At 40.6% G+C, this 144,179-nt stretch overlaps 4 protein-coding genes across 7 annotated transcripts in view; 1 reads left to right on the plus strand and 3 right to left on the minus strand.

Moving 5' to 3' along the window:
- Positions 1-330: 330 nt before the first annotated feature.
- cacna2d3a (calcium channel, voltage-dependent, alpha 2/delta subunit 3a) lies at positions 331-107,104 on the plus strand. Of its 2 annotated transcripts, XM_086141220.1 has the most exons (37): positions 331-741; positions 997-1,078; positions 20,896-21,012; positions 35,153-35,212; positions 49,822-49,984; positions 53,110-53,241; positions 54,435-54,646; positions 56,022-56,096; positions 58,557-58,646; positions 59,088-59,201; positions 65,701-65,779; positions 68,707-68,840; positions 70,302-70,319; positions 73,828-73,899; positions 74,268-74,348; positions 74,659-74,733; positions 76,759-76,842; positions 76,936-77,007; positions 77,821-77,882; positions 78,007-78,074; positions 79,056-79,101; positions 79,471-79,568; positions 79,707-79,800; positions 80,079-80,174; positions 80,327-80,448; positions 81,401-81,478; positions 94,842-94,903; positions 95,226-95,270; positions 95,365-95,427; positions 96,563-96,633; positions 98,989-99,064; positions 99,219-99,271; positions 100,065-100,120; positions 101,845-101,959; positions 105,679-105,791; positions 106,320-106,402; positions 106,534-107,104. In XM_086141220.1, the coding sequence occupies exons 1-37, from the start codon at positions 617-619 to the stop codon at positions 106,624-106,626; spliced, it is 3,279 nt and encodes a 1,092-aa protein (XP_085997346.1). In that variant the 5' UTR covers positions 331-616; the 3' UTR covers positions 106,627-107,104. The 2 variants fall into 2 exon arrangements, with proteins under 2 accessions (XP_085997346.1, XP_085997347.1); XM_086141221.1 differs by lacking the exon at positions 70,302-70,319.
- Positions 84,048-89,714, minus strand: lrtm1 (leucine rich repeat transmembrane protein 1). Its single transcript, XM_086141223.1, has 4 exons — positions 89,465-89,714; positions 87,792-88,176; positions 87,473-87,678; positions 84,048-85,290 (listed from the first exon to the last, which is right to left on the minus strand). Exons 1-4 carry the CDS (start codon positions 89,499-89,501, stop codon positions 84,770-84,772), a joined length of 1,149 nt encoding a protein of 382 aa, XP_085997349.1. The 5' UTR covers positions 89,502-89,714; the 3' UTR covers positions 84,048-84,769.
- Positions 107,105-128,527: 21,423 nt separating the features above from the next.
- Positions 128,528-138,736, minus strand: wnt5a (wingless-type MMTV integration site family, member 5a). Its single transcript, XM_086141721.1, has 5 exons — positions 138,333-138,736; positions 135,725-135,873; positions 133,877-134,121; positions 130,977-131,269; positions 128,528-130,393 (listed from the first exon to the last, which is right to left on the minus strand). Exons 2-5 carry the CDS (start codon positions 135,859-135,861, stop codon positions 129,935-129,937), a joined length of 1,134 nt encoding a protein of 377 aa, XP_085997847.1. The 5' UTR covers positions 135,862-135,873; positions 138,333-138,736; the 3' UTR covers positions 128,528-129,934.
- Positions 138,737-141,036: 2,300 nt separating this feature from the next.
- Positions 141,037-144,179, minus strand: part of LOC147214425 (ERC protein 2-like) — a 141,963-nt gene continuing 138,820 nt past the window's right edge. For 2 of the 3 annotated variants that reach the window (XM_086141664.1, XM_086141662.1), the window contains one exon: positions 141,037-142,286. The gene's annotated coding sequence lies outside the window, so the exon portion shown is untranslated. The remainder of the gene's footprint in view (positions 142,287-144,179) is intronic. The other variant, XM_086141665.1, reaches the window with a different exon arrangement.

A 144,179-nucleotide genomic window follows, 5' to 3' on the forward strand; every position in this document is an offset into this window, starting at 1 on the left:
TAGTATATGGTGTAATTTGACAACATAACAGCATCCTCAGCAGCGGGTCTCAAATGCTGGGAGGAGAGAAATGGGGGGAGAGGGAGAAGGACAGAGAGAGAGAGAGTGATGGAGAGAGAGAGAGAGAGAGAGAGAGAGAGAGAGAGAGAGAGAGAGAGAGAGAGAGAGAGAGAGAGAGAGAGAGGCTGGTCGCGTCACAAGAGGTGTGGGCGTGCTTTCGTACGGTGCATCGTTTGATGATCTCTCCGGTGCCCCCCCTCTCCCCCCCCGGTTCCCCCCCACCTCTTCTCTCTGCGCACAGTTGTGGTCAAACAGAGCCGGACTGGTCCTGTGAGAGGAGTCGGGCTCGGCTCGGGCAGCAGCGCTCCGCCGCTCCTCCGCGCATCACCGCCGCACTTTGGATAACTCTACCCGCCGGGGGGATCCTGCCCGCCCGCCCGCCTACCGGTCGCTCCTCCGAGTCCCGCACTGAGTATTGCCATGCTTTTTCCAGTCGGTCAGCTCAGGTGACTTTTCCATTCCCACCTCTTAGTTCTTCCTGGAAGGAGGGGGATACCTTAACCGTTCAGCCTTTCCAACTCTCTTTGTGAGTCGGAGGGGTATTTCTGCCGTAACCATGCGGGTGGATCGCTGCTGTGCGGGTCTCACTGCGTGGTGTGCGTGTCTCCTCTTACTTTTCTCACCTCTGAACACCCGGGTCACGCAGGCGGGGGGCGCCCACCAAAGCATCCCGCCATCCGTGTGAGTAGATGCACTTTTACGCACCACTTAACTCTCCCCAAGTTTTCCATCATGAACTTTGTTGAAAGTAATCACGAGAAAAGAGAAATGTGTCTGTGCATCGTGAACTCTCCTGGACCTGAACTCACCCGCTATTCATCGTTTAGTCTCTATTTTTGTGTAGTTCTTCGACATCAAGAGATCAAGATCGAGATTTGCAGCGCAAATAATTGTTGCAATTTTCCACTCATGTGAACATATGATGATTGTTTTCAGGGTGAAACTCTGGGCCTCGGCGTTCGGTGGAGAGATGAAGTCAATTTCTGCAAAGTACTCCGGCTCCCAGCTGCTGCAGAAGGTTGGTATGATCCTAATATTTGCGGATGCCAAATAAATTTTACTCTCGAGAGACACGAAATATGATCAAATTAGAGTGAATCATCAAGAGGAAGTGTTTCTTTCAAAATTGAAAGACTTCACCTTGTGACGTGCAGAAGTGAATCCGTGGATGTGCCGGCACAGCTTGCAGAGAATAACTTATGTTGAGTAATTTTTTTTTTTTTAAGACCATGCATTACCTATTCTCAAGTGGCTAAAAAGCACAGGTCCTGCTGCAGTTTAAGAGACGAGGAGTGCCGGCATAGATTTAAGCGCTTATTTTGAGGATGCGCCTTTTAAATAAGTGTCCAATTTTCCAGCACTCCAACAGATACGTTCACATTCAGGCTCATACGTTCGCACACCGAAGCCGGTCGCTATCTCAATGAGGACATTCATTGACGAAATCCATTTTCAGGTGCCTTCTTCTCCCCGTGACATTTAAAAAGAATAACTGAACACGGGTCCAAGTCTACGAGACGTCCTCGGATTGGCCTTTGAACGTTTCCAAGACTGATTCAAATGTTCGTCTCTGCAGTATCCCTTTACTTCTCTCCTGGGTGGCGTTGACAGCAGATGTGAGTCTTCTCAAATGCAAATTTCTCCAAAGGGGAAGGTCAGCTGATGAACCGGGAGCTGAAGCCAGCTAATGGAAAGCCAGCGGACGAAGGGTCAGAGCTGAAGATAACCTCTAACTGTAAACACAAACACAATCTTGTGCTTCAGGCTCGTATTGCGGGGTCCCGGCGTAAGCCCGGCGTCGCACGCTGCTGTTGGGATGTGTCACACGTTTACAAACCTGAGATCTGATGTGATGCACGTGCAAGTCCTGTATGCATATGACCACGCGTTACATATTCACATGCACAGTCGCAGAGACGCAGATAAGCCTATTGCGTGGATTTCATCAGCCATTGATAAGTTAGGGTAGTGGAATTATCAGTTGGACTGGATAAAAACTGTTCCCCGTTCTCATCTTTTGCAGCTCGGGAAGAAAAGATAACCCTTGCCACAGTGTGACGACCTTTTTATAAAATGCAAATGAAAGCTGCAGGGTTAACTGAGGGAAGAAAAGACTGGAGACCTCTTTGCTAAAAAAAAATATATATCCTATCATTTCGCACTAATCTGTTGTGTTGCTCCTTACCGGCCAGTTAAGTGTTATCCACTGTGCCAACATGCTGAATCGCTGAAAATCATCAAATGTGCAGGATGTTGAAAGACACATTCATGCTCACACAGGCCGTGGCACTATGTCGCTGCTGCAACTCATTGTGTGTCTGCTGTGGTCTAGCAATTCTTGTCCCGGCATGATGAAGAGGGACCACAGTTTCCCCGGGGGAACATATGCTTTTAAATAGGTGGAGAGATTGTGGGATATACATTGTTGTTCATAGAGGATGGTTCTGGAGAGAAAAGACTACGGCTTATATGAGCGCGTCTCCTCGGGGCATGGGACACATGGACTCAGTCTCCCTTCAGTTTCTCTCTGACCCCGGTGTAACAGAATTCCCTCGGATATAACCACACCTTGGCACGAATTGCTGCCTCTGCTGCTGATCTGTATCACAGCCAGATATTGTGTTTATATGCATCCCTTATCTCACCACATCTTTATACACAATCTAATGCAAAATATCATGTAAGACATGGTTGTGAAAATACCACACAAGGACCTAAATACGAACGTAATAATAATTAGATTTACGTGCATACCGTTGTCCTTACAGTTTGTTTATAGTTTTACAAACAGAATAAATTCATTTAGAAACTACTATCTGCACCTTGAGCTAAAAGCTCAAACGCTGCAATATAAATTTTACCTCTGTTTATGTAAATTGAATGAATGTGAGGTCCGATGCAACTTAAATTTTAATTGTATCCACGAGATATGTTTTCAATTAATTAAGATAATTAAATAAAACCCGCATAAAAAGGCATTCTCAGTCAATCGGTCATAGTCCATATTAGACGTCTCGGTAATTTTTTGTCACATTAAAAAACACATTTATTCTTGAATCATATTTTTTAAAATGTAGTTATCGAAATTCATGCCTGCTAAACTAGCAAACAAGATGAGCTGATAGTATTTAATATTTCAATTTGGGGGGTTGTGATTATTATTTAGGGTGGCAAAAGTCAAAATCTTTTATAACTGAATGTAACTGTGTGGAGATATTGCCTTCCTTCCCCTCCCCGATACGAGCTCTCCCTTTCCTTCTCTGTCCTGATTTGTCCTCCCTGCCCGCGCAACAGCATCCTGTATTCATCGGAAACTGCTCCTGTTTCAAGGTTATATCAGTCAGGTTAGAGAGAGTATCTGTCGCTGCAGAAGCCAAAATAAAGGATCAATAATCCCTTCAAAAATCAGATGTTAGGGAGTGTATGTTCAAGAGGAATGCTTATCACAGCCTTGCTAAGCATGCAGAGCTGTGTTTGAGACACATAAAACACCTCCCGCTGATTGTTAGAATTAGCGCTGTGTGTTTTCCCCTCTTCACTGCTAGTCGGTTGAAATCTTTAATTTCATGTATCATTGAGCAACCTGTCTATATGAGCCAGCCTGACGGTGGCGACTGAGTCTGTGTGCACGATGCTGGCTGGACTGGTTTTCACCTCACTGACGTAATGGCTTCCCTGAATCAAAATTGTGCAGCGTAATTCCACGCTGAAATAACTCCAGGCCTTCTGGTAATAGAAGATACATGAAAAATGATTGTGCACGCCTGCTTTTCTCCTTTTTTTTTTCAGAAAATAATATATGAAAAATGAGGATAGCCAGCGTGCACTAAGTTTGCATACCTACTTAAAGCCACCTTAAATCACATACTCCCACCACCTCTCTCACATTCAGTGGCGCTTCTACGGAGCGAAAGAGAAGAAGACGATGGAAGGGTGTAATGACGTGTGACGAGTATGCAAGAATCGATTTGCCTGGATGTGGAAGCAGTGTGTGTGTGTGTATGTGTGTGTGTGTGTGTGTGTGCGCGCGTGCGCAGGGGGATGTTTTCTGTGATGCAATTTGGTGCCATTCTCTTCTTTACTAACACGAAGCTTAGTGGCGAATCATTGGTGTCTGCTGACAATATTCATAACGAATGAGAAAAAAATGGAGTACTTCCTCCAGGAACAGGGGATAAAAAGAAACAAGTACCTACATTGAAGTCTGGCAGTGATGTGAAGCAGTGAGAGACTTAAAGGCAGACACGCAACATGCTCACGCTGGGCTTTTGGATTTCTGTGGGAAAAAAAAAGCACTACTCCTCTCACAGCAGCAGGAGAACAAAAAGCTTTCCAAATTTGTGGCCACTGATGTTGTCCATTACTCTTTTTTTTTTCTCTCTACTACAACATTTCCATTTGCTGTTACAGGTTTTAATGTTTGACACTTACAGTTATGAAATACTAGTTATATATCAATGTCACTTGAAATATAGTAGCACTTGAAATATACAGTTAAAGTAACTCTGTAATATAGGAGCTTTAAAATGATCTTTGACAGTGGCAGATTCTATGAGATTATGAAAATGCATCAAGAGTCTCCCAATATATCACATTTGTTTTTCACTCAGTGTATATAAAGATACATATACCTAGAGTTCGAAATACGCATTTATTTGAATGTGCGAGGGATTTTCTAATTAGAAAAGGAATGATTACGTTCCCCCCGGTATTATTTTAAATCTAATCACATATTTGGGAGAGGAAAACGGTCAAATGACTTGTTTTCATTGTGCAGGGACTTGTGTTATAACTTGATTAAATGTTTTATATTCTCTACTCAGTAACCATTGTAATGAGCACTGAAAGTTTTAATTTGATTTTAGCTCGGCTTTGTTTATAAGAGAAATGGTGCATCATCATGCCTGTAAAAATAAATTGATTGTAAAATCATTTTTATGCAAATGTATATCTGTATCTTGTTGTTTTACAATGATGCAGCAAATGCATGAATGACTGCTGTGGTTTATACGAAATGGACTGAGGAACATATCTGGACACACTGAGGTCATGTCCTGTAAACATAGGAGTCTAACACAAAACACAAACCGTTTTTTAGATTTACAAATAGTATTTTTAAATGTGAATGTTTCATCAGGAAACATGGAGTAGAGCTTCTCCCACTGTGTTTTTTGGCATACAGTTATAAACGGCTGTCAAACTTTTGGGATAATCTTTAGTAGTGTGTGTTAAGAAGTCTGCATTTTATTTTTTAGGTTGTCTTGTTATTTAAGTGAAAATTCAGTTCAAATTATGGGTTTCACTTGATTTTTGGTGGCATTTAATTAGGTGTGCATGTGTTAAAAAAACATATGCAAGCCTGCAGGTAGCCGATGTTAGAGGCCGATCTGTTCAAACTGTTAATGGGCCGCAGCAAACAGCTCTGTGCCTTCACGTCTAACCTCTTTTTCCCCCCATAAATTAATGCTATTGATTACTCTTGATGTCTCACTGTGGGTTATAACAAAGGGATCAAAAGGAGCTTAATTGTCACTAAATTTCAATCCACACATTGTTGATACCAGCAATCCTAAGCATCTTTAACCTGTTCATGGCACTCTCATGCATCCCGTAGGCTTTTTAACAAGGAGCAGAACTGACTGCTCAATAAACTTTGTGACCTGCACATGAATGAGCACAATTTTCCAGCCAGTGTGAAATGCAGAATAGAAAAGGCATCATCATTTCTGCCTACCACCGAGCTAGGAAAATCACCTGCGCTTCTCTGAGTCTCTGTGTCTCTGTGTTAAAAGGTGTGGTTATGCAGATTCCTGGCATAAATCTGTTTGGTGCAATGGTCACGGTCCCCCATTTGCACATCTGACCAAGATTCTTAGAATTTTGGTTGACGCACATGTGCAAATCTTTGTTCAGAGGGCACAGCATACATAGCAGGACTAATCGCACTTTGATATTTTGTTAATGCAAATCTGTGTTCCATGTATGCGACTATGGCACAGTAATGGCATATGATGCAATGGTTATGCAATATAATGCAGAGTTTTAGGCAGGGGAGTAGATTATTAACACGCAAAGTTAGATTCGGCTCTTGGAATTGATCGTCGTTGCTGCTTCTGTCATTCCCTTTCAGAGCTAGACGTGTCTGGCTGAATATAATGGACGATAAGCTAAATGGACAAGATTAAATTGATACTTAACTTCTGTATCATACACCTAATGTGATCCATGACCCATTGTCACTGAATCAGTTACCCGTTCATTTATCATGTAAGACCATTTGATATTCATTAGATATTAGATACTTGATTATATTTTTAAAACGTAAACAATTATGTGCCATTTCATTAATAGTTTGGTTTTAAATAAAGTTTTCAAACTGAAATCCAGAGAAATGACAAAAAGATTGTGTTATGAATTAGAGCCCAATAAAGAGAAATGAAGTAAAGTTACTGCTGTGATTCCCCACCAGATTCCTTACATAACAAGTCAGCTGAATCTTATTGTCTTTTTGTTCCAGCTTAATGTCCAACGGATCGGTGATGGCAGCCAAGTAACTTCATGCAGGAATAAATTGACACGTGTACCAATTACATTACAGTGATAGTTAGCTGTAAAGGATCCACACGGTTGCACTCATTCACCATGCTAATTATAACTAGGATGAAACCACTGATACAGGACATCCTCCAGACACTAATCCATCATCTAGGAAGATATCATGGCTCCTCCATCTAAATAGCAGAGCATCAAGGAAAAACTGATCAAAAAATAAAAAATTCATGACTCATATGAATATGATTTTAGTGGCTGGTAATATACATTTAACACACACACATACACATACACGCCCTTAGCTTTGGAATACGGTTTTACCCGGTCAATTATTTAAAGGGGTAATCAATAATAACATTATACTTGCTTGACAGCAAGTATAATCAACGGCATTGAAGGGATTATAGGACGTGCAGAAAATAAAATGATAGTAATGAAATAAATAAAAGAAAATGCAAGCAGGGATGTGGACATTAGTTCAAGTGCTCTGGATGTTCCAAGGTAACCAGCACTTCTGTCATCTGTCTGCACGCATGTATAGTTTTCTTTCCACCTGGAAGATGCAACATTCATCGGGTATTTGAAACAGCTCGGCCAAAGTACGTCTATACGGGTACTTGATGAAGATAGTATGCTGAGGGAGCTGTCAATGCTTTTATCCCCAATATTTGTGCACGCAGATACAGCGTGCATGTGTGTTTTGGAGTGGGGGGGGGACCTTTATATTTGCGATGGTGCCAGTCTGCTGCCACGAAGAGGTGATGGCGGAGGTGTTCCAGTCTAACAGTGTGTCAGTGAGGGGGAGACGGCTACAGATTAGATTTAGCTTCAGGAAAATTGAATAGCTGTCAGGTTTGGTTCAGCATGGCTTGTGATGAGGTGAGGAAAGGGGGTGTGTACCGATAACTGTCACTCCTTCCCTACCCTCCCCGAACCCTCCCATCTTTTCACTTGTACTTCCCTCTTCCTCTCCTACTCTTATTGAGCGTTGAATAACGTTGCTAAATTTGCTCCCTCTGTTTCTAGTGGATTGAGATGAATGAGAAGGCAGCGTGTGCATTTTTTTGTGAGTGTAAATGATACAAAAATGGTGAAAGAGGCTGAAAAAGGAGAATGGTGTATCATGGAGTTAATTACAGTGTTCGCAGTCGGGAGAGCAGCCAGTGCTGTTATCCTTTCATGTTTTCGCAGGCCAGCTTTAGCCAACACAGGCATTCACTCATACTGTAATTAGTGCTTTGTTGGTGAAATGCATGCAAAAGCCAATGTGAATCAAATACCCTGAGTAAACGGCAGAGCGCTCAAGAGCAGGGAGCAAGAACCTTTGCTACGGATTAAAGAACTTAGAGCACATCTGCTGACGCCGTGCTTGTGGGCCTAGGAAACTCGAGTGTCTTTTGATGACTTCTTCTGCAGAATGCCTATTTGATTTATTCCCAACCTTTCTGATTAAGCTTATGTGCCAGAGCGGAAAGTGTTTGATTTAGTAGTTAATTTGTGTTGGTAAGTAGGTAGATTTTTCTCCCGAGTTTCCCAAGTTTTTTTGCAGAAGCTGCACACATTGTGTTTGCATACAGTGCAACGCCTCGTGGCCCGTGCTGTTTGTAAGATGAATGTGAACGCGGAAGATGAATATCCTCAGTCATCTGTCAGCGGATGCTCAGGTGCGTCTCTGCCTCTGTGCCTGCCTCGCGGATGAAGAACATTTCCTTGGCCGCGCCGGACATCGATGAGCAAAACACACAAATACGCATGCAAGCGTACACCCTATCTCTCCTTCAGATTTCTGTAATTATGACAGATCGTTCACCTGGTATGCTCCAAAAGAGACTGCACGCTGAGCGTAAACAGCAGCCATTTTGGGAAAGAGGCGGGACCGGTACTATTAAGCATATTAATGTGCGCGGCCTTGTGTGAAGGACTGTCTGTGACTTTCTGTCGTCCATATCAGTCACAGTTTCTCAGGTTTGCATCCTACCCGTGTGTTAAAGACGGCCATTATAACATAAAAGATGACTCGAAACATCAAAACCACTCAAAACTGAGCGGTTAATTTAACGTTCAGCTGACGAATACGCCAACAAATTTTGAGTTTGTAATTCTATTTTGGTGCTGAAAAATAAAACTTTCCCTCTCTTTTCCCACTAATTATTTTTGCTATTACTGCTGCTCACCTTCCTTCTACATCTCTCCTCGTCTTCCTTCATCTTGTCTTTAATAATAGATACGATGCAGCTAGGCCACTAAAGAATACATGGGAGGGGATCCAGGGAGTGCCAGTGTTTGGAGCAAGTGCTGGTGCCCACACCCTCAAGAAATAGTTCCGCTGGCCTTGCACAATGTCTTGCACTTGCTGCACTCTCATAGGGGCCACAGTATGTGTCCCAAGTTACCATCTCTGCCCTACTCAAACACACACACACACACACACAATCTCACACACACTACTCCGTTTAACTGTACTTTATGGTGCGCTGCACGATGCCCCAGTTGCACAACACATCTCAACTGTGAGAGTGTTGCCAAATCCAGCTCAGTGGGACGATTGCCCCTCCTTCCAATGACCTTCACCTGCACTTGCTCTCAACTCACATAAACACAAACCCGCCGACACGGTGGCTGTTGTATATCGCCGCGTACATCAGCAGTTTGAGGGCGTGTATCAGCACTCGCATAGATTTTGATTTGCCTTTTCATGTTTCTCTTAAAAAAAAACGTATTATTCTATCAGTGTTGATTTATTTCATTTATGCTGCTCCATGTACAGATGACAAAAAGGTAATACTGAGCACAGAGTTAGTGCCAAAACGGCACAGAGAGGCGCGGACAGATCAATGCTGACAGAGATTGATTTTGTTATTTTGTTGGTATGTACATTAAACAGACATGTTTGGATAGTAAAAACATTCACATTATGTTCAGAGGGAGAAATGGTTGTACAAAGTGAATACCAATGTTTGAATCCTGGTGCTTTCTGACATCATTTTTTGATGTATCTTTACCTTATCAAATATGTGGTAGGGCACACTTTGATTTGGGCCTCGCTGGACCACATCTATCGTAGCTTATATTTAAAGTATGTCAAAAAATACTCCAAAGTCCATTGAGGTTTTTGCAATTTTTAGAATCAATCCTTTTAGAGTATGTTCTTTTACTTAAGCTGGTACATAAAGATGTGGTTGCCATATTTGTGAAGTCTAAGTTTGTAAATATGTTATCATTGTTATTTCTTTTTTCTTACATTAAGGTGTTAAAACTGATGACAAAATATATATACTTTCTATTATCATTTCACCCGAAATGATAATAGTTGCACCAACTCTTAATTATAAATGCAAACTTTTTCCCCAGGCCATTTAAAAATGAATACATACATAAATAAAAAGTTCTGGAATAATATTGTGAGTTTTAGTTGTACACCTGAAGTCAGAAGAGGTTTGAGAACTAAATTGACTCCACGTAATAACACGTAGAGGACTTAAACTGATGACCTATGATAATATTGAACTTTTCAAGGCTCCTTTGCTTCTGAATGGCTACCAACACATTTTTTGAGGAAATACACATTTTGGAAAATGCCGTCTTTGTGAAGCTTTAAAAGCAAACTCAAAATTCTCAGCAGTCAAAGAAGTGCAACACTCTGTGACAAATCTTCACTTTTAGGACTGTGTCTTTTCTTTCTCCGCCTCGACGTTTTGCTTTTCCCCGTCTACTTCTATGCTTGCTGCTAAAATCAATTCGGGACTCTGTGAATGTATGGTGTCGAATAGGGAAACAGCGGGCCACATTGTACGTGCTGCTAAGCATGAACAATGTTCTCCGGGACTCTGGTTAAACCAAGTGAATGCGGGCGACTCCACATAGACTGTGGACTATTAATCAGATCCATGTGAATAGATTAGACCCGCTGTAGGGCCATTATGCTTTTTGGTGAAGTGAATTATCGGTATATGAAAGAAAAAGTGCGCGTGCTCTGGTGGCAGAGAAACCACTTACTGTGCCTCTGAAGTTGAGAAAAGGACTGAATGCCTACCCCAGTTTTCTTGGAGTATTTTGTGTGCGCACTTGTGTGTAGGTGGGGGGTACATTATGATAGCACTGAATGTGAAGACATTGAAAGATGGTAGCCATTAGAGAGAGCAGGGATTTGGCTGGCACTCTTAGGGGCAATTGTGCATACCCGACAGACGCCAGGCACCCTCTGACAAACTTCTGAGTGTTACTACCAGCTACGCCGTAAGGTCTTGTGTGAGTTTGTGTGTAGCGCTCTTATTGTACCCTTGCTCTCAGTAGCCCTCGGGCAGCCTTTAAATACTCAATGACTGCAGAAATGCACACGCGCTCGCGCTCTCGGTAGGTGCCAGTAGATGAATTGTGTCGAGGAGCTAAATGGCCGAGGTACGTAAGTGGTTTCAATTATGTTGAAATTAAAAAAAAAAGCAACATGGCCTTTGCTCAGTGGGAGGAAAACTACATAGAGGGTTTTCAGCCTTTTTCTTTGATTCTATTCACCTTATATATGTTCACCTTATATTGTATGGTTTCATTTGGCACCAAAGTTGACTTCCTCTCATGGCCTGCGGATTCTCTCACCTGGACTCATTACTTTGCTGCTGCTCTGTTTCCCTCCTTTTCTCGCTCCACACATCTGCATTCACTCACCCTAAGCACACTCACCTGAGGCAGATTACCAGCCATCAGGGCCAGCATACAGATACCAGCCTGAGACGACCTGAGCCAGCTTGTTACCTGTCATCCGTTTTCCAGGATTTGCCTCTGGTATTTTTGGAATTCTCGACTAAGCCTTTTGTTTACTGATTCTTCTGCCTTTGTTTTTGCCTTTTGTTTGCTGGCCTCTGAAAAAAAAAAAAAAAAAAAAAAAAAAGATTTGGAACAAGAACCTTATGTGGCGTCTTTGTGCATGTCATTGTGACGGTGCTGTGGAAAGACTACAAGTATCTGAACACCTCATTTAGGAAACTAATGAAACCCAGTGTTATAGAGTATCTTTTTATGGGTGAAGGTTTTGGATAGATTACCCAAAAAATGTAACTCTAGATTATAAGTCGTCTTTACTTTTAATGAGGCTGACGTGTCCTTGGGCAAGGCGGTGACTTCCCTCCCGATAGTCTGGTTATTGCCTTGCGTGGCAGCTCTGCCCCTCTTGGTTTGTGTATGTGGGTGTATGTTACGTAGTGTAAAGCTGTGTGTGACAGCACTGGAAGTGGAGACCCTTTACATTTGTTTTAAATTTAGAAAATATAAATGATCCCTCAAAAAGCCTTTTTTTTTTCCTCTCAACCCTCTTTGTATCGCTTTTAATGTCTGTACATCAAGGTTTTTTTTTTTTCCTTCCCAATTGAACTTTAATATTACATCAGTCTTTTTTACCAATTTTACATTGGTTGTGTTTCTGACATACAGTTAAGGATGGTGTGTGTGTGTAGGTGGTTGGGAGAGTTAAACCTTCAAATTAGTGTTTTTTTTTTTTTTTTTTGTCTCTATGAGCAAGTGGTATTCAAGGCAAGCTTTGCTGTTTTTATATTTCAGCTTGTGCATGGAATTTTTTATTTTATTTCTTTGGTAAGGATACCAACATATAAAAAAGGCAGATTCTAGCAGACGGAATAATGAGAATATTAAATGTGTCAAGATTCTCCTGTGGATGATTTTTTTTTTGATACTCAATTGTTGTGGTATTTAATTACACTACTTACTCCTTTTCAAAGGTGAATTTCAACTTGTTTTCTAATTGCAAGCTGACGTCTCTGCTGCGAAAGGAGCAGATAATAGGAAATCAGTCATGACAAAGGGTGTCATTTAGGCTCGTTACATATATTTGTTGATCCATATAGACCTAAATGAGCATTAATCAATCAAAATTGTGAAGCCAAACATTAGATCCATAGTCATTGAGGCTGACACAAAGCAGAATCTTTGTGTCAAGTGTGATATGATCTTTCTTTTCCCCTGCGGTACACATAATGGCCGGGTGCTTATTTTAGTTTTTCATCCGAGGAAGTTGAAGCCGAAACATACGTTCCAGGATTATGTTCGATCAAAGGTCTATCCTTTGATAAATTGTCATGACGGGCTAGCAACTGTTTCACAGATTTCTGTCCAGCTGTCTAGTTAGACTTTATTAAACAGTTAATGGGGCACAATAGTAAGCTCATGGCAAGAAGGTCCCTGGTTTGATTCTGATAGGGGGCCTTTAAGTCTGGAGTCTCCATATTCTCCTTGTGTGTGCGTGGGTTTCCTACTGCAGTCCAAAAACACGCAGGAGGTTGATTGGAGACCTTCAATTGCCTGGAAGTGTGAATGGTTGTATGCTTCAAGATGCGGCCCTGTGCTCGATTAGCGACCTGTTCAGGGTGAACCCCGCCTCTCGGCCAATGGCAGCTGGGCTCCGGCCGAGTGCAGGATAAAGTGAATGAATAAACATTTAATTGCCTTCAGAAGGGACTCTGCTTTGCAGAAATGAATACCAGAACTGTTTGTTAAAAAAAATAAATAAAAAGTGTGGATGCCAACAGTCTGTAGAATTCCCTTCTGGTTTGATGCTCACACACTGTCTAACCATGTGGAACATGTCAACGGTTCAGCAACTGACCACCATGAAACTGTTCTGACTTCTTGTGGCACAGTCTGGTTTCTGTCAGGATTTGCCTTGTTCTCACTAGATGATTCAGTGGTCTGTCATAACAATGTGTGTGTGTGTGTGTGTGTGTGTGTGTGTGTGTGTGTGTGTGTGTGTGTGTGTGTGTGTGTGTGTGTGAGCTCTTCAGTCGTTTATTTATAGTGCTCTAAGCTGACTTTGAGACATTACTGCACTATGATCAATACTATTTACTGATAGATCACTTCCTGGGTAATGGAACAATGACAAAGGTGTGATTGCAGAGGTAGGAGTTGTTTTATTTCTTTGCCTGATTTGTCAAAGATGTATTGGTCTTATGTATCTGAAATTAGCCTTTGTAGTAAATGTCTTATTTTTACGTGTGTGTGTTCCTGTATGAATTTTAAGATCCATTGGGAGTGCCTTTGTGCCAACAGTTACCGGACTCAGACCAACATGCTTTAGAGGCAGGGAGGACAAGCGTGAAATTAATTGTTCCACTTCATCTCCGGCCAATGCTTCTTTTGAGGGAACAATTTGTCGGCTGGCATACAAGGGAGGCCATGAAAGGAGGAGGGCATTGAGATTATTTTGTGTTCCTGGGAGATCCTGTGATCCAGCAGTGACTTCCTGCTGTTGATTTGGGTGGACGCTGTTGTTTCCACACCATCTAGAATGCAGCATCAGTCAGAGTGCAGTCTTTCTTCTTCCTACCTGCACATACAATGTCCCAGTAAAGCAATGGTTAAAAAAGAATTCAACATTGTAATTATATCTTACCTTCTTTTTTTGTTCTCCTTGTCTTACACTTTTATTTACATGAGCCATTTTGGATTTAATTATGTTGGGAGTCTGTAACATGAAATGAGACACCATGGCATTTGATCTTGTGCATATAATTATATATATATATATATATATATATATATATATATATATTTTTTTTTTTTTTTTTTTTCTGCAATTCTACCCACTTAGGCTGATATATTAGTCTTTTCATATTTGTTGAATATGAATTCAATTACATGGCCGTGACAAACAAAATAAATCTATGATGTCAAAACATGCGATCATTTTGACTTCTCCCTAGTTGTAAGTACGTAAATATTTTTCCCATGGACGGTGTCCTGTTTGTTGTGTTCATGTCAGAGGGTAAGCAAATCCGAGAGTCTGTTAAATCTGCTTGTTGATCTCTGTTTTATCTCTTTGCTCTCATAATAAACTAAAACAGTCAAACACAAACATACACACAGACCCTTTGTATATGCATGCATGCACAAGCCTCTCTGAGCCTTGTAGCTTTGATTAATCAAACCAGGCTCATCCACTTGTAGCCAGACAAGCAAGCAAAAGAAAACCAAACAAACAAAGCTGCTCTTTCTGAATGAAAACCAAATAACACAGCTTGAATGAAACAGGATATTATAACATTCAAGCTTGTCATTCAGAACCATAGTGTGTGTGTGTGTGTGTGTGTGTGTGTGTGGCTTCCTGGCGCATGCTTCCATATTTTGCTTTGAATGTGCAGTTTAATTTAGTAAATCAGAGAGGTTGGAAACCTTGTTTGCAATTCAAACAAAAGCAATGCTAGTTTAAATATTTTGGCATTCATTTTTTTTTTTTCAGTTTGGAAATGAATTATGATTAACCATGTTAGATATTCCAACAATATGAGATGGATAAACTGTGATAACTTAACAGTATTTATTGGTATGCACCTATTCCCTGTCCAGATATATGTGAATGGTCTGAGGTAAGGCAGGCTCTGGCAATGCGTTAAATGTGCTGGGATTTGGGGGACTCGGGCTAAGTCTTTGCGTGAGATTTTTATTTTTTTTCCCTCCATTGTCAGTATTATTAAAAGATCCAAACATGTTGTGTAGATACAGTATGTCTATACTCTAAAACTCTAAGGGCTAACCAAGTGCCCACATCATTGCTGTATCTGTAAAACGCACTGGATTCTGTGCACGCGTACATAGGCCCTGAATCTTTGAGTATGCAGTGTTTCTAGTCTGCAATTACTGTAACAGAGTTCACAATGTTGGGGAGATAACATCGGCTCATTCGTGTGATGCAGCACAGATGAAGGGTGGTGATAAATGAGAATCACTGGGCTGCAAACTGTATAATGTGCCACTGCTGTTTTTTTTTAGGGCACATATATAGCAAATGCCCTAAAATTCAACTAGTTCCAAACTGTACCGGAATTTGGCTGAGATATTTTCAACACAGTAAGGTCTACCCTACTAAAAGTCACTTAGTAGGGCTCATGGACTGAAACAAAAGTTTCAGTTTCACATAAAAAGCTGCATACACGGTTATGATGAAGAATACCCCGTTGGAATCTGTCAGATCAATACAATAAATCCTTGCAAGATGGAATGATTAGTGATCAGAAATCCATTTCAGCTGAAGACCTATACTGTCACTCCCAAAAAATATAAAAATGACCAATTTACATTCAATTTGAACAGTAAGCATTTACGGTAAAATGGAGCTGCTCATAGAAAAAGAGCTTTGAACGAATTTGACTTGCATACAGCATTGAGCCAAACAAAATTAAAAGAGGGTAATTGCTATCCGTGTCTTAGGCATTGTTCAGTTAATTAAAAAAATGTACACAGAAAATCTTAAAATGTGGATTGAGCGAAGGGTGCTTTTGATATTAGCATGTTATTCAAAACTACACCAAAACTAGGAGTTAATGGATTTCAGAGTAGCGCTAGAATGTTGTCACATCTCTGTCTGAAAGAATAATAACCAGCTTTAGGTAAATGTCCATTTATTTCATCTTTATTTTCAGGAGAGGCTTTTTTTTGTCTGTACATACACATTTTTTTAAACAGATCTGAATACATTGAGAACTTTTATGACTCCATTTCCTGATTTTAAATTGGGCGGTCCCTTAGGGCACATCATTCAGTAGTGACAAACATTGAACGCTTTTTTCGGAATGTCCTCGTAAAGCCCACCAGATGCACATTTCGTATTTTTCTCTTAATCTTTATTCAAATTTTAAGGTTTATCGTCACACCCATAAATTACACACATAGATGTAATTAAAAGTCCAGGTTCATTACATACACCCTATCTATTCACCCTGGCCATTGTGAGAGGAACTTGGGGGAAACCCACACAGGTAAACTACATAGATTATTAAAAAACAAAGCACTTAGAATTTACTTTACACTTAAATTGGATGTAAATGGCTTAGCCAGGATAATGATCACATACCTTTGCAGAGAGACACAGTATTATAACCACACTTCGCCATAAGATAACTGTTAACATGAGTATTATTATTATTTTTGTTTCATCCTCCTATTTCATCCTATGCATTGGAAAGGTTCACTGTTGCCCACTGAAGGATAAATGAAACATATTAAATAAAGACGTCTGTAGGTTATTTTCAACCCATGTCCCTCTAATGCGTTAACTCTTGAGACAGAAGGGGCTGTTCTCTATTTAATTGTATTGAATTATTCTTTCTTATATGAGCCAACAGCATCCCAGGATCAAACTCATCAGCAGGGCAGACGCACAGCAACAAAAGAGCCTGAATTCGACACGTATTTATATTCTTCATCTGCAAAATAAGTCAGTTGTAGAAGCGTTCCTCACCTTTCTCATAGGAAATGATGGTTGAGGAGGATATTTGTGAGTTTGCTGTCCCGTGATGATGATGTGATGTGAAGAGGATCGCTCCAGGCTAGTTGGTCTCGGTCTGTTTCCGTGAGCCTGTGTGAGCGTGGAGCTGTAGACAGCCTGCAGTGGAGCCGGACCCTCTCGGCCGCTCGGCGACCATGTCGACACAGACTCTATGGTTGATATGCCTGCTTTGGTGAGCTCTGTATCTCAGGGGTCCCCCGAGATACTCCCGCGCCCCAGACCTGTACTGGTCCCCAACGAAAATATCTCTTGGTACAGATGATAGTTTTTTTCTTTCAACCCTAGAGCCCAGGGCTCCCACTGCCAAATATAAAGTATAATCATTGTACTGAGCTGACAAAAGTTATTTGAACCTCTGCACCCCTAACAGGTCTGTAGAAACATTTTCATGCATAAAACTAGTCCCCGGTCCAAAAAAAATGTCGGGGACCGTTGCTGTATCTGACAGCGTCGCCTTTAGTAGAGGTGGAGAAAAAACAAATTTCAATAAAAATGTCAAGAAATGTAAAAGGTATTGTTGGAAGTCTGTTAATCGGATACATATACCTTGCTAGTTTCCTGTCTTTGTATTGTGGGGATTTTATTGGCGGGGGCTCAGGAGACGTGACACACTATTTCATTTGGTTGGTATATGTTCCCAAGAAACCATGCAAAGAGATGTTATTCATTCATTTTTACTCATTGTATAGAGAGATGAGCAAGTAAAGCAGGAGGTTTCTTAACCGGAGATAAGAGGAGCATAAAGAGAGTCAAATCATTGGAGGCTGGTCAGGTTTGAGCTGCTGCTTACCTGTCAGCTTTAACAGCTCACCACATCCAGCCAGGAACCAGGATTGTCTTAAAACCATTTTCTGCCCCCCCCCGACATATTGCAGTTGTCAGTTTGCCAGTGGGATTATCTCTCTGATTTCCATACTGCTATGGTTGCTGTGATTTGGCCCCTGAGTCATTAACTGTGATTCCCTGTGTGGCTGAAGTCAATACGTACTGCGGTTTGACGAGAGATCGGACATTTTTTTGAAAAAAATTTGTATTTGCTTGATTTTGAAAAGGGACAATTTTTGTCTAAAACACACCAACCTTGCGGTGAAAAGCATTGAGCTTCAAGGATTCACTGTGCACGTTACCTTCTGTTAAAGCAGCAGCAGCAGCCAGAATTCTCACATTTAACATAACTTGTCGGTCCCTTGTCCCATTTTCAGGTTTTAGTTAACAATTATGAAATATTATTTATTATCAGGAAAATTAGGTCATGCCAAAATTGAACAAAGTGTACTTTATTAAACCCAAGACTGGGGAATTTGAATGTTAGGGGAACACGCCATGCATATCAAAATAGAATTATTTATTTTTCAAGGAAAAATCGTGCATATTAAAAAAGAAATGAAATTATAGATGAGCTTTATTTACAATAATAATGATTAAAAAAATAATGACAGTCCCACTTTTTTCTTTCTACCAAACACAATTCAAAAAGGATTACAGGGCGATGCAGGTTAATATTAAACTGGTAGTTTTATCCCCACTGCAAGTTTACATACATGAAGGTTTCTAAAATGTTGAACCTTCATTACATTACATTGCATTTGGCAGATGCTTTTATCCAAAGCGACTTACAATAGAGGACATAGGGACTGCAAATACACTTGCAAATACACAATGCACAGGAGTTAGTGAGTTTTTTTTTTTTTTGACAAAGACATACACAAACGTACACACACACACACTGCATAGCCTAACTTGCTGCCTAACCTGATCTGGGCCATCAGCGCAGTAAAAAGTCCTGAAAGAGAACAGTTTCTACCTGTTTCTTGAGGGTTGAGATAGATGATGCTCGTCTTGTTGCTTCTGGAAGTTTGTTCCACCACTGAGGTAGTAGAACTGAGAACAGTTTTGCCTGAGATCGCTTAGAGCGAGCAAAAGGTACTGCTAGTACTGCTATTCACAAGTAAAGACTGTAATTCTTTCTTGATTATACTTTTGAATGTTATGTGTTGTGAGTGAATTAATTTGTCGGCAAAGGTGCTACTTTTAGCCGCCTTTCAAACACTTTATTGCCATTAACTGACTCTCAACACTATGATATGGAGAGCCAGGGGAAAATCACCAGTGGAAGAACTTCAAATCTCACACAGAAGAGGAGGTTCTTACCCCAGCTTAATTCATGCTGTTCATTAGACACTTATCTCCTCCAAAAGTACCTTGATGAATCAGACCCACTTCCTCTAATCTTTGTAATTGCGATGACTTAAAAATCCCATCTTATTTAGCTCCTTAAAACGCTTTCGGGCGCCACTCGTGTGCATTTCGACATAAAATCAAAATTGTAGGCACGTGGAGACTCAGATTTCTAAACCGGTTTGAACATAATCTACAGTCCTGCGTGGCGTTAACTTGAACTGATCAAAATTCTGGATAGTTGTGCGCAACTTTTCCCCTCTTTGACCTTTCCCTTCCTGTTTATTGTGTTCTTGTTATGAAATGGTTTGAAAACGCGTTAAGACGTCTTTCACACCGAAAGCGTAGAAAGAATTGCCTATCAATCAACTTCAGCATCATCCCTCGCTGTCCCTTGTCTGCATTTAATTGTTTTCTGTGTGGGCTTTTTAATCAATCACTGACCTGCGGGCGCCGCTCACTCATGTAGAGCATCTGCTTTCATGCTTTTTACACGTCACCTTCAGCTACGACTAAGAATTCACAATGCGGCGCAAAGTTTCGCGGGAAGACGTATTCCCCGGCCGGCGTCGTTCTCGATTCTCCGGGACAACATCTTAATCTGGAAGAAACTTCCAAAGTGTGTGACGCTGTCCCCGTTTCCATCCTCGAATGATGATCTCTTTCTCTCCCTCCCCTCCTTGCTGTGGCTGTTGCTGTGCAGGAGCAGCTAAGAGCATGCGTCTAAGCAGGTTGGCATAACATTAGAGGGCACACTATATGATATGACAGTAATCTTCTGTTAAATCCCCCAAGACTGAAACATAGCTGCCTGCAGCTTTGCACATGCTTCAAAAATACTTCTTTCCATTTTTTTTTTTTTTTTTTTGGACGTTTAGACTCCTTCATTTTATAGGTCATCTTTGCATGCATACATGCATGTGTGTGTGTCGAAGTACCAGGTATAGGACTATGTCATGTTGAGCGGGTGTGTCATTCCGCTAGATTTTTTTTGAGTTGTAACTCCTTTTGGGGACAAATTAAATCTTATGTCAGTTATATTTTATCCACCGAGTGATATGATGAAAGCGGCGAGTCTGCATGTGTACACGCAGCGTGTGTGGTTGAGAAATTACAGAGACTTAATGTCACTGTCACTGGTTAAAACCCTGATCAGCAGGCTCAGATTGCTGGTTTGGGCCTGGTGAGGAACCATGTGATTTATTTCTTTATTTGTCTTTATTATGCAGATCATAAGGGCTGCACTGAGTCTTCAGCACTGCCTCATGTGGGGTCAAACTTAGATGTTTTTTTTTTTATTCTTCTGACTGCTTTTAAAAATAAACAGAAAGGCAAAGATACACTTCTATACCAGGGGAATATATTCTTGATACTCAGCAAAAAAAAAGACTACTTTTCTTTAAATAATGTATAAAAGTGTCACTTATTGAGTGTTTAATGTTCTGCACTTTCCTCATCATGGGCAGATTCTGCCTCACACAGCACAGAATTCCTTTCACCCAATTTGCAAATTATGTATTTAGAAATTAATGTTATTAATGGTGCAGAATATTCCTCTTCATAGCTTTTTCAGTTCTAAAAATGTCCCAAATAATAGAATAGCTTTCACAATATATTGCAAAGACATGTATTCAAAATTGTATGTAATATAACATAATAAGTTTCATAATATTTCTTGCTTGGGATTGTTTTTCTTACATTTGCAAAATTATAATTTTGCGAAAAAAAGATATCACAGAACATGCTGTGCTCAATCAACATTTGTTCCAATGATATCACAAATCTAATGCTGTAATTGTCTGCTTTTCTTTCAGAAATACAAGGAGTTTGAGCGGGCGGTGAGGGTGGATGAGATCGATGGGCTGCAGCTGGTAAAGAGGCTGGCGGAGGACATGGAGGAGATGTTTCACAAGAAGGCCCAGGCAATGAAGGTACGCCGTTCTAAAAAGAAAGAATATATATTTGGTTCTGTATGCTGGACCGCAGCTTTTAACCCTCTCAGGCTCAAATTAAGTTGTAGTTGCAGGAAAAATCTGATATTTGGCTGTCGCAAATCTGCAACATCTGCCTGGAGAGGGTTAAAAGATGGCGGTAGCAGATTGTGGTCTGATTTGTCTTGCCAAGTCAAAAACTTAAACCCTGTATGTTGGAATATGTTCTGTTTTAATTAATAGTACCAAAAGAGATGACTCTCATTAACCACTGGTAAATCTCTGCATGAGAAGTTCAAGCCGGAGCTTCTCGCAAACTCTCCGCGATAAGTCCGAAGACAAACCCAGTAGATAATTTCTTTAATGCAGGATATCTTCAAAAAATGCTTCTCACACAAAGTCAAAACTCTAACCTCCAATACTCTTTTTTTAGATGTATCAAATTATTTTAATGAAATACATGCTTACAATTATCTTTTTATTATTAATACGTTGTAAGAAATTCAATTATTCATACGTTGGTCATTAAATACATGTACTTTACTGTAATGTGCTGTTCAGTTGTGCATGAGAGTCTTTTTTAAAAAAAAAAAAAACAGAATAAGTGAGAATGTTGACTAGAGTTAGTCAGCATGGTTTTCAGTGAGTGTATGATCACACTCTTGTGTTGAGTGTTACTGCTGCTTTCCACTGTTAGTCAAGATACCCCTGCTATCAAAAGCAGTTTTTGTTTAACCTGACAAAATACTAGCCAATAGTTAATTTGATAATTCAAATATGAGAATTCACCTGATTTAGTTCAGAGGGCAAACTCAACAATGATTTAAATCTGAAATATTTACATTTAAAAAATGTTTTTCTGTTGTAATGAGACTGGAATTGGAAAAAAAAACAAGAGCTGGCTCAGTGAGGTCCTCAGCCTGTGTACCCTGCTGACCTTATTAGATGTCTCAAGAAGTGTGTGGAGTCATGTTGCCACAGTGAAACTAGACACATTATAGGTCTGGAGTGCGAACGAGATATGTGTTGGGAGTTGAACGAGAAGTTGTTGGGAGTAAGGTGACAGGCCGAGAAGGGCTGGGATCCAAGCACCCGTGTCTGTGTCGGTTTATTGATCTATTCTGAACAAATGTCCATTTCCAGGAGGTCACTTTGAAGAAGTAATTTTATCGCTGCAAATCTTGACTTTCTATAAAGTTATAAGCTCCGCAGAGGGATGCATTCATTTTTTAACTTGACGGGAGAAAACGCAATATTCACTTGTGTGGAATTGTTAATCTATATAAAATCCATCATGGATGAACAGTGAGCAGCCGGCAGCCAATGAGCAGAGGGGATTAGCATCGTGCTCAACAGCACTTCCTTGCAGGAACTCTGGAATTCAAACCGGGAACTTGCGGTTCAAAGATGTGCACTCCCTCTTTGCCAAACAAACACTTGCGACAACAGGGCCGTTTTAATTTTGTCATTTTTTAATTACTTTGTGACGAGATTGAATAATAAAAAACTGTCTTTTGTCAGAGGCTCAGTCGGAGAGAGACATTCTCCTTTTGCATATGTTACCCGTATTGTAATGGTTACATTTGAATAAAGCTTCTCCCGGAGACGTACTGTTAATCCATATTAAACAAAATCCATTGTTGCAGTGAGTTTTGTTTGTCTTCTGACATGTTTTGTCATGTCGTGACGCCCGTATGGCCTGGTGGGCTTTAAGGAAGCGCTATTAAAAGCTGAAGTTGCTGCGCTTTATTTAATGGCTATATTCATCCCGGAGACACTGTGAGCTATTAACAGAATATATTAATCAATTCGACATGACGGCCTCTACTTTGATTATATAAAGTGCAGTTATCAAAATGTTTGGCATCGTGCATTTTAATTAATTTGTGGCCTTATTATGGCCCGGTTCACAGGGGTTGACCAATATAATACTAATATATGTGTTTTTCTTTTTGTGGAAAGCTATTCTCTTGTAGCTTTTGAAGAGCGAACAAAAAAAGTGGTTAAAAAATGATACAGGTATGAATGTAATGTGACATCTTACTGACAGGAATCGCTCTTGCTTTAATGAAGATGGTTAATCAGATTTTTATGAAAAATTCGCTGCTAAAAAGATATAACAGATACGTCACAATGACAGACTTGGTGTCCGACAAATACAGGCTCAATGAACCTTTTTCAACCGGTTACCAAATTCTTCTACATTTTCCAGGTGCCGTTAATGTGGATGAGTCAGATGTTGGCGATTGTTGATCAGCTTTGATTTCAACTTTTTTTTTTTATTCTCCGATTATTTGAGAACTTCATTGATTAGTGAATCGATGCTGTCTGGTATCTTAGAGCTTGAGGGCCAAAAGCACTGTGTAAGTGACGCAATTAGGGAGGCACATGAGTGGGAAACTCAGTGCTATTGCAGAAAAGGAGAACAGATATAGCAAAATGGCGAGATAAATATTAAAGAAAAAAAAAATCAATTAATCGAGGTAATGTACAACTCCTCGTGAGTCGAAGATACATGGTCGTGAATATTCTTCTCAGCCATGCATGTCATGTTATTCGCTGATGAAATTTGCTCAGGACACAAGAGTTCATAGAAGATATTTCACCTCCCATCCAAAGTGCTCCTGTGGCACAGGGGAAAATAGAAATTCTCTCCACAATAAAAGCCCCAATCACCTTGATTACTGGGAGGCTCGGTTAATCTCACCACGCATGCGAAATTAGCCTTTGCACATTCGCTTCCATGTATCTTCGCACGGGAGGTTAGAAATGCCCCGTATTTGCATATTCGTTCGGGGAAATTGACAAAATGGACAAGGTGTGTTGTTTTCCCTCATTTTTAAGACACAAGCCTCGGCGCGCATTGTCGGTCGCTCCGCTTTTACATTTGCTTGATTTAAAAGCAATCAAAGAAAATAAATGCATTTACACATGGCATTTTCCTGTCAAAGGAGACCCGGAAAGAAATTACCTCTTGCTATTTTTACTGTGCGAGGACAACTCTGGATATGAATGTGTGTGTGTGTGTGTGTGTGTGTGTGTTTGCCTGTGTTGTGACAGGCGCAGTTCAGGATGAGTCCAATGTGCACTGCCTCTTTGGCTGTCGCTGTAGCCTCAGGTGATAGATCCTATCAGGGCAACTTGGTGCTGTTAACAGAAATTGGATTTCTCTCCGAGAGTCTGGTCTAAGGATACAGGCTGACAAGAGAGTGAGAGAGCGAAGCACAGATGGTGACAAACCATTTCCATGCTTTAGCTTTACTCGTGCCCCTGTTATTAATCTTAAGTCTGATACCTTTCGCCCGCTTGGATTGCATGACCACGGCTGTTCCAGAGCGTTATGTTCACTTTGAAAGCGCTCATATTTCCATTCATTCACAGGCATAACAATCTCCGCTCGACACATGGAGAGGAGGAAAAAGATTTCATGCTAAGATGAGTCATTTGACATTTTCAGAAAACGCTATTCGCGATGACTGCTGGCACAGAGGCTAGGTTCTAATTGAATATTAGCAGTGGTTACATTGTTAGCTCCGTCAATAGAAAATTGAAAAATGGATCACTTTTCTATTAATATGTGAAATTGTTTTGGAATTAAACCACCGATGTGTTTATTCGACTTGATTTTAAATTGAAAATTCATCACATCTTCTGCTCGAGCCCTATATACTTTAATATGTTCAGCCTAGTAACACTTCTCTTCTTGAACTTGTTGGCAGAGAATTTTTAATCTCTGAATTTGTGTGTTTGCGGGCTCGTGTGAAGTACAAGGTGTGATGTTTGATAAGGAGATGAGTGGAAATACTTGTCAATGGAATTATGGGATTATACTTTGATGAACGTTAACAGTGATTTTACACCTCTGAGTCACAATGACACCACAGGTGATTCAAACTGACTCCATGCCATGGATTGATTTTCACCTCCCCATCATTGCAACTAAGCAAAACAACCACCCAGAACTCGAAAGTGTCCGTTTCGTCATTATTTTTTATTGCGGTTTTTCCATTTATCCTCCTAGTTCCTGTTCTAATTAAGCTCCGTGTCTCTCAACTTTTAATTGTTGCTTCGTCACTGGTGCAAGGCGGTCCATTTGATCAAGGTTGTCCTCTGGGGAAGCGTTAAGGTTGCTGTGCAATCAGTTTTTAGTGTTTTTTTTTTAAAGAGCTACTTTTAAAGTTTGAAGCTCCTTTTTCATCCCATGATATGGGTTATATCTGACAGTTGCAGGGGGGACTGGGGAAAGGTTTGCTGCCGTGCTGGAGTCACTGTTGATCAGGCAGTTCTTAATATTTCCAGAAAAAAACAACCTGTATCAGATCTAGGGGGTGAATGAGTTTTGCTTATTTGACTACACATTTGACTATTTTGTACTTATTGTTCACCGTCTGTGTCATTTTGTCATTTCTTCAGTTACCATTGGATGTGTCTTCACAGTTGTTTCACGTCTCCAAAAACTTTCAGCTCTTTCTCTCGCACACCGGGCGACCTAAAGGCTGAATTGGAAAATGCGGAGGCTTGCCGACACAATACTTGGGCAAGAGACCTGGGACCTGCTCATGCAGTCCAATTGCTTCCGCTTAATTAACATGCAAATTGTCACAAATGTGGAGAGACGTGGTGGATTCACTAAGAAACCGCGTCCCCTCTCTGTGATTTGTCTGATCTCGTGTATCTATCCATATTGATTGTTCCAAATGCGAGCCCGTACCTCGACGCCCCTAGAAATCTGTTCCTTTTCAGCTGCCATTGTTAGACATTAATCATCAAGTTTCTCATCACAATGTGGAAAATATCCATTCACAACTAGCAGTTTGGCTCGTTCAAACAACGTGTGAACCAAACACATCTGTGTAATAAGTATAGCCGTGGCGCGCGTCTCATTTTGCACCGCCTCTGATGAATTAAGAGGAAAATTTGATACAAAGAAAGGAAATCTGTAAACAGTTTGTTACTGAAAATGAGACAGCATACTGCACGGCTCCACGGGAAATTTTACCCTCACTAACTTGATTCTCCCTCACCTTCCCTTTCCTCTTTTTCTCAAAGTTCTTGAGATTTAATGGTTCACAGTGAAAATTCATTCCTCTCCATCTTCATTTGCTCTCTGCTTTTATTACCGAAAACTCGACTCTCGGGCCTTATGCGCTCTCTCCGCTTTACCCAAACATCCCCGCTCTCTTTTGTCTGGATCTCTACTCTCTACACCACCTCTCCCCGTCTCCCTGTATTTTGCCGACGTATACGTGGCGCTTCAGTGATTCAATTTCCTTGCAGGCGCTCTGTCCTGTCTGTCAATGCCGTTTTATCTCCCTGTCGCCACACGGTTCCCCCTCTTTATCGCTGCATGCCACCTGCTGAGAGACAGCGGCGCCCGTTACCGTGCACCTGTAAAAGTGTGTGTCATTCAGTTTAAGGTTTCCAGGTTATAGGTTTTTTTTTTCTTTTTTTTGTAATTAAACAGATTCACAATAATTGTAGTCATTTTAAAGAGGGGCCTCGATCTGTTAGTGAAACATAATCACAATCAAGTTAACAGCATGCATGCCATTACATCTTGTGCAAAAGATACATTCAAGGGTTTAATTCAACGCAGATCACAGGATGATATTTTTTGTTATCGCCACTTTTTTTTTTTTTTCTGAATAAGCATAAATACATAAACAAAAACCAAGAGAAGAAAGTGCTATATTTTGGAGACGTCTCTGCAACTTTGATCACCGGTTGAGCTGCAAAGGATACACAGAAAATACCAATCAGGCAGTGCTCCGGCGTAAGTATAGGCATACAAGTGCGCTCTAAACAAACGTTGTTGCCGAAAATGCCGGCAAAAGCAGACACTTAAGGAAGCACGTTCTTATCAAAGATGAAAGGTGTGGAGGGTATTGTAATGCCCTTCTTTGAAGTCAAGCATGGATGTGTTTCATGTGACAAATGCACTTCAAAGAAGAGTGGATGCCTCGCCGCTCGGGCTATTTCTCTTGTAATGGCATTCTGTACCCACTGATATCATTTACCTGTGGCAGCTGAGCTTCTGTAGCCTTCCACATGATTACTAGAGTCGACCCAAAAAAAAAAAAAAGGGAAAAAAAGAGTTCGCATGGTGATACGTGAGGAATAAACGGCACGCGCCGGAATTAAAATTAACTGTCGGCAAAACATCGCTTGAACTTTCATTTGCTGAAATGCACAATGAATTTAAAGTCCAAATCAGCATTTAAATGGAATGCCCTCCCCTCCAGTATCAACGTGGGTCTCATTTTCAGTCTCAGCGTTTGCCAATTCAATCAAAGTTGGACCAATATTGTTCCTAACGTACTGTAGGAACTGCTGAGAATGTTAGGCCATTACTGAAATCGAGGCAAACAAGTGGTCAAACAGCACCATGTCTGTTTTGGTTTAGTCCAGTGATGTGCGGTGAATTTCATGGCTGGTGATGCACTAATGTCATCACAGTAAGATTTACAAACATATAACCCTACAGAGTAGCTTATTCACCATTTTATTGTTAGCAGTTAACCTGTTTAAAATATCATATCAGCATTCTTTACATATACAAACTGTAGCATAGAAAAAAACGTTATTATCTCTTACCTTTACTTATAAATGAAGTCCATGCACCGCTCCTTCTGAAACATCGATAACTTGCTTGTAGAAGTCCTCCATTTCTTTCTTCAGTCTTAAAAGTCTCTCTGTCTCAGTGGAAATCACTGCCGGTGAAGACAGTCGTCCTTGATAAGTCCTGTTCCGACTGTGTGTTTTGAGTTTTTTCGGTGCCGAGAATGAGCGCTCCGCCGATGCTGGAACGATGACCATCGGCCGGAGCAACTTTGTCGCCGCAGGAACAGTTTGAATGAGATCCTTCTGGGCCAAAAAGTTGAGAAGCTGCCCAGGAGATTTACATTCATCCCTTAAGATCGGCAAAAAAATAGCTGGATGGCTGTACTTGACTTGCTGTTTACTGTAGCTTGCTATTACTAATTCTATTATTCTGTAGCCGAGTAGTAAGAAGGATCCCTGGGCTCAGCGGTGCCCCCTACCATGAGGCACTGTCACTGCGTGCCTCACTTAATGTCTCTTCGCAGTTGTTTTATGATTACGAGAAACATGAGAAACATGTTACAGTTGTTGACCAAAACATTAGACACATCAGCTAAACTATGGAAATTTAGTTCATATAACAAAAGTGTTATTTTAATGGTGACATCCACAGAGACAGCCCTGTGGTCTCAGTGCATAGCATGCCAGCACCGTTAGCATAATCATTGCGCAATCCATAGTGGGCTCAGCTGGTTGCTGCGTCACTGCACATCTCCTCTTCATATTTGAAAGCTAAATGTGAATTCTTTTTTAGCGATTTTGAAAAAAAAAAGGACTAAAAATGGTGAAGCTACATGGAAAATAACTTTAAAGTACAAATCACTGAATAGATATAACCATTTAATTTATTTTTTCATTTTGCATTTTTTTCTTTCTGTGATGACAGGTGAGGCCCAACCTCCCCTGCCTCTACTGATTGCACGTCACTGGTTTAGTCACGCCTCACACTCTGACAAACTCCTTTTGCAGGGAAAAAATATAGTCTCGGTTTTCCGAGATATTTGAAAAATTATCAAATCTAGTCTTAAGCCTATAGCAGAGGCACAGGCGCGCGCACACACACACACACACACACACACATACACACACACACACACACACACACACACACACACACACACTCAGCTAAAAGTATTGCGTTAACATTGTAATAAAAGAACTATGTAATCAGAAAATCTTTGTGATTCCAAAATTAACTAAATGCCCTCTCTTAATTACTTTTGCCCCAAGTCTAGTTCAGTCATTTAGAATGATCCTATTACATGGCGCTCACGTCTAGACTCCCTGAAAATCCCCTTGCTATTGTCCAAAAAAATATAAAAAAAAAAACAAAAACTAACCCCTCCCTCCCTAAAATGCACTTGGTAACCAATGGTTTACCTGAACAGAAATGGCCAGATTGAGAAAACGATGTTGTCAACAAAGCTGGATTTGTATATTTTTGCCCTTGCTGCGGTTTGACTATAAGCACAGAACAAAGCTACTGTTGTCGGCTGCATCGCGTTCGCTTTGCAACATCCAGAAACCAAAGACAGATTTCTTTTTCATTCATCCTGCAGTCAGGGTTTTGGGGGGGTTAGAGCCCATCCCAGCTGTCATTGGACGAGAGGTGGGGTTCACCCTTGACCAGTCCATCCCGAAGTCACACATAAGGAAAGACAGTCATTCGTTCTTGGCAATTCAGTATCTCCAATGAACTGACTGCATGTTTTTGAACCGTGGGTGGAAACGGAAGAACCTTGAGGAAACCCAGACAGACACAGGGAGCGCAAACAAACCCCACACTAAAAAGATGCTGAAGTCCATCCAGGGACCGTCTTGCTTAGAGGCAGCGCAAAAATTCGTCTTTACTAGAAGTCTTCAGCTTTGCCACATGTTCATCATCTGTGCTAGTGCCCACCGATCCTTATTTATCATCATACCCCTCCTTTGGCAACCCCTGGCATGAGATTGGACTCCAGATATTACATTGTATCTACGGCAGGCTCCTATAAGCCGGTTTGTCATAAACGAAAATGTTGATACTACAAATTAAAGTAGCCCTGTCGTGCATATATTTTCTCATGACTTTCATCATGTAGAGCTGAGCTGCATCTCTAGTCTTACTGTCTAGAAACTGTTCAAACGTTGGTTTTTTTTTTAACAAAAATGAAACAACAAATATATTTATCTCTTTTGCAGTACTATAAGACTGCACTACACTTTAACCCACTTTTGCCTCCTTGAATATTCTGACAGGGATTACCCACAGGGTTGCTGGGTTGTTCCGCCCCTTTTCACCTGTCATCCCGCCGCCTTGACACCTCAAACCGGGTACTTCGCTCCGCTCTCCTCATTTCTTCCTTTCTCAGTCCCAGATCATTGCCATGTGTGTCCACACATGCATGCATGTGTGTGTGTGTGTGTATCCTTGCTTGGTAATCTGAATGCTGATGACAGCTTTTAAATGTCAGAAAATTGGCAGTTGCATCTTTTTTTTTTTCCCTGCAATCCTTTTCCCTGTTACCAAGAACTTCTAATATAATGGGTAAAATTGTTTTCCTTATTAAAAGGAACACACATGTAGGAGTGATGTGAATATCAAATGGCAAGAAAAGTTACTGCACGTCTGAAAATAATTTTCCAAGTATGAAAGGAAGGTCAAGAACTGAATGATTGAAATGAAAATTTCAGAATATAGCATAAAGGAGAGATTGGTACCGTGTGTTTCCTTTCAGGCTGTGCCACAAGTTTCAGTGGCCTCTCTCCTTCCTCGGTTTCATTGCTTATCCGTCTCTTCCGCATCCTCTCTGCCGTCTTGGCCGTAGTTTGAATGCACAGAAAACAGAATGCAAAGTGTCACAAAGCACTTTCCTGTTTTGTTGACACAGCAACACTTCCTTGTCCGGTTTGACAACATTAATTGCTGTTCCTGGATGTATTGATGGGCTGATCTGAACCAGTCCAGCTCAGCCCGTCACTGGCCTTGAGGGATCCGGGGTCCGGCCAAACCAAAGCCCGGTGGGCCTGCCCGAGTCCGGTAGGTCAAGGCTTAGTTTGCATTTCTTTACAGTTGAGGAATATCTATACAACTTGCAACAGCAGAAGCTATTACATTTATTCATATGGGTTGCAGGTGAATATTTCTATGGTGTAGGTATAATAAAAAAATCTTAGTTGGAAAAAATGCACTTGGTAAATACATCATAAGCACTTATTAGAACTAAAAAAAAAACGAGATTTAGGTTTTTATTTTTCCTTATTCTTCCTGTATAAACATCTTTGAATCAGTTTGGATTCTCATTGTAAAGAATTCCTAATTTAAGAAAATAGCGGAACAAGACCAGCGTCAGACCCTGACACCTTTGAAATATGTTTTTTTTTTTTGTGAGGCCAACTCCAATTTTTCTCATCACTTGTTTCAAATCACATCTTTATTTAATCGTTTTACTTCATTACAAGCCATAAATTGCTTCTGATTGTGATGCAGGTAGAAATGGATGTACGGATACTGTAATCAAGTTGATTGGGGGAAAAAAGTGTGAAATATCTAGTGTGCTCAGTAAATGCAAGCCAAAGTACAATTAGAAATCACAGATTTAAGTAACTTTAAGGAGTCATGAGACGTGGTTGATGAGCAGGTCTGTTACTGCCAGCGCAAAATGTCTGCGCGTCTTAAAATCAGACCTGGGCCACAACTTGTTGTCATGTTATTTTGTTTGTTTCGTTTTTCCTCTCTGTAATCTAGGGTCCTGTCCTTTTTTTTTGTTTTAGCTGGCTCTTCAGTTTGTTGTCTTTAATTCGTTATTATCTTCAGTATTTTAGAATCTTCCATCGTCTTCCCGAGTCCCTCCTAATTCCGTCACAACACAAAACATGGTGAAAAGCATCCATAGACAATGAGCCAATCAAGTTGTCAGCTGAAAGAGAGGGATCATTTAGATGTTTAAAAGAGCAAATCATAATCTTAAGAAGTGAGATAATGGAAGGGGTAGATGAGTGCAAATATCAGAGAAATAGATTTTGTTGGCTGAAGGCGGCAGGATGTGAAATGATGAAATGTGAAAAGAAATTGTGTTTGATTGGAAGGGAGGGCGCAGCCTCGACTGAAATTAGTAAAGCAAAGCAGGATTATGGTTGAATAGTCATCATATTTGACGGTAAGGTTGAACTCTACTTAATGTCATGATTAAATCCTACGTTTTACCACAAAGTAAGTCATGAGCTCTTGTACTTGATTTTTAAAATTGTTTTTCATATTGCTAACAGATATATTATCATGGTCAAACTATTCTGATCAATGCCACTTCTTCCCTTGGGCTTTTCCAGGGATCCAGAAGGAATAAATTCTCTTTATTCTAATGTATTCTGATTTTTGTTCTTCAATATTCTTTGCAAATCCCTTTAAGGCTGGGAGGGTAAAATGTGACTCTGTTACCTCATTGTTTTCTACGGTCTGAATTCGAGTTAAATATAAGTGAATTGCAAGAAAATTGTGACTGACCTGACCCAAAAAAACAAAAATTAGCACCAAAGCCCCGTACTGATGACAGAGACCGGCGGAGCATATGCCAGACTTTCCCACAGCTTTACGGAATTTAATCCAGTTACCACAGCAAGTCTTGTTGGCTCTGTGCTCAGCCTTTACCCTGTCAGCCTCAGTATAGGCTCAGGCCTATGAGTGTGTATGTTTGCACTACTGTGTGTGTGTGTGTGTGTGTGTGTGTGTTTGTGTGTGCAAGGAGACAACAGGGCCTGCCTCTTACTGTGTCAGTTTAATTACTGCTGTCATCTCATACCAAGCCAGAGCCTCAAAAGAAAGACTTAAGAAGAAAAGTCATTTTCTATTTTACTTTTTAAACTGCATCATGCACTTTGGCAGGACCACATACTGACACAAACATTGCAGGCAACGTAGAATACATGCAACACACATACAAACATGTCGATGGACGGCGGGCAGAGTTCCGGAAGCCGAATACAACCGAAGTGTGTTGGAAATCAGTTCTGTTATCCAGTTTAACGACAAAAACAAAAAACAAACCCCACTTAGTCTACAAGATATTTGTTCTCCAGCCTCTTGCGCTGTATGTTGAATCCAGAACAGCGTATATGCAGAGGTATGGGAATTAATTGAATTTCTGCGCCAAATAGTCTATAAGTTATTTAAAAAAAATGAATGTGTTCCACGAGGCATAAAATGTCATGCAAGACCAACCCTTCATATCACGAATGAACAACCAGAAATCTTTCGTATAAAGAAATAAAAAAAAAATCATACAAATGGGTCCTTAGTTTTAGTCTCTGGGCTGGATAATATACTGACTTTGATAGGGGTAGAAAAAAAAAATAGCAGCTGAGACAATATGGATTATTTTGCACTTACATTGTCAATGATGTTCATTTTCTTTGCTCGCAAGATCAAATAATCATGTAATAATCCAATAATTTAATCCAATATTGGCCAAATCATTTCTGGCAGTAAAGAGTGGCTAGGATTTTAAGATTTGACTTGTTCTCTCACGCCTTTCTCTGGACACTTCACCGGCAGACATAACTCTGATTCGATCAGAATTCACCACACAGTCTGTGATTGACATTTGCCAAAGTAGCTCCAAGAGACACGAGGTTAAAAGGGCTGATATCTTAACACGTGTCAACTCGGAAAACCATTAACACTCAGGAACACACACTCACACACACACACAGCATTACCCACTCGCAAATGCTTAAAAGTGTGTTTGTATTGACATCGACTTCACAGGCAGCACCTGACATTTTGCTGGATGTGTGAGGCTAAGCGTTCAGACCTTTAGAGAATGTTACTCTCGCACTCCTTTCTAATACTCCCCTCATTTCAACATCCTTATCTGCGTTTGTTCTGAGAGCGTCTTTTTGACGAGGATCACATGATACATCTAGTCGTGGTAGATGAAGCAAAATCCAGATTAAGAGATTTGAGTCAGGCAAGAACCGATAATATAAGAACAACAGAACAAACCAAGAAACTGAAATAGAATTGGAAAAGAGGTGGTTAAACATGAGGGATGATAAGTACACAAAGGGTTAATGGGGTAAAAGACCATATGGGGTGAAAACTGATTGCGGTGATAGGCGAGGACCATCAAGATGTAAAAGAAATTTAAAAAAACACTGTACTCAAATGTTCAGAGCTGAAAGACCAGAGCTAAAAACTGATTCCTCTTCACTTGCAGCGCATAAGGAGCACAGTAAACGCATGCATTAATCAGAAGCACAAACTCAGATGCAACAGTATGGCCAGGTGTGTTGCCATGGTGAAGAAATATGTCTGGCCAGATTCTAGATTATAGTGATCGACTACCAAAACTGTTTGCCTGCACACAGCAGCACACACCCACACACCCACACACACACACCCACACACACACACTAAAATTGGGCAGGCAATTGAAGTAGTTTTAGGGGTAAAGCCATTTGAATGGAAATTGGGAACGGAAGTACACTGCCAAATCTCAGACGGCAGAGCCAGCTGAGAAACATATCTAGCGATGACAAAATACCCCACCAAACACAGGTTAGGCCGGCAAAGAGTAGTTTGTGCGTGGATGTTTGCATTTTTAACCCTCGAGTCCAGCTGTCACTCAAAGAACAGACAGCGCAGCGACTGCTTTCAAGCTGCCCGATATCACCTCGGTGTTTTTCTTTAGTTTTTATATTGTTAGTGAAATCAAATAGTAAGTGACAGAAGATTCTTCAACAATAATTGGGTTTTTGCTTTTGATGAAACATTTCCATCAAGCAAAATTACCGAACATTTGATCAACATTTTCTCCGTGGTTGTTTTGCGAGTTGAATAAATTGAATCGAAAGCATTCTTTTTAAAATCATTATCTAGAATGTCACTTTGGCAAACAAGTTAACGTTTGATATCTACAGAAATGTAAAGAGAAGCGATCTTAATCAGAAGCCAATCCCGGCTGACATTCTGCGGGAGGTGGATTACGTCCCGGAGTCTTGTTGATCACGAGGCCTTGAAGACGTAGAAGTGCATGCACTCGCTCTGTCTTTCATGCCCATGAGCAATTTTGAATCAGCATTTAACCTACTGCATGTTAATTTCGAGAAATGTCAGACACTTATGAAGTGTCAAAAGTGTCTAAATAACCAAACTGAAAATGGTATTCAAGTTGTGAAAAGGGTAAAATGCTGCCTTTGTTTAATATTTTGATCAATGTAAAGCGTACATAATTCATTTAAATTAAACTGCAATATAATATAGATTTGTTATCGCTTGCGGCCAACAGACTCTGGGCAGTTATTTCCTTTATTGCTGAACCACTGATGGGATAGAGGCCTCTTTCCATGAGATGGTAACATGTCTCTCTGCCACCTTTGTTTATATGTGTCCGTCCTAAAGGCTTTTATTGTTGTTGTGATGCTCTGAGGTACTTATTTTAGTCACTTGTAAAGGGAACCTCTGTATTGATTTTTCTTTACTTAATGTGGATCTATTCATCAGTTTACTTGTACAAAATGAATTATAACTGTTCCTGTGCTCTCCTCTATTGTGCTTCTGCAGAGACTGGTAGAAGCAGCAGAGGAAGCCCATCTAAAGCACGAGGAAGATCCAAACCTTCAGGTTTGTATAACTATTTCCCCTGTATGAGAATTATTGCAATCACAATGTCCACTCTTTGGTCTTTTAAGCTCATCAAATATCCTATGAAGGCTCCTTCTGCAACCATTGACAAGTGGTTGCGATGAAAAGGACTAATAATTGACCTCCATAATGAAAATAAATAAAATAAGAATAAAATAAAAACAAGAATTACAGAAACAGAACAGGGGCATACCAAGTGATGACATACCTCTGTAGGAGTTCTGTGTGGAAAGGCACGATACGAGCTTAACTTGGCACAACGAACATGAACGCAAGTCTCGCATTCGTGAATTTGGGCTCGAGCGATCTTATTCTAAAAGGAAAGCAGTTCGCACCTTAATCCACCATCTCATTTGATCAAAATCTTCACCCGTCATTTGTACAACTGTTCCTGTCATGGCCATCACCAAAACTCAGAAAGTTCAATTCTGTGTGGGAAGCACCTTATCTATTTTGTCAGAAGTAAAGGAATTATTTTTTGTTTTTCACGCCAGAATTTTGAATTCATGAATTATTAATAGTATATCGCATCATATGCCGAGTCAAAGACTCAGAAATACACCCCCAAACCCAGCCTCTGCTCTCATGGTTCTGCCTTAAATCCATTTGAGCAGCTTTAATTTTTAGAGTGCAACTTCTTCTGTGTTTGTGTGTATTTGAGCCAGAGGGAAGGGGATGGAATAGCAGCATTGGCGTGCGGTATGGCGCCCATGTAGTGTTTCTGCCTGGGTTTTGCACATCGTGCAAATCTCCGAACATAGTTTTGTGAAGTAGGAGGAGCAGCAGCAGCAGGAACTTGAGTTTTAAATGGAAGTGTGATGCTAAAGCTGACTTGGGCGGATTTTCTGCGCAACTACTTAAAGAGTCTGTGGTGTGTATACCAAATGTGTGACAGTTTGTGTTTATTCTGTCAGCTCTTTAAGGCTCTGCAGTGAGCTCCCTGTGGTTTTCTGTTATTATGGACCATCAAGTGGGACCAATTACTGTATTAAACCACTGACAGGTGTCCTGCTCAAAATCCTCACTCACTTAATGTTGCTTCCCTTTCTTCTCTCTTTCACCTGCCTGATTCTTTCCTCACTCTTCAATGTCCCCAAGTGTGCTTAAAGGCTTATTCTGCCCTTTAGCACCTTAAAGAGATTGAGGACTTGTCTCTTCTGACAGATTCAATCCTCCCCTTTACCAGGTTCCCCTGGCTCTCCCACATGAGCTTTGACTCTGCAGAATTGCTGCAGAATGTTGGATTTTCTCATGTATATTTTCAAACTGAAATGATTTATTTTAAGAAGACTTTGATATTTTGTTAATTACATCACTGTTTTTACTGTAAGGATCCATATTTCAGATATTTGTCCGAACAAATTCAATATATTTTTTTGGACTTCTGGCCCAAGTCAATTTGGCTATTGGAATTTTGAAATGTAAGAGTGTCTACCCAATATATTCTCAATATTGTTCAGACATAATGAAAATAATTGGTGTTTACATAATACAGATATGCATGTAATGGAAATATAGAGACAATTGGGACTGTTGTAAGCAAATGCCAAGCTTGTTAACCAACAAGTACACAAGGATAAAACATGGAGTATCTTTTTGTGTCCTTTTCGAAGATTCATGACATAAAATTAGGGTCCGATTTTCAAGCAGCAATTCGTGTGGGGTGTATATCACTGTTTTGATTGACTTTCTGTGCACAAATTACTGTCTGATTTTAATTGAGGTAAATTTCAATATCTGTTTAGTAAAAATAGGGGAAAAAATAAAATTGCTGCATTTATCGAAAAGGGAAGTTTAATAAAAGGCTCATTTCACATGATACAGCAGATTGGACAAGCCCAGTAGCTCAAGGCTTAGTGCTAACATAGAGGTAAGTGGAAGTCTTGGTGCAACAGTGTGATTTGGAAAGGAGTACATAACACCCCACTGTGGAAAAAAGATTCTTTAATCCCAACAACGTGGCCTGAAGTTTATGAAGTGCTAAACACCATATGCAGCAATGTAGCTGCACTTCCTTTGTTGAGAGACTGCAATATCAGAGTATAAGTAGGACTTTGGCAAGCAGAATCCTATATCCTATGTAATCCTAGACTGCATCTTGAGAGAATATGCACTATCTGGCTTTGTGGCCGCAGCATTCCCATGATCCTTGGTGTAACCCATTGCATTTCACCAGTCCACCATTAACTTTACTTAACGGAGCCCAATTCCTGGAGATCTGCAAGCAGAGGCCTTATCACAGCACAAGGTAGACAATGACGTCAACATCCGATATCAACACTATCCTGTTCATCTGTGAAACGGTGATAGTCCATCAGTGACCCACACATTTGAAGCTGGTGTTTCGGAGCAGGGAGACACCTGATATTCAGTATACAGCATAAATGTCACCAACATAAACACTGTACTGATGTCTCTTAAATGTTGGAACTTGCTTGATACGCATTTTTGATCTCACTGTCTGAATTATTGTCATGATTTAACATGATTTTCCATCGTGCAGCGACATTGAAAAAATTAGCATGTTTTTCTTCACGTTCACTTTTAAATTAAGCTTGGATATTAATAATGTTGTCATAGCATTTCATTTGTATGGCTAGATTTGTGTATGACGGTGTGACATTGAATGGGGAAGCATTCCTTAGTTGTTCATTCACTACTGCTATTTTATGCTTTTCAGTGGGGCCTATGGTACATGGATGTGGAATTGCATGTTTAATATTTCCTCTATGTCACTTCTGCATGCCTGCTTTATTTATTTATATATTTATATATTTAATTGAATTAGGCTCCACATTTCTGATGGTGGCATTTCTAATATTGCTTTAACCCGCAGAACACAGTGAATAGATGGTGATTATCACTAGCTTTGCTAAAAATACACGTCCATGCTGTAGGGTGAAACCTCCTCCATCACTATTCAGGGTTTATTATAAAATGTTTGTGTGTTTTTGGCTATTGGATACATATTTGGCTGGCAGCAGTTTGATAGGAATTTCCTTATCTATCCTTTCCAGAGCTCTTCAGCTTCCAAGTGAAATTGGCACGGTAATCTGCTGTGATTTTCCTCCCTCGCTCTTTTACCCACATTGCTCATGTACTGTAAATAGGAAAGCATGGAGCAATCCCATATGCCCTCTTCAGCCAATGAAATCCTTCCATTGAGGGTGGAGACAAACAGCCAATTGCAAAGCCTGATGCTTACTGAAAATGTAGCCCCGGTCTGGAGGGAGCAGAGGGAGAGAAATGCTTAATCCTTTCCCCTCTCTTTTGTTCTCCCTTCCCTGTCTAGAGAATTACGGTAGAGTGCAGAGAGGTGGCCAAAGTCCTGTTACCTTGCCAGTTTGCTGCGTTTAATAAACACTGTTTGACCTGCATTCATCTCCATTGTATTCTCAGCTGCCCTGTCAGAGGTGCGGTCTTTAAACCTTTTATAAGAGGACGTTTCCGTGTTAGCAGTTATAATCCACAATACAGTCATCAGAGGTGAGAATTCACCTGGTATGACTTGACTTGAGTCAGATTAGGGGGGATTTTGACAGAGCACTCAACTGTTACCTTTAAAACCCATAATGAAAGACAGATTCGTGTGTTTTATTGGCTGTATAACCACATACAAAAGCTCATGCCAGGCTTAAGCTATTTTAAAGTGTGCATAGATGCAGGCAGCACCCTTTAAAATAGATGACCAGTGCAAGTAACCAAATAATCATGCTGATAGGCCATATTCATTTTAAATGATCAATCATATTTTATAGACAACTTCATTTTTATTTTTTCATTTTGCATGTTGTTTTCCCAAAATAGTAACTTTTTTCCCATCTCGAAATTCTTATTTTCCTGTCACATTCGACGCGCTGCTTGTGTGACATGTTTAAAAATTGATAGATGGATCTCGTCAAAACTTGTTTTGCCTTTAAAAAGATATATGGCCTGTCAACATTTACTGCTCCCAGGCCACAAATGGGCTTAAAGCTGGCCACTTGCTGTTTTTGACAGAAAAAAATCCATCTCAATTATATCCTTAAAACGTGAAATTTCAGGATTTTTTTTTTTTTTTTGAGGTAAAAAGGGCAGTGTAATTGCAGTGTGATATCGCAACAATAATGGACAAGAATAAATGATTCAATGCGTCATTTGTTAAATGTGCAGCATTGGGCCCACACGCACTCGATAAAGAATATTATGGGCCCGGTGAGCATCCCAGTTTCTCACAGTTGCAAGAGACTTATCTTGGAGCGGTTAAGCAGAAGGTATAAGATGCATGAAGAAGGATTTGAAGCACAGCACATGAACCTCTGCATGGCCTTTCCCCGGAGGTTATTTACTCAATCTGCTGCCTTGTTTACTCACTGATTACCTGTATCCATGCCCCCTGGATGTTTTCTAGTCACATTTTCACACTCCGAAAGTGGTGTCTTCCATGAAGCACAAAACTCGGGCTGTGGGTGAGGGAGAGCTGATGTGGAGATGAGAGTTAAAAGCGAACACCAGAGGGTGGAGCATCACATGCCGACCCCTGCTTAACAAGTGATGTCTCTTCTGTTGCTCTGCCCTTCTCCTTCCCTGCGGCTATTGACACTGAGTTGTGTATTTTTCAGAGGCCCCGTTTATCAAGCGTGATATACTATACTGTATATTCATGACTGTGATATTAATTAAATACACAAACACACACACACACACACACACACACACACACATACATATGTATGTATGTATGTATATGTATATATGTATGTATTATGTTTGTATGTATGTATGTATGTATGTATGTGTATGTATATATATGTATATATGAATATATATGTATGAATGTATATGTATATATACTTATGTATGTATATGTATACATATATGAATACATTCATGTATATATATCTCTATTTTTTAATGTATGTATATGTATATATTTGCATATATGAATATACATGTATATATGTATGTGTATGTATATGTATATATGTATGTGTATGTATGTATATATATGTATTATGTATATGTTTGTATATATATAATACATACATATATTACTTATATACATATAATATATAACACTTATATGATATAATACTTATATACATATACTTACATACTTATATATGTATGTGCATGTATACATATATATATATAGGTATATGTATATGTAATATATATAATTATGAAAGATACGTTTATGTGTGTGTGTGTGTGTATATATGTACATATATATATGTATATATATGTATATATATATATATATATATATATATATATATATGTATGTATATATATATAATCTTTACATAGTGGTGGAGGACCTTGATAGCTAGTCAGCGTAAAGCAAAGTGCTTCATTTTAATAAATCTTGGTTTAAACATCACTCACAACAGGTCTGTAGAACTAAGTGAAACAACTGTCTGAAAGCATCGAGTTCGGAATAATTTATGAAGAATGATTCACACAACCCTAATGCAAACAATGAATAACTATTCATTTATTCAAGGAGGGGAAACCCAAAATTTACAGCACTTACTGTTCAAACTGTAAAAAAAACGATAGAAATGAGTCATTTTATACATACAGTGTGGGTATGTATAAAAATATGTTACCATTTGAAATAAAAAAATAAATAAATAATTGAAGTGCTTTAATCAGTTTTGTTTCTAATTATAGGGGTATCAAGACACATCATAGAAAGCCAGTTCAGTGGTTAGGAAACACTTCAATTTGGAAACACTTCAATTTTAAGGCGCTCAATAAATCACAAAATGAAGTAATAAACTCTCTTGATCTAACTACTTGTGATTGTTGCGGCAATTAAGAATTACCATATACAGTTTAAGCTCTCAGTATGAACAACAGAAATATTTCCCAGAAATAATTCTGTCATTTTTATTGTGCCATTTTATTTCCGTAAGGCGTGAACAAACATTGTCCGTGTGTGAGAATTGGATGTAAATTATATTCTTGCAGACAATAAAAATAGCAAGTAGAAATTGTATTCTTTGATGTTTTCATGGAAAGATATGAGTTTCAATAAAACAATGAGGATTTAAATGCCGCATATAAATGTAAGTGTATTCATCTTTCAGCTCATGTTTTAAAACAGAGGCCTGATGCAAGCGCCACTGTTTACTTCCACGACAACCATTCCTCACTCTTGTCTGTTTCAGACTGAGTGGGTGATGAGGGCACATGTCTTTCAGCATAATGCAGTGCAGCTTTAAAGATCGGTTGTTAACATCATGATCGAGGACTACATTAGTGGCACCGGGCACTCCTTCATTGCAGTGCTGGAAAGGCATAATTGACGTACCCAACACATACACCCACACCTGTATGGAGATACACACACACACACCAGGGAAAGAGAGGATTCTCGGGCGCCTTCACAGATGCACAAATACACTCTGATGTACCCTTGTCTCTATTCACACACCCACTCTCACTCCCACACATTGGAAACCTAGAAGTTGATAGGTGCAATTTTAATCCAAATTAAATCCCACATGCTGTGAATTTAAATAGGCCTATTAAGCAGACTAATTAACTGATGTTTGTTCTAGGTTTTTTTTCAATTCTTTGTTTTTACTTTACATTCTCTATACTTTTAACGGCTATTTTTTTTTGTAAAGTTTATCAACAATTGTTTTATCTGAAGCTCTGCAAAACTTTGTTCACTACTTTGGATGTATAGTATATGTTGTTGTTGTGTGTGTGTTTGTGTGTGTGTGTTTGTGTGTGTGTGTGCGTAAATGGAAACAATGTGGGGAAGAATGAAAGTAAAGTAATGGCAATTTTCAGTGGACTGCTCCTCCTGCAGTTTGCAAAACCCCATCAATATATATATATCACAACTTGCATCTCAGGTGGAAAAATGTTTGGAAAAGCTAGAAAGGTTTTCCAGTATAATAATGACAATTTTAAAAACAACCCCTCATAATGACCTGGGAGATGGACTTTCCACAACCGTATCACTTTCAATGAAAAACACAGTTAAATGGTTTAACTTAACACTGGATATCCTGTTTTGTTTTTTTTTTTGTAGAAATTGCCATTTGAGAAAATGTGCTTTTTGTTTTCATGATGGATGTGTTCTGAATGCAAATCAGGGGACTTAGAAAATGTCCATCACTCAGCTCAAACCATGTATTTGGAAAAAACAAAATGCTTTCCAGCTTTCTTGGAAAAGTAAACTTATTGTGTTTTGTCCTTGACCATAAATTACTTTCATTTTGACTGGTCTTATATTTTATAATAAATCATCTTTAATGATGATAAAGGCCCAATGATTGGCCTTGTAGACATCTAACTGTTTGTAAACTATAAGCCTTAATTATTCTTGAAGTATACTAATCTCTTTATAAAAGCTTTGTAGCTTCTATGGTGAAGAGATTTTGTGTTTATGGCACGCACACACACACACACACAAACACACACACACTAACACAGACAGTGTAACAACTAATGTTTTTTTTATTCAAGGTCCCTGACATCATGCAGCAAATAACTGAAATGTGATATGTCATATTGTGACATACTGTATCTATTTTGCCATCTCCATGGCAACCACTGATCCAGCTGCTTTAGATCACGGTCAATTGGACTTCATCACCGACATGAGATGTCTGGAAGAAATGGCCGTCTGACATTGTTTCTCTGAAGTCTTTTCATGTGGCTTTTCACATCAGCAAACTTACACCACCGTTACCGTTCCAACATGGCCACTCCAACATGATGCAGGTAAAAAGTGACTGAGTTTGCAACAAAAGCAATCAGCACACAACAACTGGTTCAATTTAAGTGGATGTGGAGATAGACATCTGGCTAAAAAGGCCAAGATGAGTTTTTCAAGGGAGAAAAACCCAAGATCTGGCTTAACAACTGTTGAGTGCTTAAAGACTTTGGAGTTCTCGCAATAGAGTTTGGAATAACAGTGAAACCCTGTTAGACGATAGTAGACCCTTTTGTGACTGGAAATCCTGTTGGTATTGACGTTCTGCCCAGGTGGGTTGGTTTTTTGCAAGAATATGTCAATGTATTTCAGGTGCGACATTAAGCAATCTTTAACAAGCCGCTTGTTACAGATGCATTGCACATATGATTGCAGGCAGAGACACGGCCGTGCTTTATCCATTTACAGTGAGCTTGTCATCTGAGAGGTTTGAAATGAGACATTGGTAGCTGAATAAATTAAAGTTATAGATTAGCCACAAGTGCAACAAAATACGCCAAGACATGGGGGAACCTAGGGTTTGGAAGCCGTAAAACAAAACAGTGCATTGTAATGTGTAGGACGTCTGGCCACTGTTGGTGCCGTGCTGCCTGTAAGATAGAAAGTCTGGTGGTAGATGGCACATCCCTGGCTGGGCCAGAGTTTCCACGAATTGACACAAGGTTATGTATGAACGTGTCCCTGGGGTGAGTCATTAATAAGCATCATAATGGGTTTGCATCTCTAAACAGGGCATTTTTCATCATTTATCAAAGTAACAATTTAGAGGACACAGATTTTTTTTTTCTCTTAGAAGTCAAATACTCCATCTGATCTGCTGTCATCCCTGGTTGTCAGCTGGCTCTGGCAAATGCACATCTGATTTTTAAGTGCATCCAGTTTAGTGAATTACTATGTCGAGTGTCTTAAAATACAAAGAAGGCCAAGCATCTGGTCTTCAGTGATTCTGGGTCAACAGTTACAGGCATTAGATGATACTTCGAGTTGATATTAGTCTCCGAGGTATTTTACAGTAGTTTATCGAGGAAAAAAGGTCACTTGCAAACTGGTCAAGCACATTGTTACATCATCTAAAAAGAAAGAGCTCACTGGTTGCCAAACCATTAATACAGAGAGGAAAGCTTAAATGGGGTGTGAGGCAGACCGTACATTTTAGCAGCAATGTTATGATCTAGTCATATTAGGGTATTTGCATTTAGTTGGATTTATTCTGACATTTTTGTCATTCACTGATAATTATGGTAAATTAGCCAAAATATATTTCAATTAATTGTGCTAATACTCTGAATATTCTGATAAACTACAGATAATATCTATGTGACTGATAGACCATGATAATATGATGAAACTTTTTTGCCAAACAGAATAAGCACTTTTAAGACAAAGCATGGGGGTAGTGCTCAGTGCATTTCTGTGTGTGTTTTTAATATTTTAAGGACAACTGAAAACACACACACACACACACACACACACTCATACACACACACACACACACACACACATATATATACATATATATGATTATTATGTAGGTAGCTGTTATAGTTGTGGTAGCAGCTTTACTCGTAAAACCAGTAAAAGTAGTACTTGTAGTACTTGTAGCTTTTAAAATATAGCAAAGTAATAATAAACACAAGAACAAGAGTGGTAAATAAATAGTTCATAGACAACAGTAAGTTTTGAGTTTATCGACTGAGTATCACATGGCGAATTTACTGCAACAGAAGCAAACTGATGTTTAAAGATGACACCTCCCAATACAAGTAATGGTATTTGCTGGTGCAAACGACCACATCTCCACTCAGCCTTCTTATGGTGCTTCTTTCATAGTGAATAAAAACATATTTGCCAGAAGATGGTCAGGTACAGCAGAAGCGAGTGATTTATGTCACATAGGCAGCTCTCCTTTTTACAAATACACATTCTGGCACACCTGACCAAGCGGTCAAAACGCATTAGGCTTCATGTCATGGGACACGTTGTGAGTAACAATATTTCAACCACATTCAACCTATGGAAAAGAAATTTAGTTATTTAAGCAAGATAATAAGTTGATTCCATTTCTAGAGAGTCTAGTTGAGCTTTAGATTCATCAATCACTTGCTTATATTAGTATGCATTAATATAATTCATGTATTTGACAAGTGCTACTTTGATAGGAAGTGCTGAAATGTGAGTATATGTGACATGCTTTACAATACAGACACAAGACACAACACAAGACAGCACAGAGCCATTTACTGATTTTTATTGGTTCAATGCAGATATGCACCATAACTTTTTGTTAAATAAATATAAGTAACAAAGTAATTGAAGGTTATAGATAACATTATAAGACGGAATGTTTTCTCCTGCAAAATCCAAATGGCCCACTGTCATTCCCAAACATCAGCAAAGGGGTAAAACACACAATTAAATCAGTTTTGCAACATCGGCAAACTTTCCCTTTGTGTTTCCACTTCACATTCACATGCATCAGGGAATTGTTAAAGGTGAAACAAATTTGCCCCCTACTCTAAGTAATTAATGGCAGAAAAGTCAAATTTTCTTGTATACATTTTCATCTGCTGAAAGAATATTGTCATCATCTTGCCGGCCCCTCTGTCAGTTGATGACAATGTGGTTAGCATGTGTCCAATAGGCTATCAAATATATTGTGTTACCTTCAACTTATCTTTCTTCCGAAAGTTTCTCTAGAGTTGGTGCTTTGTCACTGATTATAACAATTTGTCCGATTCGCCATATTTATTCAACAGACAAAATGATTCTTGCTTGAGGAGCGAGAGAGGAAGAATTTAAAAGAAACTGACTGCAACGAAAAATGGTCTGAATTTTTGTTTATTTTTCAGTCCTTTCTTTTTTACTGATTCAATCATTTTCCAGCTCATTATTTCCTACACATACTTGTTTTCCACCGACAGTTTTATCCGGTTTTTACTCCTTATATTCTGTGTTTGATCCCATGTACAGTGTGTTAGTGTCCAGGTATAGATCTATTGGTTGGCCACAGAAATTTTCAGGGGAGGTATGGAGAACAGAAGTGGATGTTTTTTTTTAAAACATCATCTTCACTTTCCCATTGCTTATCCATGGCCAAGTTGCAGTGGCAGTAGCCTGAGTAGGTTCTTTGGCTGTACAACAGCAGTCTGGGCGGCAAACAACTCCAACATCTGACTGCGTCTGTGCTGCTTCCACAATCCCACTACATCAGCCATTCACATGCCGTGCCCAAACTCTGCTGTCTTGCTTATCCGTGTTGGTCCTAGCCTGCACACATCCTGCCTACGGTATTTTTGTTGATTTATTTTATTCTCGTCATTTCTATTGCCACTCTTTTTATATTGTCCTTCAGTTCTGATTGTGTATTTTTCACCCTTACTTTTCCTTTATGTTGTCCATTATTATCCTAGATGTTGCTGTTGTTATTGTTGTTTTTACTGTTGCTGTTTGTTGTTTTGTTTGTTGTCTATTTATTCATGGATATCTTGCTATCTTCTGTCTTCTGCCTTTATTTATATTCATATTCATATTTATTTTACTTTATTTTCTGACATTATAACAGTTACGTTGCTGGGATAAAGGAATTTCCCCCATGGGTATCAATAAAGTTTCTTATCTTATCTTATCTTATCTTATCTTATCTTATCTTATCTTATCTTATCTTATCATATCTTATCTTATCTTATAAGATAACAACTTTATTTATCCCGAAGGAAATTGTTGTGCCAGAGTTTCAAGTAAAACATAACAATAATAGATAATAGTAGGAAGGAGGGAGAATAAGAAATACAATAAAATATAAAGTGTCAAAGTTAAGGCTATCAAGTGTTTTAAGGTCTTAAAAAGTACAAAGATTTGATTTATCTTATCTTATCTTATCTTATCTTATCTTATCTTATCTTATCTTATCTTATCTTATCTTATCTTATCTTATCTTATCTTATCTTATCTTATCTGAAGTTCTTCCTAGGGAACCCCGATGCTTTCCCAGACAAGATGGAATTCATAAACCTCCCCACATGTTCTGGGTTGACGACGGGGCCGTCTACAGTGGACACGCACACATCCTGACCCTGTCTCCAGGGCCAAGACCAGCCACCATGCGAAGGCCAGCTAATTCCAGCTAGCTGTGTCCGAGACCTTTGTTTTCAGTCATGACCCATCGTTTTTTTTACCATAGGTAGGAGTTGACAGTGATATTTAGAGCTACACTTTCTCCCTCGGCTCCTTCTTACCCACATCATACCAATGCAGGGCCTAAATCACTGCGGACACCACGCCGTCCCATCCAATTTAGCTCCATTCTACCCTCGCTCGTGATACTTGAACAAAATAGTTGTGAAGAGTGAAGTGCCGGGATTCAGTTCAACAGCTTGGATGAAATCTGCACTGTTCCATCTGAAACAAAGATGATTTGCTTTTTGACTCTATCAGTAACTTTCACCACAGATATGTGCGAAGACCAGTTGGAGACATCAGCTCTGCCCTATACGTGGAGGCCGTGTCAGTTCTCAATATTGTCATCATATTTTGGACCATTTTGGGCCCCCTACCTCGTGCTTCCGACACTATTGATTCTGATACCATTGGGACACAACAGTACAATCTCTGCAATTAAATGACATTATTAATCCAGGAGGAAGGATGAAAAATATTAGTCTTAGTAAGGACTTGATCCTGGACATACATTATTTGACAAAATTTGTCAGAGCCTATAGAATTTACATTTATGGTGTAGATTTTCGTAAACAAAGACCAAGTTCTTTCAAAATTGACAAACTAAAAACTTGATTTAAACCATGTTTTAGTACTTGATAAAACTACAAGTGGTCTTTTATTTAGATTGTATGTTGAAATCCAAAGGAGAGTGAGAAGAAAATGTCTATTCAATATAGTTTAATAAATGCAATTGCTCAAAAAATACTTGAACAAGTTCAGAGGTCGTCTGTTTAGTTTAGTCAGACAGAACAGCCTTGGGTTCTATATTTCTACTGTCTATGGGCATTGAAAAGATTTTACCCACAGAACATTTGATGCAACCTGGTAAGAAAGAAGAGACAGTACGCACAACATCGCAATCCCTCACCTTGAAACGTTAGAAATTCCCTTGATAAAAGGCTAATAAGCCTAATCAGGTCTGATTAATTACACAGATAGTGGTTTTGTTTGCCAGCCAAATTGATGGCTTTATCATTGTTTTGCATTCGGATGATTGGGTGTCTCAGGTGGACCTGGGATTACGTAGACCAACTAAAGGTCATTGGTGCAGCAGTTCAGAAGGTGTGGTGATTTTTTTTCCACCATATAGGGAAAAGCATGAGGAGCATGTTACACATTTTGAAAGGATTATTTGAGGAGTGCTACAGATTCACTCCTAGGGCTTTATTATGATCTGCTTTTAAATCAGCTATCACCACTGAACACCTCCTTAAATTGGAGCAATTGCTATTGACACTGATATTACTTAAACACTGCACATTTATTTTCCTGTCAGATGTTTGAGCATTTATCACATTGCTGTCTAATCGTGTCAAAATGCTGAATTACATCTGGTCAACATGTACAGTGCACCCTTCTCAATAATATCTTTTAATATCTAATAATATCTAATATCTAATATATATCTCAAAGATAATATCTAATAATGTATTAGAGCATAGTTTTGTTTCTATAAACCTCTCAACTCTGATTCTGATAAGGTCTAACACCACTTTGTACCTGCATGGACTGGTTTTGCATTTATCTTGTATATTCAACATGAGACAAAGGAGTCACTGCAGTGACCCGCATTAACGAAAAACTCTGTGGTGCCGTTCATATGATTTGTATCAGAATCTGATATTAGTCGAATACAAGAATAAATCTAAATATCGTCTCAGAGCAGATAACGATATTGCAATTGTGCTGAGAATTTTTATCCATCTAATTTTAAACAGTCACAACATTGAATTGAGACATAGTTATTGTACTGACCTCAGGTACATCTGATTCAACTTTGGCATTTAGACTTTTCTCAAATCAGCTTCTCAGTCCACTGTGTTGGATGATGTAGATGGCTTCCATGTACTCTTAAAAAGTTGTATGATGTATTTATTTATTATTCAGTCATTCATTCATTATCTATCACACTTATCCTGCACTCAAACTCACGGAGGGCTTGAGCCTTACTGGTTGAGAGTCTGGGTGCACCCTGGACCGGTCAGACCGCCAGCTGATCACAGATGAACACATCCATTCTCTCCTGCACACATCTTGGCACTCAAGGGTCTCCGATTTTATGGCATACCGAAGACTACCTGAAGGAAACTTACACAGGGATTAACAGGGAGAAAGTGCAAACTCAACACAGACTTCCTTTTTTTTATTTTTATAATTTTTTTCATGACAGTTTAACTGTATTTCATGCTTTCCGTGCTGCTTCCCCCTTTGCAGGCTCTGTCCCTGTGTGGTATCTTAGACTTCAGAAGAGGTGCAGTGAGCCATTTGCTCTATATATATCTAACTTAATGATTTATTAATACTCTCCCCAGTATGTGCAGAACTAAAAATACAGCGGTGCCAGCACACCACATGGAGCATCGAGCTTGGAAGGGAGCAATGGAGGCTGATTTGTCAACTCAGCAGCTTCCCGCTGTTAACATCGTGCATGTCCCGGATGATCCAGGGATTTGGGTTACCTGAGAATGCAAACTACTCTTTGAGTCAGCACTTAACTGACCTAAACAACCTGGCGTCGACAACAAGGAATCAAAAAAGAAAATGAGCAAAATCACTTGGAAAGATGAATTGAATTTCGGGTTTAATCGTATGTGCGATCAGCTCTCGGGCTAATTTTGACGGGTATCCTTTCTCTTTCTTCTTGAATGTATAGTATGAATACTTCAATGCAGTTCTGATCAACGAGGTGGATGACGAGGGCAACAACGTGGAACTGGGAGGGGAATTTATTCTTCAACCCAATGACCACTTCAACAACCTCTCAGTAAACCTCAGCCTCAGTGTGGTCCAGGTGCCAACGAACATGTACAACAAAGGTATGTTAACTTTTTCGTATCATATCCTCTTTAAAAGAAAAGAAATCTCTGAGATTAGCTGGAAAACTGAGAATAGCGTATCAGTACAACAGTATAAAGCATTGCTCTTCTACCAAAAGACTGAAGTTGCACGGACAGTAAATCTTTGGATTGCGTCTGCCACACACTGACTTCATTAGCCGCTGCGTATTAGCAGTTAATAATCAGACATTCTGCTAATTTGCCATCCTCTTGTGTCTAATCTATAAATTCATAGCTTTGTACAAAGCACAGTGGACAGAGTGACTATCATGTGGGCTTAACCAGGCAACCAGAGGCAAGAAATTCTATGAAAAGGGGGAGTAAATTAGACAGAAAGTAGGTTAAGTCAGACTGATGGAAGGGCCAAGCAACAGATTAATTATAGCTAGGTGGAAAAAAAAAGTATAAGTAAGTGAGTGTCAGAGAGAGACTGACTGAAATGGAAATAATTGAATGAAAGTGCTATGAGGGTGAAGCTGGCAGACCAGTACAAGGAGAATGGGAGTCATTTTGATTTGACACAGGCAAATGAGCACAATCACACGCCGAGAAAGAGCGAGGGCGTTTTAAATCTGCAGGTTTTGTCCATTGGTAGTGATAACCTGGATTTATTACCCGGGTCTGCAGAGTTCTTGTTTATGGGTGAAATCTCAAAGATTTTCAACGGAGAACTGAAAGGCATGCCCAGAGGAGAAGAAAGGGATGATGAATTTTGTTTTTCCCTACATAGTTTTTTTTCAGATATGAAAAAAGAGAGGTGTGGTCATGCAGGTGGAATGTTGCTTTGGAGAGGATAATACATCAGTAAATGTCATTTTTAGGAGATGCTATCCTATGTAAATCATAAGAGCGGTCTCACAGGTGACGGCAACTGAAAAAGACCTGTATTGTCCCCGCACACCCCTGGAACAAAACGGTCAAGATGCGATTGAATTGTTGACTTCGACCTTTTAGTCAAGGCATTTGAAAAATACATTAAACATTCAATACTCACTGGCACTTTGAGAAATCGTGCTGTCATTTGGAGAGGCTCAGAAGTAATTGGACAATTGATGGACATCTATCTTCATGGCCAGCGGTTGCCCGTTTCCTCTATATTCCTCGACACAAAATTGTGGGGATAAAAGGTACGAGCGGCATCAGGGGTGTTTTAGCTGTAATCTGTTCAAATGTAACAAAGTGCTTCACAACTGAGAACATCTTTTCGAAGTGCCGATAAATAAGGATCCAGACCGAACTGCGAAAGTTAAAGAAATAGGTTAGTCTTAAATGGGCAAGTCAGTCAGTAAGTCTGTATTTACTATCATCGTAGATTGTGCTGTTTGTAGTAAGCCCACAAACAAGCAGTGATTTAAGACTGACTTAAGTGAGGAGTCTAAGCCTTCAGTGTCGACCATCGTATTATTCTTGTTGAATCTTTTGCCCTCTTTAGCCTCTGAAAAAAATGTAACATTTGCCAAATTCTCCTCTCCGGTCTTGTGTTGACCGCCTGATTTCTAATTTGCGTGGTGTGTTTGCTGGCTAAAAATGGGACCAAGTGTATTTTCACATGTGGAAAAGTTCACATATCAAAGACAAGACCGATCAAAATGGGGAAACAGCCCAGCAGCTCACAATAACATTTGATGTTTTTAAAAGGTTGCCGTGTTTCATTGTCGCAATAAGATCGGTATTGCGGTTTTAATATCAGTTGCCAACTTAGAAAGAGCTGTCTTTGACACAGGGCTACTCTTTGACTGATTTAGTCAGGAATTGCGAACCCATGTCTACTCGTGTTAATAAATGGCGGTCATGCACATTTGTTCTACATGCCGCTGAACAGCTTGCTGTTGTCCGTGCACTTCATAAATGGTCTGACGGCAGCGCTTGATGAATTGCAGGTTATATCAGTGATAGCATAGAGCCACGTAGCCCCGATGATTAATTGTAGGATCACTGTGGCCCATCCAGCATACATCTTCTACCCTGACATTGCAACCATAACATAACCTACATCATCATACTTCATGACACTACTTAAAGGAGCATGTGCGGGGTGAAGTCATGCTTGCAAACATTTACGGCTTGTGTCTGAGATGCGAAAGCGAGCACAAGCACACATCTGCCGCACTTCCTCTTCATCCTTCATATCAGCTACAAATGTCACTTTCATTTTACCTCATGCGATCACAAGGGTTTTATTAAACTGGCGTTGGATTTATTTCGGCGCATTCGCCGACGTTAACGCGGAGAAACGCGGGAGCTCTATTGGTCCAAGTGAATTAAGTTCTGCATTAGATTAGATTAATCTAAATGGCAGTCGTGAGAGAGAAGAATCCGTACGATATCTTCTATCGTGACAGTTTATAGTAGATGCTCAGACCTCAGCAGAAGTGACTGGATAATGGAGCCTGGATTCTATCCAAACGTCTTGCGATTCCAAAGGCAAAAAGAGGTGTAGGGCGTTTACTATCAAGAGAGGGTTTTGCTCAGTAGCCTCCAGAAGACTAATTCAATCATGTCTTATTGGCATGACTGTTGACAGCAGACCAGTGTTGCCAGCGGAGGAGATGATGGAAAATCGGTTGTCTGCGTTTCATCTCTTTGTCCATTACGTTCTTGGCCGCCTGTAATATTTTGCATTGGTTTCCATCTGTCTTCCTCGCTTTTCATACAGCCCTCCAAGGTTTTTGTGATTCTGTCTTTCTTTATAATGGCACCCGTCTATATTTTCAACAATTTTCTTCTTCTAACTCCTCAACCTGTCTATGACCCGTGTGTGAATGTACCAGGCAAACAGACCGACTGATAAGATTTTTGGCTCACAGGAACTTCAACTTTTAAAATATCTTACACTTCAATAGAAAAATAAAGAAAAGGAAAGCACCTATTTTACATATTGAAAATATCCATAGGTATTCATACTTTTTCTTGCCTTTTTACAGAGTCTATTAAACCTTCTCTGCATGGTGAATGCCTGATAGTGATTTATGGATGACTGGTTGGTGTGATTTAACTCTGGCAGCTTTTCTTTTGGATTTTTCCTTTTGACCTTTTCACTAAGACGGGGCTTTTCTTTCTCTCCTCTCCATTCTCGTCACTCCATTGTCTCCTTTACTCTTTAGACTCTGCAATTGTTAATGGAGTGTTCTGGTCCGAGGCTTTGAATAAAGTGTTTGTGGACAACTTTGAGAGAGACCCGTCGCTCATATGGCAGTACTTCGGCAGTGCCAAAGGCTTTTTCAGGCAGTACCCAGGTAAGTGTATGTTTATTTGTTAGTACCGTGTGTGTTTTTAATGAAGCCGCTGCCTCCCCGGAGCACGGGGATGGGTGTGTGGGGATGATGCGTGACTGGCAGGTAGACACTGGAGGCCAGCAGTGTGAGGGGTAAGTAGGTTAGATAAAAAGGAGAGGGAGTGATGGTGAGCGGGTGTGAAGAGATTAGAAGCAGGTTAGGAAGATGGATAAAATTTACATTTTTCTTATGAAGTGGAATGAATATGAACAGAAGAAACAGATTCAAAGGAGCCTATTGAGTGGTGTTTGGAAAATGAGTGGTGAGGATCTTCTTCCTTAAAATTTTATCTTTTGACCTTTTGAACCTGAATATAGCAATTCTCTAATGACAGTTTTAATATTACCTGCCTTTGTCTGTATCTGAGAAGCTAAAATATTCTCTACTCTGTCTATCTGAAGGATTTTTGCCAACATTTATTGCTCTGACCTAAAAAAACAACAACAGCAAAAGTGACTAGTTATTCTTTTCTATCTATCTATCTATCTATCTATCTATCTATCTATCTATCTATCTATCTATCTATCTATCTATCTATCTATCTATCTATCTATCTATCTATCTATCTATCTATCTATCTATCTATCTATCTATCTATCTATCTATCTATCTATCTATCTATCTATCTATCTATCTATCTATCTATCTATCTATCTGTATGTTTAAAAAAATGACAAGGGGGAATATGTACTTTACTATATAGACCTATTTTCCATTTCTCTTCATTTTAAATGCCACAACTGCAGGTTTTCACATTATACCTTTGGTCTTTTCAAATCACTTTGGCATTTTTGCAGTTTCAGCCTAGAAATCATTTCCTCACGTGAGGAAAATAGTTTCCAAGTTTAACATCAATTCAGTTTATTGGGGCAAACTCAAAAAAAGGTCCGGTTGATGTTGCCCACATTGCATTGTTGCTTTTAAAATACTTGCTAAAACCAATACCAGTAATGCAATTTTTTAGTCCTGCGTACATATGAAATACTAATATTGATTTCACTTAAAATACATAGAAATCATATTTTTTCATAGAAGATATAAAACAACTAGTTAGTTCTAGGAAGTATTCCGCATACGTGATACTTATTAGTGGTTGTATTGAAATCCTTTTTTAATCAAGTGATATATTAATTTCCCTGTTGCAATTACCCAAGGAATCAAATGGAAACCCGATGAACACGGGGTCATAGCATTTGACTGCCGAAACCGGAAATGGTACATCCAGGCCGCCACCTCTCCGAAGGACGTGGTGATCCTTGTTGATGTCAGCGGCAGCATGAAAGGCCTCAGACTGACCATCGCCAGGCAAACTGTCTCCTCTATACTGGACACTCTCGGGGATGATGACTTCTTTAACATCATTGCTGTAAGTTCAAACCAATTGCCTTATTTTCCACAATATTTTAGGTGTTCCATAAACCACAACCTCCTGAATATTGGAAACACAGACACAGGACCACATCCTCTCCTCCTAGGCTCAGAGGATGCTAGGATGCTGAAACAAATCAGCTTTCTCCCCTGTCACGCTCACAACCAATTAGCAGTCAGCTGAATGAAGATTTGAACTCAAAAAAAGACAGTCGTGATTGGATCCTGCCTGAAGCGCCCAAGCCATTGTTATCACATCTCTCTCTCTCTCTCTCTCTCTCTCTCTCACCCTCTTTCTTTGTGTGTGTGTGTGTGTGTGTGTGTGTGTGCATGTGCGTGCATACTGGCGAATATGTGCGTATGTGAGTGACGCTGTTCCACATCAAAACCCAGTTAGTGACTTTGCCAGCTTGCATTCTCCCTTCCCAGAACAAAGTCTTCATTATCATCTCATATCCTAATCGTGTTATTTTGAAAATTATTCTTTTGAAAAATGCAGAAAAATAGGATTGAGAAAATCAGGCAGAACCATATTGTTTTTCGCTGATTACTGTTTAAAAGGATGCATCAATATGACTCATAGTCTTTTCTTTCCTTTGTTTTGATTTGTGCTCTTCCTCCTGACATGTAAATTAAATTTCTCCTCTAGAAAACACACCTCTTTCTTTTATGGACACAATTAATTGTCATGATTTGAGAATCTTCATTTACATTGAAAAAAATCTAGGGTTGAGATTTTCTTAAGCTGTAGCACACACACACTATGTCTCTCTCTCTCTTTCACACACACACACACGCTCACACGTTTGCACAAATATAGATTAGAGCAATATTGTACGGTTTTAGAAGAACACACTTTCATTCTCTTCCATAGACTTTGAAGTCTAATTCATAGTCATGCATTAAATGGTGAGTATTATCGCAGAGTGGCAGACACACCAAACAGTGGCTACACTGTAGGCTGTGTGTGTGTATGCCCTTTTTAAGTGAACACTCAAGTTGAGTGAACTTAACAACTTTTCAAACCTTTTGTAAACTTAAATATTAGATTCAACATGTCTATGGGGGGTTCTCAGTAATCCAGGTCATGGTTAATCCTTGTCAAATCTAATTGTTGCAGCTGGACTTCATGCCTTCTCTTGAAGACATTTCACCTCTCATCCGAGATGCATCTTCAGAAGAAACCTCTCATCCAGTCATTCTTCTGAAGAGGTCTCTCGGGTGAGAGGTTGGACGTCTTATAGAGAAGAAATCAAGTCCAGTTGTTATGATAGTATTTGACAGGGATTACATCAACATGCATTTAGGACCCTGTATATATATTCTAATTGATGAGATGAAATACTTTGAGTATATTTATTGAATTCTTTCAGTACAATGAGGAGTTGCATTACGTGGAGCCATGCCTGAATGGGACTCTGGTTCAAGCAGATGTGACCAACAAAGATGTGAGTTTATCGTTTCCTTCTCGAAATCCTATAATAATCTTCGGCTATTCATAAATTGCTGTTTAGTTACTCGTGCCGTTGTTACTTTTTTGACTTTTGTCTTCGAGTTCCCTGCTGACTACATTCGCCCTCTCCAATCCTCGCAGCAAGGGGGCAAGAAGAAAAGCAACACGTTTTAAAATTTGCTATTAATTGGATAAATGCCCCGTCTGTCGATTAATACAACAGTGAAAAAAAAAACATGTTCTGAGAAACAAATTCAAGACAATAATTGCATCTCTAATGTTCACAGATAGACAAAAACGCTACAATATATTATTAGACTATATCAAGAGCAATAAAATGACTGTTTCAAGGGACAGAAACTCTGAAGTCATGCTGGGTTAGTGAGTTTGCTTCAGGCATAAATTTTGGTTGTTATCCTGTAGGTTTTTGCCCCCCCCCCCCACATTATTTTACAATATCAAATTGGATATGTGTCTTTAAATGGTCCTAATATCACTTACTTTTTAACTGCATTTGGAAAATCATACCCATAATATCTTTTTACATGCAAATTTCTAATCCATTACCCGAGAGATCTTTTCAAATGCAAATGTTGTAAATCCATTCTGAATGTTTCAGAATGATTATGAATAGATCACCGTTGCATCCATCTTGGTGCATCGCTGTTTAATGATAGCAACATAATGGGTGGTTATTAAACCAAGCCAGAATGTTACAAAAATAAGTTTCACTTACATTATGAAAATATATATTTTAATCTTTGACCTTGATCAACGGTCATTATCCCTATGTATTTTGGCCCCTCTCACACCAGATGAAATTTATCTGGGGCCATTAAACCTTTGCAAAAGGCAAAATTAAACAGAGAGTACATTTTTATATATAGTAATGCTGTAGGGTTTTCACGAATTATCAACCATACAGGAAAGCCAACCCATTTGGCAGGTGGAAGACAAATTAGAAGAATTCTCAGGTCGTAGAAACTCCCAATTATTCCCTTGCAGGCTGAAGAGAAAAACAGCGGGCTGTAGATTTTGTAGGAGTTGAGAAAATATATGAAGAAACTTCTTTTTTATTGTGTCACCTTGATCTCAAAGGGGTTTTCCTTGAAAGAAAAAAAAAAACTCATAGGGAACCACAGATTTTGAAACTTAAAAAAAATATTGAAGAAAGAAAGACTTAAAAAAACAAAATGCTTTTTTTCTTTTTTTTTCTTTGGGACATTTGTCTTCATGTCCCTGTCACTAGGCTTTGTTAGTGTGACCGCTGTGATCATTTTTGTGCGTGACACATCTCTGCAGCACTGAAAGATTTGATGTCAAATGTACAGTTCAGAACCTGCGGTGCTGCACAGACGGTTGGGTGTGCAGCGTGCGCACAGACACACCAACTACGCAGGCAACTTCAATACACTGCTGCTCCTCAGATTGAACATGGCCCGCTGTGCTCAGACAGATTACATTGATCTTAACGCGCACACAGGCATGCACGCGCTTACACACGCACATACTGTGCAAGCACTCTCCCTCATTCAAAATCATAAATGTGCAAGGTAAATTTTGTGCTCCGGGGTAAAGAGTACTTTTATAGGAACGATTAACCTTTTTATTCACATCAAAGCATTTGTTGTGCCTCTCTGCTGCGTGATGCTGGAGGTTGTTTTCGTGCACATACTGAATTTGTGTGTTGTGTTTGTGTGTGTGTGTGTCTTCGCTCCCCAAATGAGCAAGCTCTGATATAACCTTACGCTGCTTGGGTCCCCCACTGTGTGTTGAGAGCCTTTCCTCTTCCCCGAGGAGCAAAAGACTGGAGGAGATGATTGTAAGCCCAATGAAAGGGAAGGTGGCAAAAAAATAAGAAATCTTGAAGGATTACAGTGCATGTGGGGGGTTGATGTGGACTGTTCCAAGGTCCTTTAAAAGTGTGAGAGAAGCAGATATCGGATGAGTAACGGCTTTGATGCTTATTTTACACATGTAAGAATTTTGCTTATTCAAAAATACCGAATTATCGAGCAACAAGGGACTGACGGAAGATGTTATTTGGCATCCGTGTGAGATCTTTTGTCGCTGATACCGTTGAACTCATTCATTTTTAATGCGATGACACATTTCATTTCGACAAACATCATACCAGTGAGCCTGTTCATCAAATACACAAATATGTTAACGCAGTCCCGCCAGTCGATGCAACTTAAAGTGGACAAAACCACGTAGATATTGTGCTTTAGAAGAATTGGTGCAATCCAATTTGAAATTAACAATAATAGATAAAATCAATGAGATACTTTAGTTTTATCCTCCATGGAATGAGCAGATTATACAGTTAGCCTTTCAATTTTATGTTTCTCTCTTCCCATCTGTATCAGTACTTTCTTCACCCATTAAAATCAATAATGATCCCCCCACAAGACATCATCCTCGTTTTTTTTTATTGTCTCTTTGCGTTTTCCAGCATTTTCGGGAGCATCTCGACAAGCTGTTTGCTCAAGGCATTGGCATGTTGGACATCGCTCTCACTGAGGCTTTCAATCTCCTCAGCGGTGTAAGTACTTCACTCATGACCCACAACCAAAAGTACGTGCTCACACACACACACACACACACACACATATGCACACACATACTCACGGTAATGTACTTTGAACTGCACACAGAAATAAGAGCTTTGATGCACAAATTTAATTAGCACGCTGTAATTAATAGCTAAATCAACAGAATCATCCCAGAATCAAGTAAACAAGGCTCTTGATGACTCACGTTACTAGTTTGACATGATGGAAGGGAAATTAATCACTCAAGCCCACAAACATAACACACATATTCTAAAAAGTACACGTCTTTTGGTATTTTCAACATACTTTTTAATACAGTTAGCATCTGTAACATAATGCCAAGTTGTATGGAGATACACTGCTTTCTCCAATCTGAGTTATCTCTTTCTCTTTCCGCCACCCCTTCCCAAACCCAACCCCGTCCTCTTCAGTTCAACGAAACCGGGAGAGGCAGTGAATGTAGCCAGGCCATTATGTTGGTGACAGATGGAGCGGTGGACACCTATGATGCCATTTTTGCCAAACACAACTGGCCAGAGAGGAAGGTAACCTGTTTTGTCCACAGCATAAAAGCACATTATTCTTCGATTGTATGCCGAACCGCTCCAGTTCACATTCCTATTTTGTCTAGTTCAAAATGTTTTTAAGGCGGTAACATGTGCCCTAATAGAAGATCAGAAGACTAATGCCATTAATACAATTTCAACAGTATATTTCTGACCTTCAGGGATTAACTTCTGTGTTATCTTCATGTCTATATTTTACATTTTCTTCTTTGTGTTTAAATTCACCCCATCTGTTTTTGCTGTTTTTGATATTGTGGCGAGTCACGAATGTTGGGGTTTATGTTGATGCTTCTTTTCTGTGTGTTTTTGGGGTTGCTGGAAATTTTGTGGGTGTGGTTTGGGGTGCAAGGAATTATGTTTTTTTTTTTTTTACCCAGAATTAAGCTTTAACAGTTAGTTGGATTACAGGCTTGTGTGGCCAACAACAGCTATTGCTTATTAAATGGACGTTTTATCGTCATCCGGGTGTTTTCCCTGACTAAAACGCTACAATATGATGAATACAAATGATCTGATATGCCTGCGGTCCACTCTTCGGTCAATGTTATTTAAAATCGCTCAAAATATTTTCACATTCTTTTGGAGCTAATGGCCAACTGCCAACTTGGAGTGAGATTGTTCCTTCATTGTTTAATGCCTAAACAAGAGAGGCAAGACCTGAAAAGATGACCTATGCTGTACAATGATCTAAGAGAAGGAAATACTGAGAATTTATTACTGCTGTGTACAATATGAGAGGAGGGGAAATTGCCAGGATGCTGGAAGGCACCCATAATCATAGAAATAAGGTGTCCAGGAAAAGATGCAAGCAGGCCTGGAGATTGTAGACTGGTTGGCCTGACATCACATTCGTAAATTAATGGAAAAACGGGTTATCAAGAGATTAATGTACTCCCCAAAAAATTCAATTCATGGTGGCCTCATAATGGTGCTGATCCAGAAGGGGAAATAGTGGTATTGAACTGCTGATATGTCTGGAGGATGGAATCAGAGAAACAGGTTGCTGTGTTCTTGCATGTGGCCATGGTGTAAGAGGAATATTTTGAGTTAGGTGAGGACTTACTGAAATATCAGAGCAACACAGAAGAGAACAGAACCTCTCGGGGCACGATACAAAATCTGACTTTATTTCAAGATGTGCAAAAATTATTTGTTCATAAATATTTCACGGTTTTAGGGAAGGTCACTGTATGGTGATAAAAAGGGGCCAGAGGAAGGGAGATGAGGATAGTGAATGCAGGATGCAATGAAGCAAGTAGTAAAGAGGAAAAAAAAAATGATGTTTTAGTTTTTTCATCATAAAAAAGGTTCCTTACTTTGCAAAGGCCAGTCAGGCACAGTCCTGGAAAACTATGGAAACAATCAAGAGAGTGATGAGGTTTTGTAATTTTCAGTGTATTTTGATACCAGATTGAAACAGAGCAGGTAAATAAACAATGTTTCCAGCCCTGCACACACACACACACACACACATATGTATATATATATCTATATATATATAAATGAAATATCCACATTCATTAAAATGGTGAAAAAGTCAGCTTGGTGGGTTTGAAACCTGTCTCCATCTTTTTGGTTCAATTTAATAGCAATATTCTAATTAAAATTTTACAATGTTACTTACATATCAGGTGCCTACATGTACATTCACATGCACTGTGCAAAACATGGCATGCAGGCAGCTTTTGAAACATTTGTTTTTCACATCCTGTTTTTGGATAAATTAGAGATGTCGAAGCATTTTATTCTCGGTGAAGTTGAATTTAAGATAATCTTATACAATGCTAAAATAAATGTCTAACAGGTTTGTTAAATGCTGAAGGAGCACACGCAGAAAACCTAAGCGTGGTCAAAAGATATGATTATATGAGTTAAAAACCTTCCTTTAAAAAAATTATGATGCTGGTAAATATAATTACTGAAGAAATGTAACCCTGCTGTCTTACAAACAGCTCTTGGGAAGTTCAGCTCATATTGCTGTTTGACATTCTGAGCAAGAATTTATATTTTGGATAGACCACACACAATGTTTTTGACAAGCAGAGGCATTGAGTGTTCTCAGTATGGGGTCATCTCGGATCCATCTAAATAGATTTCAGCGCGGCCCTGTCACTGAGGACTGAGATGTTCCTCGGCTGTACTGTGAGGTAATGATGGTGTTTTTTTGACATGGCATGAAATAGAGGCTTTGAGCACAAGTTTGACTTTTTTTCAAGGTTATTTTCCCGGCAAGGGTTTAGGACACCTGATGGTGCAAACATTCAACAGAACCTCGTGCTTCATATACAAGTACAGGACAGTTTTTCTCTCATAAAAGTATTTCAACTTTTACAGCTAAGCCGTTTCTGACAGAAGATATGAATGGTTTATACATTTGTTTTTGTTTATTAATATTGTTAGTTATTAATACGACTCTACTTTGCACAGCAGTCCCCTGTGTTTTTGCATCTCTAGAGACCCCTTGAGAGAAAGCAAAACCCCGCCTCCTTCTTACTCCTGCCTCAAGGCTGAAGAGCGAGCGAGCAGGAAGAAGACGGGGCTGCGAGATAGTTCCATTTAGAAGAAGCCCCGCTGATAATAGAAATCGTCAGTCTCTGTCACTCTATCCAGCCCATCTCCCTCTCCTGCTGCTGGGGTTTAATGGCTTCCCCTCTAACTAGCTGTACGGCTTCACAATTGTATAGCCCTGTACCAAGTGGGCGTACCATTAAAAAAACAAAAACGCATGCAAATAAGTTACTTAATAATCTCCATGGAGATGGCTTTCGTGTTAAATGAAGATAGGAGATGCTTATTTGTGATTCTTTGTGTTGGATCAACATAACAGCATTTACAACAGCTCCTGATGAAGTATTACATATCCGGGTCCTCTAATGGATGCAATCAGGGGTGTTTTTGTTACACAAGTCATTATTTTCAGAAAGATGCTGTCACAACATCAGAATTAAATAAATACCATCACTGCACTTTATTAGAAACATTGCAACTAGAAAAGTTGTTTGCCCTGGTGAGAAAATGCGGAACTGCACGGTAAACAAATCAAGTAAATGTGGGAGGCAAGTCAGGATGGCGACTATGACACATGTACAGTATGTGAGGAATTAGTATAAAAAAAGCCACGTGTAAAGGACTGATTGCGATGCACATTGATTTGGGAGTTTAAACCGGAAATAGTGCCATCAGATTCAAATGGAATGCACACTGACACCAGCAGAATCCATAGATTCACATATTCAAATTTATACGCCTGAATGTGAACACAACTGTTCATATAAACAAGCTATACTCTCATTATACTACAAAGAGAGGTCATTTTCGTAGCGTATAGAATTTCAGCCAAACTTTTGCGAATTGCAGTATCCTAGCCTATTTTTAGAACTTTGGCAAACCGATATCAGTGTATCATGAATGAAAATTTTGATGTTTCCATTTATGTGACACCAACAGTAGTCCCTTGACCATTTTCTTAAATTACCAGGAAAAAACATGTGTAATCTAGTTGTTTTGGTTTAGGATGTTGTCACTCAGATTTATAAATCGTCGCCCTCTTAAAATAATCGCCTAAGTCATTTTTTTACAAAAATGTTTTTTTTTGCCTAAATCATCTCCTCATGATGCTGACCATCTCTGGCAAAATCGCCTACATCCTCAGTTAACAGATTGTGCCATTCTACCCCTTTAGTAGAAATTGCCTGTGTCAAGAGAGTCAAATGGTTCAGTTTTTTATGTTTCCTGAAAAATCTGAAAAAATGACTTAGGCAATTATTTTTTATGAGGGTGATGAAATGTTTGTCAACTTTTTCTCTTGGTCAGTACATTTCTGCATTCTTCTGAATTCGACAGATTGATGTCATTTGATATTTGACACCTACAGCCCGTCTCAAATGACCAGCTCACAAGGACAGAAATGGTCTTGTATTAATTGACAGCGTTGTCTTATTTTTTTTTAAATTTGTATTTTTTCTGTGTGAATAAGGTAAGTACACAGGCAGCTGTGAGCATCATGAAGACATGACACTTAAGTACTTTGTGTGTATTATAGATGCATTAACACAGAGCGGCTCTACAGAGTGTTTTTTAACGGCCTTGCAGTCGTTAATCCTCATTTGCAAGTCAGTGAAGAATGGCCGGTGATCATTTGATTCATGAAGCCCAATTAATCGGTTTAGACAAATGCACTTGCATGCAGTTGAAAAAAATACTTGAATTTACAGATACTCATTTTTGTTTTTTAAAACACACAATCATAAAGACAGGAGTAATATGAATCCAAGAGCTGCACATTTCACAATGCTGTGTCAGTAGCCATGGCAGTTTCCATCACCTGGATGGTTCTGCACTTGTGGTTTTAGAAATGTTAATGCTGGCTTAGCACAGTTTGCATGTTATTTTACTATAACTGTCCTTATACCGGTTTTATGTGGAAAAACAATTTCACGGCTACAATCAGTTGTGGTTACCTCCAGTTTTGACGGTGTGAGATTCGGATGTCCCCCCCCTCACCTTGCGGACAGATGAAGCTGTCCATGCCAGCGTCTGCCCCTGTGTGCAGTCTCTGCCAGTATTGTTCTTTTGTTCCGCTCACCAAGGGGCTACCATTCCTACCAAGAGACTATTCTGCAGCTCCTCTGTATGTTGGAGACTCATTGAGCACTGCTAACAAAAGGATGGCTTCTCTACTGTTTCACTTGGGATATACAAGCGTACAGAAGGGCCAGAGGAGGGCCATGACTGGGGACACTGTGCGTAGTAGGGACCAAGATTTTGTCTCTATGACAACTTGACTTTCTAACAAAAATGTGAAAGATGCTCACCAGAGGGGCTCTCACGGAAGACCAAATGTTTTATCCTGTAACAATCATAACAAGTCCATGTAAAACTGTTCCGGACCCAACGCAAGTTAAAAAAAAATGAATCGCTGCCGAGACACGCCCTATAAAATGTGAATAATCACTCCGAAACCAGATGTATGAAGGCACCCCAAAAACTAGATACTGAAATCGAAACTATTCATGGTTTCCCTTCAAAATATCAGATTGATAATGATAGATGTCCCTAATCCAAGCGATTATTGATCTGGGTTTAGCCAGTAATTCAGCCCCTGTACTAACCCCAATTCAACACAGCTCATGCAGGAGACAGATTACAAATATGCTGTTGCATGGAAATGAGGCTAGTTATTTACTGTAAATGTTGTAGTACTATGGCGATCGAAGAGAAAAGAATTATGCTCATATGCATTTGATTCAATTAATTTATATTTCTCAACTTCGTGCTAAATATTTTAAAATACATGTCACCTCACTTTAATACATTTAGTGTAGTGTAAAACATACAGCAGAGCTGAATAAATCATTGCAAGCTGAATTTGAGTGTTGCTGTATAGATAGAGGTGTGTGGACGTCTCTGCATTAGCACATTTGCAGCATAATCTTGTCCGATAAGTGCAGTCATGTAAGTTGAAGATTGCATGCAAAGGCTGGAGCCCCGGTTGTTGTCATCTATCCTCTGCTTAACTCAGCTGATTCATATTTAATCACAGGTCTTCTGTATTTTGAAGTCTGTCTCGGCCACCAGTGTAGGATTCAAGCACATTGTCACAAACAGACACTCTTATACATCTTCCTCAGGTATTATTTTTATTTTAGTCACTCTGGCAATTCCCTTCAAATAACTGACTATGAAAGATATTAGTTATGATTCAGATAGCTCAAAAATGATTGTCATTAACAGTTAAAAATAATAGCCTAGAGCTAAGTGTAGCAGTAACTACAATAATCAACATTATTTGTCTTGGTACCTTTAAAATAATTACAATTTAACTACTGGCTATTTGTTATAAATAATTTGCTTTTTATTCAATTATATGTTTCTTGCAGTACTCAACTATGATGACTGCAGTTATCTAAATTTGGAAAAATACACACACATATTGACATGTAGACATATGAAACACTTAACACAAAATATTTTATCATCGTAAAGGGAGGCAGTGAAAATTGCAGGTATGGGAGCCATGGCAGCTGCTCCCACAGAGGCTTGCATCTGCTCCAATATGGCAACCTGCTCCTCATTCATTTTCTCTCTCTCTCTCTCTCTCTCTCTCTCTCTCTCTCTCTCACACACACACACACACAAACACACATACATAAAATACAGTACATAAAGTCGATCTGGCCAACTGCACCTGTTGTGAGAGCCAAAACAGACCCCTGCTGGTGAAAAAAAATGCTATACAATATATTGTATTTTTTGAAACCTGTATAATCTAACCATTGATTGTGTTATTTGTTGAGATGGCAGAATGATTTAGGTGTTTCTGAATAAATTAACACCATTCAGCAAGGTGAAGGTCTACTAATCACATGTGGATAAGGACTGAGCCCGCTACACTGTTGTATTCTGTATTCTGATGTGATCCGTTCTATCAAAATGATATTAAAAGGACTGACATATGTTATCTGCTTTCTTTCTTCAGGTCCGCATATTCCCTTACCTGATTGGCCGGGAGTCAGCCTTTGCAGATAATTTGAAATGGATGGCGTGCGCCAATAAAGGTGGGATTTTTTAAAAAAACATATACAATAATTTTTTTGGTCCGAGAGTGGACACTGGGACACATTGGTCTTATATTTGCAAAAAGAAGTACGTTATATAGTTGTTTTTTTTCTTTAATTTTCAGGTACAGTAGTTGCACAGACATGTGCTTCTTAAGTGATCATCAGGCGATTGGTTCAAATCCGTCAACATGTCTAATTATCTGACAAGCGATTGCACGTTTCATTGCATCATCCTCTAAGATTTTAGCTGGAAGTGTCTTGACGACACACCGCTTTGCAGCTGCTTTGTGTGCGGTCATGGTTGTCTCCGTGCGTATGGAGCATGCTTTTCCAGGTTCTATATTTAGCTGGGAGGTGGGTGACAGAGACAGTCTGGCTCCATTTCCTCTAGCTGGTGCAGATAAGACGGGCGAGACACAGGTCACGTAAGGGATGTGTGTGTGTTTTCAGTTCTCACACGTATATATCTGTTTGTAAGTAAGAGGACAAGGGCATCAACAATTTTCCTTTCATGTGATATCACAGAACCAATCCACTCAGTTTGAAGGTGTTACAGCTGATAATGACATGTGCGTGTGTGTGTGTGTGTGTGTGTGTGTGTGTGTGTGTGTGTGTGTGTGTGTGCGTACGTGCATGCAGTATTGTTCAGGGAAGATATATCCTCTCCAGTTTGCTGGTATTGTGCATCTTTACTCTGCTTACCAGACAGTCTTAGAGCGCAGGTTGAAATAATATTCCCTTATCTGTCTTGTCACAACAGTCTGGGAGTGCGTTTTTAATCCATGCTGCACAATCATTCTAAAATGTTTTTGTTTTATAACGGATTCACACTGAAAAATTTAGAAAGCTAAAAAAAAACAACTTTAACTATGAGCAGTGACATATTTAACAGTTGGATATAAAAAAATGATTGAAACCAGTGACACTTCCGAATTAAAAATAACAAACAACAGTGATTTACTTACTGGCGATTGGTAAAGCGACAATTTAACTTTCACCCAACGGTGCACGTTATGCGTAATTACCTTTTATAAAACAATTCTGTGTTTCACAAATCTGTCCCCGTAGCCTTTGAGCAGAGCCAGGAATCTTATGATGTAATCCGATGGATTTTACAATGAACTTTAGTACTCCATAAAAAATCTACCGCCAAGCTGGTGTCTGTTGACACGAAGAGAAGTAGGTAGACGCGTTTTTATGTGCTTATCGCTGGCAGGGTTAGTTTATCACTGTTTGGGGTTAAACTCCTTTGTTCCTCTTCTTCTCTGAGATCTTCTGCTTATCATTCAGGGCAGCCACTACTTTAAGACAAACTGCCAATCAATGACAGGAAGAAAAGTGAGGCAGTAAAATACCATAGTGATAGCTAAGCACAATTTAGGATTTTTGTGTGTGTGCGTTTGTGTGCCGCACCTAAACATTCTCTCTGCTCACTTTGCCCCATTATTTGTGTGAATCTTGACACGTTGTTGTTTCCTCTCTAACCAAGGTCCTTTAAAATGTATTAAACTCTCACCTCAACTCAAACATACAGTTCGGCCGCTCAGTTCTGGACGTATTTCAGGCGCACCATGCAACAAAAACACGGAAAATGAATATTTTTCTCACCCAGTTCATCTTACTGTCCGCCATGGCTCAGCCTGAAGGACACCTTTAGCTCTCTAAAGGGACTAGTCATTCCTCATCCTCCAAAGTGATGAATGATGCAGTTACAGAGAGGCAGCATGTCTTGTGTGTGACGTAAATTGCAATGTTTTTTTTTTCTTTCTTTTTTTTTTTTCATTGAACTGACAGGTGGAATAATAGCTAGATCTGGATTTCTTCAAGGATGAAGCAAAAAAATCTTTCAACGTTCACTTCCAGGTCAAAGAGAAGTGCACTGTCTTTAATTGGGCTACTTTCATTCCTACAATGTTGTTAACTATAATTTAATGGGTTTTAAGCTAAAGATTTACTCTTCATAACTCAAGAGGTTTTATTGTCATTATGCAAGCAGAACGACATTTTGTAGGGACTCTCAGTCAGACACGAATTCTAAATTGAAGATGTACACAGCAGAATAAAAACAGATAAAACTATGTGGTGGCAGCATGAAAATGGATGATAGCAGCAAAAAAAAAAAAAAAAAATCCTAAACTATTGGGTGACCAGATGGCATCACTCGTACACAGCGTTCAGACTCTAGGTCCTGGCTCTTAGCTCCCTTTGGAATAGAGGTTATTGCTGTTAACCATGACCCTAAAATCTATTTCCTCAAGCTATGATTTTCTCCTTGACTGCTTTACGGTGATTGAGACAGCTCGCCATTTTTACGGGTGGTTAGAAATGTAGTGGCGTTTCACTTTTCACATATTCTCTGTGCCATTTCTCACCCCCCCTTTTCTGTTTTACTGCTGTCCCGATTCTTCCCTCTGCCTCCCCCTTTCTGCCCCCTGCTAAGATAACAGTATACGTCCTCATGCATATGAGCATTAGCATCACAATGGTGGAATTATCATCAGAGGAAATGGCATCGCATTTGGTTTAAATGAGTTTTTCATTTACATACTGCCTACCCCTTCACAAACCAATGCAGGTTTTCTTTCAGTTGTATATAACTACAGTTAATTCTTTACGTACTACTTATACGTGTATACGTTTTGTTTAAGTAAACATCCGCCACCTCCTTCCCGGTGAACTGTTTCTGCTTTGATAAAGACGTAGGTAAAATGGAAGAGATGGCTCCGAAATTTCATGTCGGGTCTTCGTAGCAAAGCAGATAGCGAATGTTCTGCCGCGTGAGTGTGTTGCCGTGACACGCTATACATTTGAGCTCCATTTGGGGTCAGAGGGGAAACACATTAAGGAGACTCAACCGACTGAGACTCCCATCATTTTTTAAATGGCACGATTTATCCTCTTCAATCATTTTCTTTCCTCAACAGGTTACTTCACTCAGATTTCCACGCTGGCTGATGTTCAAGAAAATGTTATGGAGTATCTCCATGTGCTGAGTCGTCCCAAGGTTATCGACCGGGAACATGACACAGTGTGGACTGAGGCCTACATTGATAGCACTGTGAGTACTTCTCTTACACTTCATACATTTTATTAGAAAGGAACCAAATTCATGTTTTTAAAACGTTATAACGGCCATTGCTCATGTCTCCACCTCTGAGAAGGAATTGTCAGCTTTGACACCTGAAAGGAAACACAACTCCAGAAGCTACTGTATAAAAAAAGGGATTGCGAAAAAGCCAACTGACATTAACAACGAAGGTGTAATAATGTCAAAATGCAACAAAATAGTCTGACAAAGAAAGGACAGGGAGGGAAAAGTGTACAAATAGAAATACAATTATCAACATGAATAACCAGGCAAAACTATTACATCAATTGTATAATATTTCTATGTCTTTGTGTGGCACTGAAATGTCGAATGGATAGTTTAGATGTGGACACTGAACCCATAGTTTTGACCAACCCCATCTGTTGTCTGCATGTGGTTAAGTGAATAAGGTGCAAAGACACGAAGAGATATAAGACAACAAGCGGTACCTTGTTGTGTAATCGAATAAACTGGTGGGTGTATTATTTACTTCCACTGTTAACACTTAAGCCCTTAAAGCAGTGCTTTTCCCTGACGTTTTTACTAAAAGCAATATAAGAAATTACAATCATGTCTTCTGTGATATATTTTGCCTGGAACTTCCATCGATGCATCTACATTATTGGAAGAAGCAGGTACCACAACTGCATTTGACAAAGCAGGGAACAAGATTGCTAAAAAAAAGTAGGAAGAGCATTGCCAAAATGGCTTTTTTTTTTTTTTTTGTATGGCAAATGTGTTGTGGTGTGTGTAGCAGATGGAACCATTAAGTGAATGAGCCTCATGTATGTGTCTGGAAATTATGTTGCGCAAGTAGAACTTACTGGCACACCAGGGTGCTTTGGTGAGTTAGTCTCTGATCGCTGAACCCGATATTATGGGCGCAACAGAGACACAAATACACACTCAAAGACTGAATCCATGTTCTTGCTTTGTCAGGCAGGCAGATATATTATCAATATCAAAACACCCCTAAGTTTAAGAACGCAGAATGTGAATGTGATCTGGGCCTTTTGTGTTAATGTAAAAATGAAACGGCAAGTGAGAATATTTCCAGACCAGCAACGCACTGGTACACAGCACCCCATTTTTACCTTTCTCCCCCTAATTATACTCATTTCCCCTACGTTTTATCCTATTTTTTTTTTGCTTATTAGTTTATCTTTTACCTCAATATTCAAATTCATAGAGCATGCACTCAGCACTCATGCACTCAAAGAAATGGCAAAACATTTTTTTTTTTCCCAGATGTGATGCCTTATGTCTGAAAGCTCTCCATGTAGTAACTGTTTTCAAAGCTGCAGTCAATATAAATGTCAGCAAATTTAATGCACCCACTGGTACTTGACAGTCCATTGTGCTGAAAAGTTACCGGGAGGCTCTCTGACACCTTTCCTCTCCTCTCCTCCCTCTTCACTGTGTTCCCTTTAGCTCCCCCAAGCACAAAAGGTAAAAGCAACGGTGATTTGAAGTCATGTAAAGTGTCGTGCTGAGGCCTGGTGTGTGTTCATGGGAATTTCATATGCATGCGCATTCTGCTCTCTTGTCTCAACAACATGAGGGCATAACTGGATAAAAACTATCATACCAACTCTTTTGTTTATTTATTTCTTGGTGTGTTTGCTGTTGTCGCCTCTCAGCCTCCCGATTGGAAACCATGCATTGTTGTTGTCGGTTCAGATGACTGTTCTTCTTTGCACGTCCGATCAGATCTAGGTAACATCCATGCACACACTGACATATCATTCATCATTACTGTTGCGCTGTCAGCCATGTTTCACCAGTACACTAAAAAAATATATATTTTATTTTCCGCCATCCTATTTTTCATTTAAAGAATTACACTGCCTATTTGCCTCATCAGAATTCCCTGAAATTAACTGTATTTCATGACATATTTTCTTCACATTATATCCTGGAGGGGGATAATGGCTGTCGCTATGATGTCATGATTTAGATTTAACCTGATAACATTATCAACATGAGCCATGCACAGAAGAGCACCATTAGACAGCTGGCAGGCCATCAAGTACGTCTGACATCGGCCTGTAAGAGTGTCCTGTCAGACATATGACACCGCGGTCGAATAAACCTAAGCTTATTGACATTGAAGCAGGCCTTCCAGAAAAGGAAAATTGATATTGCATTGTCATAGGTGGTGATCACCCAATCACAGCTTTGTCTGGAATGGATACTATGAATACAAACACGCACACACTGTGTGGTGGAAGGGTCTGATAAGAAGTTAGCAAAATCATCAGATTGGCACACTGTCAGAAAAGTAATGAGCATTTGGGGTTTGTGTTCCAGAGCTGATGAGTATCACCTTTCCTGTTGCTTTATCCGTACCCCCACCACCACCACCCCCCCTCCACCCCCCCATTCATCCCAAAAAAAATCATCATTGCATTTTTTTTTTCTCGTTTAATTCTTCCCCGGCTGTTTTATTCACCTCTCCGCTGTCCACCGCTGCGGTTCTCCTGCCTCTTCTCCTCCGCTTCCAATTTTAACCAGCTTCATTTATCATTTAATGGCCCATTTGACTTTGTTTCCCAGTCTGCCGGATGAACTGACACTGGTACTCAGGAATGACAGGAAGGCAGTTTGGGTGAGAGAAATGTGTGGAAAGGGGTATTAGAGGACAGGTGTGTGAGCAAATGAATGCAGGAGATCTAGAAGATAAGGATTAAATGGTATTTGGGTTGGCAAGGATGATTAAGGCGAAAGACGAGACATAACAAGCCGGTCATCTTTTGAGGACAAACTTAAGTTGCAAACTGGTGTCAGTATGAATTAATAAAGTCAACTACACAAAGAGGAAATGTTTTTTGCATCCTGAGGTCATTGAGAGCATTCATCGACAATTGAAATCCACACCTGCATGGTTAAACTGTACTTGCCAGATCTGCTCCCCGCGGCGGCTCACAAGGGTCTAAGGCTGGTGTGTCAAGCTCAAATACACAGTGGGCCAAAATTCAAAACTGGGACAAAATTGCGGGCCAACATTGATATTTATTGAAAAAAAAATTCCTCCAGATATAACCTTTTCATATGTACCCAAACAAGTTTTGCTTAAAAACTAAATATGGACCAAGCATAGCTTGATACTTTACAATATATAACTTAATATTGCACACATGCAAAATCCTGTTTTCTACCTAAGTAGCAGGGTGCCAGTATTAGCATAAGGTTGCTATGACAACTGTACACAGAGGAGAGGGCGTTTATGGGTCCACCAGCAGAAAATTCTTGGATTTGTAGAATTAGCAATATATGCACTGTAGACTTTACTGGCAGGCCAGCTCTAATAGTCATTTGGTATGGCTTTGCGGGCCAAATATAATTACAATGCGGGCCAAATATGGCCCGCGGGCCACAGTTTGACACCTATGGGCTAAGGCGTCAGTGCTTACACACCATCATCATTAGGTTCGGTCTCCAAGGAAACAGGGGTCACGTCGTCCACCAGCGCACAATTTCTCAAAGCAACCCAATTTGCTAGCTTCCCCATAAGACACTAAGCTGCGGTTAGGATGTGGGTACATCTTTCAAACAGAACCACCGGCGCAGAAAGGATGCAGATCAGACCCAAAAGATGTCCTTGAATTAGGGTGTGACAAGTTCAAATCCAGATACATACTTGATCAGAGACTTGGAGCGGGGCCACGATATGCACTCAGGGTTCAAGGTAGGATAATGAAGTGCAGGTTTAAAGATCTTTCCTCCCCGGGGTAAGACAAGCTAGGACCCTCTTCAGTTGTGATGTGGACTTTAAATCAGATGCTGGCTGCCTTCCCCCAATCCAGACCTTGTTATCAGCTTAATTACAGTTTGTCATCTCCCAAAGCAGCTGAGCAAGCCTGTTTTCACCCAATATATTTGCATCCAAGCACAAAGGGGACATTTTTGATGGGCTTGCTCAACAGCTCAGGAGAATACATAGTACCTGTTGGTCTTTACATCTGTGGACTTGATCAATTCCATTCTTGTTCGTTGTTACAGCAGCTGTACATCGGTATGCTTTGTTTCCACCTTGATGTAAAATAGTGTCTTACATTGCTATTACTATGCTTTGGTCAGCATTTTGTGACGCTCATATTTCCTGTTGCTATCCATTATTATTGGTGGTAAGAGAATATGTTCCATATATGAGGATGTAGTGATGATATAACGTATGATATCGGTGTCTTGTTACTAACATGTTTTTTTCAGGCTCATTCTTTGTCAAACACTTGAAACAGATCATGTGTGCGGTCTTTTTTATTGTTATTGGTTTTTTTTTTTTTAATCCACTCCAAGAGCAGATGGATTCGTGCTAATGCAACAATTACGCGTTGTGACTTGAACCGAAGCTGCCCGAGTGACTGACATTTAGACAGTTTTGACTTTCCTAAGTGGACAAGGTTGCACCACGTTTTCCAGAATTTGAAGCCCTTCGCTCGTCTCCATGGAAGAGTGTCAAGCTTTCATCTCTAATGGAAATCACCGCAGACAACCATTGGAAAGATAAATATCATAATTATTCCAGCAGTCTTTAGGGGGGAAAGATACCAAGATCCAAATGAGAATCACTGCCTTTGGATAAGCTTATTCTGCAAGAGATCAAAGGGAGGCTGTGATAGAACACATTTTAAGGCTAATAATAAACATGAATAAAACATGTCATGGAAGTTTTTTAGGTCTTTTAAGATAATATGACCAGGTCTGCTGCAGAACTCCAATCCCCTGATAAGGAATTAGTGTTATACATCCTAAAATCATCACTCGGTGATTGTCACGAGGCAAGTAGAGTCATATAATGTGCAGCTCGGTGTCAGTCCTTATGCAATTATGTCAGTGTGGTTTCATCACTAGTTTCCCCTTTCTTCCCCTCTCTCACTCTCTATTTATCTCTCTCATACCGTATTTTTTTTTTCTTGTTATCAAAATTGCCTTAATTATCTCTTGGGTGTCTCAGTTGGACGATGGTCAAGGTCCAGTTCTCATGACCACTGTGGCAATGCCGGTGTTCAGCACCAAGAATGAGACCGTAAGTAGTAACAGTAGGCAGATCTTCATTTTATAATTCAAAATATAGTTTTGAAGCGGGAGTCGGAAATAATGAAATGATTGACTAGAATACATTTGATTGACACTGATTTTAACCCTCTTATTATGTTAAGGGTCGATTTGACCCATTGGGTCAATGGGTGAAATGGGTCAAATTGACCCTTAACATAATAAGAGGGTTAATCTCATTGTCTCTGAATGGAGATACAGTAGATTCATTTAGTGCTGGCATAAAAATGCAGTAAACTTGATTTAAGTTTGATACCATAAGAAAAAGTTGAGCTGCAAGAGAGTTGTGTAAGTAACCTTTCACTCCTCACAATTGCTCCTGATGTGCTGTGTTTTCAGAGAAATCGCGGCATTCTTCTAGGAGTGGTAGGGACCGATGTTCCTGTCTCTGAGCTGCTCAAGACAATCCCCAAGTACAAGGTACTACTCTCGGCATCACTCGGTTGATGACATTTACACACACACACACACACACACACGCGCGCACACATTTGTCTTTCCATTTCCAAGTCTGATAGTGTTGGGAAAATTATACACTGATGTATTTTGATACTTTTTCTCCACCACTTTAGCTAAGTTGATTTTTTTTTTTCTCAAAAACTCAGCTGGAACACTAGGAGTCAGATTCCAGCAAAAGAACGGACAAAGAGTTTGATTAGAATAAATTAACAATTATCCCCCGATTTTGTCATTGTGTATTGATTTGGTGTGTTTATGCGTGTTCTCCTAGCTAGGGATTCATGGCTACGCCTTTGCAATCACAAACAATGGCTACATTCTCACCCATCCAGATCTGCGGCCTCTTGTGAGTATTACCTCCACTGCCATTGATGTTTCAACAAGTTAACTAAGTTCAGACCTTTTTTTTCCATCAGGTGCATTGACCACATGCCAGTATGGACATCAGGCGTGTATTCCAAGCCTCCGCTGTCCCGTGCATAGACAGAGATATGGCTTTTGAATAGCTGTGATTAACTCCATTGTACTCACCTTCTCCTTTCACAAGAGGATGAGAAAGCAGAGGAGGTGGGAGGGAGGGGTGTGTGAATAGGTGCATTGGGTGACAAAGCGAGATCCTACATTGGATGAAAATGGAGAGATATAGACACACCAGGAGGGAACAGATGAGGCTGAGGAGAGAGAGAGAGAGAGCGGAGAAACAGACGCTACGATGGGTGTATAATTAAAGGTGTTAATGAACAATGTTTAGCAACTAATGAGTGTTGGGAGGCAACTGTCATTGATGGATGAATGAAGAAAGAGACTCATAGATGAAGTGCTTTAACAGACGATGTACATGGCCCTGAGTATTAGTTATTAAGCTTGTACAAAATGTCCAAAACATGCAAGGCATACTGTTTATGTGAAATACAGAGACGTATGGTTACACACACTCTGAAATTTACATTAAACACAAGCGATCGCTTCACGCTGTATTCACAGGTACTTGTGGTGTGCACAACACGAATTGGCAATTTTCAAATATTTGAAACGAGTGCACTTTGCTTCATAGCAGGCTCAGCACTATTTAACGACAACATTGTGTAGCAGAATTGGCTAATCCGCCTTACAGGAAAATTGGATTTGACTTTGTCTGGTGTCAGACTGTCTTACAAATAGTACAAGGGAGTAGTCAATATACAGCAGCCTTCAACAGGTCAGCATTTTGATGCTTAGAAATCTTATCAAAACCAAGAATCTGTAATTGCTTTTTCACTGAAAGAGAAAAATCCAATTTTGATATTACCACAGAAGTGAGGCGGACTCAATGTTTCAGTTCCTCATGTGTACGGACAGCTGTGGTCGGCGGACAGCATAATATTTATCTTACACTCTCACTATTTATGTTAAAGCTCTTCTCCGATGATCGCATTTCTCAGAAATGAAAAGGAGTATCATCTGATTTTGTTTATTTATTTCTTTTTTTTCAAATCACTAAATGACGTTCAAACCAGTGACGTGACAAATCGAGAACTCAATTTATAACTTGGAATGTCAAATCCTCAAAAGTGCAGTCATTTCATGGCCAGAATTTCAGCAGAGGTAGGCAAAGAGGGCCTGACGATTATAACTATGACATCTCAGTAAGTGCTAATTCCTATTTTATAAAAAAAAAAGTCCAAATTAATCATTCCAAACAAAAATATGATAATCTGCCAGCAAAGGAAATTATGGATTGTTATAAGGAATATAATTTATTTATGTAATAATCAAAATACGAGTTTAACATTTTGGCAGATTCATTTATTTGTTTTCTCGCCCGGATAACAAATTGAATCTCAAGTCCATTAAGAACTCAAGCTGAAGGCAACAGAACAGCTTAGCCGAAGCTGTTTATCTGGCTGGCAGCAGACAACTTGTTAGCTGAACATTTCTGATTGCAAACAGATTAAACAAAAGAAATGTAGTAGGTTATTTTATCATGCGTCAGAAGTTGGATTTATCTTTATGCTCTAGTTGAAGCCAGATGTTTCTGTCCTCCTAGAAAAATGGTGTCTCATCGTCGTTTGCATTTCTTTTTCTTTACATCCAAAGTTTTATCACTGTAATATTTGACTGAATATTTAATGTCTTATCCACAGCATGTAAACATATTGGGTAGGAACAAAATGTAATTGTCATCATGTTAGTATTTTAATACTTTTTTGCATTCATCTGGCATTTTGAAACGAATTTTACGCTCGCAATTTAATAGAGATTAATTGTTTTGGGAGGGCAATTCTGAAACAATGCCCGAACAATGGTTTGGCATAACTTTGGCATTTCATTGTATTAAGTATCTCCCGTCTCTGAATTTTTTTTTTTTTTTATTGCTAATCTATCTGGACAGTATGGGGATGGCAAGAAGCGCAGGAAGCCAAACTACAGCAGTGTGGATCTCTCTGAGGTGGAATGGGAGGATAAGGATGACACAGTGAGGCTCTTGCTATAATTCTGCAGAAAGGATCATCATTGTACCCCTCTTGGAGAAAATCTTTGAGACCTGGCCTGTATTATGTGTTGCCAGCTGAGAAACGCCATGGTCAACAGGAAGACGGGGACGTTCTCAATGGAGGTGAAGAAGAGTGTCGACAAAGGGGTGAGCAGCACAAAATGTAGAAATTCACAAAGGCTCCCAGAGAAGCACCTTCTCGATGCTCCCGAGAGATGCGGCGGAGAAAATACTCAGCCGAGAGACTCCGCCGAGCCGAACGGTTGTTCTACTCACCGTACAGCGATGTTGAGTCTTGACTAGGGAATTTTGTTTCTGATTTGGTTTGCTCGGCATGCACGAGTGTGTGTCTGTCTCTGTGTGTGAGCCCCTTATCTCTCCCGAGCACATGTTGCTGAATGCGGGAGAGAGACAGCAGCCCACTGATTTTCTTTTACAACTCGTCTGTCTGGGAGAGAGGGGCATTCAGGTGTGTGCGTGTGTGCGTGTGTGTGTGTGTGTGTGTGTGTGTGTGAGTGTGCCCTTGCACACTTTGCATTCCTAAAGCTTAGTGGAGAGCATTATACATTACCCTGATTATTAAGCATTCAGTATGTAAATATGTATCTGTAAACACAGTCATCTACACACCCAAATGAATATTCACCATCCTTATCCAAATGGGCGCTTTGCAAGAGTGCACATCCATCTGTGGAGTTACATGCTGTGTGACACTATTTGTCAGTGTCACACTGTCAAATTGTCAAACACAAGAGTGCAACCCCCTGGCCGCTAGATGGCGCCAGGCTGCAGGGAATTACATCAGATACCTGCCATTTTACAGTTGGTCTGATGTTGGCATGATGGTGCTGCTCTTAAGAAAACATCATCGACGTTGGTTTGGGTTTCATTATGAGTACAGCGATTCCTTTCTAGCATTTACAGCTGTTTTAACAAATGAACATTATTCTTTTGTTCCAGAAGCGAGTGCTGGTGCTGCACAATGATTACTACTATACAGATATAAAAGGGACCCCCTTCAGGTGAGCTGCATGGTCACATTTCTGTTTGCAGTACACATAGTTTAGGATGACTCAAGCATTCTAATTTTAGTCTTGTCCGTGCATCGAAAATGAGTTTTTGTTTTTTGTTTTTCTTCTTCTTTAGCCTTGGGGTTGCTCTTTCCAGAGGCCATGGAAAGTTCTTCTTTAGAGGGAACGTCACAGTGGAAGAGGGTAAGCTAGTGGCCCTGCCCCCAAGTCTTTCCATATCTCTGTGTCTGCCTGGGGTCCCATAGTTGATTGCAATAGTGGAGAAAATATTTAGAGAATGCGAAACTAAAGCACAGTCTATGCATTGTGCAAATTTAAAAGAAAATGTTTTGCATCCTATATCCAATATTCTACTTGACATGTGTGCAACATAATGGTCAGAGTCTTACTTTTGTACAACAGCCACAACCAGCCTTTTTCACAATTGAAGTATTGTCACTACATTACAGAATGTAAACAACATGTTGTGGCTGTCTAATTTTAGTTCGGGTAGTTTAATCCACAACCAGGTCAACCAATTCCTACAAAGGAAACTTCCATTATTGCCAAAATATAAATATTTTTTAGCAAAATATTTTACTTTGAAATTTAATAGTGGTTTGTAGAAATTGAATTAAAAAAATACACATCCAGTGCTAATGATGTCAATTACTCCAAAAATAATGTATTCCTCTGTGCCTGTGGTTTTCATCATTTCCAACATTTCTTCTACTCTTCTTTCACCCTTTTCTCCAATACACACAAATGATATGGTGTGATATCATAATAAAATTTGTTGGTCAGGAAGTTAAATATTTCTTTAGTGGCTCTTTCAGTGGGTTTTACTTGCTCATATTTGGGCAGTGTGTGTGTGTGTGTGTGTGTGTGTATCAGCTCTGCCTGTATGTGCGTCTGTCTGTATGTGTGCACGTGTGTCTATTTTCACGTCCAGCCTCATGCATGTTAATGTTCATGTGGAGGTGGTCTATGTACGTCTCTCTGTTCCTCTAAACATGTCCATCATGCAGAACTCTCTGAGCATGACTTGGCTCTTCCTGATCTAATCAGACCTGTCACAGTTAACCCAAAAGCACATTTTTCACCTTTGTGTATGAAAATGTGTGTGTATGTGAGAAAGAGTGATTTCTATGCCTTCGTTTTAGTTCTTCTTTTTCTACAATACAGGACTTCATGATTTGGAACATCCAGATGTTGCCCTTGCAGATGAATGGTAAATGTTTGTTTCTTTTTTCAGGCAATGTCATCCTAATTCTTCTTTCACAAGTTATTTTTCATTCAGAATATCCTCAATATTATTTTCTTATGATTAAATAAAATAAATGTTTTTTTGATACGTTTAAAGTCTTATGTTGTTGTTCTCAAATCCATTAATCTCTCACACAGTGTTTTATGTTACTATCTAACAGTCACTTACATTGGAAACCCACTTCTAGATAAACACCAGGAAATGCTCTCCGAGCCAATTCAGATCAACTTGAAATCCTCTTTGGTTTCGCAGTTCATTTGTGTGTGTGTGTGTGTGTGTTACATCATATGGCTACGTGTTATGTGGATAATGTCCATTTTGTCTGTACAACAGGACATACTGCAACACAGATGAGCACCCGGAGCATCGCTACCTGAGCCAGATAGAGGCGATCAAACTCTACCTCAGTGGACACGAGCCCCACTTGCAGTGTGAGTGATCCTCCCTCTTCATCGCCTCGCTGTGATATTGTCTGGTTTTTATGTGCAGATATGTCAATAATGTGGATTTACCGGTTGCATGTGTTTAAAAAGTGATGCGATAGCTAATTATTATTTTGGCCGTGTTAGGTGACAAGGAGTTGATTCAAGAAGTTCTCTTTGACGCGGTGGTGACGGCACCGTTGGAGGCTTACTGGACCAGCTTGGTGCTCAACAAGTCCGAGTACGACATCCATCTCTCTCTCTCGCTGCACGACTATCTGGAAGAGTGCACATTTTTATTTGTGAAACTAAAGTCAAGCTTAAAACAACAAAGACTGAAATCGCAAATCACTTTGAATCTACTGTCTTCACTAGAGACACGGTCATTTTTATGCCATTGCTTTTTAATCATCCATATGATGAATGCTACAATGGGTTTTTTGGACTTAGGTGTGATTGTGAATGTGTGAATGTCTTAAATGCTATTGTTTCATTTTGTTTCTTTTTAACCCCGCGTAGGAACTCTGATAAAGGAGTCGAGATCGCCTATCTTGGGACAAGAACGGGCCTCTCCAGAGTCAATCTTTTTGTCGTGCCTGATGAACTCACAAGCCAGTAAGTAAACAAAATCTGTGTGTATTTTTTGTGTGCACTGACGAAATAGGCAACATGTGCAGCACCGAGCATCTCTCTTTTTATGTACAGTATATTTTGGTTGGTACGTGTGCTGTTTGTGTCATCATATCAATACTCTTGTGTGTTTCAAGAGACTTCCTCACAGCTGAAGACAAAGAGGGCGTGTTCAATGCTGATCATTTTCCCCTGTGGTACAAAAGGGCAGCGGAGCAAGTTCCCGGCACCTTTGTGTACTCGCTGCCTTTCAACACTGGTTAGTAATAAAATAGCTTTGCAATGAGCATCGAGACAGTGACGACACCTGATATCAACCTGATACCAACAAGGGTACCATTAAAAAGAGAAAGGAAGGGAATAATCCACCATCTGTAACATAGCTCTGGTAGCCACTTTGAGATGTTCATAAAGTGATTATTGTGAAAATGGCACCACCATGTGTCTGAAATAAAACTGAAAAACTCCAGAGGCATAAAGGGGGATTCCAAGAGAACATACATTATATCAGTTTCAAGAGCAGAACGTTAAACTCGTATTTAAAACACTGCTTTTTTAAAAATGTTTTTTTCTACACACCCATATTTAGTCTTTTTCCCCCAGCCATGCATCTCTACCTCCCCTTCCTGTCTTATTAATTCTGGGCTGTGTTCTTGTGGACAGGTCTGATTGCTGTGGTTTGAAATAAGATACTTTAGGAAGAGGTTCAGCCCTTTCCATACAGACTTTAGCCAGAATGCACATACAAACACACATTCTCCAAATCACACACACACACACACACACACACACACACACACACACACACACACACACACACACACACACACAAAGAGGAACCTCATGGTATATTCAGCTAAACTATGACTTTAAAAATGACTTCTCTTCAGAATGGGGGAATGTTTTCTCATCTGTTCTCAACCTCAGGCTTTCCATTAGACACAGCTAATACAAACGATCTGAAAGCCTCTTATTTACTTGCCGGGCTCGCCTGAAATGCACTCTTCTCCTCCTCCTCCTCTGTAGTTGTTAGTTGTAGTCATGAAATAGGGCTCTGGATTGTATGTGAGAGGGTCTCTCTCTTTAATCACCGTGTGGCCAATGCAGAAGAAATATTTGTAATCATTGCATGATCATGATGTGATTTGTACGTGTTGTATGTATGTGTTGTTGTGTCTGTGTGTGTGCGTGTGCTTGTGCTATGTATTTAGGAGCAGAAAACAAAAGTGTTGTATTGACCAGCACTGCCATTCAGCTTCTTGATGAGAGGAAATCCCCCATAGCTGCAGGTAAGTGTCTGACATGTACACACTTACACAAATTCTCCTGTCATTTTCTCACAGGATCCATAGCCCTGCTGCAAAGTTGTTTCCCCACTTGATTTTTCTGTTAGTCACAAGAGTCACTGCACGTAATGGGTATATTGTTTTTTTTTTCCTGTTTTTTTTTTTTTTTTATTCGAGAGCTTGATCCTGCACCAGTTTAGATTCAGAGAGATCTCGAGGACAAGATAGAAGTGCAAGGCTTCATTACATCGAAACATATCCATTTAAAAAGTCTCATAAACAACTCTCTTTTTTTTTGATAATCTTTTTTCCCTATTTTGCAGTATTGCTTAGTTAGGACAAATTGTGGCCGATAGCATTTCATTGCGGCCGGCTGAGTCTCATGTCCTCGTGACTCAGATGCCCCACCGTGTCATGCCCATACAATTCAAATCCATGCAATCAGAGAGTCGATGGTATGAAAACTGGCCTTTGTTAGCCATCAGCTCTACACAGGCGAGGAACAGGGAGTGAATGTCAAAATTGAGGGGGAAAGAAATAAGCAAAGTTTGGCATTATCTTTTGGGAAGTTGCTCTTTAGCTAATGAGATAATTCAGACATAAATTCACACTACAACCCTCGACATTTTGCATCATTTAACTTGCTTCTGTACCGTACATGAGGTTATACTTACATGACATTGACACATTGATAATCATTGATCTGTAGAAAAATGCGAAATAAGCAAGTGCTAAAATATGTAGATAGCATCACGTTCGTGGTTCAGCACAATTCACTGTGGAATTCCTGTTTTCCTGTGGTGCCCTAATCTAACATTTTATTCCACTGTCTTGAAATCCGAAGTTAATCTATTCAAATGCAGGTCATGGGGAAAATTGCAAACATTTCCATCACCTATTATACTGTACAAAAGAACAATGTGGAGCACAAATTTTCCCCTTTCATTTTAAAAGAACACTGATGATTATCTCCTCTGCAGATCAGAGCCAGTAATGTCAACTGCAAAAAAAAAAAAAAAAACAAAAAAAAAAAACGCTGCATCAGAGGAAAAGAGAAGAACGTGTTTTAGAAGTGCAGTGATAAAACACCTAAAAAAAAAATAAAATAAATAAAAGCGGAGGAAAAGAGAACATTTCTTTTCACGGTGCTTGACTGTGATGACATGAGAGCAATGCATTGTGGGTACTTCTGGCCTGGGGGAAACCACTGGAGCAGAAGGACAGAGATGGGAGAGTCTGTGTGGTGCCACAGCTCCCTCTCTCTCTCTATCTATCTATCTTTATCTCCATCTCTGTCTCTCACTCTCTTTCTCTCTGGCTCTCTCTCTCTCTCACACACACACACACACAAGACCAGGGCGGTTCATATGTTGTCCGAGCGATCAGTAAGGATTCACCCTGGTCGCCCTGTGTTATTACTGTTATTTCCTAATCGTCTGTCATTGTTTTTAATATTAGAAGCTGCAATCCAAAGGACAAGTGGGTAAAAAAAAATTGGGCCTTATTGTTATAGTGGGTGCTGATGTACAGTAATGATGATTATGTCTGTCGGACTGGGGGATGCTTGTAAAGATGATTTTATATAAGAGAGTCCGATGGGAGGAGAAATGTAGGCTTGAATGCAAATGTGGTGCGGGCCGGTTGGGGCCAGTTTTCACTGCCCTGCGCTCCAGCGAGCTGTAGACTTGTGAATACGCGAACACACTAACTTAACAGGACAGGCTGATGACATCACACACCACGGGCCCTGCAGACATCGCTTGAGTCACAATGGTACCGTGTGCCTACATACACAAGCCCGAATACCAGCATATCTCTGCGCGTGTGTGCGTGGGCGTGCATGCATGTTTGTGTGTGTGTGTGTGTGTGTGTTCGGTCACAATGTGAGCCACGTGCAATGATTTCGCCGGGGTAATGCACACAGCCATGAAAGTTAGGTCAGCTGTTAAGAGCAAAGGCATTTGTGTATGTGGATGTCCACTTCAGTACCAGACCAGGCTAAAATCTGCTCTGTTGGCTTATTATATCGTGTTACAGCTTCATTTAGCAGATCTAAGTGACATTGATCTAAGAATTCATTCGGCAGCAGAAATTGTGCATGAACATGCAATATAATTGCTACGTTGCTCTTGCAAGACATTGAATTGATTTGTAATGCTTCCGAACTTGAGACTGCTATTTCTATTGAATTCTGAACCAACGCGTGAATTTGTCCCAGTCTTCATGTAAAATCAGTGTGGTAGAATACTTTTTTCTGTGGCTCAAATCAACAGACGTTTACATTAAGATCCATTTTTTTTTGCCCAGAATACCATTTGAACATATGTTGAAATATACATTTTTTTAAATGTAGTTAACATGCATACAGCACTCAGGTAAAATTTTTTCCTTTATTTTATATAATATATACTGAGAGACATGTCTACCATTATATAACTGCTATTGACTCGCAGGCAAGAATAACTGGATTTCACTAAATCTTTTTGTGTCTGGATGTGATTCTGTTTAGCAGGACAACAATTCAGCGTCATAGATCCCGGTTGCACGGAAAAAAAGGCCAAGTCAGAGTGCATTGTGTGTTTTGTTTTAGTTTGTTTCATTATTGCTTCAAAGACCTTCCCATCCCCCAGCAACTCAAGAAAAAAAAGACTTTAAGAAAACATATATTCTCTTCAAAACCGATATCACTTTAGGCACAAATTCCTTAGATTCCCTATGAATATGTGCATTGTACTCACACATGTACACAGAATTAAAGCACAAATGATAACACGAAAAAAAAAACAACACATTTCTCGTCTTACAGCCACTACAACTTAAAAGATAACCGACAACAGCTGCCTACTTTAAATTTTTAAAATCAACTTAAAATTGGAAACTATCAACAACAGCCAAAATTGAGAAAATCAGAATAATACTAGTAACTAATACCTAGAATTACAGAATCATAAATATAGGCATTTATGTACCTCTGATATGGATTTTTCAGACAAAAAAATGGAATTGATTCATTTGAATTCTTTGGCCTGCCTCCCACAATGGCATACATGAAAATGACAGTTCGCCTCAGTGCATAGTCAAATACTTGTGGAAAGTAGCTACCCAAGTTCCAAAAGTTAAGTCAACATACACATACATATCTAAATAATCTTTCTCTTTCTGTCTCAAAATCTCACACACACACACACACACATCCACACCAGCCCACACACACACACATACACACAGCTTCCAGAGACAATTAGGTTAAAGGGTTGAGGCCTAAGATTCAAGTTCAGGATTCATGTGGTCATCCTAGGCGATAGCATTCTCCAGCGGTTCTTTCTCATCCGGTGCGCTGTGATCCGTTGTGTGAGCTGCTGCCAGCTCCTCGTTCTTCTTTAACTCTCGCTGATATTTGGCCATGATTGCGGCGTAGGCGCAGCCGTACACCGCTGCAGCCAGCATCATCAGACACACGATCCCACACACCACACCAGTGATTATAACTGTGGCGATAGCGTGGCGCAAGTTGACAGGCCGCTGCCTCTGCTTAGTTTCACACTCTGACACACTCGCTCCCCCTCCGCCTCCCCCACCGGCAAATCCCTCTCCCATTCCTGTAGGGACGTGGAGAGCGTGGCTTGAGGGATGAGCGTGGTTGCCATGGATGTGGCCGCGCAGTAGCTTTTCAGACTCCAGGTGATGTATGTTGGCAAACAGGTAATGGTAGCTCGTAGTCATGCAGGCGTGGAAGAGCTGGTAAGGGATTTTCCGTAGGTCTCTGTCCCTCATTTCTTCTGGCTGTACGCAGAGTACATCGTCCACCGCTCCTCCTTGACGATGAGGAACAGAAACAGAAAACAAATATCAGAAACGCATCAGCCAGTTGCATTAAATGATGTAAATCTTCATAAATAAATGACCGCCGTCATACGGTGGATTACTCGATAAAATATACTTATTGGTCGTTTCAGAAAATAAACAAATCAGAATAGTGGTAAGGCGATGCTTTGGGAGTTATTCCTGTATGCTACAATTATTATTCATCATGCATGTCCTGATACTTTCTTTATGCCTTTGCCATTTCCTATTAGGGTTTCCCATTAAGGACGTATCCTATTGGTATAAAGTATTGGATTCATGTGCTCTATTTTGAGGTAAATATCATTTTCAACTAAACAGAGAAAAGCTCTGTCAGGATACCACAAGCAGGAAGGCAGGGGGACCGACTCCAAGTGAGCCAAGCTTTCACTGTACACTGCTTATTTTGTTATGTAATCTGTGCAGGCGCTTATTAAGCGTGTACAGTAATTTAGTTGGCAATTCATCTTGCAAACCCTTGAGCATGGTATTTCTAGTTTAAGATCTGTTGCATTGGTTTTTCACAAAAAATGCTCATTGCTGCAAGACGCTTTTTCGAGTTTCGTGAGGATTATTTTGCCGATTGTCTACCTGAACTACTATATATCATTACTTTAATTCCATAACATGTTCGACACGTGTTTCACCCCCAAGATGAGATGCGTATCAAATGGCCAATAGAAATTCTCAGCTGCCAACAGCTGCTTGGTGTTTTCTTCCAAATCCTGCATACCCAATGTCGTGCAATTATTCTGTCCTTGCTCACTCGTGAAGCCCTGAAAGGTCATGATGCACAAAATCCTACAAGGAATGGAAAAAGTATAAAAAACAGAAAATCCTGCTGAGACCATTGTTTCCAAATTACATAATATGTTCCATAGGATAGTGTTGCATAACACATATGAGGTGTATCAACAACAATAAGACATAGGGGGATTTTTAAAAGGGATAATGACGTTACGGACACCCTCTACAGGCACAGCGCTTGGTCCCTATGCATTTAATGCTGTATGTAAATGCAAAGCTTCAATTTTTTTACTTGTATAACCGCAGCTGCAGTGTATCATTCAAGTTTCCACTGCAACTCAAGAATCAAGTCATCATTGCAACTACACATGCTGTGAAGTGTAAGTTGGACCACATTTTGGGAATGGTGAAATACCATTTTAAGGTGTGTGACATTAAATAACATGGTTGCTGGAAAAAGAAAACAACCAAAGAATCCTTTGGAAACTAAGTTGTACCTGTCAGACACATTACACAAATATGAATTGGAGCAACATAAAGCCCTTTGATTTTGCACCTGTAACTGCTGAATGCCAATACTGCTGATTGGAATTTATGACGTTTTCTTAAATCAACCAATTTCACCAGAACTGGGAGAAATTCACACACGCTTTCAATGTTGTCCAAGCTTGATCACTCTTGGTTTTGGTCACAGTTAACAATTGTCAGTGGCAGCTGTATTGGATTATGATTTCTACGCTGTATTATCCAGCTGTCTAAATCAATTTGCATCATATGTTTGCCATTCTTTCAAAGACACTGGAGACTTCCATCATATCCACAAAAACTTTCACAGATAAGTTGTGTATATATATATATATATATATGTATGTGTGTGTGTGTGTGTGTGTGTGTGTGTGTGTGTGTGTGTGTGTATGTATGTATGCATATATATTTTTTTACTTATTTGGTTTTTATATTTATTTTTCCCCTCCAACTATTGCCCCATTTTGTTGAGCATCTACAATTTCTGTCTAACTAGTTTTTTTTACTTTATCTGATGAACCATTCCACCAAATCCTGCAGAGAATTTATATATTCTTTCAATATAGTCTAAACAGGAGCCACTGGACATTTTTCGTGTCCATGCTGGTAATATTCCTTGGCAGATAAGTGTGGCAACCTTCCATTGTTTTATATACCTTGATGGATTGTGAGCATGATGACATTTAGTTCTGTATGGATTTTAACATTTAGCAAACAAACTCCCTATCTAGTTTCCATGTATTCCCTTGTTTTAGTACACTTGTTTGTTTCAGTATCGCCCAGATTAAATATTACCATAATTTATGGAGAAGACATTTCAGTAAATGCCAGGACCTTTGCAGTCTTACTCTAGCTACTCTCTGGAGCTTTTAATGCTCTAACCTTTGAAGAGGTAGGTCTCCAACCAGAGTTTGAGGCCTATGAGCTGGCAGTCACACCTCCAAGAGTTGCCTCGCAATGTTAGGCTTTCCAGGCGACCGAGAGCCTCCAACAGTGAGCGGTCCAGTCTTGTTAGCCTGTTGTGTGCTAGCCCCAGGTGGCTCAGGTTTCTCAGACTGTCCCCCATGGCTCCAGACAAGGCCCACAAACTAAGTAGGAGGGAATAGTAAAGAAATAGTATTGTCTTATTGATCATATGGAACCAAAACTATTCACTTATGCATTGAGCTACGTAAAGGCTTGTTCTCCAGTTTGTTTTTACCTGTTGTGTGAAAGGTCAAGGTGTGACAGAGAGTGGATAGGTCCAAATAATCTCTTGTCAAGCTCTCTCAAGCTGTTGTAGGCCAGACTGAGTCGTTGCAGAGTTCTGAGACCCAAAAAAGCAGTTGGGGAAATTGACGTGATAGAGTTATTAGATATATCAAGAATGCGGACGAAGGGTATATCTCGAAAAGCCATCGTTCCGAGCCCTCGGATACGGTTGTCTTGAAGATATAATTCTTGAGTATCTGGATGTAGTCGACGCGGGATGTCGTACAGGCCACGACCCCGACAGTCTACGACTTTGGTGTTGGCGTTGCAGCTACAGTCCTTTGGACAGGCGTTCGACAAAGGGAGGACAGAGAAGAGGATGCATACCAGTACGGCTGTGGAGACAATTAGAAGCAATAAGCAATCACACATCTAAAACTTTTATACTACGCTTTAACAATTATAATTATACTTATTATTATTATTATTGTTATTATTGTTAGTATCAGATGACATTTTATCCCATCGAAAGAAATCCCATAGTGATAGTTTAATTTGGATCTTTGTAATGTAAATACACCATTGTTTTTCCAAATAACATAGTCCTGTTTTCCTCTGCACAGACAGCACTGTAGTAGTGGTCATAACCAAAACAGGGAACTTGTTTCTATTATGCAAACTTCCACCTCCGAGCACCCTTAGACAGACTTTTAGTGACTTCACCAAAGCCTAATAACCCCTCACCCACTCTCTACCCACACACAAATCCATACACAGCAGATACTGGGTGTCTGATTCCCTTTGAGATGACTTCACATGACCATTCCTTCTGGAGCATCACAGCAGTATTTATAGCATTGGCTGGACTGGCTCGAGGCTCAATGAAACCAAGTTGAGACCATGCCTGGGAATGTAGCTTCATTACATGTAATACTCAGATTCTGTAGAGATGCTTTAGGTGCACCGTGGTTCATCTCCAAAGATAGAATACTAAAGAAGAGCAAAATGGTCCTGTTCTATGATCCAGATACTCATGTTTATGTCCTGAATAATTTCAGTGCAAACCAATTTTAGTTATTATCCACAAACTGTGACAATGAATGGGACAGAACAATCTTGATTTATCTTATTTTTTTGGCCTTTCTCTTCGTATCACTCGGGCTTTGTCTCCCTCGTTCGTCTCCTGTTAGCAAACACTGTGCGTACTAATCCGAGCATTGGCTCAGGTTGGAATTAGCATGCTTTTCTGCACAGCCCACTGCTAATTGCATCCTTGTAAGTGTGTTTGAATGCAAGTCTGCAGTCGCTCACATGTGCCTTCACATGTGTTCACTTAGTCGTAAACAGTCTCACGTTCAACTGCAAATGCAGGCATTTTTTGCGTATCAGCTCTGTGGATTATTTTAACAGAAAGTCAAGAGGAGTGTGTTTTCCTCTGATGCTATGCTTATTTATGGTAATAAACATGATAGTATGACTGTAACATTGACTTTGACAGGTGCAATTCTGGGAGTGACACAAACAAACTGCATTCAGTGCTGTAATTATGCAGAAATGTATACAACACACAGCCCTCAACAAATTATAGTGTGCACCTTGTCACACACACAAACACACACGGATAGACAGACACACATGAAAAAAAAGCATTCATCTTGATCATTCCAGTGATTTTTTTCTTACCTCTCATATCTGCCAGTTGTCCTTGTCTGGCTTGCATTCAATATCCTTTTTGTCTTCTTGTTTGGATTCTGGTGACTGTCCCTTGTTGGTGAGCCATCAGCAGTCTCTGAGTTTGAGATTAGCTTTCTGGACTCTCATGTAGGCAGGTTTTATAGCCAACGAGTGGGAATTAAAGAGGCCTAGATCAACAGTAGAAACCTGTGTTGCCTGCAGGATCTCCAGCACTCCAGTACAGGCATGAAAGCTCATCAGAGGGGGCAGATCAGAGCGTAGAGCTTCCTGTCAGGCAGCCAGTATGGGAATCACTGGGGCTGGAGCTGGATAGCGCCCTCTCCCTCTCTCTCTCTCCCTCTCTCTCACTCGCTCTCTGCCTTGCTCTCTTAGACTCTCCGCCTGTGTGATTTTATTTCTTGTATTTGTCGTCATGCAGTTTTTTTTTCTTCTTCATCTGTTCCTTCCTCGTCTTCTTCAATGCTCCTTTTTTTTTTTTTTTTTTTTTTTGTTCCTGCTGCTCCAGTGAATCTGAATCAACTCTTTTTCCTCTCTGTATCGTTGTGTCTGTTTTCCTTTCCAATGCTCTCCGTCCCCTGGTTGCATTGGTGTATGTGACGGTGTGTCATTTCCCAGCGGACAGCTGTGCCTCTTAAATCTCTGCGTGCACACACACACACACACACACACACACTGACTTTCATGCTACCTCCTGTTACTGTGGCAAGAATTCACCACAGCAAAATAGGATCTGGATTGTGTGTCTACACAAATGCTTCAACATCGCAAGAGCCATTGGATGCCCACTGCTGTGGCATTCTCTGACTTTATTATGCATGAGCCATGGGCAGGAAGGATGGCAGAACAAGCCCCCAGCACAATAACACAAAATACACACACACTTACACACACACACACACACACACACACACACACACACACACACAGACTCACAGTAGGATATTAAGCTATTGCAATAAATCTACATTGGATATTTCTGCATGTGAATGGATAGACTGTTAAGCTCTCTAGAGCCCCTGCATCAGTTGAAGGGGAAGGAAAAAAAAAAAAGCACAACGGATAAGAGGAAGAGATTAATGACTGAATTGTTTTAATCATTAATACATCAAAACTCAAAGTCTGACCTCAGGTGGTTCCTGTCATGGTTTTTGCTCTGATGTCACTCGTGATTTGTGTCTTTACCATTCCTGAAGGATTCAAAATTATATGAGTTGTGTGCTGCAGAAATAGCATTTCATTTAATTTTAAGTGATCAGATTTGATTTGGTATATATGAGCAATGTCTAATAATGTGCTTACATGTCGATCATTTTGCTATACTTTTTGTTCCGGGGAATTTCTTATTAGCTTGTTGCTATTATCATTTTGCCATCAGAAGAAAGACCCCTGACTTAAATTACAAAACTGTGCCAGGTCATCCTTTGTTAAACCATTATCAAACCGCGTAACTGCATTTTTCTTTGACCCAGTCTAATTGTGTTTTTGACGTCTTGCACTTTTTATTTATTGCCAAATAGATCATTTGATAGAAAATCATATTTAGCTGATGTACGTTTTCTCTTCCTTGCAAATTATATTGGCCTCAAATCTGGGTTATTTTGTTCCTTAAGTCATTTATTTATTTAGTTGTTTGTTTATTTATTTAATGTGCATAAAGCTTTCACCCCTGGAGCAAAACAATGTTCAAATGAAGAGGCTTTTGAAACCCTCGCCTTTCACCTTTACATCAAAACTTAATGTTGCACCCCAGCAATAAACCGATTCCAAACCTAATAGGTCAAAGAAGTCCACCATCTCTCTTTCTCTCTCTCTCTCTCTCTCTCTCTCTCTTTCACTCTTTTTCTCCAAAACGTGCACAAATACAATGTAATGAGAACTACAGTTTCATCCACACTCCCTTGAAGAGTGCACTTCTGCATTCGGTTTAGTCTGAGTGAATACGCAGTGACCACAGTCATCATTTATCTAAGTGCTGCGCTAAGGCAACCCAGGCAACAAATCCGGTCATTTTTGCACGAGAGATCTACTATTGTTGAAAGCCTGTGGGGGGTCACTAAAAAGCAATATTGTTTATATAACGGTCAGTTAAGAAAATTGGTAAGAGTCTCGGTGTATTAAAAAAGATTAAAAGAAAAAAATGGTACCATATAATAATTTAAATCCCACAGACTTTTCTACACTTCCACAAACAGTGACGCCGTATAGAATGATACAGCCTGAAGGCCAAAAATGGCAGGTTGCATGATTTATGTATGACCATGTTTGATAACTTTTCTACTTCTAAAGGTACACAGCTTTAGAAAAATTAATACAAATTATTCTCAACAATGAAACAATTAACTTCATATTCAGGCCTAAAACATCCCTTACTGATCCCTTACTCTATCCTCACACCGAACTGTAAACTATTGGATTTCAATGGCAACAAATTCACTTATTATATTTTCCAAAACTCTGAGTATTTATGACATGTGTAGGTCTATAGTTTCAATGCCTAAATTTTATGGGAACTTATTTTATGGATAATAAGAAACACAGCCGGGACATACCTCAAACGACACCTAGCACTGTTTAAGGAAATTAATATTATTGTTGGTGTCAAATAGCAATAAGCTCAAAACTTGTCACCTACTTCGGCTTGCATTTGGTTGATGGAACGTCGGTGATGGGGTGGATTTGGGATAGATTTTATGCCCTCCTCCGTGTGTGGATACATAAACCCAGCTCAGCATAAATACCCCTGACTTATCAAGTAATACCTAAAAAATTGAAATGCCCCATTTTGTGTACAGTATTCCCAAGCGGGAGTGAGAGGGATTTGGTCTTTTTGTCTTATTACTCTGACCCATCATGATAATATTTGAGCAGTTGAACCCTGTGCAGCTCTCGTATATCCACTGTATGTGGAGATGCAAGAATTATAAAATTCCAGAGCAAGAATGGAAAGCACCTTAAAAATCCAAGAATTTCATACAAAATAGCTACGAATTTCCATTATCAGATTAAAACAAATTTAAACCTCTTGTTTATGTGCCAGAATTTGCGTTATTTTTGCTATCAAATTAGTTTGATCTTTTTTATTAGTCTTTATAATATCCCAATATTTTCACAGCAGTTTTTTTTAATTAAAGGGATGATGTCATATCCGTTATTGTCTTAATAATCTAGGTTCTGTTTTCACTGCTGTTGCCCAGCATCTTAAATTAGCCACTCCTCCTGGGTTTCATATGTGGGTGTAGAAATGGTGGGCTGCTGAAAGGATCTGGCAAAGCTTATGATGGAATAATCTGCACCTGTTCCTCTGGGCTGAGGCTAAAACAGGCCACAGCAGTGCCCGGCTGCACTTAACAATCATACATGCACGCAGTTAAAGTGGAGACCAGTGGAATGCGTTTCAGCAGAGGGAAATACTCCACTACACACCTGCCGGAAAACAATCCACTGAAGAATTTTGCCTGTCAACTGATACTTTTTGAATAAATTGACACAACTGCTGACAGTAGCAGGTCATGATAGCTTGTCATTTTTACATGTAGAAGGGAGACAATCTACACCACCTGCAATTGATAATGCAAAAGTTGACATTCTGTACACATTCTCTGTCTCCAAAAGGTATTTAGACCAGAATATATTTAATTACAATGGCATTAAAAAAAAGAATAGAAAATGTTGTATGTATAATGTTTGGGCCGCTGCCGAATTGGCTGCCCAATGTCAGCTGGGACTGATTCCAGCATCCCCACAACCCTCTGTGCAGGAAGGCATGAAAGTTGAGCAAATGTCATCTCATTTCTGAAATCACGTTATATGGGCACTTGAACAGCGAGGCCAAGAGAGCAACTTATAAATAAGGCATCGCATCACATCAAGTAGCTCACCTGTCACCTTTCCTCCTTCCCTCCCACTTTGTGTCACCACAAAGTGTAAAAACGCTGCTCTGCTTGAGCAGAAATCTTATTTACAGTCATGATGTCCACTGTTGTTGTGAAGGTGTTTTACCTTTAAAATTTTAAAGATTTACATGATGAAGCTTGACAAAAACAAACGAGCGGGTTTGTAGATTTTGGAATCTACCTGCCGATGGCGGTTGGTCCTTAAAACTCCATTCCCACTCAAACCTGCAAGGAGCTGCAAACTGAAGAAGTGTCAAGTCAGTACTAAGTTCACTTTCTGTAGGTTTGCATAACAAATATTTCACTTTTATTATAAAATATTCAAAGGAAAACGGCATGTGATTGTTACTAGACGCCACTTCAGCAGAGTCATTTAAAGTAATGTAGGTGGTAGAAAAACAAGAAGGAACTGCACCAGTTTAATGAAGTAGTGCGGGCAAAGTGCTGCTTCCACTGTTCTCTGATGAGTAGCAGACTCAGAGGCACTGAGCGGAATAAAATCGTTTGCTCCCAAATTGGTGAAAAAAGGCCCGATATTTGTGTAAGTAGGTTTTGCTGCGCGTTGAAATCTAGAATTAGTCATATTTCACCGTACTTGCCTTCGCCACGAGTAATGACAGGTACTGCCAGATCAACCATGACTGAAATCTTGAAGATTACAACTTTAAATGCACTTTAATTTCACAGCTGTTAAAGCCATCCAAAAAACTGCAGATTCACTTGAATATAATTTACTCCCGGGATGCTCATTTTGGAACGGCTCAAAATTTGTTCCTGGGAAGACTCAGAGACCCCCGAGTTATAGCGAACCCCCCTGCTGAGAGAACGATAGGGTTCTTCTTAGTCTTTAGTAACAGAGGGCAGTGTGAGAGGAACATGTGGAAGGAAAGGGGGAAGTTAAAGCCTGCGGTGAATGTGTCAGTCTTTCCCAGTCAAATAAAAAAAGGCCAACATATTTTATGTCAAAGACCTTTTTCTTTCCCCCAGGAATGGCATTCTGGCGAGATCTGTGCATTTAGGGACCTGCTGGGATGAGGATTATAGAAGTGAGAGCAGTTTTGTGTACCAACTCTGAAAGTGCCTGTTGGGATAACAACAGGGAGGCTGATGGAGGAATGGGATTGATTTCATGTGGGCACAGAGAGAGAGAGTTCTGGTGTGAAACCACATTTTGAGTGTGGTTAGCATCAATCGTGCACATATGCATAGTAAAGTATTACATTTACACACACAAACACGCACAACTTTCCATATAAATAGCATCACAGATGTATAATGTCGGCAGTAATTGCCCTTTTTTTTCCCAACAGGAGCGGCAGCAGCGGCGTGCAACAGTCAAACGATACTTTTGACGAGCTCTTATATATTTAGCGTCTATGAATTATCTCACATGTTGGATTTGATTGGAACTGTCACTCAGTGTGACACTTTGTGATGCCTCTTCCTACTGACCGTGTCCTCCGTCTTTGCAGCTGTGGGAATTCAGATGAAGCTGGAATTCTTTCAGAAGAAATTCTGGACTGCGAGCAGACAGGTGCACATTCTTTTGATAACTTAAAAAAAGGAACATGTATTTAAAAACACATCATGAAAAAGAAACAGCAATTGTGGTAGAACATTCATAAAATCAATATATTTTGGGAAAGCCGGGGGAGAATCGCACCAAGATATGCAATTGTGAATGTGTTCCACATCTGCACTCTATTACATCTGCTGACGACAAACGTTAAATGTGTCGAAATTCCGCATGCACAAGTATTTTTTCTCTGACCGGAATGAATTAAATGCGTCGTTTACCGAATGAAATCGCTATTTCAGGTGACAAACAGACACGGTTTATATTTTTCATCTTTCAGTGTGCAGCTCTGGATGGCAAATGCTCCATAAGTTGCGATGAAGAGGTCCGTAGCCTTGTCATTCACAATCAAACCTCCGTCTCTCCCTTCCCAAAAACTCCATTCCTACTCCTATTAAATATGTTTTTCTATTTACCAGAATATCAACTGCTACCTCATTGACAACAACGGATTCATTCTTGTTGCAGAGGACTACACTCTGGTAAGACATCTCTACAGTCGGACACAGATGAAGTCGAGTTGCATGGCCAAATTAAATGTTTACCTTATTTCAAATTATGCATATGGATTTATTTATTTGCTTTCAGTGGGAACAAGACACCAGTTCACACTCAGCTGCGGCAGGTTTTTGCAAAGCCCTTTAGAAATACAAAACCATTGGTTTTAATAATAGTCAACATATAACAATTTAATTGAACACCTTTTTTTTTTTTCAATTTCTCTATCATTTATATACAGTATTGTCATCCAGAATGCTCACAGATACTGCCAGATAGGCACAGCGCTGGCTCACAACACAAACCCACTGCCTGGATGTCAAAAACATGTTGTCACAAGCTGTTCCTCGCGATGTCATCCCGTTGGCCCTCGCTGCCCTTCCCGTGCATGTTCTTTTTATGCGTCTCTCACTCCCTTGCTTCTAAACTTAGATTCCGACAAGGAGGTGACGGGGCGTCTGAGGTTGCGCTTGTCATGTTTTGTCTCCTCACGGTTATTATGGGGAGAAAATACAAGGGATATGTTGAAATGTTGTTAAGAGTTTGTGATTAATCGTTGGCAGAATCAGTCGTTCTGTGTCGCGTGAGGCTAATTGCGCGTTTGTTTCCTCTGGAGTGAGATCCCAAGAGACCGCGCCTCTCGGATTGCAAAAAATCTTGAGAAAATAGATAGACGAAGGACAACGGTCATATTTTTGATCAGTCAGTCAGCGGTTTATGAATGGAACTCTGACCGTTTGCAAATTAGGACAGAACTTATTCACTACATGGTTTTAAATCTCCGCTTATGGAGCGCTTTCACACCTTGCGTTATAAAAGCGCCGTACACCGGATAGCATTCGACCATTTACACACTCCGATGGCGGCGGAGCTCCCATGCAAGGTGTTAACCAGAACATCGGGAGCAGCTCGGGATTCACTGTCTTGCCCAAGGACACTCCGCCATGTACGCAGAGGAGCCGGGAAGTGATAATTTTTCGATAAATGATCCCACAGGCACATCAGTCAATCTAGAAAACGTTGCAGTCGGCATGTGAATTATTTTTGTTATTAAGATATTGTTTTTATAAGGATTCACTTTATGATCTTCACTCAGAACCCCTTTATTTTCTTTGTCAGACTGGAAATTTTTTTGGAGAAGCAGAGGGAGCTGTAATGAGTAAGCTTCTGCAGATGGGCTCTTTCAAGAGGTAAGTATTTCAACCTGATGGTGTGTGGAGGTGCACCAGTTTGTGCCAGTACAAATGTCCGTACAAGTGTGTATGCACTTTTATGTGTGTGTGTGTGCGTGTGCAAATCCATGTGTGTAATATCAGTCAGGCCCCAGAATGATAGCATGTCACCAATCGAGCTGACAGCTCTTAACTTGGCTGATCGTGTTGAGCTATTAAGTGCCGAACTTTGACCCATTGCTTAGTGGAGTTCTCCGTCAGGGGATTACAGCAAATCTTTTCCTGAAATGAAGGAATTTGGAGAAAGTTGGAATAATGAAAAAAACCAATGTGCGCACATTCAAAAAGTGTGCTGCTGGCTGCGGAGCATTAAAAATGCCGGGAGCGCAGGGCGGTGACTTTCTGCAATTAATTTAGACGTCTAAGTAGAGAAGATGCCATTCTCAAGAGCAGACATGCAGAGAAACAGACAGAGACTGACACATATTTAAGTTGGCCTCAAGACTCAAACCGGTTCGGTCTAATGTCTGTTGACTCTTTACTCTGATCCGCAATACAAGTATACATTTAGGCTGCACAGAAGCTCGTAACCGCATTTTCGGGACTGCGAGGAGATCGTGCCCAGCATTTAGTTCTGCCTTCAGCACGCGGGGGAGGAGATCGTCGTCATGCTGTCCTCTTATATAAAAATCACGGGTGACAAATCATCACCCAAGTAGAGAGTCACGCCTGTTTATCATAAAGATGAACCTTGAAAGCTGTCGGCAAATAGTGTACAATCCCACTCGTTCAACCAACGTGCTTTCTGTAAATCTTTGAGGTTGGATGACGGGCCTTTATGTGAAATTGATTTTGACAGGTGATGACTGAATAATACAACTTGTGTCAGTGAAGTATTAGCACGGTGATTAATAGAACTTCTAGATCTTAAAACTTGCGAATCCAGTGTGATCTCTTGGAACACACTGCCATGTGAAGGGAATCAACGTGCCAATTTGATGAACACTTTTCATCGAGATTACAAACATCAAAGAATTTTTAAAACTCTGCCATCTTCAAGCGTCGAGACTCCGGTTGAGGACAAAATGAAATATGTTAAAGATATTTTCACTCCGCTTTCTTTTAAAGTAAGCAAAACTAAACTAGACTAGTTGTATTCCCAGACAATTAATGTAACCACACAAACAATAATCGTCCACATTTCACTTCACTCATGTTACATTAATATAGCTTTACTGCCAATACTGTGACGTGGCCGGGCTTATTACTAATCTGTGACGGCGACTAAAGCTTGAACATCGCCCAGGGCTGCGGATAGACTGAGCCCACGCACACATCGCACACATGCTTGCAAACTAAGTTTTGTCAAAGGCCTCTCCAATAGTAATCTAACTTTTAAAACCCCCATTAACGCACCGGTGTGGTGTTTTTCATTATGCTACAGAAGAGGAATAAGCAGTCACTAAGCAACACTACTGAGCATTTCTGCATTCATAGATAGCCTATGTTTCATTTAAGATACCATTTCCGTCAAAGTCCTCATAAATACCTTTGGTGTGTGTCCTAATAATATGCCCAATCAAATCAATTATTGTTTCGTAAAATCCTACAAAATGAAATATCAGATAAATGAGTGCTAAAATGTAGTGCTGGGCTATTTGGAAGCATATACATTAATATTTCTTTATATGGTGCAATGCAATGTGTCCAATACGTCAGTACTTTAAGGAACACATGAACACCAGAACTCATGACGATTCAGGAAAAACACATATTTTTAAAGTGCTTAAATAAAAACACCTGATTTTCATGAAGGCAGGATCTATTGTGTACATCATAGAATGTATTTGTATGGCAGCAAATGTTATAAGAAATTGCATAGTGCGTTTGTATAAGTGAGCATATATATATATATATATATATGTTGGACGTCCTTTTAATAACCTAACCAGACAGATCCAGACCCCACACCCTCAGGCTTTGCAGAGCCCCCAAATCCGCTGATATCCCCCCAAATATCCCCAAATCATCTGCACACACCTTCCTGCATCACTTTGAGGCACCTCTTGGGAAGCTCTCAGTTTTCAGTTGCTTTCCTGTTCCCATTCTTGCCACATTCGCTCAGCGTAGAGTCTGAAGTTAAAGCAGCGGTTTCGGACCAGGTGGGAACGTTCCTTCCCTCCCCCGCTGTAGAACGGGGCCAGAGGGCCCGACAGACAAGAAGCAGTAGTGGGAATGTGAGTCAGGACCATTATTACCGAATCGGCAATTTTCAAAAGCGTCGCTAATGACAAGTCATACATATTCTATCTGTCTTATTTCCCGTCTGATGTATTTGACGTGTTCTGTGTCCTTTTTTCTTTATCTATTCAGAGTCACCCTCTATGACTACCAAGCTCTGTGTTGGGTTTACTCAGAGAGTAGTGACAGTGGACACACACTGTTGGATGTGAGTATTGCATTTTTAAACACCGGTGCACTTCGTTAATCCCGTTCTTTCTAATTCAGTGCCCGGGTCTCAGTGTGCTGATGCTTCCGGTTAGTTTGGACTCTTGTTTGCACTTTGTGACTGATTTCCTCTCCCTCTCTCTCTCTTTATTCAGCCTTACTTTGCTTTCTTCTCCGCTGTGAAGTGGATCCTCACCGAGCTTGTCATGTAAGGCTTCTGTGTCGTGTCTCTCTGAAATAGCGCACACTCGCATATGGTTGTCTCCCCTTGTCAGATCAAATCAACTGTGTGTTTCAGCGTGCATCAAATGTATATTTGTTTATGAGCGCACCCGCATGTATGCTGATGCGATCACGAGTTGTAATGGCTACCTGATGTTTCCTGTGGAGACGAATTCTGCGATGCCATGTTGTAGTTACAGATTCATCCTGGGTGGTCTGTTGTCATCACAGAGCATCATAGGAGGATTGAGCTGTCAGTGCCGCCATTGCGGCCTGTTGAGACTCACGAAATTTAGTGATAGTTTGATTTATGTGCTTTATTCCCATCCAGTGCTGCACTGCATTTGTCAAAAAAAAAAAAAAATATGAACGCAGTACAGACAGATTTCAAACCAGTTATCGCTCATCAAGTCTTTTGGAATGAAGTTATGGCAGTCTCTTTATAGTTGATGTCATGACCATATTGTTTAAATTAAATCATCCTTTAATTCTCCCGACACTTTGGAAGACTTAGTTAATTTACTTAGCAAGATAAGCACCGGAACGACTGTTAGTTTTTAAGTGGCTTAAATCACCTAAACGATCCATTTGGAAAAATAAATGTGATCGTGATTGATACGATTAAACAGCCTCCAAGAAATTAGGAGGTCTGCGAAAATAGCGCCGGACAGAACAGAAATGTATGTCTTTGCCATAACTGCGTTTCATGTCAAACTGATGGTCATCTGCGTGTTACATAAGAAGGGCTGCATTGATGTAGTTGATGTCTTTGCATTTAGATTTCTGGTCGAGTTCAACTTGTACAGTTGGTGGCATTCTGACCTCACAGCTAAAGGTAAATAATGAACACAAGCTTCCCGCACGTTGTTTATATTGCATATGACTTCTGACTTTTTTTCTTTAAACGCACAATACGATCTGTCCGAATAAAATCTATTGCATTTTGTATAAACAACTTCCTGCTTCCTCAGCACTGACCTCCAGTCTTCAACTTCCCCTTCGCTGCCTCTCGGTCTGAGTCAGTTTGACCACTGGAAAAACAGAATAAAGAGGCCCCGTCCAAAACCGAGTAAAAACTACAAAACACAAGATTGCCTCAAATGACCTCAATGCAGAATGGCGCGCGCGCGATTCTGCACGCATGTGTACGCCGGTGCGCGTACGTCTGTCTGCACACACATTTATACTTATTTGTGTGTCCGGGGGTGGGGGGTGAGGGGGGGCAGCCATACTTGATGATTTTATGATGGGTACGGATGTGCGTCATATTGGTAGCGGTGGGAAGCAGTATCCACTTTGTAACAGGAGAAAAACAGCCTCTTTTCCTCCTTTCTCACTTATTCTATTGCTCTTTCTCTCCTTACTCCGTCTTTCATTCTTTTGTTGTCGGGATTCATGTCCTTTCATGCCGACATGCACATATTCATGTGATTACCGGCGACTTATAAATATTGTGATGCCTAATGCTTTTTGGAGTATTGCATACGGTTTGCCTCTCTGGAATTAAAGCCCCTCTCGGCAGCATCATACTGTAGTATTAATTCCAGCCAAAACTTTTATGAAAATATTTTGTGTGTGGATGTGAGGGAAGGGGGGGGGGGGGGCAAGAGAGCAAGCGAACCACAAAATGAAGGTCTTTAAAATGCTTTCCTTGCACCCTCTTATCCTGAGTGAAGTGAAGCTGAGTATTGCTGCTTGCCAAGCAGTCGAGACAATTTCACAGCTGGCTTGCCTCAGGTCTTAGCACCACTTTCTATATCTTTTTACAATAGGGACATGGGCCCGTGACACACAGCTGAAGAACACCAATTTATCAGCCTGTAACCCAGTCTACGCGGCCAATCAGGCTGAACTAATCCCGGGCGTTATACGTGTAGGCAGTGTATGTGTCTGGTGTACAATTGTGCACACGTGTGCACACGTGCGTTCGCCTAATGCTCCGCCGATAACATGGAGTAATTAAACCAATCCTTTCAAATCTTATGCATAATCCACCTTCTTTAAGGCTCTATGTTTGTTTGTTTTTTTATTTTTTGCATTTTTGTCTGCCTCGACGAAACTGAGCTCGTGAAAATAGATGACGTATCATTTAATGTTTAAGATGAAAATGCAAATAAGTGCGGTATTTGTCGTCGCTGAGGTGAGGCTGCCTCGGAACTACTGAGCCGCAACGAAAGGTTCCCGCTTCGACCGTCATTTGACTTCTGTAGTGATGTTTCAGACCTCTGGGTGGCAGGAGAGTTCAAGCAACGCTCGCAGCAACCCCCGGCCCGGGTTTACACTGGAAATATTTCTGACAGGACAAGAGGCAACTCTGCTTCAGAAATTATGTTTTCTTTCAAACTTGTATATTTGTAAGGATGTGGTGTGTTTAACTTTTTACTTGCAATCTATTTGCACAAGTAGTTTAAATAGAAGCCGGCGTTTGAAATGTACAGTTTCGGTTCCAGGAACGTCTCAACAACTTTAACTGTGTTTCTTCCTCTCCCAATTTCTGTTTTCTGTCTTTTTTCACCTCTCCTTTCTTCTTTTACTTTTTTTTCTCTTCACTTCGGTCAGCTCAAAGGATGGGGCGAACAATGCAGGTACCGTGTGACACGGAATACCCGGCCTTCGTTTCCGAGAGGACCATCAAGGAAAACACAGGACACATCGATTGCGAAGGCTGCATCAAGTAAGAGACTTTTATATCAGACGTGTGTAATTAAGTTTACTAGCGAGAGTTAAAAGCTATTTATACAAATATGCGCCGATGATTAAAAAAGAAAGGATAAAACGGGCAGGCCTTTTTTTTTTTTTTTTTTTTTAGCTGTCTTATTCTCGTCATAAGTATATTTTAATGCATTGTCTGCAAAGAAAAAAAGCTTAAATCCAGCCAATCCATCTGACACATACACACTCTCCTCAGCAGTTTGAAGTACGAGGCATTTAGAGACGGGGGTGGGGGGTGGGGGGTGGAAAAAAAAAAGCTTCCTTTTAAAAATGGGAAAATGAGTGTGGTCCCCATTAACAATTTGGGCTTTTCTGCCAGGCAATTGTGGGGTGTTCTCTGGATCCCTCCGATGGGCCCTTCATTGCTCCCAGCTGTGGAGCTGCCAGGGAAACTCAGAACTTGTGTGTGTGTGTGTGTGTGTGTGTGTGTGTGGGAGAGAGAGAGTGAGTGACTGGTGCGCACTGGGTATTTCTCATTTGTGGGGATGATTGTTTACACTTCAATCCATTTTACTGACAAAAACCAAGTCCCTACTCCCTACATCACTTACTTTTCGGAAGGAGGCTTGTTTTAAGGTTAAGGTAAGTTTAGGGTAAGTGTTAGTACTAGTGGTTCTGCATTAAGGGAAGTTGCGGGAAAATAAATATAAGTCAGTGTTCTGCTCTGAAGTGAGGAAAATACAAATGTTTGTGTGTGGATTAATGTATGCCTGATTTTTTTGTTTGTGTGTTGTCAGGAAAAGGGACAGCAATGCAAGGATTAATAGGGAAGGCTGTAAACAGCATCCCACCTTTAGATGAATTCAAGTTTTTATTTCAGTTCTATGAAATTTTATTGCTCATATTAGTAAAGGAGCATATTGGTGATATACATCTGTTTCACGTTACAGACTGACTGAGGCCTTTCTCTCCTATTTTCATTGGGATGTGTGTGTGTGTACATTATGATCTACAAAATACACCCAGCGTTCTGCCTTTCAGAACCTCTCTATATTTGAACTTGCCAGTGTCAGATGTCAAAATTTAAATTCGTTTTTGCCTTTTTTTTTTATACCCCTGGCTAATGAATAGGTTAAAAGGCGGAATATTTTTTCCGCTTAATTTTAAAATACTTTCCCAGATACATATATTTTTTTTTCATTCATTCATTTTTTTTTTTTTTCAGTCATTTCAGTCCCGCATCCCTTCACTAAATGTGTTCTTTCTCTGTCTGACCGTCCAAAAATGAGCAGCACCCCCAAAACAAGAGCGAGTGCGGTGAGCAAAGCCTTGGTACCAAAGTGAGACACGTGAACGCGCTTCCATCTGTTAAAGATTTCTGTGTCCCTTTGTTGTGGGTCACTGTGATAGTGGGACTATAGTTTGACACATGCTTTTGTTTCCACTCCAAACAAACTCTCCTCACCAATAAGCAACAATTAACAAAGTTGTTTGTACTGATTTTTTTCTGGTGTAATTGCGGAATGATGTTCCGATTTAAAAATTTCAGTCATGTCATTTATGTCAGACCGATTGCCTCTGTGTATGATGTTGAGACATATGGTCATTTCTCATTGTATCTTATATGATTTTTATATTCGCTGTTAATATACAATTGTCAATATTACCGTTCCCTCACATTAAAATCAATTAGTTGGCTCTGACTTCCATTAAAGGTTTTATAACTGTAGAAATTGGATACCTTTCATTACAACATTTCCAGTGGCGTTTGTACCGACCACAATTGAGAGGAGTAAAAAAACAAAACAAAGATGACGTGCTGCAACCAAATGTGCCAGCTCGAGTTCAACTCTGTGTGAAATGTTGTAAAAGGTCATTGTGAACCAAAACCAAAATGAGAAATCAAAAAAGACAACATTTCTCTTTGCTAAGGCAATTTCTGATCATTGAATTAGTTATTGTTAAATTACATGACATAATTACACAATAATAATAGTCATATTTCTAAACTATGTTGACAGATAATTCTAAAAACCATACTTTGCGTGTATTTTTGGATTAGTTGTACAGTGATAAAATCAGTGGAAAATGTGACCGTTTTCGAAACCCACAAAAAAACAGTATCTAGCCAATGGTAAGCACCGAAGTATTTAACCAGGAAAGATGTTGAAGCTTTGCTATGTTTCTGCATCAACGGCAAAGTATGCAAACATCATTACGTTTATAGATTGTTATGACGTACTATAGCTCTAAACTGTTATAATAAAGCACACTTGAAAGATTGAATGTTTCCCTAAGTCGTGTAAAACCTCGACGAATTCTACCATGCATTGTGCTTTTTATGTAGAGTTCCGTGATATGTTTAAGCTGATCTTTTGCGGGTTTTTAATTTTCCAAAAGAGCATTAACTCAATACATTCATCCCCACCAGACTCCCATTTAGGATATCATGTTAAGGCAACTGCTGTGTTGACATGATATGTTTTTGTCACAAAGTTACCGTTAATGTCTTTTCCTTCGTACTGTACACATGCGGTGTGTGGAAATTTGTGTGCGCGCCTTCGTATGCGGTGAAGCGCTCTCTTTCCAAGCAGCGGGTATGTTCAAGGCCAGCAGCTGCGCTGTCAGGATATGTTTAAGTCTTTTCTCCAAGAGCTCTCACTCTGCTTTCTATCAGTGGGCTGAGCCGGACCTGCCTGGCGATGTAAAGGGGCGAGCGAGGATTAATAAACATCAGCGGATTTGAATTCACCCTGATTGGAACTGGCTTGGCTCGTATGCCAGGCTGGTTTGGTCGGGTTCGGTCGGTCACGGTGGGATAACCGTATTAGAGTGCGGTGGATCGGTGCTACTCCAGAATCGGAGGCCGCTTGTGGTCAGATTAAATCAGTCATGGTATTGAATTAGGAGATATTCCGTTAGATACGAGATTCGACCCACCGGGTCTTCCCGTGTCGGTTTTTACCCTCTGCCGTCCCTTATAGAATTCGAAAAAGATGTTTATTTTCACGAGAGTCCCGACGCGCCGTGCGCGTGCATGTTCTCATACCCATCTGATAAATGTCTGACATTGAACTCAATAAATAATCCGCCCGTGGCAGGAGATAGAGGCAGAGAAGCAAGAGATAAAAAGAAGAAGGCGACAGAAAGAAGAGCTCGTCTTTGTGAGCGCCCTTCTCATAAAGCTTATCCTTGTTCATAAATCGCTGGCCGGGAGGCCGAGGCAGGGTCTGATCTCTCAGGCCACTAAATCACAGACATAGAAGGCTCCGAGCCCATAATGCGAGTCCCACTTGTCTCCGATCGGAGTGTTCTGTGTTCGGCAACACTTCGCCGGTGCTTGCTTTGGTTAGGCTACAACAAAGACAAAGAATTGGAGGGAAGAGACAGGATGGAATGAGTTGCAGATTCTGCTTATATTAATGTGTGTGCTGGTGTGTCTTACTACATCTCTATCTGTCTATTGACAGCCTGCAGCGAAGCAAGTCCTCCTCTTGTCATGCATCCAGTCGGATTTTACCTCCACCGGGGGAGTCTGTGAATAATGACAACTCAAATTCTCTTTAACACCTGGAATTTCATAAATGATTTATTCCTTTCAACCGATCCAATGTTTATTCCCCCAAAACGTCCCTTTCGCTCTCTCTCTCTCTCTCTCTCTCTCTCTCTCTCTTTCTCGCAGGCTTTTCTCACACATGTATTTTTTTCTGTCTCTCACTGTGTGTGTGTTGTATTTGCCAGGTCCTTCGTGATCCAGCAGATCCCCAGCAGTAATCTCTTTATGGTTGTGGTGGACAACAAGTGTGACTGCAGCATGTTTGAGCCGATCACCATGGACCCCATCGAGATCATGTATATCCTTTCGAAGACGTTTTGGACGTAACCGACCCGTTGCGACCGACTTATCGTGACCAGGTCCGTTTGTCTCCATCTCATGGCTTCGGAATTCTAACCGCCTGTGTGCCTTCGACAGAATTAGCATTCGGTGTTTCAGTGTAACCGTATTCCGCTTGAAATCCTGGATGAACAGACCTGATATGAAGCCCGAAGACGCCCATCTTCAGGACGGCGTCTCTTTCTCTGGCTTCCACTCGGACCATTTTCAGACATAGTTCTGACTCTAGATGTAGAACGATGTTTATTTTCTATATTGAAAAAGCCTGCTCTTCTGTGTCTGTTGAACGGCATGAAATTGGTTTAAATTTCACCTCAATCCTGCCTTATTTTCTGCTTTGTTTTATCCTTTGGCTTCCAAATAACCTCTTTCCACACGGCGCGTAAAACATGTATTTCATTCCATTATAAACAAGAAATATATTCCAGCAGGAAAACGCCCTGTAGAGAGAGCACATAATCTGTTATTGCCTTGACTTCATCTGCACATAATGAGTCTCTCAAGTGTGAGAGACTTAAGATGCAGAAGGACAGGAGGCGCCCAGATACCTGTCATCCTTTTCACCCAGAGGTATTTGCACCATAGATGCACATAAAGTTCTCCTCGCAATGTTGCCTCAGCTGTTTCTGCTTTTGGGGTTTCCTAAAATATTCCATATCTATACAGCATCTCGTGTGTTTTTTGCCCTCTCCTGTTTCCAGGAGAACTCAATGGAGTGCGGAGGAGCTGTGAATCTTACCCCGTCTCTCACTGCGACGCTGCTCTGCATCCTCCTGGCGCTGTTCCCTAGGTGACCGGAGCTGGCCGCACGTCGCCGTCCGGGAATGTTCTCGGATGGGCTGGGCTCAGCATGCAAAAGAATCGCATTGAAGCCACAGAAATCAACAGTCCTACCCCTCCATAAAACTGTGCCCAATTTCAACTCACCCCCTACACAGACCCCAGCCTGCAGGTACTCACTCACTTGAAAGGACTGATAATGGATCGCCCTATTGAAGCTGCTTTCAACTAATCAATGAGGTGCTTCAACAATACCATATGCACAAAGAACTTTATGGGGAGGTGGTAGCTTCAAAATTAAATTGCCTGGTAAAACCCACTTGCAGACCACTTTCTTCAGTCCTTTCAACTAGCAGTAAAGGGCTTGGGTCTGTAGCTGAGCTTGGAACTGGGTATGAGAGCCACGTAACACACCCATGTGAAGAAAAGACAGGTGCACTTTCTGTTGGCCCACTTAGACTTCATGGACGATTATGATTTTGAAAAAAAAAATCCAAACGAATACTGAAGACGAAGACACGTATGTGGCTAAGATTGTAACGAGATGTTTGTACGTTTGTCTATTTTTCCCGAGCTGAAAAAATACATAAGTTGTATTATGTGTATCTATACATACATACATGCATACATTTATACAGACCGTACATGTGTATGTATATATACATACACATACATATACATGTGTATATGTTTATATAGAATATTCATATATACGTATATATGTATATAGATAGATAGATAAATGATAGATAGTTATACATACAGTTTTATTTATAATTGGCAAGTTGTACCCATAAACTGTGACATGGTTTGAGTCCTCCGATGTGAATGGTAATTAATGTCTGAGCTTTGCCTTACTGAATGATATCGGTCCTGTTTGTGTACTTTTTAAATAAAATCATGTTTAATATCAATACTCTCATTAGGAGACGTTTGTCCGAAGGATCTTTGCAAAGCGGACATAAAATGGTGACGTGGAAAAATAAAATGAGACATATTCAGTGACTGATCTATTGTTGTTGGCAGGTTTGCCTGATCACTGCAGCATTTTCTCTGAGGGCTTTGGGAGGTATAAGGTCTACCCCACACGCAGACACACACACACACACACACACACATACACGATCGGAGACGTTGCAAGCACATGTTTCTGTGCGCTTGTGCATGTAAATATGTGCATGTTTGTTCATCTGGTGTTTGCTTTTGTGTAGTTGATATGCGCCGCTGACCAAGAGACCTATCCCCAATGCAATAAGTCCATGACATTAAAATCGAAGGCCAACCACAATACACATCTGCATTTGTTCAAGAAATAGACAAACATTCCTTTGAAATTATTTGACAAGCTATACATATGCGCAGATAGATGCAATCATATGATTTTTATGCCGTACCACAGCAACCCTTGTGTATTCGAATGTACAACTGGAGTAGAATAAATATGATTTTTTAAGACCCTATCACAAGGACACTCACCTGTGCTTTCCATCACACACCAAGGTCCCGCTGATTGGCAGAGACATGCTCTGTATCTTCTTTCCCCGCAGCCCCGACGGCCAATTAAACCACTCCCTCCACTGACAAGGTATAGCTTATTGCCCGATTGGTCTAATCTGTTTTGTAATGTTTCACTAATTTTCTCCCTTGAGCAGAACTTTGTGAATGTAATCATTCCCAGTTCATCCTGTTTCTATGGTCCAAAGACTCCCTGACTAGATGGTGGGTCATTTATCACTCCATAATGGGTTTGGAGTTGTTTTGGGTCAACATGCATTGAATCCGGTCTGGGATTCCATCCTGTTTGCCAGATGAGCTATGGGAAAATGCGTACACAAAACACAATGCTCTCACAAGAGGCAGATTGGAGAGCAATTGTCTTTCTGGGAATTCAGACCCGGCTGCCACTTCCAGGTTCTGTTAGTGATAAATGCTCGTCTCTGTATTCAACGTGCTCTTTCCCCCGTGCACTAATAAGGAAATTTGCACCATAGGGGTCATTTATGTTGGAGAAGAAAGAGACTTGAACACTTATGAAGGAAGCGCTTTTTACTCTGACTCCATTTTGAAAGTCACAAGCGGCCGAATAAAGTAACGACAAAGATTACATCGGATTGTTTGCGAGAGGCCAAAAATGTGACATTTGTGTTCACGCTGTAGAATTAAAACAACAAACCTCGAGATTAGGCGCAAATAAACTGCCACGGAGAAAGAAATCAGTCATTTCTATGTAATTTTCCTCAATCCTGGGAATTTGCCGAAAAGAGCGTTTTCCTGTCAAGGTCCACGACCAGCTAGTTATCTTTCAATGGATTGAAGGCAGGGTTCCAGCCCGGCGGAGGAAACGGAGAAGTTCAAACTCACTGCGGCCATTTGGAGGATCACGGAGCAAAACTTGAGTCTTCGTGGAAACAGTTCGGCAGAGCTATTTATGCTGTTTTGATCCGTCAAGTCCAAAGATCACGTTGCTGTGACATCATCGTGATGCCTGATCAGTTAAGTATGCAAACACTTCGTTTAGAACCTGGAGCCGGAATATGTTTTATCATCGATAGTGAGATAACAAAAAAAGTTTAGCTTTGATTTAATTTAGCGGGAGCATAAAAGCAAACTTTGAGTGTTGGAGGAAATCCAGCGAATTTGAAAATCAAGCGGTGATATGAGGATTTGTTCCTTCAGCTCTGTGGGTTTAGAGATAAGGGTTCATGGTGGAATCAAATCTGTCGATTTGGAGCGCTTCATTCTGATGGAGGGAAAATAAGGAGTAACGCTCTGACGGTCACATTAAGAACAAATAACAGACGGAAGCTGTTTTTGGCCGATGACCTCGCTTTGGTCTTGACCTTTTTTTGTCATATTGTCGAAAGGCGATTTATAATATTTTATGGTAACTGAGCAGGATCAAATTTGTTGGATCTCCATTTATTGTTGCTACTTCCATGACATTTTTTTAGGGGATGGTTTTTGCTTGCTACTCATCATAATGTAAGACTTTACGAACGAAACCAATCTCTCAATTATACAGGATGGCTTCTTTGGTGGGTCTTTTTACTTTACTGTCATCCTTAGGTTCATATTTATTGCAATTCTTTAAAAGTATATATATTTACATCATTGGGATATTTGTGCGACTGTTAGTTTTATAACTTTTAAGAAAGGAAACATACGAGATCTAGAGAGAAGGAGATACAAAAAAACAAAACAAAGATTCTTCAGATACCTTAAAAACCCCCCCTTTCCTTGAATGTTAAAAACTAAAAGAGCATTTTGCATGATTGGCTCAGCACTTAGATTTGTGTACCAGACAGTCACGCCCACAGACCCTTGCACATCCAAAGAAACTGAGGAAAAACATCACCAAAGGTATTTTATGGGAAGGCGTCCAAATTCCTTTCCAATGATCCAATGTACGCTGCTGTTTGTGGTGGGAAGGAACCCCAAAGAGGGCATTCACTGATCTCTGGGGCACAATGCCCCGAAGGGCCCGCCGGTTCAAAACACCACCATTCATCACCGCTCACGCCGTTCTCACCCTTGTGTGCTCACCATTATCTCCACTACGACAGAAATGCCCCTAATATTCACGAAGACAAATGGCAGGGATTCAGAACAATATCCATACTCTCAAAGAGTTGTGCACGGACCCACGGTCTTAACCGCACATTATCACACACATAGATGAACACACATACAGAGGCGGTCACACAAAGGGCAAAGCTTTTGGTGTTACCTCCAATGGGGTGGATAACATTGGCGGTTTGCTTTGATGACCACAGATATGTTTAAATGGAAATGATTCTGAGCGGCTCAACCACACCAGGACCACACACAGCCCTGGTGGCTGCAACACGCCATAGCTAAGACAAGCTGGGAAAACACACACATGATTCTGTCGACATTCCACCGGGTGACTCACAAAATCTCAGCCCCTGCATCGTAACTGTGAGACTATCATTTTTTTTGCCTAAATACCCACAATCGTGATTTTTTTGGGGGGAGAAACTGTAAAAATGGAGGAAACCTTTTATTCCTATTTACATTGTTTTGCAAGACTCCCTCAGTCATGTTATAAAAATGTATGATTGATACAGTGATTGTCTATTCTAAGGTAGTGATGTCATCCATTATATTTAAAAAAAAATAAGAATTCCTTTCCCATTCCTTCTTTTGGGGTCATTTATGCACTTTTCCCCCTTATCTCTCTACCATCCCTCAACCTTCTCTTGCTGCTTTGGTCACAAACTTGCATGTTATAGTCAAAACAAACACCAGAATCATTGACTACAGTTATATGCACTTGTACACCCCCAACCAACACACAAACACACAATGATGACAAAACCGAGCCAAAAACACAAAAGACACATTTCTTCCTGCTGGTACCAAAAGACACTCTTCTGCCAAGGTGGTTGGGTGCCCGTGAGAAAACAAACACACACACACACAGACACACACAGACACACACGCACACACAAACCAAGCTAGTTGTGTACTTGCTGTGACAGGAAGAAAAGCCTTCAGTGCTTATTGACCTTTAGTGAGCTTAAGGACCTGACTACCAGCTGCACCAACAATGGAGTCTGTCTGTCTGTCTGTATGAAAGACATTTAGTATGAGAAATGGAGAAACCGCTTTTGTGCTGTGATTTCAATTCACTATAATCATGAATTATAGAGCAGGCAATTCACCCAATAGTATCTATTCGTAATTTTTCAGTCAGGCAGCTTGTTCTCATCAACAAAATACTAAATTATAAAACCACAATAAGTCCCTGTCATATATTATTCTTCTGTGTCTGTGCAAAAACACAGAGGGATTCCCCAACATTAGCTTGTTTTCAGCCAACTGAATTTCACATCTGAGCTCTGCAGGTCCCTTCAAGTCAACAAAGGCCTCATTTGGTTACACAAAGCAAGTTCAGCTCGGAGGGTCGTACGCATTGAATCCCTCAAACAGGAAGTTGCTTAATGGAGGCTCAGCAGCCCCCCTGCCTTGCCTTTGCCACTCAAATGCACCCAGGCTGTTTTTAAAAGTACATGCCAGCTCAACGGAATGGACAGGCAGAAATGAAGAAAGACTAGGGCAAGAAAGTAGTGAATATTGGAGGTCAGGGAGCCAGTGGAGAGAAAAGGTGGAGTGATTGCAGCAGAGTAGGTGGTCTTACAATATCGCTGCTAAGAGCAAACAACAGTATTGGCTCCCAGACTGTGCTCAGGACTTTCTCGACGGATTGTGATATGGAACCACTGTGAGTATAGCTAACATTTAAGTGTTCCCTCAGGTCACAGTTCATCAGCATCAGCAAGTTTGTTTTGGATGGGGAACTGATCAATGAATAAGAAACTATTGGCTATTGGCTCCCTCGGCTGCTGTAAATCCCCCTCTGCTGAGAAAGACTGAACCCTGATGTGATAATTGATGCAGTGTTTTTTTGGTACATGGCGTCTCTGGGCATGATGCGGTGACATCAAGCATTTATAAAAGTCTGTGTGTGTGTGGGAGTCTGTGCGTGTGTGCATGCACACGCAGACATGCATGCATATGTGTGTGCATGTGTGGATGTATGTGTGTGTCCATCTGTCATGTTTGATTTGTATCTTTTAACCCCAGCTGGAGAGCTGCTGCCACTAAACCCTCTATGAACTCAGTGTGAACAGGGGTAAATGGTAGCTCTTATTGGCACACTTGTGCATATGTGTGTGTGTGTGTGTGTGTGTGTGTGTGTGTGTGTGTGTGTGTGTGTGTGTGTGTGTGTGTGTGTGTGTGTATGTGTGTATGTGTGTGTGTTCAACTCTGTGTGTGTGTGTGTGTGCGTTTGATTGCTTTCACTCATCTATACTGGACTAGCTTTTTTCATGTCGCTCATATAGAATACACCCCCAAAGATTCACCACATCTGCATTGTGTGTGTGTGTGTGTGAGTCTTGCATGGTTTGTGTTCATTTTTACAAGAGCCGATAATTGCCGGAGTTGCTGCTGATCAAAGGTGTTCATGTATATGTGTGTGTATGTGTGTGTGTGTGTGCCTGTGCATATGTGTGCACACGCATGCTGAGCAGCATGTTCTGTGTATGCCTCTGCCTTGGGACTTCAACGCCCTTATTTTGCATTACAGAGCAGTGAAAGAAAGGCTAATGTTACAACCACAGGCCCTGACATAAAAATCACTGCTGCAATGTGACATTTATATGCCCTGGTGTCCCCCGCTCACACCCTCTCTTACCCTTCCCTCAACCATCATTACCCTCTTGACCGTAGGAATATCCAAGGGCTTGCTGTTGACATCAACCGCAGCCCCGTATGGTCTCCTGCTCTCTCTCACCCTAATCACACTTTAATCTAATCACCACAAAAGCACATGCACGACCACATTTATGCTTATGTGTACAGTATACACTTATGTACTGTTGTGTGTGTTAGATTTGTGCATGCCGTCCTCCTGCTCTCTCTCACTCTAACTGTCTGGAGCATTTAGAGGACATGACATCACAGCGGGGCTGACGTGTGTTTTGCGGTGGAGGCAAGCTGGGCCGTGACGCCGTCTGTTTGTTTTTTGAGATCCGCCTGGGGAGCCAGTTGATTAGGGCTCTCATTTATGTGACTCTTGCAACTCCAAAGTTAAAGTAAAGGCTGCGTTGCAATTAAAAATAATCCGAGCTGTATTACAGGCATGATCTCGTCATAGCTCTGAGGCACATCGCATGTTTATGTTGGGGTGGGGGTGAGTAAAAAATGCTCATTAATTAGGTGTGTGATGTAGTGTGTCAGTATCGTGACTGCATGAGGGAAAGAAAGCAGTGTCCCAATTGTGATGTGACCAGAACAAAAATGACATGAAACAAAGAGACGCAGACCGAGAAAGACATAAACCGACAGTCCTGCAGGAAGTTGAGGTAGCGATTGCGAAAGCGAAGCAGCACAAACGAGAATGTACCAGAAATTCCTGATGTTGTGGGGACATAAATCTGACCAAAACAATTCCACGTAACATAAATCATCACGCTGGGGCTGAAAGCAGGAGTTGCGCAAGTTAAATCAAAGTAAAGGCCCGAGAATCACTCTGGAATCGTAGGGAAGTCTCATGTGTGCTTCTTTTGGTGCGTGTGACTCAAGGTAAACGTAAAGAGACATCCCATAATATCGCACACAAACACACCGCTGTCTTGACCTTGACATGTTGCTGCGCGTCAGTACCCTCCTTACGTGCAAATCACAACAACTTCTGGTGTGACCTAGCATGAGTAGAAAGCCCTCCGTTCCTGATGATCCAGGTTTCCCGGTCGCATCATATTTCCTTTTTCCTTCTAACCTCACCGATGGGATCTGCTCCGGATGAGACCGGAGCGGTGACATAAATACACAGTGTCCAACCACTGATATGGCAATTCGTCTGCAAAAAAAGGCATCCTTGAAGCGAAACTTAAATATCGGGGTTCATAAATCTAAAGCGAGTGCTCTAAATATATATACAAAGGTATAATCAGCCCGGCCTTTGTTCTCACACTACTCTAACCCTCGCAGTCAGAGGAGGCAGTCTTGCTCTGCAACGCTTTCCAATCAACTCTAAAGCCTGAAGGTGTTTATCTCGAAAACTAAGTCCTTTATAAACCTCCCAAACCCGCCCGGCGCGGCTTCACCTGCCAATCGGCTTGCCTTTGTGTTGATGGGGAGGAAATGAGGCTGATCCCATTAAACTACAGATTAATTTATGGACCGAAGAAAACAAGTGTAGTCAGAATTGTAATTTTGGTCATCCCCTGTTTATATACTTTTAAACAATCCCCCTGCTGTAAACATTGTGTGAGGTTTTTTTTTTTTTCGTTAGTACTTAATTCTAACTGTATTTAACAATCTCCTCTAAATGGTTTATGATCAAGGAGAGACGGCGTCGGAGACGTTGCGCTGCAATAAATGCACAATATGAAATACAAGTTTAATATTTATGTAGTCATGCTGCTGGTCCAGAAAAATCCGTTTTCAAAGCCTGTTCAAGTCCGAAAGCTCAATGGCTCTAAATTTTCCCAGGCAGAGAGGTACTGCATGTTGTGAGTTTTTTGTTGTATAATAAAAAGAATTGTAATCTTCTTTTTTTTTTTTAAACTCAAGGGGAAGAGAAAGTTTGGTACGAGTGTTCTGTCACAACCAGCCGCCCCACCAGACTCTCAAGAGACCTCCCATGGCCGTGTCTTTCAGATTTCATCTGAAATCATTTTTCCAAATTTGGGAATTAATGTAGTTCAATGGACCCCAGTAATCAAGTTCATAAAGAAAACATGTTACATTCCTAAAATGACAACACATAAATCAATGTTTTCCAGAGACTCAGTCCTCACTTTATTTAGACTAAAAATTGATTCATTCTTTCTTTACCTATATCAGCTATCCTGCACTTCGGGTCGGGGGCGGGTGAACCTATTTCAGCTGTCATTGTGCGAGAGGCGCCGTTCACCCTGTACCTATTGCCAGTCGATCACAGCGCCATATATGGAGACACAACTATTTACACACTCATATGCTATAAAGACATGCAACCATTCACCCTCTCATCCACAAGTTTGGCCAATTTAGGGTCCTTCTGCATGTTTTCGAACCGCGGGAGGAAATCAGTGACGTGCGGTGAGGTTCATGGCTGGTGAGGCGCCTACCATGAGGCAGGAGAACTGCGTGCCTCACTTAGTGGCTTTTCACAGACGTTTTATGATCACTCAGCACAAGAGTAACACACATAATGTTCTTGACAAAAAGACACTGTACATTGGAAATGTACTTCATATAGCAAAAGTGTTTAAACATTTTAAACGTTATACAGACATAGCGACATATGGAGAAACAGCAATACGGTCTCAGTGCAGAGCATGCCAGCAGTCAGCCGTCATTGCGCAATCTATGTTGAAGCTCAACAGTCTTGTCGGTGCTTGGACAGTAAATGGGAAAATCCAGCAATTTTGAATAAAAAAGCATCTAAAATTGGTAAAGTTAAATGAAAAATACCTTTATGATGTAAATCACTGATAAATATAACCATTTTTTTTCATTTTACATTTTTTCCTTTGCAAGATTGGCAAGTGAGGCAGTTCCTCTCCTGCCTCCCCTGACTGCATGTCACTGGAGGAAACCCGAGAGCCGGTGGAAGCAGGGACCTTCTTGCTGTGAGGTGGAGATGCTAACCACTGCGCCGCCGGGCCTAATCTCGGACCGAACAGTTTAGCAGTAATGTAACATTACTATTTTTGGTTTCGCTTCAACAGAATGAAAATACTTACTATCATTTCAAATACACAGCGAGCTATAAATTCCAATCAGAGCATTAGAGCAACTGTGAGGACTTCAAATATGTAACCGCTTTAAACATTACAGATGTAACCCTTGGCTAAAGTTGATTTAAAAGTGAACATAGACATGAGAAAGACTATGAAACACCATACGTGTGCGATAATTTCATTATCATAAGATCTTTAGAATTCCACAACTTCTACATGTGCAGCACTTCTGACAGCCTCGAGCAATATGCTACTTCTGTAAGTGTAACAATACTGCCACCCCTATGTACAATCCTACACCAAAATATGTGAAAGCTGGACAATATTTCAGTGTGCCTCCATACATTAACTCATTCCATACATGCAATGAAACTGCCATCCCATTGTGCATTATTTTATGTGAAGATGTGAAATCTGGACGATTATTTGACTGTGCTTTATATCTGTACTTTGATTCATTGTGCATGCATTTTATTTTTAATAATGTCTGTTCATCTTAAACATGTGACCACGTTTGCACGTGTATGTGTGCGTGCCTTCTGCTGTGTGTATGCGGATTGTGGGGATGTATGTGACTTCCATTCTATTCTGAGGGGCTGTGGCGCAGCTTTGTTAATGCTGGGAGCGCTTAATTTCATCCAGCTCCTGTTCTGCTCGGAGTCCCGGCCACGACACTGTTTCTACTCAACCTCTCTGACAACAGGGGCATGTGTTTTCATACCACCTCATGTGCATATGTAGATGACTAGGTCAGCTTTACAACTGGACGGCGTTGAACTGTCTACCATACACGTAACTTAAAACTGCATCAACACTTTTGTCCATTTCATAAGCTTGTGAAGCCTCGGATATAATTTCAATTGATTTTTAGTCTAAAAAAATTTCAAAAGCTCACGCAGCAGTGTGTTTTTGCCCTAAATCATTTCAAAGGGCCACGTCCAGACAGGAACTAGATCTCACAAACACTTGCGTCATCAGACAAGACTTTCTTGATAAACATTCACGCAGGTGGACTGTTGTCATGGCTGATCCTCGGAGGCAGCAAATACAACCAGAGGCTTTGAATGAAGTAATGTCTGAGAAGACCGAATCAGTGTGAAAGGCTGAATGCATGTTGCAAGATAGCATACCATTGCTGCTCCTTTCACATTACACTTTATACAGAGAGAGATGTATATATGTATATGTATATGGCAAGAGAGAGAGAGATAGATAGAACACATATATGCTTATAAAACCATGTATGGAAGATGTACTTTAAATAAATCTTTTTTTTTCCCACCTCTTTAAATCATATGTGGATAAATTGCTCCCAATAGAAAGTTAAAAACCGAGCCACACACCAGGGTGGTACGTCTCAACTCCACACTTTACATTGGTGAATATGTGATTTGACAGTGAGCGCTAAAACCAGCGCGAATACCTAAATATTCCACCTCTCAATGGGCAATATTTACAAGTGAGTCTCACCCTCACATGCTCACAAATCCCTTGGTTTTCCCTCCCAGACGCCGGGATTTTGAAACATGATTGTGCATACACAAGACCTAATGATTACTGATAGGTGGTGAGGGAGAAGCTCACTCCTCATGGAAAATCAGCTGCTCGGGGGGAAAATAGGTGGCAGCTGAAAACCCAAATGTGATGTTTTTATAACACATGCTTCCTCCAATGATAAAATTAACCAGAGTTTATTTTTTTGATGTTTAATGAGTACCCACTTCCCTCATTAATCTCCCTGCTAGGCATGAGTAAGACAAACAGTGAAGCTGTTAAACCGCAGAGCTGTCTCGTTTTTTTTTTTTTTTTTCACTCGCACATTCATAATAAAAAACCTGGAGCGCTAATACACACTCGACTTGGCAGATCCGTCCAGCTTTGGTTTGAGGACCTCCTTGATCTTTTTTCTCGCCATTCTCACCGGTCTCTCTGCGCCTCTCTGTCTTTCTCCCTGTCTCTCTTTTCTCATTATTTTATTTTTTTGGAAAACGATTCCCATACTTTATGTTCGAGAGGAAAAGGGACATTGCGGTCTCGTAAATCAAAAGCACCTTTATGAAAAATGGAACAAGAGTTGCCTGTGCACGTGACGGGTTTAGCTCCAATTCTAAACAATTAGACAGAGTAGACCATACGGAATTTCTTTATAGTCAGATCCGTATCAATAAATAAATGTGAACGTTGACTTTAGTTTGTGTGTGTGTGTCTGCGCCGTGCACCATGTTTTGACATTTAAATCTCTTGATTTGTTAAACTCAGCATTGGGTGTCTGAGCTAACAAGCCAAATAGAGTGCAGGTACAGTAATTCCTGAGTGGGAGCCATACTTGTGCAACGAGAATTCTTATCAGACGAGATATATGGTCGGGGACCCTTTGATGACTGCATCTCCCAGACCACTAAAAAAGGTTTGCCTACAGACTTCAGCTTAAATCTTATACTTAAATCTTTCAACGTGGATTTTATTAGGACACATATTTTCTCACACGCTCAGGTTTCCAACGACGAAACCATACAGACAAAATACAACGGCCCATTTAGATAGCGACGCGCGCCTCGAATCTTATCTAATTGCGGTCAATCCCGGGATTTTACGTCCAGGATTTAAATTCTGGAAATAGATAAGGGAAAACGTCTCTTTCTTCGCAAGCTCGATTGTTCCGTTACTTTACGGACCGTGTTATTTATTTTGAATATCATTTGGCTTGAAGAAGAGCTGCTCGCCAGGTCGTTCACGGGGAGAGATCCTGTTACTCCTCAACATTACAAGCAGCTCCTACTGTCTCATTTATCATGCGATGGTGCGAGTGAGCTACTTATCCCATCCACACTTTAACATGTCTGGCGCGTCTAGCGGCGAAAGATAAAAGAAAGTGATGATTTTTGTAAGTGATGGGGGCTGTTAAATTAAATTGCCATATTTATCCGGGCTTCCTGTTTCTCCTTGGTGTTGCTTTTAACTCTACTTCCACCAGCTACGTAGGGTCAGAGGCTCATCTAATTCCTCTTCGGGCTGCGGGGCATGTCTGTCGACCTACTTGCGGCTGTCAGTGGGTGTGTACGCGTGCATGCCTTCCTCTACACAGGCTGGTGATTTGTGTTCTCTTAAAGGCCTTTGTGCTCAGGAGAACGGCCGTATATTACCGTAGCGGAGAGGACAACCGTGTCCTCCTCCTGTCTCCGTATCTCCTCATCTCCTCTTTTCCTCCATCGCTCCTTTTTTAATAGAGTAAACCAAATATGAAACAGCACACTATGCTTTTGAAATATGAAGACATACGTGTCATGTTGTCCGGGCTGTAGAACTGGGGACGTGGGAGGCATCCGATGGCACTGGGACTTTGAGGTGTATATTCGCAAGAACGAAGTAAATCTCTTCACTGCTGATGCAACACGCTGCACAGTTAAACTATAAAACAAACAGTAAAAGAACTCTGTGAGTTGTTGGCTGCAGTCCGTTAAGTTAGTATACAGTCTCCCTGGAGCTACGGTGCAGAGGTACTGGTCTAAAAGGAATGTCAGTCTCTTAAAACCCTTCGGGTGAGGACTTAGGAACCACGGTCTGACTGAAAACACCTGCACCTTATAGAGGCCAGTGTACAGAGAGCTTCAACATCTTGATCCAACATACACATTCATGAATGTATGCTTTCACATGAACACATGTGCATAGGTTAAACACACATGCACCCACAACAACTATGTGTAGAAGCCATTGGTGCATATGCACAGAAAAGCAAAAAAAATCCATACAAATATTGCATGTGCAGCTTGCGTCACCTTTTCCGTGACTGCACAACCTTCTCCGAAATCAGTCACATTTTTGAAAGTTTCCCCTCAATAGGTAAAGTGCAATGAAATACAATCTAGCATTATAGAGATGGACAAGACCCAAAAATGCTCCACGCTCCTAAAGCGACTTTCCCCCGGCTCCTTTTCAGACTTCGAGAAGGAAAAAACGTCTCTTCTGTGGACAGTGAGCTATTTATACGTATCTACAGCATGTCTGCAGGCATGCACTGGACTGTTGCTGGGATGGGTGACTGGTTTTACTGGGCTCCTTCGCCCCCCCTCCCCCCCCGGCACGAGCCGCGGGAGGGGGCAAAGTGACCAGAACAGCCCAATCGGGGTGTCATAGTGGAAACAATTTTCATATGCAGACCTATATCTTTCATTTATTTCTCATTTTCCACATAGTAAAGTCATATTCAGATTTGTAAATAATGTTCGCCGTCAGTTCAGGCATTTTTATGACACCTGGTCTATTTCAGTTTTGTGCCCGAATTGAAAAGAAGTTTAGAGACGTTTCAAACAACTTTCAATGTTGGGTTTGGTCCTCAGCCATCTGCTGCAGCCCCATCCAGCTCGTATTAGGAGGTGGCACAACAGGATATGCTTATAATTTCAGCGTCTCTCATTTGCCTCGCCCTAGGGCTATTGCAGAGCAGCACTATCAGCCTGAAACACTTAGTTTTAGTTTGTTATCCTGGGCGAACGGCACGCTATATCATCTCGTGCAAATGATGAGCAAAAGGCCAGGCTGGAAACTTATTAGAGTCTCGAGTACAAAATATACTTGTGCTTTTCACAGACACTGATGGTTGGACCATATTCCAAGCCGTGAGCTGCCGAGCTTGATTTAGCGCGCCGTAAAAGAGCTTTTTACGTACGAGACTCGAGGAAAAACAGGATGAGACCGTTGCCATCGAAAAACAGCACGTATGTATTGTAGTGAAGTATTGTTTGTGGACAGAGCACTGTTCTCACTTTCGTTCCTGGCTGTCTTTTGTATAAACAGGAAATTATATTCCTTTTTTTTTTTTTCTTTCTTTCTTTTTAACATCCAAAGGAAAGCAAAAGAGAGCCAGGGGGAGAAGAGACAAGGGAGATATACGAGATTGTGTAAGCCCAAAGCACACGTAGAGTGAAAAGTGGGTTGTGGGGAGAAGGAAGACAGAAAGGGAAATATTGGCATCGGATAATTCCCCGCATTGCTGCGGGGCCGCATATATTTTGTCCATGTTATACATTTGAGTCGCGGTGTCAGAAGGGCTTATCCAATTCAACCATCTGCTGAGTGTTAATTTCAAATTTTCAAACGTCTTAATAGTCTCGCACACTTGCAGGTTTCTCCCAACGGTAGATTTTCTTTACAAACAGTTGTAATTAATCTGCTAGAATGAAATCATTAGCTTGCTGCTTGCAACCGCTCATGAATGAGAAACCGGGATTAGTGTGAGGAATTTAAACGGTTGTCGGGGAGAAATGGGATGTGTTATCATACCACAATTTAATGTGTTTTTGTTTGTTTCTTTGTTAAATGCGGGAGATTTTCATTGATACGTGGTCATATGATTCTGTAAAACCAGGGCCCTCACCTGCTTTGGTTTCTCCTGGTGCTCTTTAAAATCGTGTCAGCGAAAGTTTCTGCATCAAACCAATTATGGAAGATGGGTCTTCCAATATGATAGTCTATATCATATTGTTTCCCCACCATTAGTTTTTTTCTTCATTTTATTAGCAGTGAAAGGAGCTCCTTTTTTGATATATTGTATGGAATGGAAAACTCCCAAAGAATCCATGAGAGTATGTTATTTTTCCCCATAATTGAGATAATTGGCCTTTGTCTGTTTTATGAATTTGAGTCGGTTTCTATCATTTCAGTTTCGGGAACACTGGCACTTTATGTTCAAAAGCGTATAATTATTCTCCGTGTCGATAATGAGGAATGTTTCCACCTCTTTCAAAGGATGAACGCCGAGGAGAACCTCACATCCAGAGACATGTGCCGTCGTGCAGCACGGTTTGTCTGTCGTAAAAATGCGTGCGGACACATTTATGCATGTGCCTACATTTCAAGGTGTAGGAAACACTAAAGCCGTTCGTCTCATTCTGCCCGAGACTGTAGCCAATCATAACCTTTCAATGGGTTCCCTCTGTACCTCAGATCAAGCTTGAGGGGGCCCTGAAAACCGCACACACACGCAGAAACACCGAGACACGCCGCCGCAGAAACATATACACACGTTCACGCATAAACACACATGCAGAGACACACAGACACATATCACCAGCTTAGTGCCAGACCCCATTCATCAGGCCCTCATTGCTGGGCCCTGTCAACCTCCAGCCCCAGGCCTGTAGGCCTTGAGCCAGGGGCTTGAGTTCTGGGATCCCCGCCAGTCTGTCATGGTGCTGGGCCACCATCCAAACTTCCATCAGCTTTGATGTGAGCTGGATAACCAAATGGCCAAAGAAGGGTGGCCCCTCAGCACAACAGGCAGGTCAGTAAGCTACCATATGGATTCGGCGTGGACACGCTCACACACAAACACACACAGGGGACCCGGGCGTCTCCGACACAAGGCTTAGGGTAAAATTAACTCTGAATATGGTTCCTCATATAACATTGAATTAGCGCCTGAAATATTTGATATACTAATATGATTAAGTGGGCTTGTTTCATTTGGAGTCTCTATCGAATTAACATGGCAAAGTAATACATAATCCGTCTCACTGGTCCGCATGCTGCGCGCTTATTTGTCAGATTATGTTGAGGAGTGAATGATGCTGTTTTATGGAACCGGAGGCCCGAGAGATTGATTACATCCAAGGCTTCGCTGAAAATAGTAATGAACTGTTGAATTATGTTGTGCCGTAATGAAGGGGGCCAACTCTCATCAGACCAGCGGTTTCGACCCCTCCGCTCTTTTTACAACGCGGCAAATAAAACAAGAAATAGAAGAATTAAAAAAAAGACAAGTGTCGTGTCGATTGACAGATACCTTATATAGTCAGTGTGAGACTATGAGAAAAAAATCTGATATTCAAATCTGAACATTCTTTTGCCAACTATTGTCGGACCGCGATATTGATAGAAAAGGAAACAATTCGAACAAAATAACGGACCGAAGATTCACCTTGCAGAGCACGTCTGACCGCTATCTTGGTCTCCCCCTGTGCCACGGCTGCTCTTCTATGAACGCTCTCGCAATGACAGGCGACCGAATCCGACAACAACTGTGACTCGTCGCTAGAATCGTGGCGCCCGTGCGTTGTCGTTCCTTGTAAACGTGAGAAATGTATTCCGATCGTCTCGAACAAAAAAAGAAAACGCATCCTGAGTTGTCCTGTAACTGTGGTCTTAAAACATCGCCGGAGAAGTACTAAATATGCAGGAGTGATATTTTAGAAGATCTGCTCCATGCCAAATCAGACAAATGAACGTGCAACATGTGGGAATGGGATGGCCTCTCTGAGCGCCGTCCCCCTCCCAAAAAAAGTCAAGGCCAATAGGAAGTGCAAATGTTCCACAAGCAAATGCAAAGTTCTGTGTAAGGATATGCACCTCCAAATGGTGTTAGGTTTATTGGATCTAACGGGACATTACCTGCATGTCCAGCCAGTCAAATTTTCCATCTTTACCGTGTTGATTCATTAACCACAAAGACCTCAGTGTAAAACCCCTGTTTAAACACCCCATATCATCAAGTGTTTTTTAATGAGGCCGCGAGCCAGCCCAGGTGTCAGTCATCAGCAAAGAGACAGCCAAAGCAGTTGGAAAAATATGGATCCTGCACACTGCTATACATTTATCTTGTGATGGTTACTGTTATGAGTGAATGAGTCTTCTCCTATCCAATTTCATGCCGTGTGCCGGAGATTTCTCTCCATTTTCATTTCTTACGCATCGGAAATCCTTCATAATAACCTTGGCCGTGCCGTGGGTCTCTGTCTCTCGGGCCGTACCTCCGCTCGGAGTAATAATAAACTCTGTTTACTCATTTCTTTTCATTGCGCCTAATGAGCAAGGTGGGTTTCAGCGAGCCGGATCAATATTTGCAATGTTTCAGTCAGTTTTGGGGAGTGCGGTGAAGACAGCGGGTCATCGTAACATAAAGAATTAATGATTTGTTTTCTTTTGAGCGTGTCCTTATCTGTCTTTCCTAATATAGAAGTTACTATTGTGGACTGGTTGGGGAAGTAGCTGTGAAGTGTCTTTCCTGTGATTGATTTCCTCCAGTGGCAAGGGACTAACCACTATCCCTCTTAAACCCCCAAGGCCAGCAATTTACTGATCCGCTTCATTAATTTAAGCATTAAAGTATCAGTCAGTGTCTGACTGCTTTGCCGCTGATCATTACATTGACTCAATATGATGAAGGGTTATATTCGGCTCTACCAGTGGACGTCCTATTCCCAAATAATGACGATTGATCCAAATGGTGTTCTAAAATGTGAAATACATGATTGAATAAGGAGTTTCACTTCGTACGTTCGAACTTAAACCCCTGCCAAGAGGGCTATATGTTCCCTTTGTCGGTTTCTGTCTAGCTGCGTGTGTGCTGCTTTGTCTGGAACAGGATTCCACAAAACCACTGCTTTTTTAAACTCATATTTCATATATTTTTGACATTAGATATAGACTAAAAATACAGGAGATGAACAAAATTCAAATATATTGAATAGCAATCACAACGTTTAGGTAATAAGACAGAGAGTCTTGCCATTACGAGAATCCGGCTACAATTTTTATTACAAAAATGAGACCGATCGACCCTCTCGTATATAAAACACGGTATGCACTCCTGCCTAAATATATCAACCAAAGTGAGACGAATGGGGTGTAACAAATTTCTTACTCTGGACATTCGCGTTGATTTCTCAGGAACCACAAAGACCATATGCACCTTGGTGCAGGTCTCTGCTGTCGTGTTCTTCCCTGTTTTGCTGCAGCGCTGTACAATGCAGCGAAAAAGCCAAACATGTACGCCCTCTCGATACGTCACCAGCCTTACCTGTATGAGTCAAACCAAAAGTTGCTACCCTTATTCAAACAACAGGTTGTACTCATCGTGCAGCTTCTCAAAGTTCTCTGATTTCGAGCTCTATTTGAGGCTTTACAGGTGTGAATCATTGGAGAGTGAAGTCAGAGTACAATACTGAGGATGAGGAAGAAAGGAAGCTCTTCAATATTTAACCATAACTGGCCAGAGCTGCACTGATGTCAGGGGAACCCCAGGGGCCCACTTTAGTGTAATCCAGAAAGGCTTAGCAGGCTGACAGATTCACTCAGCTACTGGATCTGACCTGGCACTCAGCTCCCTGTGGGGCAGAGCTCCACACGCACACCAACACATGTAGACTCACACACACACACACACATACACACACGCGACAATACCACCAGGGAAATGAAACTTAGAGGGAACATCCCATGGCAAACCACAAATGAGTACAGACCAGCCACAACATTAAAAAGTAGAGATGTTCAGTAGAAAGTATAATGCAGCGAGCCTTCAGTGAATGTGGATTATGATGTAAAATTCTTATTGAAATTTTTATGAAGATATTGTTTAAAATTGTTACTTTACAGTGTGAATGTGGTCAGACATGCATGTAAAAAGTGAATGGAATTTATTTTTAGTATTTTATTTTTTTCTTAGAGCAATTGCTGAAAATCAGTAAGTCCTAGTTAAAAAAAAAAAAACAAACACTTGATTTTGTTATATGATTGTTTAACGTAAACTGATTTACATTTACAGTATTTTCTGTTCACTTATTTACAATTCATTATAAAATTACGAAGCAGCTGATCAAAAGTTTGAAATATTTGTCAATACAAAGATGGAGGATAAAAAGGCTGAGTTTTGCAGGGCTTCATATTTGTCTTTTGCCTTGGCAGGGCTACAGAATTGTAATTTTTTCACTTAACTGACTACATGTTGCTGGACGGGTTGATTCACTGAATTGTGGATACATGTTACCGTTTACAGCCATTTCTGCAACTGTCTTTAGAAGACAGAGAGGAATTGACTTCTTAAAAGGTCTTTCAATTGATTTGGTGAAAAGCTCAATTTGCCTTTTAAAATCATTTAAAAAAAAAAAAATCAATCAATAAATTAAAGAAAATTAAAACGTAACGGATTTCGTTACCGCAAAAGTGAAAGATGAGCTCCTCGCTATTTCAGTGAAACACGTACGCACACGTCTATTTAGCTGCTATTGATTTTTTGGAGTTGCAATTATCTCAAGGAATAGCCTCGGTTCTTCTCTTTGAGACGCCAACAGTTCTGAATATCGGCGGTACCTCAGGTAACATCTTTGACACAGAATAATATCATTTGTAAGGATGGGTACGGGAAATGGGCCGATGTGGTTTCATCTCTGTGCTTGCAATCACACACATATGCCCACGCGTGCACACATTCATGTGTTTACAAAAGCCTCAGTCATGCATATTGAGAAACTGTGACCTCTATGTATAACCTTGCTATTTTCACCCAGAAAAGTGCCCTATTGAAACACACTTGTGGTGCAAGTGGTTTCTGGGGGGGGACGGGACGCTGGGATGGAACTGGCAGTGAGCGAATGGGGAGCCAGTAACTGTGTGGCACAAAACCATCTATCTGATCCAGTCCAGACTGTTTGCAACGTCACAGAGTGGCGGCCTGCCCTCTTTCTCTAAAACACACAACCGCAATCCCAAATAGCTCTAAATGCATCTCTGCGGAGCGCTCTTATTTTGGCCAGATTGAAGCTTCATGAGAGTTTTACTGTAAGATCCCTGGAATGACTTGTGCTGAGTTTTGGCGAGGAAAGTTGAGCTTTGCCAGAGCCGTTGAACTGACAGCTCACGTATTCTGTTAGTGAGTCCCGATCAATAGAAAGCTTATGTTTTTATGCAAATACATTTGTTTTGCGCTGGGACAGTTTACTGTGCAGAAGGTAGTCATGATCTGATACGGCAACATGAGCAGCAGTAAAAACAATCATGAATACCCAAGTATCCATCCTGCTATTTGGAAGCATGTTTGAATGATCAAAAAACAGGGTTCAAGCTGAGGTTTTGTTTCACAGATGGTAAAATGTGGTGTGAATGTATTACATCAATATGTGTGGCTTGGTGTGTTGCAGTTGCTTTGGAACATTTGTTCAATCTTTTCCACTACCGGAAGAGAATCAAAAGAAATATTTATGAATCTACAAAGCTGTGGTCAGCAGATCTGGCTTCAGCAGACGGACATTGCCTGACATCAACCAACTGCTTTCCTTTAGGAAAACACAACTTGTCACATAATCATCCAGAGCCACCCCAGGAATTTTAAAGCAGCAGGAGAAGCAAAGAAAGCCATTAAACAGACCATGTGAACCTTTGTGTTCAATCTAGCCTGTTCTCTTCATTCTTATAATTTTCACCTTTGAGCAAAACATGTATACACTTGCATTTTATGTAAAATAAAGCAAAAAAGTGGCTCACTTGGGATCTTTTCAAAGTATAAACAGTGTAAAGAAGACATCAAGGTCTTTGAGGTCTACGTGTACTCAATGTTTAATTATCTGTAACCAGCCCCCCCCCCCACAAAAAAAAAAAAAAAAATCATCAGCCCAGGACCACATCCTAAAACAATGTGATTCTGTAAAGAACGTGGGTATAAATATTCATCTGTCAAACTAGTACGGGGTTCAAAAGGGGCAGGAAGAGAAAGGCAAGTCATACCTGTGCACCTGTGGGTTTCGGGTTTCCTCTGCCCGCTGAATCTGCTTCGCACCTGGACGTCTGTTTATGCTATGGTTTTAGAGTCCTGCAAGAATTCAGTTAGTCAATCCCTTTCACATTCTGGGAGCCGTTTGTACGAATGATTTCCGAACACCGTGTACACGAGAAGTCCAAATTTAAGGGTAATTGCTTACACTGACTTATAAACCCTGGTGTTGACAGATGGTTAAAATATCTTCCTGGCTTTGTCTTTTTTTCCCTTTTCAAGCTCTAAGTCTCTCCGCTGACATTTTTCTCTCCAGTTTTTGCTTACTGTCCTACATGACACCAATCACATATAAACACTTGTCATGATGTAACAGAGTTTTTGTGGGTGCACATGCGAGTGCAGACATACACGCCAGGCCAGTTGACAGGGTCACATATGGGATGTTCTCCTAAAGTCAGTATCATTTTACTAGTGTAAATATTAGTCAATGTCAGGAGCGTTTACACTGTAATGGCAGTCGTACGGCTCTGCTTTCTTGAGGCACTTTCGCTCCTTTCCCTCAGGCCTCTCCTCTCACAACCACTTCTTTTTTTTAATACTCCCATCTCATGTAATCCCTCATTACCTAATCTTCTCTCTTCTCTGCATCTACTCTTGAAAATCCAGCCATCTCTGACAAGACCCAGTCGTTTTCCAGTCAGCCCCCAGTCCCATTCCACACATTGAAAATCCCCTTCTTCCTATTCTCCTGACACAAAGTGATTAATCACCCCATTTACTGACCCACTGTCACTGGATTGTTGAGTGCTGCTTAGAATACAACCACAACCAATGCTCCTGAGAGACATCCAATCTTCAGGCCATCTTCCAAAGCTCTCAAGAAAACTCACCATGTCGTTGTTCGCTACACGCCTAAAACAGCTGTCATCTAATGAGGGTTTGAGACTCTGTGACTAAATGCCAGGGAATGAGGGGACGGACTGAGGTAATGAAACTGGATAAAAAGAACCTTGAAACGCTGTTATGTTTTTGAATGAAAATTAAAATTACATTTTTACTTGATGAAGGCATCCTGTCTTAAACTGCAACAGCGACCAAAGGGTAGGTTCACAAAAAGGTGAAAAACTACAGACAAAGGAGAGACAAAGACTGACAAGATTCCATGGAGTAGGTCTATGCTGGTTTCATATTTGATATTTATTGAAACAAAGTAGAGCATTGAGCCAATTTGTAAAAAGTAACAAAATATCAGCTATAACATTAGTTTAACAAACCTCAAATTCAAGGAGAAGCTTATAAATATACATAGTTGGATTGGCAGAAATAGTTACTGAGAATCATCACAGGGAAAGTAAGCCGATGACCGAGTAGTACTGGAAATCCACGGTGAATCTAAAATCAGAACATCTGTGATGTGTGAAACCGAATGCTGAACGCGGGTGTGAAAAAAATAAGTGTTTCGAAACAATAAGGTGCATTTCCCTTAACAATAGTAAAAGCCACATTAGTGATAAGCAAAGTTAAGTGATGTGAAAACATCGGGATGTCCTACTTATATTCTGATCTATGATCCAGATGATGCTATCCTGTTTTACTGGAAAGAGAATCTTGTTAACAAAAATAAATACACTTTACTGATTGATTGGATAGAATACTATATACACAGAAAATGGACTATTTTACCTCTGTAACCACAACATTGCCCATATATATTTAAAACCATGTTACATATTGTTGAATATTGCTAAATGGATAATCTGAATTGATATGGAAAACAGTGTAGGCTATATTTTTGATATATTTGCTGATGCACTGCAGTAAAACAATTGAACAGACAGATACAGAAAGATTTAAGCTTCTGTTGTAAAAGTGCATAATGGTGAGGGCTTGTTGCAGCACCTGGGGAACACTTAGGCTTCAGGGACAGCTTAATAAATAACCCATTCCCCAAACCTCATACTGGTGCCCAATGTACTCCAAAGACTCGAACCAACAGTATTCATATCTTGATATGAAGTGAGAGGAGATAAGTAGACTTGTGTAAGGATTTAAGAGCTGGTTTAGGACTGGTCCCATAAAATCATATCCATACACAACAGTATTTAGGCATTCTCCTCTTCACACAGTCATACTCCAAAAAACAGAACCACTCAACTATGCCTCATATATCAAACTCTGCTTTAATGGGGAAGTTCAAATTCACAATAAGTTTGGCCAATCTGACTACAAAACTAATTTTCTGTCTTTAAAAAAAGGGAATTGGGGACGGGTTGCGGGCAGGGGGGTTATTCCGGCCATTTCTATGGCCTTGATGGCATTAAAATCAGCTAGTTGAGGACTGGGCCAAAATAACAAATAATCTCAAAATAAATATTTCACGATAGTCTCAGTTTCTGAAGACATAGGTTCTTTTTGAAACAAAAAAAAGTCAGTCTTTGCAATGGCATAATTGTTTAACTCTATAAATATAATTTATATAGTTCTTCCATTCTCTCTGTGTTCAACTCCTTTCCTCATGAAAACAAACCAATGCATGCCCATTGTCTGCAAGCAAACATACAGGCAACTTTCCTCTTCTCACTTGCAAACAAATTGGTCTACGATTTTTGTGCAGCGCTTGCACTTGACGAAGCAGCACCAATGGAACTTGCAATGGCAGCGCTCCACAATCTGGGCCTTGAACTGGTCATAGCCTCGTCCGCAGCACATCAGCTCACACCCATCCATTCCCTCCGAGGTCTTGTTGCAAAGCCGACCCACTGTGCCCAGGGAGCCAGTGCTTTGATTCTTCACGCAGTAGTCTGGACTGGGCTCGATGTACACTAGATCGTTGCTTGTGGGAGCGTTGTACTGGTTGTTTATCAGCACTAGCTTCCCACGCGTGTTGACCTTCATGGCTGCGGCACTGTCATACTTTTCCTTCAGTGCGTCACCCACCTTGCGGAAGTCAGCCAACTGCCACCAACACGTCTTAAGGCTGCACGACCCCGAGACCCCGTGGCACTTGCAAGACACATGGGCAAGGTCTGAAACCGTCTGTCAGGAAGAAAGCGACGGGAAAATTAAACAGTTGTTGAACAGGGCAGACCTTAAAATAAAATGCACTCAGCATTCGACAATACATTTGTCGAATGCAGAATACATTTCTAATTTGTTCTGCCTACACACGTATTTGCAAAATATGCTGCACATGATCTCATGGACCATCTCTTTACTGTAAAGCACCCAATGATCCTGTGTGTCTCTCCATAGTGAAGTGAATAAAACATTGTCCATTCATTTTTCTGACTTGAAAGAGAACAGCATGGCAGCAGATATCTGGCTTTACATTGCTCATGAGGTGGTTTCAAGATGTTTGGAAGGGAAAAGGAAACCCCAGAGCTGTCTCCAATAATCGTATCTCACCACAGTTCAAAGCTCCAGGAGGAGAGAGCAGACAGAGCTGTTACGCAGATGATCATCGGACACTCCTATGATTGACCTGGATTGTTTCAACAATTTTCTTTATTTGATCACTGCTGGGTCAAACTCAGGGCCTGTGGTCTAGGTTTCTCTACTTGCTATTTATTTGTTGACAAGTCTCTGAGTGTGTGCGTGCATACAACTCTCAATGTCTTACCCTTCGCCCAGCCTCGTTATTGTGAAGATTCATCAAAAGGCGGGCATTGTCTTGAGTGCCCTTCGGGTAGCTCTTTTCCCTTTCACGAGCATCCACAAACTCCTTTGAGAACCTGTAGCCGTAGTTGAGGTTGTCTCCGCAGCCACCCCAAAGCCAATCACGTGGCAGATCTTTGGGGCGAGGTGAACGGCTGCACCCACAGCTGGACAGCTCCCCCTCTTTGCAGGCACGGCTCACTGCATTTACCACCCCCGCTGCGCTGATGGCATATGTGAACGCCGTTTCTCGACTGCCTGCAGACAAACATGATTAAATGAGAAATATTTAATTGCAGTTTTATCATTTTGGCATATCAATCCGCTGATCCAATTTGTGAAGGTTATGCATGTATATTTTGTTTTAAGTTAAATGTATGTCACTGTCATTTTGCCTTACGTATACTGGTAGCATTATAGGATGTGATTAGCCTGGAAACCAGACCAAAGATGTGATCTCAGTTGACAGCGTTCACCATACACTTAAGATTGCAAAGAACATGAGCCAAGTGCTGCAGGCTTCTTGTTACCAACATGTTAAACAGTGGGATCTGGTTTGCTTTTGTTGGGCTTCAGCCAGAGAGAGGTGAGCGCCCTCCAGTGACAAAGATCATCTTTAACAAACAGCTGCAATTTCACCCAAATTGAAGGTGACAAGTGTTCTTTCTCTTTTGTCACTAGCTGATTCTTGAGCCATGAACTGGCATAATATCTACAACCAATATTTCCTCTACAGACAAAGGGTTCACACTGTATGAAAACACAGGACCAGAGCACGACCAGTGCACAAATCCAGGGACTACAGCAGAAGGCAAAGATTAGATAACTAAAGGAAAAATGGATGACCAAACAATGAGGCTGTACAATGACTCTGGATACAGAGGCTGCTGCAAAATAAAATTACACTGATCAAATACCCACTTGGCCAAACCTTAAGAGACCACTGTAATGACAATACCAGATGGATGGAGAAATAGATGGGGAAGAAAGGATGAAAAGATAAGCCAAGAACAAACAAAGAGAAAGAAGTCAATGGAAATGGAGAGACGAGCAAACTTGAAATAAAAAAGGGCAGTTATGGAAAGGCAATGACTGGAAAGCAAATGGTTGGGTAGAGAAAAAAAAAAAAATCAAAACAACTGGAAACTCAGAAAATCCCACCTGGAAAGCATTCAGGGAATAAATGTTGAAAAAAAAAAAAAGATTTGTCAGTCCATTTCAAATTTTAACTCATAGGATCTAGGATGACAAGCAGACTTGTTGACATACGAACTCCCCCAATGAAGCATCCCGTCCTTATGCAACCCAACCTGTTGCAAACTTGGACATGCAGAGGGACGTGTTGGAACCAAACAATTCAAACCTTGCAACTTTATTCTAAATCACCACCCTTGGCAGATCTCAGAAGACATGCAGGAAGGCAGAACACGTTTCCCTGGCATTAAATAGGCTGAGGAGAGTCTATATCACTAGAGAGGGAGGTGGAGGCACCAGCAGGCACAGCTGAATCACAAAGTTTAAGTAAAAAAAAAAAAGAAAGAAAGGGGGGAGGGGTCACTAATGCGGTACATTAGATATGGTTTAGATGATGTAAATGTAATCATCTTAATAACAGAAAAGGAAACATCATCGCACATACCTCTACTTTTGTCATTATCCATACAGAGTCGGGTGGTTCGCTTGACAATAGTTACATTTAAGACCAATGATATACTTAATTTTAGACAATTTTTGCACCAAAATCATATAGCCGTACTTGTGATCAGTTTCCAAAGTAGCTACTCTAAACCAAAGAAATTGTTTCTTTTAACTGCTAAAAGTATGTTCTGTAGATTATCCAGGGTAATGGGAACATTATTTCTGGAAGCACAAGTCGCCATTAAGTGCATGTTATTTTTAAAGCTGTAATCACCACGAACAAAATTCCATTCACCGTTTATTCCATTCATTGTATGAGAGTACCCACAGAAATCTAAGACAGATATCTGAAAACACCGCCAAAAAAAACAAATCTTTCTGTAACATACAAATATGGGTATATGAGAAAAACTGAGGGGTTTCAAACAAAATGCATTCCTCTCTATATGTCTTAGACAAACCTTAAGGAGCCACACATGCACTGAATGGTTATCAAAACTACTAAATGGGATCCATTTAGTTGCCCACTGCAACTCTGCTCACCACAGGGATATTCTATGGATTTATTCTAATCTTGTTGGAAGATTATGATCAATAAATGCTTGACGTCAATGACCTTAACATTAGTTCCTGAGGTGAGGGAATTCATCCAAAGAAAACTGAAACAATCATTTTAAATGACAGGATCCAAGAATGGGATTTAGTTCTAAAAGAGGATTGTAAAGCTCTGCAACCGTCTATGAGATCTGAGCACAGCTCACATACGCGCAAACACAGAGCTGACAACTTGATAGATTGGTGCATACACTCACTGCACTCCCATGCTCCACAAAGTGTGTGCCTGTGTGTGTTAAGATTGTATCCCATTCATCAAGGGAAAAGCAGATTCTCTGCCTCCCTCTGGCTCCCTGTCGGGAGCTGGCTTAGCAGTCTAAAGCCACATGTTATTTATCCAGCACCCTCACCCACCAAGTATTTGCTCCATACAGCTGCTTAGAATCAGCAGCCCAATACATTTTACACACATGCGCATCTGAGAGAATATGTCCGTGAATCAGAGAGCACCAGAATAGGAAAAAGGTGGAAAGTGAAGTGCACAAAATCCAAATATTAGTGATGAAAATACAACTATGTAAGGAAGTATTCGGAACATATTTTCTATAAAAATGTCCTGGGTGTTCATATGCTTCATGGTTTGGTGCCATTATTTACATCCTTTGTCCATACCTATTTGCATGACTCGTCCAAAAACAGAGGAGTTGTCAACTGTGCTGCAGTTCCAGCGCCGATGTCTGAATTGGTACTGGCATTCTTTGATGCCAGTCTTGGCACCTTCTCCGATGTACTGCATGTGGTCCCTGTAGAGCTGACATAGCTTCTTCTGACCCGTCGACAGGCCTGCCAGCTGGCTGCACAAAGGCTGGGCACTAATGATGTAGGCCTCGGGAATGAAAGGGTTCATGGCCAAAGACCTGGATGAAGGTTGGATGATAATACAGTTATTACACTCACATACTCCCTTTCGCAAAGCCACTGGATGGCAGACAACTCTACATGTCCAAGTTTTAATGGAACTAAAAAGTTGAACGTAATTATAACAGGACTTTGGGTAATGAATGATATTGTTCTTCAAAAAATACTCACAATTACTGTTTAGAAATGTCTGTCAGCTAAAAGGCATTTGCTACACCACCATGTACTTTTACTTTTAAAACAAATATCACAAAAACTTTTTTGGTGATGTGTATACCAAGGTAAATAGCTGGTCTGGGGCTAAATATATGTATTTTTGTCAAACAGGGCAAAATAAAACCATTATATTGCCAATCAATTACTGCTTTGTTTGATAAAACAAATATAAATTCTGAGGTAAAGAGAAATATAGTTGAAACAGAAAGATAAGAACACCACTGTGAGCATCTGGTTCCGGGCCACAGCACAATTAGAGAAGCCCATCCCTGGGTCTCAAGAGAGACACAATTAGCCCCCAGTGTAACCTGATCAACTAGAGAAATTCAGCAACAGGAGGCAGACTGAGCGTGCGCGCGCACGCGCACGCACGCACGCACGCGCGCGCGCGTGTGTGCGCGCTTGCGCGCGCAAGGAGTGCATTCAATGGCAAGATTAGTGGCATACGCACTGTTCATATGCCTGAACACACACCTAAGGCAAACAGCCTCCTCTCGCATACATATACACAATTCAGGGACACTACTCTGTCCTTTCAAAAAGGAAAGTGAAAAATTTGTGCACCACACTCCAGAGGGTCCAGTGACGTACAAGCCCTCTGTCTCATCATCGTCTTTAGTCATCTTTGCTTTGTGGATTAAGATATTTGTGTGCTGAATCTACAAGTTCAGCGTATTCATTTGTCTCATGATTTAGTCATGACAATATTATGTTACTCCTTCCTTTCAACGGGTAAAGTAGATGAAATGCTTCACAGAAATGTTTGCTGTTCTTCCACTAGCATTTGGATGGGGCACATTTCTCCACAATTAGACATAAACAAAGACACAGGATGTAAAGACCCAAGATTTGCACTGAGTGGTTCTTTTTTGGTACCTAATATACACAGATTGTCCCCATTCAGAAGCACTCTTCTAGTTTAAAAGCAACATGCACAAATATACACTTTTCTCGTAATTTCCACAGAATGTGTGTTCCAAGCACAGGCCGACGTAGTCACAAAGGGTGTCAGTGTTTGCACACACTTGGATGCATACTCATGAACCACAGTGATCTATAATTTTTATAATATTCATAATTTTAGTTTGGCAATATGAGACAAGAAAAAGTGAAGAAAAACAGTGTCCTGAAAAACAAGTGGGCAACTATATACATGGTGCAACTGCAGCCGACAGGCTTACTTGCACGCATTCCAAATGTAAAATGGACTAAATCACAGAAAAATGACTAAACGGTAAATACAAATACAACTTGAAATTTCTATCAGCAAGCTTAGGAATTCCAAATGTTAGTGGTTATGAGAAAAAAAAAGTAAAGTTCCTTCAACGGTGTTGAGATTAACACAAACATAAATACTGTACATTCTGAGAGAAAAATTATACATACCACCATGAGTTGGCCTCCACCACCACCTGCATAAGAAGTGTGAGGAGTGTGAGGGCAAAGACGCAGTGTCTGGAGTCCAAAATGCTGCCCAAGGGCCAGCACAGTGGCCGACACACACAGCCCAGCCCGAGGTTCATAATGCCGCTGATCTGGGGGAGGACAGAGAGCACCATGCACGTCAGTTTGTGCGCTTGTCACCTTGTTTATATATGGAAGTCACACTGTTGGTGTTCATAATGTAGAAAATGACAGATGTGGGGTGTCAAAATACGCAAAGAAAGTGTTGCTCTGCTGTACGACTGTGCATCTGCACGCTCCCTCGCTTACATGCAAACAGCGCTGTGGTTGTATATGTGAGCCCCGAGGCCATCAACGCAGCCCTTGCACAGCAGAACAGTCATTTGGCAGCAGGTCTGAGTGTGAATCACATAAGACTGATAGACGTGCAACCAGAGGAGACAATGACTATGAAACCCCAGCTGGACACATTCCTGACAGTTCACTTTGTTCAAAAGGTACCAACATAGATGCAATAGTCAATCGGAGAACATACCCTATTTTAAAAACAAGCGTTAGGCAATTTAAAAAAAAAACTATGTAGGGGAGGGGTACAATTTTAGTTTGATTCAGTAATTAGGATTTAATTTATAATGTATATCTTGACAAAAAAAAAAACAAACAAAAAAAAAAAAAACAACTAACTTTGGAATAATGGAATCAGTTTCAGTGATGTCAATGTACTTGTATTACGTTGTACGCTGTGGAAATCAAAATGAAAAAGTCGAATATATATATATTTGATTTTTTATTCTAATTTTAATTCATCTTACGTAGAGTCGAGGGGGCCACGTCAGCGCGAAAGGCCCGGGAAGGATTTGCAGGTCCCAGTTTATGGACGACCGCGGTTAATTAAAACAAGTGGAGACAGTCCATCACGGCCTTTTGTGCCACGGTTTCATTAGGAAACGAACAAAAATAAAGTGAAAAATCGGCGTGATTGAATTGTACGTGCCTGTCTCCTCCGTGGGCCCCTTGTGAGGGTTGGGACCGGGAGCAGCTCTAATTTGTCACACAGCATTATTTTCCAGGACTGAGTCGCGGAGACTCATTACCTAAAGACAAGGCCAAGTTCACCATCACACTCACACACACACACACACACACACACACACACACACACACACACACACACACACACACACAGCTACTCCAGAGCTTATGATATATTCCTTGTAGTTCTGGCGCGCGGAGCGGGAATCCGCAGTGGGCGGCGGTCTGAACTCATTAAAAAAAACGAAAAAAAAAAAACAACAACTGGACCAACCGGAGTTCGTTCCGTCCGCCAGGCAGCGGAAGAAAGAGAGCCCGAGTGGGACGCTGGAAACAAGCGCAATTTACGAATAATTTAATTGTAAAATGAAATAATATTTTGGCTGTGAGCGACGCGAAGGTCGGAGATAAACTCCGAGACGGCGCGTGAGGACTACATCCGGGTAAGAGCGGCTCGAGCCACCGCACAGGTGCGTCAAATTAAATCTCACCCGCGTGCCAATTAGAACCTTTAAAAAAAAAAAAAAAAAAAAAAAAAAAAACAGAACCCGCTATTTTATTTGTTACCCACCGTTAAAAATAACAATAATGACGATATTTTATATGTTATTATAATCGTTTTCGTTATTCATAGTGTTATAAAGTTTTTAAAAAAGGATGACGTTCGGTCGGCACGCAGCTGGGAGACTCGACCCCGAAGAAGGTTTGACTGATGACTTTAAGGGCTTCTTTTCTCTACGTCGAAAACACGCATCCAAAATTAGGAGTAAACCTCGGCCTTTATCGATATGATAAAACAAAATAGTTCCTGGTAATTGTAAGAAAAGAGTCTGGGATTATCGCATCTTTCAGAAAAATCTGTGTGCTTATTTAATCTATTCATTCCTGACAGAATCCCTTCGTCATCCCCCCCCCACATCTTAATACCGTGCCTTGAAAGATGAGTAAAATGATATTGCCTAAACAAATTCGAAACAAAATATTAATTTGTTTACGAATTAAATATGCACACCCTCCTAGTCGCTTGAAGCTTGAGATAAATGATCCATTTGCTCATACTGTGTTTATTAACGGAGCGGGCCTGTTGGATAAACACACAACGGATGTTATCCAGGCGCTGTGATTTAATTCATTGTGACAGAACCGAATCCCCATCTTTGTCAAAACTGCATGGCAGCCTCGTTTATTGGCTTAAATGAATACTATGGACGATCAGTTGAGTGCCTCCAGTCGTCCCAGTGATGAAGGGAGCCAGGAGAGGGAGCCAGGTACTGCGATTTGACCATGAGGAGCACAAAAAGCTCTGCAGGAGCTTGCGAGCATCGTTTGATGGTACTGTACCTGTTTAAAACACTGGAGTGTTACTTTACGATTCAGCTATTTGCTAATGAAATGTGAATTCGTTGCACAGCCGATTGTGTGTCACGCCTGTCAAGACAGTTTGTCCGCTTCCAAAAACCAAGATTCAGTCCAAGAAAATGCCGAACGCACATGTTGCGCCTCTTTTGATAAAACTACGCGTGGAAACGGAGGACCATGAAGTCCAGATGCTACTCACCGAGGATCAGAATCCCCCAGAGGTTTTAATCCACTTTTCTTTTTGATTTTCTTGTTGTTGTTGTGTAGATAATATCAAATCAATAATCCAGTAATGGCCAGGTGGATCAAAGATGTCCTCTCCCGCTCCGGTGAAGATAAAGTCTGGCTTTTCTTTTATCCGGTTGTGTTGCAAAGTGCTTGGCTGCGGGTTCCTCAGGCGTGCGGTGCTCACAGAATGCGCTCCCCGGGACGAACCGGTGGACGCAGCGGGCGGTGTGAACTGTTCGGGCTTTGCCGGTGAACGACCAGTTTCTCTACGGATCAGTCCGTGATCTTGGACGTAATTCAGGGATAAACTTTTTACCACGGGGAGGAAACGTAGCGTCTGCTCTTTGTCGATTGACCTTAAATTGAAAACGGATCTTGTACCGCTAACCCCTAAAAGTAGCACTGTCCCGGTCAGATTTTTTTATTTAAATTGTATCGAACGAAAATAAGATGAACTCATGGGCATTCTCCAGCCGCTCAGAGGCTCGGGTCATTGCGCGTTGTTGTTTTTATTTTGTTTTTTACCTGCGGAAAGATCCACACGGTGATCCTCGCCACAAACGACTTGTCACTTTACCTTCCATTATGCGCGGTGACAAATCACAGTTTGACAACTGTTCCGCCCAAATCAAATGGATTCACCGTCCGACAACGTTTTGTTTTTGTTTCTTTAAAAAAAAATGAAAATTATCCGCCTTACGAGGTGAAAAGCGATGCAAGAATTAATCGGCTCCAGACAGTGTGCTCCAAAAAAAAAAAATCTTTCCGCGCCGACTATCTCCAAACAGTGCGGCTTGGCGAGTGCGCACGGTGCCAGGGGGAGGAACGAGCACGGCGTGTGAACGACAGAGGCTTTGCTGGGACTCCGTGACTGTCGTCTTTCTGCAGCGTGTGCGAGCTGAAGGGAAGAAAAGTCTTCCCCCTCCCTCTCTCTCTCTCTCTCTCTCTCTCTCCCTCTCTCACCTGCCTCGGTCGCCTCCTCTCACAAACTAGTACATCAAGCCTGGATGCGCCGCGTAAAAATCCCTCAGACGGCGCATGCGCTCCGCGTCTCGACCTCAACTCTTCTTCCTCCTCTTCTCCTTCTTCTCTCTCTCTCGGTCAACAACTTTCAAGAAGCGAGGAATTCGAGTGTAGGTGAATTTGCGGAGCGAGAGGCGAGAGAGGGCAGGGCGGAACAGGCTGTAACAAAACAAGCGTCTCTATTACCTAAAATAAACTTTATAAAGCACCCCGGGCTATTACCCTATCCATACCAAAGCCGAGTTAGGATTTTCACTGGCGCAGATCGTGTTACCACTCAGTAAAATCAAGACAAGCAGGTCTATATCGTGTGCTTATACAGGCTGCTCTCATCACCTGAAGGCCTGCGAGCATTACGGTCATTACGGTAATTATTATTTTATGGTACATTATCTCAAAACGTGCAGCAAGAATCCATAGCCTTACAGTTCGTTGTTACTCAATGAACCCGATGATGAGAGTCAAAGGGCAAAGTGTTAGTTTCAGATGTGTCAATGTAGATTTCTCAGGCTGTATAAACCGAAAGCATTCAAGGGTGAAAGTCTTGTTGTTTTCAGTCGCGCTAGAAAGATTATTATCGAGACTTGGGATAGAGATAGCATAGCAATTTGTAGACGTTCAAATAATGTTTAAACATCGATGGACAGGCCAGCTTGTTGTATATCCAGCAGCCCAAAGAAAGACTGGAATTGAGGAAAATTATATGGAAAAATACAAGATTTATTTTAGACAAGCGCAAGCGATCCGAGAGCTGATTTAAATTGGATGACACTCCAAACATAATTCTAAACAGATAGCTAGTCTTTGCCTGTATCCTGACATGGTATGTGATGAATAGTGATTTGTCATACACTGCTTCCTGTTTTAGGTCCCTAATGCTTATCATGCATACATGACTAGTATTTATGTGTACATGGTGTTCATTAAGCAGCAGTGAATCATTATTATTATTATTATTATTATATTAGTAGTAGTAGTAGTAGTAGTGGTCAAACTGGTCTTGTAATTTTAGTGTACTACAAAAAAAATGACTCGCATGACATTAATTCAAAACTGGACAGTGATTACATAGTGGAGAATAATGAAAGAAATTACATGTGATAAAACCACAGCTGATCCCATCTGCCCAAATCACTTTGTCAGACCGTGCTTCAGATATTTCTACTTTAAGTCCTTTATAATTTAGGTTCCTTCAATTAAACTCATATGTAACTTTGAAAACCCATGGCGGATGCAGAGACCAGCATTGTGTTCAAGTGCAGTTAAAACATGCTCAAACAGCCACATTTCTGATCCCCCTCCCCCTCACATTGTCTCACTAAACTACACAATGTATTACTACCCTCCCTCCTCCACCCCCGTGTTACCCCAGGAAAAAGCTGGGCAACATCTGGCTAAGTTTATGAGAGAGAGAAAGAGAGAGAGAGCGAGAGAGTGGGGTGGAGGATGGTGGGGCGATTGGTAGACCATGAAAACTGGGAAGAATTCTTACTTGGGTAGCGAAAGAGACTATTGTTGTAGTTGCCATTAGTGGCGGTGAAACTTTAAACTTGAGAAAATACCCATTGTTGTACTCCAATTTGCCAGAGTCAATGTCAGTGTTATTGACATTATTTTTAAGAAAAAAAAAAGACACACACATTGAAGCTCTTGTGAAAGCAATTTTAAGTCAAACAACAGAAACAAGCTGACACACAGCAAAATACTGTCAGGGGAGAAAAATGTTTAGCCCCCAAATTTCACAGTCATATCATGAGAGCAGCACAGTACCACAAATGCACAGGTATACACAGTACAAAACCTATACACGGTAAGGTAAGGGTCAAACGGAAACACTGTTTTACTGTCGAATCAAAATACAATGATACTGCACGGATGTCATCCCCTCAGGTCAACCTCCAGTACAGAGAAAGAAAAAAGTAATAACACAGTGCTTTTAAATGCAAGTCACTTCATTATAAACAGAAAAGCCACTCAGACTCACAGGGTCAATAAACAGACAATAAAATAATACATCACGCATTCATAAAATAAGCTGTTACTTCAAAAAAGAGTGGCACTCAGAACTGTTTTTGGAAGTAGAAAAGTAAACAGAACATTATATAGTGGTTCATGAAACAAATGCACAGTCTAAACGAACACAAGGAGAAATGTATGGATTCTTTCACAAGTAAGGTGACTGATTTGAGTTCAGACGCTCCTGCGTTAAGGTCCTGACTATTGAAGAAGCAGATCCCCAAAGCTTTTCATATAGTCACCCCAAAGATACCATCACTTGGGAAGGAGAAAGTCACACAAATTAGAACAGTTTTACTGTGTAGTCCTGGATCAGAAATGATCCAGATGCAGTCTGATTTCAGAAAATTTGTTTCTGCAAATGAATGCATCTCCTTTGGCACAGTACATTGAGAAGGTCTCGGTGGATTCTGAGGTCCATGTTGTGATATTTGTAAGAGTCTCATATTTTGTTGCAGGAATAAACATTTTACTGCTATCATAAACCAGCCCAGTATTGGCATGGGTTTATGGGTCGTTCCATTGGCTCAGCTAAGCTACATTAGTAGTCAACAGTGGTGGATCAATTGTTGGTTGATGTGAAGCCAGAACTCTGTAGCACTGCAGTATTGTAAAATGAATCCAGCTTCTAGTCTATTGAAAACAGCGGGGGAATTGAAGGCAGTCGACTACTTGCCAATACCTTGAAGCTCCACAATGATGACTGACATTCACCCACAATGGGGCCGTGGCATTTGTCAGTGAGCTTATCTGAAGTACATTGAAATGGTGGGTCCTGAAATGTATATATATGTGCTTATATGCATGTCTGACGGTGATGGTGGGCTGACTGTGTATATTTGGAGTCGAAGCTCTGGAGTCTTTTGGTACTTGGCTTTCCTAGCAGCTGTGGAAAGAAAAAGCAAGAAAAAGCATTAGTGTGACGGGTCATGCACCAAGAAAAACAACAATACAATGAAAGAAAAACAAATGTTAAAATCCACGTAGTAATATGAAGATTCATCATCTAGCCAAGAATCTTAAGTTGTTTTTGATTTCCTCAGTCTCCTCCTAAAACAGCATACAAATACTCTGCTTGTTAATGGACAGAGAGAACTAAGACATTCAGGTTTACTCACATTTTGCTCTTTCTTTACTAAAGTTTGACCATTTTGTTTCTTTAGCTGTCTGGCAAGTTTCCAGACCTCCTTAAGAATGCTCTAAATGCAGCTGGCAGCAACCCAAACATCAAGTGCTCATTAATAAAAAAGAAAAAGGAACTGAATTGGAATGTGTCTGTTATTCAGGCCGCACAGCAGTCAGCAACAACTCACTTCTTTCCTCAGGGTAAGGTTGTAGGAAAAAAAAAGAAACAATGATGTATGTCTAGCACACAGGGGGCGCCTCATTGGCTGAGCAAACAGGCCCCAAAATAACCACCAATCACTAAAGACGTTATCATCAGTCACAGGGAGGACAGACCGAAGGAACTTTATACTTTGCATGCTGATGACCTAAGATATGAAAAGGTAAACTTTGGAAACGTGCAAGGTGACCTCTCATGTGTGATAGAAGAAAAATACAAAAGTCTGAAGTGAAGATGTTTCCCAAATTGTCAACGGTCACGCTAAAAATCCATCTAAATAATGTCTAGCGGCATACTCTGCAAGTCACACTCTTCCTGTCTTACTCTGATTGGTTGCCAGCCAGAAGAGGACCATCCATTATGGGCAGAAGTAAATAAACAGTCACAGCAATTAAAGTGCCATCATTTGTTATGCAACATTGTGTGTATTTGTTTGTGTGTCTGTGTGTGTGTGCACATTTAAGCCTGCTTGCACATAAATGTAAAGGTACCTGTCTGTGTGTGAACAAGCTTGCGTAGATGAAAATGTGCATGTGTTTTGGATGACCTTCTCAGGTTTCTCTGCCATCGTCTGCACTTAGGTTAATGATTTGGGTGCAAGAGAGTCAACAAATATGGTCTCCCCCAGCAGAGCAATATAGGGGGTACAACCTGCCTCCTGATGTACTTGAAAACCACTTCTCTTCCTTCTCCTTCAACACATCTACCCCGAAACAGCTCAGGCTTTCACTACAAAAAACTCACATGATGCCTGTTTATGAGGAAGTATGTGTATCACTGTGGTTTTGAATGCATGTACACATATAGTTGAATGATTATTTAAGATGTCAAAATAATGTGTTAAAATTGGAATGGTACTTTGTGTTCTCTAATTTCAAGTGATAAACGTGGACAGAGCAATCCCAAACATTTATATTATGGGGGTTAGTGTGATGTTATGACTGACAGAGGAATGTCATGTGGTATCGTCCTCAAGAACCAGGACATGGAGCGTTCTCTTTAAAAGGAAAAATAAATAAGATAAAATTGCTTGTTAACTGTCAAACTGATGATATCACTTGCTGGCAAGAAAGACTGTGGCTGTTGCGCATTTTATGAACTCATTAACAGACTTGTTTGTGTATGTAGAATCAAGTTCATTAGATTAACAAATTTCAATAAAAGTTATGCAATGTAAAGTTGCTACAACAGTGTTTTCTCATAGAAACACCAAATGCCGCCATTCTAGCATTGTCGGGTTGCTTTTAGGAGCAATGCTGCAAAAGACACGAGTAAGTGGAGTGGCCTGTTACATTTGCAGACAATACATACAGTAGTTGAATATTGTCTAAGTATCTGTATTACCAGAGAAAGTAAAATTGGTCTGTTTTTGTTTTTTTTTTCTTGTTATAGATGCCTTCAGACATACATTTGTTTGTGATTTTTGGTCACAGA

Source organism: Fistularia commersonii, chromosome 34, assembly GCF_037954325.1.
Source record: "Fistularia commersonii isolate RoL2024-O1a breed Wild chromosome 34, RoL_Fcom_v1.0, whole genome shotgun sequence".
In the NCBI taxonomy this organism is placed as follows: Eukaryota; Metazoa; Chordata; class Actinopteri; order Syngnathiformes; family Fistulariidae; genus Fistularia; species Fistularia commersonii.

Coding starts and splice junctions, on each gene's coding strand:
- wnt5a (XM_086141721.1), bottom strand. CDS start 135,861: ATGAACCTCGGGCTGGGCTGTGTGTGTCGGCCACTGTGCTGGCCCTTG. Junction 134,122..135,724: donor GTGGAGGCCAACTCATGGTG/GTATGTATAATT, acceptor ACCTTCATCCAG/GTCTTTGGCCATGAACCCTT. Junction 131,270..133,876: donor TGGACGAGTCATGCAAATAG/GTATGGACAAAG, acceptor GTTTGTCTGCAG/GCAGTCGAGAAACGGCGTTC.
- lrtm1 (XM_086141223.1), bottom strand. CDS start 89,501: ATGCAAGCCAGACAAGGACAACTGGCAGATATGAGAG. Junction 87,679..87,791: donor CTTGACCTTTCACACAACAG/GTAAAAACAAAC, acceptor CCTCCTACTTAG/TTTGTGGGCCTTGTCTGGAG. Junction 85,291..87,472: donor GGAGACCTACCTCTTCAAAG/GTTAGAGCATTA, acceptor CTCATCGTCAAG/GAGGAGCGGTGGACGATGTA.
- cacna2d3a (XM_086141220.1), top strand. CDS start 617: ATGCGGGTGGATCGCTGCTGTGCGGGTCTCACTGCGTGGTGTGCGTGT. Junction 95,428..96,562: donor TTGCAGAGGACTACACTCTG/GTAAGACATCTC, acceptor TTTCTTTGTCAG/ACTGGAAATTTTTTTGGAGA. Junction 100,121..101,844: donor TTCTGACCTCACAGCTAAAG/GTAAATAATGAA, acceptor CACTTCGGTCAG/CTCAAAGGATGGGGCGAACA.